Source organism: Ceratotherium simum, chromosome 13 (assembly GCF_057802395.1).
Source record: "Ceratotherium simum simum isolate JZ-2026a chromosome 13, ASM5780239v1, whole genome shotgun sequence".
In the NCBI taxonomy this organism is placed as follows: Eukaryota; Metazoa; Chordata; class Mammalia; order Perissodactyla; family Rhinocerotidae; genus Ceratotherium; species Ceratotherium simum.
In genome coordinates this window covers 49,067,153-49,189,048 of record NC_141912.1, presented here as the reverse complement: position 1 = coordinate 49,189,048, position 121,896 = coordinate 49,067,153, and the positions used below count along the sequence as shown (strand labels likewise).

The 121,896-nt window shown below is 37.3% G+C and overlaps 3 protein-coding genes across 11 annotated transcripts; 1 reads left to right on the top strand and 2 right to left on the bottom strand.

Moving 5' to 3' along the window:
- Positions 1–1,642: 1,642 nt before the first annotated feature.
- CENPQ (centromere protein Q) lies at positions 1,643–19,959 on the bottom strand. 3 transcript variants are annotated; one of them, XM_087438698.1, is made up of 9 exons: positions 19,795–19,959; positions 15,368–15,475; positions 14,525–14,579; positions 13,331–13,457; positions 12,586–12,654; positions 9,605–9,734; positions 4,093–4,212; positions 3,877–3,954; positions 1,643–2,553 (listed from the first exon to the last, which is right to left on the bottom strand). In XM_087438698.1, exons 1-9 carry the CDS (start codon positions 19,942–19,944, stop codon positions 2,422–2,424), a joined length of 969 nt encoding a protein of 322 aa, XP_087294824.1. In that variant the 5' UTR covers positions 19,945–19,959; the 3' UTR covers positions 1,643–2,421. The 3 variants fall into 3 exon arrangements, with proteins under 3 accessions (XP_087294824.1, XP_014638118.1, XP_087294823.1); XM_014782632.2 differs by lacking the exon at positions 19,795–19,959 and adding an exon at positions 19,451–19,553 and having other exon boundaries at positions 15,368–15,510; XM_087438697.1 differs by lacking the exon at positions 19,795–19,959 and adding an exon at positions 19,451–19,553 and having other exon boundaries at positions 4,102–4,212; positions 15,368–15,510.
- A 19-nt stretch (positions 19,960–19,978) lies between these two features.
- MMUT (methylmalonyl-CoA mutase) lies at positions 19,979–65,075 on the top strand. Of its 7 annotated transcripts, none has more exons than XM_087438693.1 (14): positions 20,067–20,140; positions 20,255–20,315; positions 23,552–23,976; positions 25,058–25,425; positions 28,611–28,768; positions 38,693–38,864; positions 40,137–40,385; positions 42,812–42,923; positions 43,971–44,086; positions 46,039–46,154; positions 47,761–47,892; positions 49,289–49,436; positions 53,666–53,833; positions 58,758–59,031. In XM_087438693.1, exons 3-14 carry the CDS (start codon positions 23,592–23,594, stop codon positions 58,884–58,886), a joined length of 2,253 nt encoding a protein of 750 aa, XP_087294819.1. In that variant the 5' UTR covers positions 20,067–20,140; positions 20,255–20,315; positions 23,552–23,591; the 3' UTR covers positions 58,887–59,031. The 7 variants fall into 7 exon arrangements, with proteins under 7 accessions (XP_087294817.1, XP_087294822.1, XP_004424097.1 ...); XM_087438692.1 differs by having other exon boundaries at positions 20,255–20,351; XM_087438691.1 differs by lacking the exons at positions 20,067–20,140; positions 20,255–20,315 and adding an exon at positions 19,979–20,054.
- On the bottom strand, positions 55,605–56,092 carry LOC147915717 (NADH dehydrogenase [ubiquinone] 1 beta subcomplex subunit 7). The gene has a single exon (XM_087438699.1). The coding sequence runs from the start codon at positions 56,065–56,067 to the stop codon at positions 55,654–55,656; it is 414 nt and encodes a 137-aa protein (XP_087294825.1). The 5' UTR covers positions 56,068–56,092; the 3' UTR covers positions 55,605–55,653.
- Positions 65,076–121,896: the final 56,821 nt, after the last annotated feature.

Genomic DNA, 121,896 nt, shown 5'->3' with positions numbered 1-121,896 from the left:
CAATTTGCCTTCCTTCCTTAAGACCCATTTTCCTATATGTTCAGCAACTTTCCCTTTTAACCTTTTTCAATCTGATAGGTGAAAACATTTCATTGTTTTAATTTGCATTTAAGTGATTACTATAAGGTTGAACATCTTTCAAATACTTAATGACCATGTAGGTATCTTCCTTTGAGAACTGCCTATTTTCCTATTGGTAATCTATTTGTTACTGATATTTTAGAGCTCTTTATGAATAAGGATATTATTTCTTTGTTTGATGTATGTTATAGATATTTTCCAGTCTGTGCTGTGTTTTGGGCTTGGTTTTTTTAAATCTTATTTTAAAAAGTTCAGTTTTATGTAATAATCTTTCAATTTTTTTCCTTTACAGTTTTTATCTTTGTTTATATGCATAATAGGGCTTTTTGCTACACTTTCATCATCAACATTCATTCATAAGTTCTTTGTAGTTTCTATTTTTATATTTAATTTTATTTGGAATTTAATTTAGCATCAAGTAGGAATATTAACCACCACTCCTCCATCCTCATCCCGTGTGGCTAATTTTCTCAAGACCATTTATTGAATAATATATTTTTCTGCATTTTATTTGAAATGCCATCTTTATCGTATGCTACACTTTTACACTATATATCCTCCATCCTAAATTAGGTATTTTTTAGAATTTAAAGTTCCTGGCATTGGCACTTAGGCACTGGAGGAGTTATAGCATATTTGGCGTGGCCTCTGCATGTGACAACTTAGGTTGGGATACTACACAGTAGGACAGCCATCTGAATTATTGGGAACACATGCAGTTGATTTTTAAATTTTATTGGGGTCTGTAATTAACTCTTAAATTCTTCACAAAGAACATACCAAAATTCAGCCTTTAAAAAAAGTAGTGTATATTTTGGCTCGCCTGCTACCTGCCAGAAGATACTGTAGATCTCTCAAAACTAGATCGCATACTTTTCAAAGGTACAAGAGGGTAGTATGACCAGTTCATGCATGGTGGAGAGCTATCACTCAGCAACAATGGTGAGTAAAAATTCCTGTTCACGTTCAATGTTAATATGTGTTCGGAGAGAAACGATAGGCTTTTAATGTAACTCCTCCCTCCCCACCAAAAGCTATTACAAATGTCACAATTAATGATAAAAATTAGTGAGTTGAGGCTCTATTAGTCATTCTAAGAACATGAAGCTTTAAGTTTCCAATAGAAGGGTTTTTAAGTTTTAAGACATTTTGTAATATCTTTTACTTTTAGTTGCTTTGCCTGGCACATAGCAGGCAGTCCAAAGTACACAATGTTTTCTTTAAATGTTGCACTACAGGTTTCCTTTCTTGAAGACTTTCTTTCCCTCTAAAATCCATTAATGTCCTCCTTGACCATTATTTCCTAGGAGGATATTGCTTCTGATCCTTTTACTGAGCTGCCGAGTGTTCCCCATGACATGTGGTCTCTCTCACTGCAATGATCATGAAGCCCAACTTGTTTAACTAAGGTTGTGTTCCTGGTGGCCTGTCTGGAGGGCATCAGCAGAATTTTGGCATCTTCTAAATTAACTGACAAAATATTCTAGGTTAGACAGAGAAATAATTAAATTGCAGTTATTTTATTTCACAAATAGATAAAAGCAACCCAGACAATATACTGTAGTTGGTTAGAAATGATTTTTAATATATTTAAGAGACAATTTATTCACATGTATATGCTTATTATCACAATAAGGAAAGGTTTAGAAAGAAGGGTTTTTTGTTTGGTTTTTGTTTTAAGGGAATAAATGTGCTTAGGTTCCTTTTTAATAATTTTATGAAATAAAAGTGTGCTTTGATGGCAGTGGAAAATAAATATTCAACAACTATTAACTAACCCAACTAAAGAAATAAAATATTCATGCTACCTCCAAGTTAAAGACATCTGGCAAATCTTAATTATGCCACAGAAGTCGAGGGAGTTATGTAACAGGGTAAAGGCATTTGGGGCTTTCTCAAGTTCCAGATGACCAGATAGAAAATGCAAGTCATCAGCTAAAGAATAATGATAGCAAACACTTATGTTTTTATGTCCTAGGCACTATAAACACTTTATATACATTAAGTCACAGTATCACATTTCCTCTGTGCTAACCAATAAATGAGCTCTATCCAGCCTTTATAAACCATTAGATTATGGCTGTTCTTACTTTGCGGTTTCAGGCAAATCACTGGAGATACAGCAATATAAATGTGAGTTCCCAGACTTGGTAACTGCCAAAATAAGAATTTTCAGGACCACATTAGATGCTAATGGTAGACCTACAGAGGCTAATTTTAAAGTGCATATTAGGAGACAATAAATCGTGAAGAAGCTTCAGCCTCTGCAATATCACCACAGGTTAACAGTTTTACAAATTCATAAACATTAAATTAATATGGAACAATCTAAAAAACTCTTTAAGAGGCATCCAATCTCTTATAGGCTTCTTCGATGAAAGTTAACATGTTCTTCATCTGGGATGAGTTATGGAGAACATCCAAGTCCTGCAGAAGAGCCTTCTGGTTTGGAATCAGCATCAAAATTTCTTTCTGTGAGTACAATAGTATAATTAGTTTAAAAAATTCTTTTTTCATTGAGATATAATTGACATATAACATTATATTAGTTTCAGGTATACAATCTGATGATTTGATATTTGTATACATTGTGAAATGATCACCACAATAAGTCTAGTTAACATCCATCACCACACATAGTTATGAAGTTATTTTTTCTTGTGATGAGAACTTTTAAGATTTCCTCTCAGCAACTTTCAAATATACAATACAGTATTAACTATAGTCACTATTTTTCATCCTCAAGATATTTATTTTATAACAAAGTTTGTACCTTTTGACCACCTTTACTCATATAATTAGAGTTTAACTTTTTATTATGCAAAATGTCAAATGTATGTTATTTAGAGAGAATGGTATAATGAACCTCATGTACCCATCACCCAACTTCAATAATCATCAACTCACTGCTATTCTTCTTTCAAATCTATCTTATTCTATTTTCCCTTTGCCCATTCCTACTCCTTTCACCCTAGGTAGATTATAGATAGGAAAATTTTAAATTACTTTTTGAGAAAACATGAAGACTTTCTACCACTATAAACATTTATACTATAATATCTACTGGGGTCCTTTGAAGAAAGATAAACTACCACTGTACAGTCTATTATAAATAAGATGTAGTACTATTTTATGAAGAGTTAAAGGCCATTGTTAGAAGTATAAACAAAAGCAACTGTCAGAATTTACTTCCAGAAACCTATCCTACAGTTACAACTACACAAATGTGTAAAGCTATATGTACAAGGGTGTACTCAGCATTATCTGTAATTGCAAAAATTATTTATTTCCATCAGTAATTCACAAATTTGTTATGGTATATCCATACAATGGAATGTTATATAGCTACTGACAAGAATAAAACAGATCTACAGGAATTGACAAAGAAAGATGTTCAAACTATACTGTCACATGAGAAAAATGATTTTGCTTAACACTTTACATCAAGGATTCCATTTGTTTAAAAGACAAAAAAAGAAATAGGATTTTTTTTTTTTTTGCTGAGGAAGATTAGCCTTGAGCTAATATCTGCTGCCAATCTTCCTTGTTTTTTCTCTTGAGAAAGATTAGCCCTGAGCTAACATCTGTGCCAATCTTCCTCTACTTATATGTGGGTCACTGCCACAGCATGGCTGACGACTGGTGTAGGTCCGTGCCCAGGATCCAAACCCAGGCTGCTGAAGTGGAGCATGCTGAACTTAACCACTATGCCATGGGGCCGGCCTCGGGATATCATGTTTTTATATAGGCAATACATAACTGGTGATACCGTCAATATGGTAAACCAGTACTTACCTGAAGTGTGGGTGCTTTGAGACTCTTCTGAGAAAGTTCTGGAAGAGACAGTACCCCACTATCATCTATTTGAAACATCTAAAGTAGAAAAAGAAAGCTACAGATTACTTAAAAAGGCTAATTTCTTTCCTCTTATTACACTCAAAAGTTGTCTTAGTAGAATCTAAGCATTAAAAATTATATCCCGAGTCTGGCAATACATTTTTAAACAATTACCTGTTTTACCTTCTCCTCCTCTTCTTCCAGCTCACTTGTCAGAATTTGAATTTCGTTCTTCAGACTCTGAATATTCTCAGTCATTGACTCTATGGTCTCTACTATTTTATCTATTTCTTCCTGAGGCAGAAAGAGAAAGTTAATGTTTTAAACCAAATATATTAAATGAAACCCAAACAAATATTAATGTACATACACAGATTTTTAAAACACCTCATATATTGAAACACTTCTAGAAAAAACTAGTAAATTTATTTTTGTTTTTCTTTCAAAAAAACAGATTTCCTAGAAACTGATTTACCAATATAATAATGCATTATAAGAAAACTTAATTTCCCTGGAACAAGGAGATATACACCATGTACAAGAATGTTTCCTCAAAAACTTACCAAAGCTCCTAGTATCAGAGACCCTGGAAGATGTGTGTGAGTCCAGCAAAGCTTAAGCACTGACGGACCTAAACATTCTCTGTGCTCTGCCTATTCATCTCTACCCTCACCACACACCCCAGGCAATTGCTGATCTTTTTATTGTCACTACAGTTTTGCCTTTTCCATAATGTCATATAGTTGCAATCATACAGGATGTAGCCTTTTCAGATTGCCTTTTTTCACTTAATAATATGCATTTAAGGTTCCTCCATGTCTTTTCAGGGCTTGATGGCTCGTTTCTTTCTAGTGCTAAATAATATTCCATTGTCTAGATGTGCCTCAGTTTATTTATCCATTCATCTACTGAAGTACATCTTTTTTTTCCAGGTTTTGGCCATTATGAATAAAGCTGCTACAAACATCCGTGTGCAGGATTCTGTGTGGACATAAGTTTTCAACTCTTTTGGGTAAATATCATGGAGCATGATTGCTGGATTGTGTGGCAAAAATACGCTTAGTTTTGTAAGAAACTGCCAAATTGTCTCCCAAAGTGGCTGCACCATTTTGCATTCCCACCAGCAGTGTGCGAGTTCCTGTTGCTCTACATCCTTGTCAGCATTTGGTGTTGTCCATGTTCCAGATTTTGGCCATTCTAATAGGTGGGTATTAAGTCTCTTTTCATTTAGTTTTCAGCTCCAATTTTTTGGTTCTTCCCATTTATTTGGCATGAAACTAGACAGTTTGCTCTGTAGAAATTCCCACAGCCAGAATTTTGCAGACTGCATTTGCTGGTCAAGTTTAACCTGCTCCTCAGCCCTGAATTTCCTGCAAATTGGTTGTTGGATTTAGAGTGCTGTCTAATATAAATAAAATGTAAACCACATGTATCAGTCTCCAGTGTCTGCCATAACAAATTACCACAAACTTCGTGGCTTAAAAGAACAGAAATTTATTCTGTTACAGTTGCAGAGGGCAGATGTCCAAAACTATGGTGTTGGCAGGGCAGTGCTCCCTCTGAAGGCTCTAGGGGAGAATCTCTTCTTTCCTCTTCCAGCTTCTGATGGCTGTCAGCATTCCTTATGGCTGCATCACTCCAATTTCTGCATTTGTCTTCACGTGGCCTTTTCTTCCATGTCTCTGTGTCTCTTATAAGGACACTTCTGCCTCTGGAAGGACACTTGTCATTGTATTTAGGGCCCACCAAAGATAATCCAGGATGATCTCACCTGGAGACCCTTAACTTAATTACATCTGGAAAGACTCTTTTTCCAAATAAGGTCATGCTCACAGGTTCCAGGGTTAGGACTTGAACATATCTTTTTTGGGGCCACCATTCAACCCACTACAGAGGGGAATGAATGACAGCACTGAATGAAGAAAAGAGTTAATAAGGACTAAAATCTATTTTGTCCATTGCTTTGGTTATTTTCTTTGGGTATTCCTACCATAGCTTTGTTGTATCTTCTTTGCCTAACTTATATTTGTCACTTTTCTCAATACCTTTAAACAGTCTTTCTTAAAATTTTCTCCTTATTTTACTTTCTATTTATTGTAAGAACTATCTGCTCTGTTTATTTGCTTTAGTGCTCCTCCTAATTTAGTCTGCACACCTGAAAAGTTTTTTTATTTCTAATATTTCCCCAAATTCTGTAACTTCATTTTTTAGTATTTCTAATACTGATATATGAATTTTTTTTCCATACCTTCCATTGTTTTTCTGAGTTTCTTTCAGCTCACTTGAGAAATTAGGTTAGCGTTCATCTGTTTTGTGAACACATATTTTTGGCAGGCTTTTGTTATCTGTAGGAATGTTATTTTTTGTCCTTATTCCTATGTTTTCTTATGCTAACTGTGATTGTGAAATTCTATGGCTTTGTTTTTATGATGATTTCTAGAGAGATTAAAAAACTATGCTTCAGGCCGGCCCCGTGGCTTGGTGGTTAAGTGCGAGCGCTCCGCTACTGGCGGCCCGGGTTCGGATCCCAGGCGCGCACCGACGCACCGCCTCTCCGGCCATGCTGAGGCCACGTCCCACATACAGCAACTAGAAGGATGTGCAACTATGACGTACAACTATCTACTGGGGGGCTTTGGGAGAAAAAAAGGAGGAGGATTGGCAATGGATGTTAGCTCAGAGCCGGTCTTCCTCAGCAAAAAGAGGAGGATTAGCATGGATGTTAGCTCAGGGCTGATCTTCCTCACAAAACAAAACAAAACAAAACACTATGCTTCATCAATTCATATACCATCTTCTCAGAATCTCCGAGACTTGTTCACCACTGCCTTTTCCCCAGCACCGTCATTGGGTGGGAGCTCAATGAATGTGTTGCTATTGAATGAACACAACATCTGTTCCTGATAGCTGATACAGGATTTGGAAAGTCACTACCAGCAATAACTCTAAGCTGCAGTGGGAAAAAGCAGTGATTCTAAGTAAGGCACATAGGAGAAAACTAATGGATACAGACAAAATCTACAGACCCCTAGTTCAAAGACTCTTATGCCACTGAAGAGCTCCTATGCCAAAAATACCAACAGTGCTTCCATTGAGTAATTGACTGTCAAGCAAACCATAGACTATTGTGATATTGTGATATAAGAAATGTATATTTGGTCTTTGTCCCCAGTTCCTGGCACAGAGCTTCCAAAACCCTTGTAACTTTCTGAGTGATAGGAGGTGACAGGAGAGGTGATAGGAGAATATTTTGTTAAAATATTTGCTTTTTCTGTTCCCAGCACAGAGTTCCAAAACTTTTGGAATTTTCTGAGTGACTGGCGTGAAAGGAGCATCTTTTGTTATTCATCATAAGCCTGTCAACCATACCTGCATTTATGCTAATGATGGCTCACTAATGAATGAGTCTTAGAGGATGGAGGCTGGTTGCCAGAGCAACCAACCGTGTGATTAGAGGGGTGGAACTTTCAGCCCCATTCCTTGATCTCTGAGAAGGGGAGATGGGCTGGAAGTTTAGTTAATGATTGATTATGCCTCTCTGATGAAGCTTCCATAAAAACAACGGGGTTCGGAGAGCTTTCAGGTTGATGGACACATTGAGGTGCTGGGAGGGTGGCACGTTTGAAGAGGCATGGAAGCTCTGGGTCCATTCCCAAATACCTTGCCCTATGCATCTCTTCTGTTTGGCTGTTCCTGAGTTGTATTCTTTATAATAAATCAGTAATAGTAAGTAAAGTGCTTTCCTAAGTTCTGTGAGCTGTTCTAGCAAATTATTGAACCCGAGAAGGGGTTATGGGTACCCCCAATTTACACTTGGTTAGTCACAAGTACAGGAGGCTCGGATTTGCAACTGGCATCTGAAGTGGGGGGCAGTCTTGTGGGACTAAGTCCTTAACCTATGAGGTCTGTGCTACTGCCAGGTCGTTAGTGTCAGAACTGAATTAAATTGTAGGACACCCAGCTGGGTCCACAGAGAACTGGAGAATTGCTTGCTGTGGAAAACCCACATATTTGGTGTCAGAAGTGTTGTGAGTATAGAAAAACAGTTTTTTCCACTTAACTGTATTTATGTTTTTGGCACATGAAGGTTTAATTTTAGCTGTGAAACAGAAATGCCTCCCAGTATTACAAAAATCACACAATCATTTACCATCTCTAATTACTTTCAAGTGATTTATGGAAATATTAAATCTTAAAATAACATTTACCATTATTATACTTTAAAACCTTTTAAAATAACCTTAACAAGAGTCAAACTCATAGAAGCAGGGAGTAGGAAAGTGGTTACCAGGGGTTAGGGGTGGGGGAAATAGGGAGGGGTTGGTAAAAGGGTACACAGTTTCAGCTATAAGATGAATAAGGTCTGAGGATCTCATATATAACATAGTGACTATAGTTGATAACAGTGTATCAGACAATTGAAATTTGCTAAGAGTAGAACTTAAATGGTCTTACCAAAAAAAAAAAAATAATGTGAGGTGATGGATGTGTTAATTAACTAGATGGGGGGGAATCCTTTCACAATGTATACATATATCAAATCACCACGATGTACACTTAAATATAATCTCACACTATGAAGAAAGTGAGGCAACCACTAAAAAATAATACCTTATTAATTTACAGCATATGTAGATTTGTTGCTCAGAAACTAATCCTTCCAATGTTATTCTCAGTCATATGGAAAAATTGGAATGAATTATTAGAAATCCTTGCATAAACTACTACCATCTTGTGTTTACTGAATTGCTAACAAAGACCTAAGCACTACATCTATAAACGACTTCATTCCCCAAGCAAAAAAAAAAAGAGGAGGATTGGCAACAGATGTTAACTCAGGGCCAATCTCCTTCACCAAAAAAAAAACCCCACAAAAAACAAAACAAAACAAAACAACTACTTCAAAATGCCTAAGGGATATATGGTTCTGTTTTAGTTTTTGTACTTAATAAGCCCCTTAAGATTGCTTTTCTTAATTGTTCAAGTATCCACTAATTAAAAGCCTGAAGTTAATCACGACAGCTAATGTTATCTCCCATTATCTTCTACAGGATAATGATTAAGAATAATGCTCTGAAGTCAGACTAAGGTTTGCATCACAACTTTAAGCAGTTTGCCTAAAGTTCAGCTAGAAGTGGCAATATGTCTCTTTTTCACATTTGTAAAATGAGGACAATATAGCACAGACCTCTCTAAGTTATTGTGAGGATTAAGGGATATAATTATAAAGTGTGTAGAACAGTGCCTAGAACACAAAAAGCCCTCACTGGTTAGCTATAACAATAATAACAATGCTGCTGATGATGACTGTCTTCTTCTTGCCAATAAAGTACCATATACAGGATGGAAAAACTAATATAATATGTTTTGAAATTCTATAGCATTTAGTGATGAGTTCCCTATAATGTGATAATCAAAAGTACTAAGTTCAGTTATAGTTAAAGTCTGATGAGAAAAATAATATTGCTACTTAATCACTAATATATTAGAAATACTTTTAACTTTAGAGGCCCAAAGTTTAGGCAATGTTTTTGCTTTGATTTAAAAAAAAAGAATTTAATGAAAAATCTGGTTCAAGATCTAGTATTTATTACCAGGAGAATATCATGATAATTTAAAAAACTTTTTGGTATCTTCCCCTTTCCCCTGACTCTCTAATTATGGACTCCCTGTTCAAATCCCATACCTGCAATAATGCCAGACCTTCTTCATTAGCTCTGTGCTGTGCCCTTTCCATTTTCAGCAGATTTGACACATTAGTTAAATCTTTCAGCTTTTTGGGAGGCACTTTCAAGGTTTCACACAGTTGTAGCAATCTTAGGGACAGAATAAAAATATAGTTATTTATTTATTTTTGAGTACCATTAGTATTATTTTTGTTTTTTTGTTTTGCTTTGAAATACTGTTGCCATCTTTTTTTCTGTCCTCATATTCCCAAGGGCTATGAGGTTCTTTATTAACAGTGGCTGACCTTAGCAGTAAGTCTGTCAAAAAAAGCCCTCACAAATCATCATTTACCCTTTCAACTTAGTAAGATTTACCTAAAATCATAGGGCACTTAGGCTGCTTTATCAAAGGAAAAGTTTCTATTGTACACATTTAACAATTACTTATTTATATACATTTTAAAGTCAAATTGCCTTGATTCTTCTAAATGTGTTTCCTAGACTATTACAGCACATAAGTCTATCAATTATTGCGAATTGTTGAGTAAGAGATAGAGCACTACTCTGTAAGTCTTGACTATGACCCTAGGCTCTAAATCTCAGTTGTTTTAGAGAATGTGTCCAATAAAAGAGAACTTCTACATTAGTTACTCTAACTTAATGATTTCAAAGAAAACTGTTTCCTATATAGTTTAAGGCAAATAAAATACAAAGATTAAAGTGCTCTGTTCTATAGTACTATCAACAAGCATAGTATTCAACATTAAAGTTAAAAAATCCTATTTCAAATTTGGGTTGATTAGATCACCAACAGAAATTGACCTATTTCTGCCCTCACTTCTAGGAGAGAGCAACATAGCTTCCCTAGATTTGTTTTTTGAATTCCATGAGGAAGAAATCAAAGAGGAAAATCTAAATTTCATTGCTTCTACCAAATAGCAGCATCTTTGGGTTATAAAAAGTTCTATTTAAGATTTGCAGGCAATTTGAATAATAGTGGAACGCAAGACTTATTTTCCTGGGATCTTATTCAAAATATTAATTTTTGTAAAGAAAAAAGTAGGCAGTATAAACCCCACAAATCATAATTTTCATTAAACTGCTGGGGGAAACTTCAGGTATCCAGAAAATCATCATTAGGCTATCACATTTAAGCACAAGAACCTGTGTAAGTCTTCCCACGAGAAATAAGTTTTTGATTTCTTAACTAAAATAAAGATTCCACTTATGAACAGTTTCTTCTAAAAGATTATTAAGTCAATTCTGTGGAAGGGTCATTCACTGTTTCAAATGTTCTAGACAGTGGTCAGATTTCCAAGATTCTTACAAAATCTATTATACTGCAAGAGTAACATGACTACATCTTACTATATCAACAACACCTGATCACCATTTATAATATTGTCTCTATAGGGCAGAATTTCCTAAAGTATGTTCCTCTAGAAATTGTAGTGGCTAACCGTTTTGTTTGACTAGCAACCCTGTCTGTCTGATTACGGGGGTAGGCATGTGACCCAGTCTATACAAATCCTAACAGCTCTTGCCACAAAATCAGTCCAGAGATAGATGCATCACCTAAGCTGGACCAATTTTCTAACTGAAGCTAAAAGCATAAGAGTTTTCTTTTTCCTTTCTTCACAACTCTGAAAAGATAAATAGGGAGCTGCCTATATCTACAGTTCTAATCTGATGAGGACAATAAAAGAATGAAGGCAACACGCAGACAGAGGCAGAGATGTGCCTAACATATGAAAAAGAACTCTTGTGGTAATATCAATTTAGGAGATACTAGGTTAAAGAAAATGAAATAAATTTATTTACTGCAGGACTTTTAATATGCTAATGTGCCTAAATATAATTCACTATATATCACTTTTATTCATAGAATATCTTTAAGAACAAATGTTCCAAATATAGTTTGAGAAATGCTGCTAGAGGAAAATTTATTCAGAGATCCAGTTAGAATCAATTTGCTAAGGCTGTACTCTGCTATATCAGTAGAAGGGAAAGTATCTTGAGTATTGTTCCTTTGGGAACTAAAGAAAGTTGAGTTGTGAAAGCAAAATTGAGGCAACAACAGGCAGTCTTTAAAATATGTGTCTCCATGGGTACTACGTGATGAAGAGACAGCCTATATGTTGAACAGAATTTAATCTTTTCTGATGACCCAGGGTGATCATTGAGAAGAGCAGCTATTAGGTACTATTCTCATTCACATGCTAAACACGACTATTGGTCCTATATCCACAAACTTCCACCCCCACCCACCCCATCCCATCCCACCCTTTCCATTTAGCCACTATCATTGAGAATTATACTTAAAGTAAGGAGAATTTGCGCCCAGATTTTCCAAGAATAAAGTACTAAGTCATAAACATTTCCGGGCAAGCCTGAAACTAAGATGCAGAACATTCTTCTATGAAAAGGAAAAAGTTGTGCAAATACTAGAAAAAAGCAGTCATTGAAAATCATTAGCAGTGGTGTGACTTAAGAACATTTGAAAAGAAACCTCCATTTGTGACCTGCTACAAGATGAAGAGCAGTAACATCCTGGAAAATTACATGTGTTGCTTGTGCAAATAATGTAATACAACATGAAATGAAGGAAAAACACAGTGATAGGATAAATGTCAGGTAAGAGTGGTGAACTGTTAACTTCTAGTTGTTCAAAAGGAAGCTGAAGGGAGTTAAAGTTGAAAAAATATTTTTCAAATTCCAATATGGAAAAGTAAACTGTGGAAGTAGGCATTTGTCATTTTCAGATTCTTCTTTATGAATTCTTTTAAACATAACTTACGTCAGAATTATATGCAGCAGCAGTTTAGGGAAGTACAAAAATTCCCTAATTGTTCATCTTCTTAAAACAACAATAACAACAACAAAGCAAAAACTTAAAACGAAAAACTTTTATATTACACAAATGTCTGTTCTTGTAACATAGGAACAGGTCAGACTTCTACAAATTATGTTTTAACCATTTTCTATTGCATAACTATATTACCTTTTCTTCAGGAAGTTAAGGTGATATTGAACTTGTTCATTTTCTCTAACATTGTTACTCAAAATTGCTCTGGAAAAGAAAAAGAGATTGAATAAATATTAGTTTGAAACACAGCTAATACAACGTTTACTTTTCCTCTTTGATTTCTTTCAAGTGCCCCTTCCTCACTAGCCAGGCAGATTTCTTTCAAGTGCCCCTTCCTCACTAGCCAGGCAGATTTCTTTCAAGTGTCCCTTCCTTACTAGCCAGGCAGAAATTATATATTTCCTTTTTTCCTTTTATATTAAATATTTTTAAAGCAGACATATAATCAAAGTTTTTTTTTTTATCACATATACTGTCATAATTAATTTGTATGCCTGACTCTTCTGATGGATTTCAGCTCCTTGCTGGCAGAATCTGTCTTATTTTCTTTCTATCTCCTCTTGCATGGCAGCTTCATATAAAGTGTCAATCTGAACTCAGCCTGTTCCTAAAATATCTCTAATGACAGAATAAGTTAAAAGTTTACAGATAGCAGATCAGGCCACATAGACTTCATTTTTATTTCATTGATGGAATTCCAAGTTTCTGAAATTAACAAAGACTTTTTTGCTCAAGGCTAATGCCATCAAAAGACATTATATTTTCTTCTGAAAGAGAAAAATACCTTATCACTATAAAACAGATAACATTTAAAACGATATTGTCTATAGGAAACATAAGTAGAAATCAAACAAGTGAAATGGAAATATTTCATACTCACATTATTATTGATTCCATCATAGTTTGCAAATGCTCTCTGCTACTTTTTGAAAGAGGTTGCCAGGTTTTTCTCTTGTCAGATGCTATCTTCACCTGTTTTAGATTAGTATGCTTTGTTTGTCCTGTCACTGGTGATAGAAGAGACTCTGGTCAATCTAGAAGTTTGTACATTTTTACTTAAAAAGTGATTCAAGTATAAATTTATCTAAAAAAGCTAATGGAATTATGAGAACCAAAATATTATAAAGCTGTATAAACTTTAATTTCCTTTTTATTGCACAGCCATAACATGCCAGGTGTTGACTATGAATATGCTATCTATCGTTATGTTAACTGAAATACCATTAACTGATAGTGCAGATTCAAACCCAAGAAAATTTTAAATGAAGAACCAAGCTACAATTCTTAGGATTCAACATAAACGTCTGGTTCTCAGAAATGACCTGAATCAAAGAGTGTCATTGAGAAGGCTAGAAAACTTTTTCTACCAAATGTTGGATGCCGACTGCAACAGGAGAGGTTAACCAAACCATAAATAGACATTGTGTCTACTAGGTTGTTGATATTGTTCTACCTACAAGGGATAGACAAAAGAGATATACTATTGGCTCACATGAAGATTTGTTTTGGACAGAAGGGAGATTAAACAAATTATTATTACAGGAATGCAAAGCATTACAAAAAAAAAAAAAGTATTGTGTACTATGGAAATATAAAACCAGAGGGCCTAACCTGGTCTTGAGTGAGGAGAGGTAGGAAGTTCTTCCACAAAGAAGTCACATTCAAGTAAAGATGACTACTCCAAACTAATTTACTCCAAACAAACTTAGACAGTGGCTCCAAGCTAATCTCTACAGTGGTGGCAGAACAGAAGCATATTTGCCTTCAAGAGAAATCAGCAGGTGTGTCCATATATCGCAGACCAGTAATAATTCAGACTGTGAGACACTTTGATTTTCTCTAGTTCCTATCAATTTAGAACCCTACACAGTATTTTGCTTGAGGTGGTAAGTAAAATTCCAGTTGACCAAAATAACTGATTAACCAGTACTACTTATTCTTGCAAAAATGAGAATGCAACTGTTTATTACTATCTTTTGCTTTTGCAGAACTCATAAATAAGATGCTGAAAAATTTTTCATGAAGATAGATAGCTTGAGAAAGATAGGTTAAACAAGGCATAGAAAAGAAATACCTTCGGAGGACAGACGCTTTGGAGGATTTTTATTTTTTTTCGCTGTGTCTCTAACCTAGAGGGAAAAATATGTGTACACGTAGAATTAAACATCAGATAAAAAGATACTGCTTTTGCAATAGATTTGTCATGTATGTTGAAGAGGAGTCATACACCTCCTGGCTAAGTAGAAAAAATGTATATCGCCACTTTTACAGAAAAAGGGTATGCATTTATCACAGGCAGAGGATATACTAAAGCAAATCCTGGACAGTGGTGATAATGTATAAAAGAATTTCATATGGTGTCGAAGAATGTTTTAAAGAAATCATTACTCATTTTGCTTGTGACACAGTGTTACATACTTTACCTGCAAAACAAATATAGGCGTTGCCTAATACAGGGTAAAACAAAAATTTGATTATTTCATTTATTCTTTTAGAAGAAAGGCACAAAATTATAGTAGGAAGAAGCTAATTCCTCCCAAACTATTTTTTATCTATGTTAATAAAAATTTCTTCTACCTACGGCCGGGTTCTCATCTTTTAACATATGAATGCCATAGAATTTGCACACTTTTTTCCAAGTCTTCCATTTAAACACCTTAGCAATGCCTCATGACGCCCTCCTCCCCAAAGAACTCTATGATCAATATCTTTAGAAATTGAAGTAAACAATTTTTATCTGAGAACTTTTACAAATCATGTTGCAACATAACTATATGAATTATATTATCAAGCTCCCACACAACTATATGAATTAGTATAATTTGTAGCAAAACTGACTGTTAGTCTTCACATACTCCTTTACAGATGATATTTCCAATCAAAGAGTTCTGAATGATAAACTTGATATTTTCATTACCTTTTTCTCTGAAAACTCCACTTCCTCCTCATCAATTTTTCTTTTTGGATTTCTTTTTAACTGTTGAGACTTCTTCTTGGAAGCATCTGCCTTGCTAGGCATCTTGATCTAAACAGAACAATTCTAATAGTGTTTCAAAAAATCTGTAAAGATGAAAAGGATGCAGAAAAATGCTTAAGACTGCATAACATTTTGTTAAAAATACTATCTATAAATGTTTCAAATTTACCTTTTAAAAAACCATAATGAAAGTTTTGGGATAGTATTGTGTTTTTAAAACATTTAAACATATTTTAAAATAACATTGATTCTCATTAGAGTAGGCTATCTCATTTATTTCATTGTAGAAATTTCTTCCATTTGTATGACTTTAATAATCATGTAAAAATACTTTCGTATCTCTTACTTTACACTCCCCCCTACAATAACATTATCTCTATGTGTAAATTCAAAAAATGGAAATTTAAAGTGTTGAATTGTCTTACTCTGGTCACAGATAACATCAATTCAAAGAGTAATACTCAGGTCTTCTTATTTTAAGCCTAATAGATTTATCATTGAACTTATGCCAAAGGTGGAAGGAGATAAATTTTAGGACTATACTATGAATCTATGTTGTGGAAATTCATGTGTTAAATTCACTCATAAGGACTTAAGCTATAACTGTCTGAAGCATACCGATTACTCTGTCCTCCTACAAATTATGAAACAGGGACAGGAGTAGGGAAGGGGCTGTTTAGTGACAAAATTTAGAATAACTCCTTTTCCCTATCTAATAGTCCTTTACCACCAAACTTATTTCTGCTAAAAGGAACAGAAAAATAAGATATTTATTCTTGCATTACACCACAAGTAGACAGCTTAGAAGTTAGGTATAGTATACATGGAAATATGCATGTATACATACATACATATGTCTGGTGTATACATTATATATATATTTTTTCCCTACAAATATACAGCTAGATATATAAATTAGTCACCATTCCTTTTCTAAAAAATTCAGAGTTAATTATATTAATAAATTTAAACATATGCACAGATTTAGAGACAGACAATAAAGAGGGTACTCTGGATAAATCTATTGTCTCAAATTTTAAAAGGAAAAGTTTCAAGCTTATTTTTTTTCCTTTTCTTTTCAGCAAGACTGACAAAAACAGTGGGAAAGAACTAGTTGAAAGATCACAAACTACATTGGGGACTAGACGTCAGATCAGTTACAAAAAGCAGTGGAAGCTAAAATAGACTTGACCCCGCTCTTGAACCGTGTGGTACCTTACTTTATATCCAATCTCCTGTGTTCCATTCCTGAAATGCCTAATTCTCTCAACTTGACATCTGTGTCCTTATACCTTCCCTACTTAAAAACCAATCCACATGAGAGTTTCACTTGTGGACCTCTCCTGGAAGGGCTGCCATGTACAGCAGTTCAGGTTGTTCACTGAAGAGTATCCAGGTGAGGGAGCAAGTGAGGGCTGAGATTTAGTCCTCACTCCACTTGGTTGATTAAAAATGGGGCAAATTGGGCCGCCCCGTGGCTTAGCGGTTAAGTGCACGCGCTCGGCTACTGGCAGCCCAGGTTTGGATCCCGGGCGCGCACCAACACACCGCTTCTCCAGCCATGCTGAGGCCGCGTCCCACATGCAGCAACTAGAAGGATGTGCAACTATGACATAAAACTATCTACGGGGGCTTTGGGGAAAAAAAAAGGAGGAGGATTGGCAATAGATGTTAGCTCAGAGCCAGTCTTTCTCAGCAAAAAGAGGAGGATTAGCATGGATGTTAGCTCAGGGCTGATCTTCCTCACCAAAAAAAAAAATGGGGCAAATTCCTTCTCACTCCTGTTATTGAGGGGTGGAGTCTAGTCCCCTTGTCTTAAATCTTGGCAGACTCTGCGTCTGTTTGAGCAGTACAATATGGTAGAAATGATTCTGTACCAGTTTACCACCCCAGACATTGAAGAGACTGGCAGCTGCAACTTCCTCTTTGAAATATTTGCTCTTGGAACCCAGTTACCATGCAATGATAACAGCCAACTGGAGAAGAACTGAAGCCCAGGCAAAAGCCCCAGCTGAACTCCCAACCAACAGCCAGCACCAACTTGCCAGCCTGCTGTAGGTACCTGAGCCACGATGCTGCAGCTGATACTGCATGCAAAAGACCAGAGCCAGCTCTACCAAATCCTTTCCCATCCCAAATTTTGGAACAAGTTATTTTTTTCTTTAATTAAAAAAAAAAATCCTTCCCCAATACCTACTTTTCAAGAGCCAACTCTTTATAGTCCTTAACAATCCAGCCCTGCCTAGCTTTCCATATTTCTCTCACACTATTCCTTAATTGAATCTCTCTCTCTAGCAAGATTTGATGATTTCCTGAACACACTTTGAGTAATGCACATACGGTACTCTTTACCTGAGCTGCCCACCCTGTCAGATCATGAGCCACTGCTCCTCAAAGCCTTCCTAACCACACCTAACCACTCCACTTCATTGCTCTCTCAAAGTCTGTGGGATCTTATGGTCTCTGACTCTCAGCTGGCACTTATTTATTGTTTGGTTCTGTTAATCATTTTTTCTTAATATTCTTGATTTAATAACACGTAATTCAGTGCTACTCCAAATTTGATTTGCAAACTATTTATTATAGTCTTTTTAAATATAGAAATTGGAAGTATTCACTTAGAAACTTTTACAGGAATGTGACAATTTTATGTACATTGAATCTGATCATAAAATAACTGCTTTGTTTTTTGTCTTTTTAAGTTTCATTTTTCTAGTAATTTATTTTTTTAAAAATTGACTTTAGAGCAGTTTTTGATTCACAGCACAATTGAGCAGAAAGTAGACTTTCTGTATACCCCCTGTACCTTGCCCTACCCCCAGCCTTCCTCACTATCAACATCTCACATCAAAGTGGCACATTTTTCACACCCATGAAACTACCATGACACATCATATCACCCAAAGTCTATAGTTTACATTAGGGTTCATTTTTGCTGTTGTACATTCTATGGATTTGACTAGTAATTAATTTTTAATTGTATTTTACAAAAGTGTCAGTTGTGACTGATTTATTTAAAGACAAAACAAAAATTGGTCCTTCACCACAGTTTGAGAAGCACTGTTTTCGCTGATACCTAGTTGAGGCAATAAACCATAGATTTCTCAGCCTCGGCACTATTAACATTTTGGATGGGATAATTCTTTGGTGTAGGGGCTGTCCTGTGCACTGCAGGATATTGAGCAGCATCCCTGGCGTCTAACCCACTAGACGCCAGCAGCACCTTCCCCAGTTGTGAAAACCAAAAGTGTTTCCAGACATTATCAAATGTCCTCTGGTGTGATATAGCCCCAGGTCGAACAATACTTGGGACATAGTAAGAACTCAATAAATAAAAGCCATAATTTTCTATCACTATTGGGCTGGTGGTAGCATATACAAAAAGGAATAGAAATTTCGCCCTGTTTTAGTTCCACAGGAAACCAAAGCCTAGTGGTAGTGGGTAAAGACATACATGAAAAAAATTACTATAACCAATTATATTGACAATGAGACATGTTATAAGAGACAAATGAGTGAATGATGATCTCAAATTGGTGTGTATGTGTGCAGTAGGAGTATTCGGAGAAAATACAGTATTCAGAGAAAAAAGTAATAAATTAAAAGTAATAATAAAAATAAAAAAATAAAAAGTAATAAAAAGTAATAATTGAATTACATTTTGAAACATTTAGTCAGAAGGAAGGGGAATGAAGTATTCGAGAGAAAACAGGAAAAGCCTGATGCAGGACAGCTTGAAAGAAACTGGTGGGCTTAGGGACAGGAAAAGTTCAGCAAGACTTTTAGCATGTGTGGGGGGAATGGAGAGAAATACCGACTGGAACGGTAGTTTGCGGCCAGACTGGATACTGCAGCCAAAATTTGATCTTTACCATGCAGGAAACCGGGAGGCATCCCAGGTTGTCTTGATTCTTCACCAGCTTGCTAAAACTCGTGGGAACCAAGGATCTCAATCTAGACCCCTATGGGCACAAGAGATGATCACGACGTCTGGCAACACACACACACACACACGACGTTTACCTCTGGACAAGTAAAGTCTCCGGGTAGCGACGCTGCCGACCGCAGTCAACTCAAGGCCCAAGACACTGAAGTCCACGGCTGCACTTCGCCCCACGCCTGGCTGCGGGAGAGATTAAGGAAGGAGGATGAGGATGAGTCGGGGAAAGAGGGGAGAACCCTGCGTGGCTTCACTCCCTCCTCGCGAACCAAATACTGCGATCCGCGGCTCCGGAGGGCAGGCCTGTGCACATTTCCCTCCCCTTACAAAATAACCCTACGCTCCTCAAATGCAAACCGCGGAGTTCGCCACAAAACTCATCCCCCAACCTGGACCCGCTGGCAGGAGAAGCGCTTTCACTGCTGACCAACGACTCCTCTTGAACCTTTCCGGGAGCCGCGCTCAGGGAAATTCGCGCCCAGACAATCCAAAGCCGAGGAGATCCGGAAGTGGGCGGGGTCGAAACCGGAAGCGCCTGTAGTGAGAGACGGGCATCTAGCCGCACCCCTGACGTCATCGGGAGCGCGCCACGAGAACGCGATGAGACTGGCTGGAGGGAGGGCGGTGTCGGCCGACGCCCCCTGACTCCCCTGGCTGGCTTCTGCGCCTGCGCACTGGGGGACGCAGGTATGTGTACCTCTGACTTGTAGGGCGCGGGGGCGTCAGAGTCCGGCAGCCGTTTTCCAAAGCCGAGGTCCGAGACGGGCCGGCCAGTGAGTAGGACTGTGCTCCTTGGGGGCACGTCAGCCGTTCGGACCCCTCTGTTCTTCTGGCTTCTCTCACCTCCACACCAGTTCTCTGAGCCTCTGTCCTTTCCCTCCTCCCAGCTTTCTCCTTCTTGACCTTCCTACCGTGATGGGATCCCGCGCTCCTTGACCTTCGCCTTAGGTTTGGATTCTCGACTGACCTCTCACTTTCAGTGAGGTCCGTGGGAGTTGGGAGGTGCTGCTGGAAAGAAGATGCTTTTACCGCTTCAGGGGCCGCGTCACCATCTTCCCTGGCCACCCAAGCACCCCGAAGTTCCTCTAAAGCAGAGGTCACTTCTTGTACGATTCTAGAAGCGTGCGTTGGCTCCACAGGGTTTTTTGTAAGAGGTGGCAGGACTGAAAGTGACTTTCAGTATACAGGTGGAGGTAAGGGTGAGAGGTGGAACAGGCAATCCAGGTCTAAAGGTAAATTACCAGGTCTAAAAGTAAATCCAGGTAAATTACTAACTTGTTCTCGGTTTTATCTAGAAAGAGAGCAGTCTTGCAGAAGCTCGAAACTCTCGTTACTGTATGTGTGTAAAGTTTTAAATCACTGGATGGTTTTCTCTCAATATGTGCTTATGTGTAATGATTTATTTATGCTAATATTAAATTTAATTGCATGCTGTATGTTGTCATCTCTCCAACCCAAAATGAGAAGCTAGCCTTCTCAAAGTGTTAATGTGGAACCACATGTAAACAGTCAAAACTTGAAAGTTATTTGATTCAGAACTGTAGGTGTTTTTCCCATGTTGTGTGGGCGGGGGTGGGGGTGGGGGGGTGGGGGGGTGGGGCGGTGGGATGGGCTTCATCTTTGCTCTTTAACACCTTCTAATCATCAGTAACATGATATTTGCTTTGCATGCTGCTGCTTTGGGTGTTTGAAGCCTCCCTTGATGGATCTCTGAGAAAATTCAGGAGTCCTGTTGCCATCAGCAGTAGTGGTGTTGTGATCTAAAAATGATGTCCATTTCCAGCCTTCACAGATTTGCCATGTGTTTTTCAGGAAGTCACTTATATAGAGCTCTTTCCTATCATTTGTCCAGGTTTAGGAATGTCTCAGGAGTATTTTGTGTGACATGAGTGTGATATTTACTGTCTACAATCTAGTCTCAGGCAGTTTTCAAATTACCTTTTATATCATTACTACTTTAATGGTTCATTACTTAATTATTTTTCTCACCCACATTTTAAGCTAGTAGATGTAGTGGATGGTTTGCAAGAAGATGGATGGCAAGGACCTCGTGGATTTAATAGAATAAAAATCATAATAGCTTAAAAAAAAGGGAATTGTTTTTGTTGTATTTCCATTTAGACTTTGTTCTGTTTACTTTTTACCTAGTTGAGCATGTTGCATTTACAATTTTTTATCCTGATTCATTCACTTAATACTTTTTGAGTTTGTCTTCTTTTTTAAGAAACTGCGTAACGTATTTTAAATTTTGACATATATAATATACTTACAGATAAGTGCACATATTATAATTGTACAGTTTGACAAATTTCCACAAACTGAATACATCTATCTGTATAATCAGTATTCAGATCAAGACCATCACACCAAAAGATCCTCTCTTGCTCCCTTTCTGTACTAGCCACTGTAAGTAACCAACCACTTTTCTGACTTCTAACATCAAAGATTAGTTTTGCCTATTTTTTAAACATATTTTAATAGCTACATAAAATTCTACTATTTGTATATGCTGTAATTCACTTACTCATTCCTATGTTGTTAGACATTGATGATGTTTCGAAGTTTTCTTTATTACAAGTAAAACTATAGGGAATGTGTTTCCCTATAGTTATAGCTTTCCCAGTAGTTATGGTCCTTAGTGGAATGGCATAATTATATCTGAGACTTCATACACATATTGCCAATTTGTTTTCTGATGTGGTTAAAGCAATTAATACTCCCACCAGTGGTTTAGGTCTTTTGGTTCATAACCGCCTAACAAATGTTGGGTATTCTTATTTTCTTTTAAGCTTCAGTAAATTGATAGGTAAGAAATGGTATGGAAAATAGAATTTTAAGTGCATTTTACTTGTTGCTTTATCGATTATAAAACAATATGGCATGATTAATATGTTAATAAAATTTGCATCTCAAAATCTTTTAAAATACTAGGCTCTGTGTGTTGAAGCTATATGGCTCTGACAAATATTTAGTAATTCAGGTGAACAGTTTACTGCTTTGCTGTGTGGAATTTTGATCAAGCTACTTTATTTCTTTGTTTCTCTGGACCTTAATTTCTTCATCTGTAAAATGATGAAATTGGACTTAGTCACCTAGTGTAAGACTCTGTGCTAGTTATCAGGAATATACAGCTCTAATGTCAGAGCAGTCTCTAGACTAGCAGAGAAGATATATATATATATATGTATATACATGTATTTTATATAAATATAAAATATATCTTAAATAAATGTATCTTATATAAGCATAAAGAACATTGTTCTAATATATTGTAGTGTGGAAGATGATAGATGTGTAAAAGGGAAGCTGTAGATTACTAAAGAGGCCATTTAGCCCAGCTTGTGTGTTCAGGGAGAGGCTGTGAGTATATTAGTTAAATGCAAGGACTTTAAAATGGGGCTGTGTAGGTTCACATGCTGGCTCCTCTGTGCCTCAGTTTCCTCACCTGTAAAATGGGGATCACATTAGACTCTATCTCTTGGTGATATTGTGAGGATTAAAATTGCTACTCTATGTAAAGTCCTTAGAGCAGTGCCTGGCATATAGAAAGCCATGCATGTTGGAGATGATGGCTTAGCTGAATTAGCCAAACAAGAACATTCCAGGGAGATAGAAGAGCAAGAACATATCACAGAACTTTGACATATGCAGGGAACTGTAGGTAATCCAGTATTTCTAGAACACAAAATGTGTAGAGGACAGAGGCAGAGATGAGTCTGAGAGGTAAGCAGGGATCAGGTCATGGAGGGCTTGAAGGCCTGTTTGCCTTGTTCACTACATTTTTCTCCTACACCCAACACAATGCCTGTCATAAAGTAAATGTTAAATAAAAACTTTTGAATGAGAAATTAGGAACTATCCTATGTCCTTTGCGTGATGCAGAGACTTTTAAAAATCTTAAGAGAAGTGTGACATCAGATTTGCATTGGTATTAGTGTATAGAATGGATTAGAGGGGGCTAAGACTGGTCAGCTAAGAGGCTAGTGAGGAAGAAGACTAGAACTAGAGCAATGATAGTGGTTGTGGACAAGAGGGGCCTAAGCTATAAACTATCAGGTACAGGAAGCAGAAAAGGAGGAGAGACAAAATCATACTAATATGCTCTCTTCCTTCTCTTTTCTCACCAATAGCTCCCATTTTGCCTCTGTCTTGTAACTATATATACACTCTACTTCTTTTTCTAGGTCATTTCTTGTTCCTGTTGGGTATTTTCCATGCTTCATCATGTTGAGGGCTAAGACTCGGCTTTTTTTGCCTTTACCTCATCACCTGAAGCAACTAAAAGAGTCATCAGGCTCCAGGCTTATATGGCAGCGACTTCTACACCAGCAACAACCCCTTCACCCGGAATGGGCTGCCCTGGCTAAAAAGCAGCTGAAAGGCAAAAACCCAGAAGACCTGATATGGCGCACCCCAGAAGGGGTCTCCATAAAGCCCTTATACTCCAGCAGGGATACCAAGGACTTTCCTGAAGAACTTCCAGGAGTGAAGCCATTCACACGTGGACCATATCCCACCATGTACACCTTTAGGCCCTGGACCATCCGCCAGTATGCTGGCTTTAGTACTGTGGAAGAGAGCAATAAGTTCTATAAGGACAATATTAAAGGTGAGATTTTCATGTGAGATATAATATTTACAATCAAACATATATTTCCTAGTCTTGGCTTTTTTTAAGGGAGGCTGGTTAATCTCTGTAAAGATAATAGTCACTTTATAGTTTTGTAGTTAAGATTATATTCTGAAAAAAATGAATGTTTTTCAACTTCTGTGGTCAAAAAGATAGATAAACCAGAATAAAGTACTAAACTCTTGAAAGCAAACAACACTTATATGCACATTGTATAAAAGGAATTAGGTGAAGTGAAGATGTATGAACAAAAGAGACATTGGCTTTGCCTTTGACAAGCTTTTAATTAACGTTGTTAGGATAGGAAATGGAGGGGAAAATGGTTTAAATGATGCCCAAAGGAAGTAGTAAACAAATAATAATGTGGTACAGATATATTCACTGCAATCTGGCATTGATTCTCTGAAAATTATATTTACTGTTTCTTCTTTCTGATATGTAATAAAATCATGTTGTTTGAATGCTAAACTTCAGGATCTTTGAGTTTGTACTGCCCATGGAGGACTGAACTTATATTTGGTGTAAAATATTTTACTTTTTTGCATGGTGTTTATAATTCTCTTTTCCAGAATATTTGAAGCCAAGACATCCTGTTATGACCATATTAAATAAAATAACAAAAATAAGTGAGTGAGCATACAAATACTAAATTATGTTAACTGTGTATAAACAGCCAGATCTTTTCATGAATCTTAAAAATATTTCTATCCAAACTGTTAAGATTAAAAAAAATTCTCAGATGTACATGAGATAAGTGAGATGTTTTGTTCCTTTCATTCTTGTTTATAGTGATGTCTGGAACTCAATTTGTGCATTTTAGCACATGGGAAATAGCTGATTCTCTTAGGAAATAAAGTATCTATTTAAATTTGTTTTCACATGTATAAGCATAAAAATATGTTTTTATATATAAGGTAATATATAAATATTTAATATAACACTTTTGTTATAAAAGTGTACTATGATGAGAAGAATCAACACTTTTAGTAGTGTTAAAGTTAATCAGTTTACTTTGATGCCAGGCTCTTTAATCCTATGTTATGTTTCTTTATATATTTAGCTGGTCAGCAGGGATTATCAGTTGCCTTTGATCTTGCAACACATCGTGGCTATGATTCAGACAACCCTCGAGTTCGTGGTGATGTTGGAATGGCTGGAGTTGCTATTGACACTGTGGAAGATACCAAAATTCTTTTTGATGGAATTCCTTTAGAAAATATGTCAGTTTCCATGACCATGAATGGAGCAGTAATTCCAATTCTTGCAACTTTTATAGTAACTGGAGAAGAGCAAGGTGTTCCTAAAGAGAAACTTACTGGTACAATCCAAAATGATATACTAAAGGAGTTTATGGTCAGAAATACTTATATTTTTCCTCCAGAACCATCCATGAAAATTATTGCTGACATCTTCCAATATACAGCAAAGGTATCCTTTGTGGTTATTATAGGTTTTACTGTAGTTCTTTGAATGTAGGAATTTTTATAAAATACTATAATCTAATTTGAATTTGGTAACTGAGTCTGAGTAATTATTGTAGTATAAAGTCAGGTTGTGGGTTTTTTTTTGTGTGTGTTAGTTTTTATTTTTTGGTCTTTCATGTACTAATTTTATAGTCATTATGCGTAGGCATCTAGGCACTAGACATTTATTGTATTTTCTTTACTGTTAAAATTTTTTTCTCTGATAATTGTTAGAATTAGGGAGGGCATGTAATTTATACATCTTTATTTCTCTCCAGAATTCAGGTTCAGTTGTGAATAGACTTGGTGTCAGACAGATGGGGATCAAAATATCAGCTTTGTTTCTGCTAAAAGCTGGATTACAGGATATCTCCTATATCTGCAACCATAATGAAGTCCCTAATATTTCACCCCTGAATTAAGTTCATCTTCCCCAATTAGAGTGGTGGGAAAAGAAAGTTCTTACAGTGTTCCTGTATTAGCAGCAGTCTCTTCACAGGGAAACATAAAGCTTCTTCATTTTCCTATGAGTAATTCATATATATTCCCCCCATCATTCACACGTTACTTCTTGCTGGCAGTGTTCTCCATCTTCTTACCTACCTTAACGTTAGAACATTATTTCATAGCAAAGGGCAAATCTCTCCTCCACCATCAAACCTTTTTAATCTCTTTCATCTCTTGTAATTGCTGTTATCTCAGAACTCTTACAAGCATTGCCTGCTCTCTTCATTTGGTGTTTAGCCTTTACGCTTCGCAATTTTATTTCTTTTCATAGAGTCCATCTGCCCACGTGAGTTGTATTGTATAGAACTGTACATTTTTATGACCTTTTTCAATTTAAAGAACGTATGCACAGGAGTATTGCATTTAGCAGCATATGGCCCGTGCACACACACACACACAAACACACACACACATACACACAAATAGCAGTAGCTTAACCTAAATAGAAGCCAATTCTTTTTCACCTGAAAGAAGTTGGCAGGTAGGCTGTCAAGGGCTTGGGTATGTGGAAGCTCTGCAGTCCTCAGGGTTCCAGTCTCCTGTCATCCTGCTTCTCCTCTGTTGTTAGTGTAGGGGCTTATGGTTATGGAAGGAGGTAGACCAGGTGTGTTTGTGTGGGGAGAAGGACCTAGCTTCTCTGATTGAAGGTGAACTTCCAGAAGGAACTAAGCTTCCATTTGTATCTCAAGACACACAGTCATGAGAGAAGATTGGAAATGTAGTCCTTGCATGTTGGCCCTCTGAATTTATGGTTCAGGTATTGTAGGAGAGTGGAGAATGGTTACTGGAGTAGATAGCAGCAGTTTGTGTTGTTTTGTACGTGGGCATTTCACCTTGTAAAAGATCCTAATGTCTACAAGTTCAAATTTGCTTTGTATAATCCCTCGTATGAGTGATAAAAGTGCCAGTTTCAGATATTTATTAAATGATATTATATTGAAGTACTTTGTAAACTGTAAATTTTATATTATTCCTTTTTAAAAATTTTTCATTGTGGCAAAATACACATAACATAAAATTTACCATCTTAAATAATTTTTAAGTGTACAGTTAAGTGGCATTAGGTACGTTCACATTGTTGTGCAACCATCACCACCATCCATCTCTAGAACTCTTTTCATCTTGCAAAACTGAAACTTTCTGGGTATTAAATAATAACTTTCCATTCTCCCCTCCCTCTGGCCCCCAACAGCCACCATTCTACTTTCTGTCTTTGTGAATTTGACTAGGTCCCTCTTATAAGTAGAATCATACAGTATTTGTCTTTTTGTGACTGGCTTATTTCAGTTAGCATAATGTCCTCAAGTTTCATTCATGTTGTAGCGTGTGTCAGAATTTCCTTCCTTTTTAAACTGAATAATGTTCCAATATTCTAGTATTTCTATTATTCTGAAAGAAACTCTGCTACTAATCTCCTCAGTAGAGAAGCACCTGTTTGTTTCCTTGCTTCTTATTTGTACACTCCAAATATACTGAACTGGTCTCTCAGTTTCATGTAATTCGATTCCCTTATTGCTTTTGTGATGAAAGATTTTTCAAGAGCTTTTGGTCAGTTACAAATAAAAATTTTGCAGATGTAAAATACCGATAATCCATACCGTTTGCTAACAACTAATTTTTTTTGAATGCTTACTGTGTACTGGCATAATACTAAGTGGTTTAGCTGATTCATTTCGTTTAATCCTATAACAACTCCATGAAGAAGGTACAATTAGTATCTCTTTTATACTCTAGGAAACCAAGGAGTAACAAGTTGAGAAATTTGCCTATAGTCTCATTGCTAGTTAAGTGACACAGCTAGAATTTGAACACTCTAACTCCACAGCCCATGTTCTTAACCAGTGTATTGAGTTTCTGTGATTTAGTTTTTATTGTTTTGTTTGGTTAATTCTTGGGAAGGATAATAATTTTTTGGCTCTGCAGGATATGTATGTTTTGTATCCTACCTAACATGAAATTTTACGGGAATAGTGGAAATGCCGTTTTCTTAGTGATTGTGGTGGAAAGAACCTGTCTGAGGTATGCTCAGCATTAGATGTTACAGTAAATCAAACTGAAATCTTTGATTTTTAAGCCATTCATTTTGTCCTGTTTGTTTCAGTATTATATAGTACTAAAGATTGAATCATTTTCCTTTTTTTGTCCTCATGTGTACTTATTCATGTTCAATGACAATACAAATAAAATAATTAATAACTAGTAAATAATAATTAAATTTATACATCTTCAGCAGATTAGCCCAAAGTTATGAAGTCTTAGGACCTCTTAGGAGGTCAAAGTCATTGCTTTGGCATTAAAGATGGTCTTCATTCAGTTCTCAGGCCAATGGTAACATTCCTAACCTCAGCCAGCTAATTTCAAAGTTTAAACTTTTGGCGCTAAAAGATGATTGGTGCAAATTCTTTTTCACTAGAAAACTAAGACAGGTATAGTCCTTAGGATGATTAATTGAATCAGCCATTTAAATTGGAAAAGAATTAAATGTAACAAAGTAAGCATTAAATATTTTCAGTTAATATTATAAACTACTTAGTATATCTGAGTTGAACATCATTTTAAAGTAATATTGTCTTTTAGAAAACAGGTTTAATAGAACCTTTTTATGTTTTTATTCACTGTTGTGTTTTTTATTATTTTATATAGTACATGCCAAAATTTAATTCAATTTCAATTAGTGGATACCACATGCAGGAAGCAGGGGCTGATGCCATCCTGGAACTGGCCTATACTGTCGCAGATGGATTGGAGTACTGTCGAACTGGACTCCAAGCTGGCCTGACAATTGATGAATTTGCACCACGGTGAGTAAATTAAATTCAAATATTTCAACATTAAGAAAATTTTATGAGTATAGAGCAAAATATATTGATAAAATAAATTTGTATATATAATTGTCATACTAGGTTCTCTTAAGTTTTATGTGAGTGATAATGAGGGAATAAACCAATACTGTTCATAATTAAAAATCAGAGTTAGAGCCAGCCCTGATGGCCTAGTGGTTAAAGTTCGGCGTGTTCTGATTCAGTGGCCCGGGTTTGGTTCCGGGCGTAGAACCATAGCACTCGTCTGTCAGTAGCCATGCTGTGGTGGCAGCTCACATAGAAGAACTAGAAGGACTTACAACTGGAATATACAACTATGTACTGGAGCTTTGGGGAGGGGAAAAAAAAATCAGAATTACATTTGAACGTACTTCTTGGTAGGTTAGAGGAATCTTGTCTTCTCCTATACAGAGAACACAATTGTTAAAATAGTATTAAAATGTAAACATAATGTTTTTAGATAGATTTGCTTTTATTCTTTTAATTTTTCCATTTTAAAATATAGAAGTCATTTATTACGTTTTATTTTTTATTTTTTTTTTGTGAAGATCAGCCCTGTGCTAACATCTGCCAATCCTCCTCTTTTTTTTTTTTGCTGAGGAAGACTGGCCCTGGGCTAACATCCGTGCCCATCGTCCTCCACTTTACATGGGACGCCGCCACAGCATGGCTTGCCAAGCGGCGCATTGGTGCACGCCCAGGATCTGAACCGGCGAACCCTGTGCCGCCGCAGCGGACGCGCACACTTAACTGCTTGCACCACCAGGCCGGTCCCATATTACGTTTTATTATTTTTTTTCTGTTGTACTTATGTAATATAAATGTTTTGGAATGCACAGTGCTATTAAAAACATGTTTGTTTCAAAATAGCCTTTCATAAAGTTGTATGAAAAATATGGAAAAACTTAAATGAAGTTTATGAAGTATTTAAATTTGGGCGTCAAAAATCAGTCAAATGAGCAATCACTTGCTAAGCTTTGCTCTGGGCCAAGCACTAGCTTGTATGCTGGGAATACAACATGTGAAAAGCATGGCTTCTGAGTTTATAGACGAGCGAGTGCTCCTTATACCAGGGATTGTTGCATACTTATTATGATAGCAGTTCTCAAAGCGTGGTCTAAGGACTCCGGGGAATCACTAAAAACCCTTTCTGGGGTCTTAGAGTTCAAAGCTGTTTTCATGATTATATTAAGATTTTATTTGCCTTTTTCACTTTCATTCTTTTAAGAGTGTACAGTGGTTTTTTCCAGAGACTACATATGTGATGTTGCAACAGATTGAATGCAGAAGTAGATATGAGACTCCAGTTATCTTCCCTTAAACCACACATTAAAGAGGTTTGCAAAAATGTAAAACAATGACTTTTATTATAATTTTTTTATTTTAGAAAAGTATCATCATTTTTCATAAAAATGTTACTTAGGGTTTTTTTTCTTTTTTTCCTTTTTTTTTAATTAAGGTAACATTGGTTTGTAACGTTATATAAATTTCAGGTGTACATAATTAATTTTGATTTCTGTGTAGACTACATCATGTTCACCACCCAGGGACTAATTACCATCCATCACCATACACATGTGCCCAGTCATCCCTTTCACCCTTCTCCCTCCCCTCTTCCCCTGTGGTAACCCCCAGTACAATCTCTGTATCTGTGTGTTCCGTCTCCAGTATTTGACTTTCTTTGCCTGACTTAGTTCACTTAGCATCATACCCTCAAAGTCCATGTTGTTGCAAATGGCAAATTTCATCTTCTTTTATACCTGAGTATATTGCATTGTGTATGTGTACCACATCTTCTTTATCCATTTGTCCCTTGATGGGCACTTAGGTTGTTTCCAGGTCTTGGCTCTTGTGAATCATGCTGCAATGAACATATATCTTTACACATTTGTGTTTTCATGTTCTTTGGATAAATACCCGGCAGTAGAATAGCTGGATCATATGGTGGTTCTATTCTTAATTTTTTTTTTTTTTTTTGTGAGGAAGATCAGCCCTGAGCTAACATCTGATGCCAATCTTCCTCTTTTATTTTTTGCTGAGGAAGACTGGCCCTGGGCTAACATCCGTGCCTATCTTCCTCTACTTTATATGGGATGCCGCCACAGCATGGCTGGACAAGCAGTGTGTTGGTGCGCGCCTGGGATCCGAACCTGCGAATCTCAGGCCACTGAAGTGGAGCACCTGCATTTAACTGCTGCATCACCAGGCCAGCCCCCCATTCTTAATTTTTTAAGGAATCTCCATACTGTTTTCCGTAGTGGCCGCACCAGTTTGCATTCCCACCAGCAGTGTATGAGAGTTCCCTTTTCTCCACATCCTCTCCAACACTTATTTCTTGTCTTGTTAATTACAGCCATTCTGATGAATGTGAGGTGATATCTCATTGTAGTTTTGATTGGCATTTCCCTAATAATTAGTGATGTTGAATATCTTTTCATGTGTCTGTTGGCCATCTGTATATCTTTGGAAAAACGTTCACATCTTTTGCTCATTTTTTAATTGGGTTGTTTGTTTTTTTGTTGTTGAGATGTATGAGTTCTTCATATATTTTGGATATTAACCCCTTATCAGATATATGGGTTGCAAATATCTTCTTCCAATTGTTAGGTTGTCTTTTTGTTTTGTTGATGGTTTCCGTTGCTGGGCAGAAGCTTTTTAGTTTGATGTAGTCCCGTTTGTTTATTTTTTCTGTTGTTTCCCTTGCCCGGTCAGACATGGTACTTGAAAATATGTGGCTAAGACTGATGTCAAAGAGCGTACTGCCTATGTTTTCTTCTAGAAATTTCATGGTTTCAGGTCTTACATTCAAGTCTTTAATCCATTTTGACTTAATTTTTGTGTATGGTGTAAGGTAATGGTCTACTTTCATTCTTTTGCATGTGGCTGTCCAGTTTTCCCAACACCGTTTATTGAAGAGACTTTCTTTTCTCCATTGTATGTTCTTGGCTCCCATGTCAAAAATTAGATATCCATAGTTATGTGGATTTATTTATGGGCTCTTCATTATGTTCCATTTATCTGTGTGTTTGTTTTTGTGCCAGTACTATGCTGTTTTGATTACTATAGCTTAGTAGTATGTTTTGAAATCAGGGAGTGTGATAGCTCCAGCTTTGTTCTTTTTTCTCAGCATTCCTCTGGCTATTTGGGGTGTTTTGTGGTTCCATATAAATTTTAGGATTCTTTGTTCTGTTTCTGTGAGAAATGTTGTTGAAACTTTGGTAGGGATTGCATTGAATCTATAGATTGCTTTAGGAAGTATGGACTTTTTAACTATGTTAATTCTTCCAGTCCATGAGCATGGAATATCTTTCCACTTCTTTGTGTCTTCTTCTATTTCTTTCAACAATGTTTTATAGTTTTCGGTGTACAGATTTTTCACCTCTTTGGTTAAATTTATTCCTAGGTATTTTATTCTTTTTGTTGCAATTGTAAATGGGATTGTATTCTTAATTTCTCTTTCTACTACTTTGTTGTTAGTGTATAGAAATGCAACTGATTTTTGTATGTTGATTTTGTATCCTGCAACTTTATTGTATTCCTTTATTATTTCTAAAGTTTTTTTGGTGGATTCTTTAGGGTTTTCTATATACAAAATCATGTGATCTGCAAATAGCGACAGTTTCACTTCTTCCTTTCTGATTTGGATCCCTTTTGTTTCCCTTTCTTGTCTGATTGCCCTGACTAGGAATTCTAATACTATGTTAAGTAAGAGTGGTGAAAGTGGGCATCCTTGTCTGGTTCCTGTTCTTAAAGGGATAGCTTTCAGTTTTTCCATTGAGTATGATATTAGCTGTGGGTTTGTCATACATGGCCTTTATTATGTTGAGATACTTTCTTTCTATACCCATTTTATTCAGAGTTTTTATCATAAATCGATGCTATATCTTGTCAAATGCTTTCTCTGTATCTATTGTGATGATCGTGTGATTTTTATTCTTCATTTTATTAATGTGGTGTATCACATTGATTGATTTGTGGATGTTGACCCATCCCTGAAATAAATCCCACTTGATCATGGTGTATGATCTTTTTAATGTATTGTTGTATTTGATTTGCTAGTATTTTGTTGAGGTTTTCATCAGTCATATTGGCCTGTAATTTTCTTTTTTTGTATAGTCCTTGTCTGGTTTTGGTATCATGGTAATGTTAGCCTCATAAAATGAGTTAGGAAGCTTCCCCTGTTCTTCAACTTTTTGGAAGAGTTTGAGAAGGATAGGTATTAAGTCGTCTTTGAATGGTTGGTAGAATTCACCAGAGAAGCCGTCTGGTCCTGGACTTTTATTTTTTGGGGAAGTTTTTGATTACTGTTTCAATCTCTTTCCTGGGAATTTATCTATTCAAATTCTCTATTTCTTCTTGATTTAGTTTTGGAAGGTTGTATCATTCTAAGACTGTATCCATTTCTTCTAGATTATCCAATTTGTTGACGTATAGCTTTTCATAGTATTCTTGTATAATCGTTTGTATTTCTGAGGTGTCCATTGTAATTTCTTTCATTTCTGATTTTATTTATTCAAGCCTTCTCTCTTTTTTCTTTGGTGAGTCTAGCTAAAGGTTTGTCAATTTTGTTTATCTTTTCAGAGAACCAGCTCTTAGTTGCATTGATGTTTTCTATTTTTTTTCAGTCTCTGTTTCATTTATTTTCCACTCTGATTTTTTTTTTTTTTTTTTTTTTTGAGGAAGATTGTCCCTGAGCTAACATCTGTGCCAATCTTCCTCTATTTTATATGTGGGAAGCCGACACAGCATGGCCTGACGAGTGGTGTGTAGGTCCATGCCAGGGATCCGAACCCATGAACCCCAGGCTGCTGGAGCAGAGCACGCAAACCTAACCACTATGCCACCGGGGCGGCCCCTTGCTCTTATTTTTTTCTGATTATCTTCCTTCTATTGATTTTGGCCTCTATTTGTTCTTCTTTTTCTAGTTCCTTTGAGTGCACTGTTAGATTGTTTGTTTTAGAGTTTTCTTGTTTGTTGAGGCCTGTATTGCTATAAACTTCCCTCTTAGAACCTCTTTTGCTGTATCCCATAAATTTTGTCATGTGGTATTTTTTGATTTCTCCTTTGATTTCTTCATTGACCCAATCATTGTTCCGTAGCATTTTGTTTAATCGCCACATATTTGTAGCTTTTCCAGTTTTCTTCCTGTAGTTGATTTCTAGTTTCATACCATTGTGGTCAGAAAAGATACTTGGTATTATTTTAGTCTTCTTAAATTTATTGAGAATTGTTTTATGGCTTAATATGTGATCCATCCTGGAGAATGTTCCTTGAGCATTCGAAAGGAATGTTCCATGTGCATTCAGAAAGAACCATATTCTGTGGCTTTGGATGGAATGTTTTGTATATATCTACTAAGTCCGTCTGGTCTAATGTGTCATTTAAGGCTGATGTTTCTGTATTAATCTTATGTTTGGGTAATCTATCCATTGATGTAAGTGGAGTGTTAAAGTCCCCTACTATTGTTGTGATATGGTTTCTCCTTTTATGTCTGTTAATAATTGCTTTATATATTTAGGTGCTCCTATGTTGGGTGCATAGGTATTTACAAGTGTTATATCCTCTTGTTGGATCATTCCCTTAATCATTAGGTAGTACCCTTCTTTGTCCCTTGTTACAGCTATTTTTTGAAAGTCCATTTTGTCTGATATGAGTATTGCTAACCCCAGCTTTCTTTTCATTGCCATTTGCATGGAGTATCTTTTTCCATCCCTTCACTTTCAGTTTGTGAGTGTCTTTCGGTCTAAAGTGTGTCTCTTGCATGCAGCATATATATGTGTCTTATTTTTTTGCCCAATCAGCCACCCTATGTCTTCATTGGAGCATTTAGTCCATTGACATTTAAAGTAGCTATTGATAAGTAGGTACTTATTGCCATTTTGTTAGTTTTTTTCTGGTTATCTTAGTAGTTCTTCTCTGTTCCTTTCTTCTTCTCTTGCTCTCTTTGTGGTTTGATGGCTTTCTTTAGTATTATGTTTGGGTTCCTTTCTCTTAATTTTTCATGTATTTATTATAGGTTTCTGGTTTGTGATTACCATGAGTTTCATATATAATAACCTATGTAAATAGCAATCTGTATTAAGTTGATGCTCTTTTAAGTTTGATCTCCTGCTAAAATGTTCTATTCTTTTACTCCCCTCCTCCCACATTATATGTTTTTGATATCATATTTAACCTCTTTTTTTTGTTTTTGTATCCATTAACCTCTTACCTTGGAAATAGATAATTTTAGTGCTTTTGTCTTTTGACCTTCATATTAGCTTCATAGGTGGTTGATCTGCTACCTTTACTGTATATTTGCCTTTACCAGTGATTTTATTATAATTATTATTTTTGATAGTTTTGTTATTCCTATTTGTGGTCTTTTCTACCTAAATAAGTCTCTTTAGTATTTCTTGTAAGGCTAGTTTTCTGGTGATAAACTCTTTAGTTTTTACTTGTCTAGAAAACTCTTTATCTCTTCCTCTGTTCTGAATGATAACCGTGCTAGGTAGAGTATTCTTGGCAGTAGGTTTTTTCCTTTCAGCTCTTTATATATATTGCGCCACTCTTTTTCTAGCCTGTAAGGTTTTTGCTGAGAAGTCAGCTGGTAGCTTTATGGGGTTTTCTTTGTGTGTAACTTGTTGCCTTTCTCTTGAAGCTTTTAGGATTCTCTCTTTGTCTTTAGTTCTTGACAGTTAAATTATAATGTGTCTTGGTGTGGGCGTCTTTGGGTTCATCTTGTTTGGTGCTCTCTGTGATTCCTGTACCTGGATGTCTGTTTCCTTCCTTAGTTTAGGAAAGTTTTTGGCTATTATTTCCTCAAATAGATTCTCTGCCCCTTTGTCTCTCTCTTCTCCTTGTGGGACACCTATAATATAGATGTTAGGGCACTTGATGTCGTCTGAGAGGTCTCTTAGCCTGTCTTCATTCTTTTTAATTCTTTTTTCTGTTCAGTTTGGGTGATTTCTTCTAGCCTTTCATCTAGCTTGCTCATCCGTTCTTCTGTATCACCTACTCTGCTATTGATTCCCTCTAGTGAATTTTTCATTTCCACTATTGTATTCTTCAGTTCTGATTGGTTCTTTTTTATATTTTCCAATTCTTTGTTGAAGTTCTCACTGTATTTATCTGTTCTTCTCCCAAGGTAAGTGAGCATCTTTTTGATTCTTTGTTTGAACTCTTTATCAGGTAGATTTTTTATCTCTGTTTTGTTTAGTTCTTTTTATGAGGATTTGTCTTGTTCCTTTATTTGGAACATATTCCTTTTCTCCTCATTTTGCCCATTTCTGTGTGCTTATATCTATGTTTTAGGTAGATCAGCTACATCTCATGAACTTGGAGTAGTGGCCTTATGTAAGACATGCCTTATGAGGCCCAGCAATGTGCTTCCCTCTCGTCACCAGTTCCAAATGTTCCAGAACTGTCCACTCTGTGGGCTATGTGTGTCCTTCTGTTGTGGCAGGGTTGCTCTTACTGCAGGTGCACGAGAAGACTAGGCTCTCCCCCTGGCCAGCTGGTTGTAAGGCTCAGCTGCGTGTAGCTACTGCAGTCCCTTCAATCACTTTATTGGGCAGGAGAGCCACAGCACTCTTGTCTGCAAGGTCGAATAGCACATTCCTGCTGCAGTTTTTATGTTAAGTGAGTAGACCCCCAGTGTGGCTGGTTGCTAGGCTCACGGGCTCACAATTGCTGTAGGCCTCTGCCCTGCAAGGCTGTTGTCAGCTCTCTCAGTAGTGCAACTGGGTGGGGATGGCACCAGGCATGGCAACACAGAGTTGTTTCAGGCATTGGAAGGTAGGGCAGATCCCCTTTATGGCTGTTCGAGAAGCACAAGTCTGCTGCAGCTGACAAGCCCCACTGCCTGCAGGCCCATACACCCCATCTGTGCATTTCTGCCCTGTGCGCACACCCTGCCCCACTGAAGCAGATCCACTCACCCTACTATAGAGGCCCCACACACTCCATCAACGCTGGCTCGCCTCTCACGCGTGGCCTGCCCCGCAAAGGCGGACCCACTTGCCCTGCTGCAGATATTGCACACACCCTGCCTATGCAGGCCCACAAGTTGCCCGAGGGCTTGCTGTTGGGTGGGGCCCGTCCTTACTGTGGGCTCTCTGCCCTGGCTGACCTGGATTAAATCAGTGCTCTAGTGGATGAGGCAAACCCCTGTGCTAACAGGCTGGGGGAAGAACACCAATGACATCTGCCAGTGTCTGTGTCACCATGCCTGTACTAGGTCACAATAATGGCTGCTGCCATTGTCTCAGTCCCTTGGGAGGTGGTCCCAGCTGCCTCCTGCCTCCCTGAGATGCACCCAGAGCCTATCAAGTGAGTTGCTTTTCACCAACGTACTGTGCACCTTTCTTTCAGGTGATTTTGTGTTGTTTTCTGAAACAGGTAGATTTGTGTGTGAGCCCTTTAAGAGCAGGCTTTTTTTTCTCTTATGTTCTATGGCTTTTCTGGGGGTATTCCCCATTGTTGTTAATAGGCAGCAAAGCCAGATATTATGACACTCATCTCGGCTGTGCTGAGTTCAAAAGCTGCTCATTATGGCAAAGCTTTCCTGCTCAGATCTCCTGCTCTTCCACGGAAAGCTTCATACCTTAAGATTGCTCCCAGCTGTAAGGAACTGTGGCTAGAATGTGGCATTTTTCCCCTCCAGAAAGGTATTTCTGCTTTTTCCACCTCAGTCAGCACTGTCCCTTGTTGTGGGAGTCCTTTTATCCAGTTTCTGGCTCTCCCTCGGGGGTAATTTTTCCAAGGGTAATTGAAAATTTGTTGTGTCTGTGGGAGAAGGTGAGTTCAGAGTCCTCGTATGCTGTCATCTTCCTAGCAATCTAAAATATTACTTATGTTAACATGTTGTAGATTTATTGTTATTTCTAAATGAATTAGTATATAAAATATTGATAGAGATTATATAAATGGAGAAATGTTCTTTGGGATCTCTAGTTATTTTTTTTTTTAGTGAGGAAGATCAGCCCTGAGCCAACATCCAATCCTCCTCTTTTTGCTGAGGAAGACTGACTCTGAGCTAACATCTATTGCCAGTCCTCCTCCTTTTTTTCCCCAAAGCCCCGGTAGATAGTTGCATGTCATAGTTGCACATCCTTCTAGATGCTGTATGTGGGACGTGGCCTCAGCATGGCTGTAGAAGCAGTGCGTTGGTGCACACCTGGAATCCGAACCCGGGCCGCCAGTAGCGGAGTGCACGCACTTAACTGCTAAGCCACAGGGCCGGCCCCTCTAGTAATTTTTAAGAGTGAAAAGAGATCCTGAGACCAAAATATTTGAGAACTGCTGTGTTAAGAACTTCTTCCAAGTATATATTAAGAATTTTTATTTAGTTTTAGTTTCTTTACTTAAGGCTCACCTTGTTTTATATAAGGAATCACAATGTTGGTGCTTTTAGATGCAGGGAAGTAATCTAAATGTGTACAGGATATAAGATAAAAGGGAGTAGTGGGTTGGGAGCAACTGGAAAAATATATGCCTGTAACAAATACACAGTCACTCTTTTAAACTTTCTGGCCATCCAAACAAAGCAACTTTGTGGTTTTATTCCCTGTGTAGGTGACCCCTGCCTTTGGATATTCTTGAAATACATATGTATACTTTTAGAAAGTCAGTCTTTCTTTAATTAAAGACACAAAAGTGGCTTCTTTCCTAAAGAAAACAATTGTAAAGTGAATAATTCTTAGCCTGAAGCAGATAATCACAGCTGTTTCTTCTGTATGCATAAAGCTGTACTTTTATACGTTAGGTTGAAAGTTACTGAAGTATATAAGCTTTGATTTTAATTCAGATTAAGTTGTTTCAATTTAAACTCGGGACATTGTTTTTTATTTTTAGTGTGTAGTACAATTAGCTTTATTTTTTATTAAGTATAATCAAATTCTGGACTTAATATTATTATTTTAGGTTGTCTTTCTTCTGGGGAATTGGGATGAACTTCTATATGGAAATAGCAAAAATGAGAGCTGGAAGAAGACTCTGGGCTCACTTAGTACAGAAAATGTTTCAGCCTAAAAACTCTAAATCTCTTCTTCTAAGAGCACATTGTCAGACATCAGGATGGTCACTTACTGAGCAGGTATGTATATAATTTAAAGTGTAGAATTTTAATAAAGTCACATATTTTCTTCTAAGCAACATGGCATGGTCAGGAAGTAGATTTAAGAACCTATTTGCTCATAATTGAAATTCATAATTATTCTGAAGCATAATGCACACTTATGTTTGTTTTTACATATATCATAAATAAATAATATTGGCTCCCTCTAGTGGTTAACAATATAAAATCATTTAAATCTTAGCTTATATATAGTACTTTTTTACATTTTTAAAAGTAAAAAAAAAATGTGATGATGAGGAAGAAGCACAAATCATAGTATAATTAATATTGTTTTAAATAATTTTAAGTGAAAATTAATGTAAAACTGCCTAATTAAAATCTGATTTTATACATATATATTTTTATTATAGTTATTTGTTTAAGTAAGTGTGCATGCAAACAGACCATTTAAAAACTGTTATCACTCGGGCAATTTATTTTAATTTAATTTCATTCCATTAACAAAATTGTGTGGTGGTGATCTTTTTTTTACATATGTTTTCTTTACATATTAAATTATTTTGATACATTTAAAAATAATTTATACCTTTAAAGTTACATTGCTTTTAGACATTTAAAAATGAATAAAAACTAATGTACTCATATTAAATATAACTTCATGTCCTGATAAATGGAGAAATATATATTTCAGGGTTGGAAGGAGCTTCAACAATCGTTTTTGTCTTAACTTCATCAGGAGCTAAGGAAATTGAAGTTCAGAAAAGTTCAATGATTTGCCCAAATCACAATTAGGAACACAGAACCCAGGTTTCCTGTCTCATAGTCCATGTTCATCTAGTTTATTAATCATTTATTAATAAATCATTTAAGGAGTGCCTGTTTTGTGCACATCATTGTGGTAGATACTTTGAGGTATACAAAATAATTAGGAGATAGTGAATTATGAATGAAGGATGTTATAATCTAAGTAGACAAGGTATACATCCATGATACACTTATAGAAGATTATTTAGGCAATACAAAAGTAAGCACAACCAATATTTAATATTTCAGAGGATTATAAGAGTCAATATTTCAGTGCTTAACCACAGACTAGACACTTAATACTCTTAATTCTAAATCTGGCTCATTTACAAATTTGTCTAAATCTATTTGATATTCTGAAGCCTAATGTAGACATTGGGAAAGAAAGTATGCAGCAGGCACTGCTTAATCATATTGTCTTTTACAGCTTCAATATATATCAACTGTTGCCTTGTTTTGTTTTTTGTTTTTCACTGAATGTTTTAGGATCCTTACAATAACGTTATTCGTACCACAGTAGAAGCGATGGCAGCAGTGTTTGGAGGGACTCAGTCTTTGCACACAAATTCTTTTGACGAAGCCTTGGGTTTGCCAACTGTGAAAAGCGCTCGAATTGCCAGGAACACGCAAATCATCATTCAGGAAGAATCTGGGATTCCCAAAGTGGCTGATCCTTGGGGAGGTTCATATATGATGGAATCTCTCACAAATGATGTCTATGATGCTGCCTTGAAGGTCAGCTTCTCCTCTTTGAAACTTTGCTGTCAAGATTTACAGGTTTATAAAAATGTTTAGATGTTTTGATTTATAAATCACATCATTTATACATTTATATCAAGATTTATAAAATGTTTGAGAGATAAAGAGAGTTTTAGATTTGACTTTAGAGATTCCAAACTGAAAGAATTTAAAAATACATTTGTATGTTTATTAAAGTATTTTATTCAAAGAGTAAAAAAGAGAACTAGTATTGGGAGGTTTACAACAAAAAAACAGCAGTCCTTTGTCCTCCACTTGCTTTGTTCCTGCTTCCTTGAGTCAGCTACATCTTTTTTGGTGTGTTTGTTTTTATCTCCATGTTTTAGAATTGCACGTTCATACTGTTTGTTCTGATTCCATCAATTCTAGACATTATGTATTGCTTTGCTAGTGTGGTAATTTAGTATTTTAGCTGATTCTTACCCATTTTTCCCTCATCCTGTACTACCAGTATGGTTGTATCTCGATATAAATCCTTCCTGAAGTCCTCTGATGTTCTCCTTTGATTTAGACTGGTGCTCTAGCCCACTGCTGTCCTTTGACTTCCCTTTGCCGTTATCCTGGGAATTCTTTTCACCTATGCTATGTTGAACCTGTATCCTGAATCTTGTCTCCGTCTCTCTTGATTTATCCCTTGTTATTAAAGCACGTCTCATAGGAACCTCCTGAACATCGTGCATGGCAGATGAATTATTTGGAACTTTGAATGTTTGAAAGTGTCTTTGCTCTACTCTCATATTTGATTGATAGTCTGACTAGGTTTGAAATTATTTTCATTTGGGAATTTGTAAGCAAATTGGTAAGCATTGATCTATTTTTTATTCTAGTTTCCAGTATTTCTGTTCAGAAATCTGATGCCATTCTCACTCAGTAAATTTCTTTCTGAAAGTTTCAAAATCTCTTATTGTTGTGTTGATGTACGTTGGTGTGTGTATATTGTACTGGACCTTTGATGACCCTTTTTCATCTGGCCTCATAGCTCTGGGAAATTGTCTTGTATTATTTCTTTGATAATTTTCTCCCTGCCGTTTTTCTGTGGTTGCTTTTTCAGAATTCCTAGTTATCAGGTAAGGACCACCTTAAATGATGCTCTGATGTTCTTATCTGTTCTATAATGTATCTTTGAGTTTTTGTTTTGTTTTCTTGGAGAGTTGTCAACTTTATCTTTCTACTTAAATACTAAAATTCATATGTCATATTTTTAATTTCTAAGAGCTCATTTTTGTTTTTTAGTTTTCTCTCTTGTATGTCATCCTGCTTTGTGTCATCAATGCAGAATCTCTTTGTATTTTTCCGAGGATATTAGAATTTTTTTTGAAGTTTTTCTGTTATATCCTGTATTGCCTCTGTTTCTTCTGTGTGCCTTTTGTCTTTAGTCTTATCATTCAGAATGGAGGTTTTTATTTCAGTAAGACATTTTACCCTTGCCTCTCTCTGTACTTGGTGTTTGATAGTCTGTTTCCTCTAGTTCATTTTCTGCAGACAGTAAACTTCGGTTCTCCTGACAGAATGGGAGAGGAGTAGTTGCAAGCTTGCAAGGAGTCCCCCTCTTTTTAGCTTCCTATCTCACCCTTGGCTTCTGTTGAATCCAATACAGATTCTTCTTTCTTGAATTCTTCAGGGGAAAGCAAATTTGACCTTGCTTCTTTCTGCTAAGTCATGTACCATTCCACCATCCATTTTCCACCATCTCATTTATATATGAGACTGTGATTAAAGGTTTAGATGTTTCCTGGTGTCAATAAAGGTGGAGTTATAACATTACTCTGCTGTATCAGAGTAATGAAAAGTAAAATTGCGTTTTAAAATATATTTTTTAAAGTCTTTATTTATGTAAACATGAAAACTTTGTGTAACAAAAAATAAAGATTAGAGAATTGATGTTATCTTTAGTTTTCTCTCAAGACTTGAGTGAGAGGTTTTATGTTTTCTAAAATATACTTATGGGTTTTTCTCTTGTCTTTTCAGGTAACTTTAAACACAGAATTCTTTCTTTTTTTTTTAATTAAGATATAATTGTTATGTAACATTGTATTAGTTTTAGGTGTGTAACATAATGATTTGATGAATGTGTACATTGTGAAATGATTACCAAAATAAGTTTAGTTAACATCCATCACCACACACAGTTAAAATTTTGTGTGTATGTGTGTGATGAGAACTTTTAAGATCTATTCTCTTAGCGACTTTCAAATATGCAATACAGTATTGTTAACTCTGCAGAATTTCTAATTAATGAGCTTGATGTTAACTTAATTCTTTTTTTATGAATCATTAAATTTACCACTAACGTAGTTTATAATTTTATTAATGTCAGTAATTATGTAACATAACAAATTTGTATAGTTTTTAAAAATATTTTTATATTCTCTTCTAGTTTTATCAATCTGTTTTTGTTTTAGCTCATTAATGAGATTGAAGAAATGGGTGGAATGGCCAAAGCTGTAGCAGAGGGAATACCTAAACTTCGAATTGAAGAATGTGCTGCCCGAAGACAAGCTAGAATAGATTCTGGTAAGATCAAGTGGAAAAGTTCATATGTGACATTCAGTATTTAGAAAGAAATACTAATTTCCATTTGAAGATAACATATATGGTTAATAAAACAAAAATAAAGGAAAAATGAAATTTGGGTAAAATGTTTCTCCTCTATACCTATCTATCTGTCTGTCTCTGTGTTTGCATTTTTGCATGCATGGATGCACGTGGCAGGCATATGTACAAAGCATGTGTGGAGGTGTACCCACTGTGTACATGTACTTTTGTGTGGGTGGGTATCTCTAACATTTTGAAGATGACGTTATTAATGGTCATTGTACTCTGCATGGGAGTATTCATTCATTGTCAACACTTTTTTAGTCTTTAGTATTTGAGACACTGTGCTATGTCTGGGCATATGACTGTGAACAAGACAGACGTGGTCTCTGCACCCATAGAGCTTGCATTTTAGTAAGAGAGAGAGAAAATGAAAAAATAAATAAAATAATTATAGATTGTGATAAGTTCTATGACGGAAGTTAGAAGGATATAACCTGGAGTAGGGATGGCAGAAGGTCTTTAGATAGAGTAATAATCTGGTAGTTTGAGTCAAAATATATTCTTTATCACGTTAAGGAAATGTCTTTGTAATTCTGGTTTATCACTTAGAGATTTTAATAGTCTGTTTTTGTTTAAAAGCAATTGGCTGTAAGAGAATTCAAGAAAATATTAGGCTACTCAGTGTTAATCCTCTGCGTTATCAATCTTAGATGGTAGCTGCTATTACTGTTTTAATTTTGTATTATTAAAAGAGGGTTTATCAGAAATTCTGGGAAAGCATATAGTTTGGGAGAATAATAAAAGCCTTCCCCTACAGAGATTCTGAAATATATCTCTTCTTTCCCCTCACACCCCCATTTCATGTTGGTATTTACTGTTCTATATTGAAGTTCATTAAGAGTTAAGAATACTGCTTAAAAATATTAAAACTTATAAGGGAAATACATGATCATCAGAGCATTACTATTAGGTAATTATTTGTGAATAGAATCTACGTATTATTTTCCTCTGGAAAATTAACAGGTTCTGAAGTAATTGTTGGAGTAAATAAGTACCAATTGGAAAAAGAAGAATCTGTGGATGTTTTGGCAATTGATAATACTTCAGTGCGTCACAAGCAGATTGAAAAACTTAAGAAGGTAATAATAGCTTGTCAGTTTTTGAGTGCTTTCTGTGTTCTGGGAACTAGCTAAGCCCTTACATTGTCCTGCTTAATTCTTATAACAACCTCATGAGGTGGGTATTAGTTCCCAACGTTTTATATAAGGAAACTAAAGATAAGAGAGATTGAGAAACTTGCCCCAGATAAGTAATTCTACAGCCAAGGCTCAAATCTAGGTGTGTTGACACCTAAAACTCATGTTTTAAAACATGGTATCTGCCTCTGTGAAACTTATTAAAAACCAGACCATAATAATAAACCCCTTATAATTTACAGATTAGAACTAAGGCTTAGATGGTTATATAACTCACTCAAACTTAAAAACAAAATAAAATTCAGAGTCAATATTTGAACTCGGGGCTTCTCACTGTAATTTATTTCCACTAGACAGTGGTTCCTGATTCTACTATGAAAGAATCATTTGCTTTCTCTTTTTTTTTTAATTCAAATATATTTGTTAGTGCTTTAGTAAGCTACAGTTTATAATGAACTATATTTATTTTGATTGAAACTAGAGTACTTTCCTTTTTATTTCCAATTTCTCACTGAGATGATCCAAAGTATGTGAAATACTAAAACAGATAAAACATATTAATTTTTTACTGTTGTAACCTATATATTTCTATTGTATGAAGTTACCTTGATCTTTGAATCTCTGGCTTTTGTAATTACTACTATTTCTAAGGCAGGAAACTTGAAATTTCTTCATGGTTTTTCTCTGTTCACTTTCACTGTGGTTGTTTAAGAGATGACTTTTTTCCCTCAGTTCTAATGTTCCTTAAGAATCTAATAGACTTTGCCCAGTTAGATTTAATGCATAACTATCATTTATTTTTTTTTCCTAATAGAGTTAATGGCAGATGTTTAATGATATTATTTCCTCTTTTACTCTCAATCAGGAGATAATGACTTCTTTCTCACATTTTGTCATTTTTTGAAAGGCTGTATTTAAGATACAGCATTTGATTTTTAGTGATCACAGAATCTCGGTGTTTATTATATTTGGAAAACACCTTTTCTCTTCTTTTACACTGTAAGTTCTTCTTAACTCTATATCCTCACAGCTCGGGGGATTCCATTTACCATAAATGATGATAAACCTTCTTTTGGGTAAGGGAGAGAAATTCAATAATGGTAATGGAGTTGGGTTTTTCCCTGCCCTTAATACAAATTTTCTGTCCCACCTCTGCTTATACATACTAATGATTTTAGTTGAGTGGTATCATATTTTAGACTCTTTTACAGTTAATGAAAACTTGTGAAAAAGTGGATTTTAAGTAACTTTATTTAGGCACATTGTTAGCAGAGGAGAGTAGAGCTAGGACCCGAGGGAAGAAGTTTTTGACCATGCTTTTCATTGTCTTTATCATGATATTTCTCATTGTCTCTGTCTTTCTCTCTCTCAGGATTATTTTTAAATACAAAAAATAATAATATACATGCATATTGTTACCAATATGTTGTTAATTAGCTAAGGGAAACTTAAAATATAACTAAAATATTCTCTGAGTTCTAATCTATTATTTTTTTCTTCCTTGTCACTATTAATTTTCAGTGTGTCTTCAAAATTCTCCATATTCAAGATCAACTTGTCAACATCTTGCTACATTAGAAAAGCCTAAGTAGCATGTACTACTTGGAAGGGTCAGCGCTATTATTTATTATTGCCTTGCTTGTTTCTGATTTATCAGGGTTAGACAGAATTTAATATTATTTTAGGAAGTCCTTAAGTGTTTAGTGAATGAGTGAATGAATAAATTGAATGTATATCAGACCTAGGATACATATTATTCTCTTTTTTTCTCTTTTATTTTTGATGTTAGGATTATGGAACAGTTTCCATATGATGTATATCCGGGTCTAGTCTCCTGATCTCTGTTTTATTCCCTGTTCACGTAAATTGTCCCTTTTCCTGACCTTTTCCATAAGGTCAAATCCAGCAGGGATCAAGCTCTGGCTACACGGTGTCTTGCTGCACTGACTGAATGTGCGGCCAGTGGAGATGGGAACATTCTGGCTCTGGCAGTGGATGCAGCTCGTGCAAGGTAGGGATATGTAAGTTTGGAGATTTCCAAATACTAAAAGTTGACTGGTTTAGCTTTTTCAGAGTATACTTAAATGAAAAGTTGATCTTGTAAACCATGTGAGCCCAAAACAAAATGTTGGAAACCAAAATAAAGTTAATTCTTGTTTTTCTTAAACATCTGTGCTTTTAAAACATTCATATATTTTGAATAGAGTGTATTAATACTTGTGTATTTCCCTGTGGCTCAGGACACTTGAAGCTATTGTAGTGAATCCGTTTCACTGATTTGCTGGTTGAAGTTTGGTGTACTTTCAAGTATGGGGAGACAGTATTATATTGGATACTGAGCAAACCTGCCCTTTGTCCAGAGGTAGACAATATCTCTGTTTTCCAAGGCTATTCACTATACAGACATCTTTGAAAAGAGCGTTCAAAATAAAGGCAATCAGTGTTTTGCCTTGAAGGACTTACAGAAAAGCAAGTGATCCATGGACACTTTTCCCAATATATGATAATATCACTAAATAAATTATTTTTGATTTTCTTATTTATTGCCTGATATAATGAGCTTTTTTTTAACGTGTTGTTTTAAGTGCTTAAGGGATAGAGTAAATAGTATGTGGATTGGTTTTTTTTCAGTTTTAATTTCTTAAAAAAAGGTTAGATAACTTCTCTGTTTAAAATCCTCCAACGGTCTCCTTTTCCTTTTAAATTAAAACCTAATCTTACCATGGCCTGCAAGACCGTGCTAGATGTGACTCTTGCCTATTTCTCTGACCTCATCTTATCCTACTTCCTTCACTGTGCTATGTCCCCAATATCCTTCTTTCTATTTTTAGAACACAAAATGTATTTTCCTACCTCTCAGAGCCTTTGCGTTTAGTGTTTCCTTTTTTAAACACTCTTCTGCCTCATGTTCCCTTGGGTTTCTCCTTCTCATTATTTAGGTTTTAGTCAAAAGTTATATCTTTTTATCTCTGATATCTATAGAGTAGCTTTCCTAGACACCCTGTTCCATTTTGCCTATTTTAGTGTCTTCATAGTACTTATCACCATATGAAATTATCTTATTAATTTGTTTGCTTGTGTATTGTCTGTATCCCCTGACTAGATGATAAAGCTCTATACGAGCAGGTACTTTTTTTTTTTCAGTCTTATCTGTCACTGTCTCTCTACTGCTTACCGGTACCTGGCCCGAGTTAGGCGCTCACTACATGTTGAATGAATTAATAAACAAATGGCTGGAATATGCTAAAAGATTTACTTTTTATCAAAAAATATCAGTGAGAATCTTGCTCTTTGCCCCTTTATATTGTTAAGTGGTGAATTATTCAATAACCTTTAGATGCTTGTCTATTTATAGTTTTTAGGTCATTCAGTCATTTTTTGGTTGACAGATGTTGAAAAGAGACTACTATGTATAAAGGCTTCCAGAATCATTTTTTCATAGGTATCCTGAGGAAAGATGCTTTCATGAATGCAATAAAAAACATTCTTATTTAGATTTTTGGCAGCCTATTTTTTACTTAGGTAATAAAATACGTCTAGTTATATTGAATATTAAGGTAAGTAAATATTTTTATCTCAAATACTGATGTTACTAGCACCTCCATTTAATATTTTAGATGTACAGTTGGAGAAATCACAGATGCCTTGAAAAAGGTATTTGGTGAACATAAAGCCAGTGATCGTATGGTAAGCGGAGCCTATCGCCAGGAATTTGGAGAAAGTAAAGAGATATCATCTGCTATCAAGAGGTAATATGTGAGATTTCTCAAACCAGAATGTCATCTTTTCTGTTAACCTGTGAATCTACTGGGGGCTTAATTTTCTCACATACCACTTGGAAAATATTCAAATTGACTTTCCTATTAGTCTGTAGTTTTACGAAAATAATATTTTAAACTTTTACCATAGTCCCCTTAAAGAGTTTCACACTTCAAACAAATGTTTGTTTAACTAACACTGGTGTTGCTTCATATCCTCCAGGTACGTAGATTTCGATCTCTTTACTAGGGTACGCTTTTGTATTTTCTTAAATTTATTTATGTTGTTTAATTGCTCAAATAATTATGAAATCTTAATTTACTATTGAAAGTAAATATTTAGTTGCCATCTATACATAAATTAAAGTCAGTCTTCACTTAACTGACAGTAAATAACACTATCTGACATGATTTAGAAATATAAATTAATATAAATTGATCATGCTTCTAAAGTGTAAAAGGTAGGTTCCTGATGATTGGTTTTCTTAACCTTTGTAATAAATTTCCTACTAAAAATTTTATGTCACTACTTTTATATGAGATAAATATTAAAACAGCCAAGGTGAAAGTCATCAAAATGGAACATTTTTTTCTTTTAACAAAAACAAATGGGGCCGGCCCTGTGGCTTAGCGGTTAAGGGCATGCGCTCCGCTGCTGGCGGCCTGGGTTCGGATCCTGGGCGCGCACCGACGCACCGCTTCTCCGGCCATGCTGAGGCTGCATCCCACATACAGCAACTAGAAGAATGTGCAGCTATGACATACAACTATCTACTGGGGATTTGGGGGGAAAAATAAATAAATGAAATCTTAAAAAAAAAAAAAGTTTATAAAAAGAAAAACAAAACAAATGTAGTGCTTTTTCGTGTGGGGTGTAAATTTATTGATTTGAGTAAACAAGTACTTTGATTATATGTCGTTATAAGACACCACATTGCAGTCAGCTTGGGGGAGTTCACATTTGTGAAGGGTAGATGAGAAATGGACAGTTCAAAACAGCTAGTGAGTCACATATATGTATAAATAACTCTGAAAGGCACTTTTTGGTTTATATTGAAATATTTCTGTATATTGTACTCTGGAGTCTGGCTTAAGAAGGTGAAAAGTTGTCATTTTCTCATCTTGCTTCACTGTGATGTTCTCAGTGTTATGGGCTTGTAGGCTGTGCCATCTTTCAGACTTTCCTCTGAGGGGGAGATAGTGAACATATTCAGGCTTTAATGGAGTTCTCGATGTCAAATAGAGATATTAACAAAATAGGAGTAAGCAGATTAGGTGTTTTTAAATAAACTTAAAAGATTTGCTGTGAATAAATTATAGTTTTTATATTTTACCTTTGGACAGTTAACATATAACTGTTACTATTGTATTTAAAAATGTTCCTTAGGGTTCAGAAATTCATGGAACGTGAAGGTCGCAGACCTCGTCTTCTTGTGGCAAAAATGGGACAAGATGGACATGATAGAGGAGCAAAAGTTATTGCTACAGGATTTGCTGATCTTGGTTTTGATGTGGACATAGGTCCTCTTTTTCAGGTACTGAAAATTGTTGGGGGAAATTTCAAAAGTATGTCATGAATTACTTACATTTAGGAAAAATAGTAAAAAGATGATAGACCGATTTGATGTTTTTAAAGTTGTGAAAGAAGAACATGAATTTGACAAATTTCCTAATTTATTTTTGAATACATATAATCCAATTATGACAGAAATAAGAATAAAATATAATTCATGTTAATGTACTTGTTACTCAGATTTTGTAAAAATCAACGTCAGTTCAGAACTAAAACTTTTATTAGGCTTCTGAAACTGTGAAGATTACTTTCAAAGATCTTATTATGCTATTTATTTGAGATTTGACTAACATTTTATGGGAAAGATAGCCTGAATTGGATTGGTGGAAAGTGTTTTGAAAGGGAAATCAAATGTCAGAGTAAGACCAATTCATAATTAGATTTTCTCTTTTTTTACTCTCTAGTAGTATTTTATTTAATCACAGAATATTGACCTGGCAAGAAAATAATTTGTTAGAAGTAAATGAAGCTGAAATTCTCTATAGAGTGATAAAACATTAATCATACACTACAAAAAATTCTTTGACTGAGGAGTACGTTGTAATAACTTTTATATTAAAAGCTTTATCCACTATATATTTATTGATCATTTACCAGATGCTAGGTTCTGAGTTGAATAAGATATGATTTGTGTCTTCAGGAAGGTTACATGCTCCTAACAGAGAGAGATTTACTTACCAGTAGTCATAGCAGAGTAATAATTACTGTAATTAAAGTTTGGGCAAGGAACTTGTCCCAGTATCCTAGGAACTTATGTTTGAGCTGTGCCTTTCAGAAGCCTGGTGAACAAGGCAGGGAAGGGCATGCTAAGAGGAAAGGTTGGCTTGAGCAGAGGTGCAGAGGTTCAGAGCTATGAGAAGGCGTGATGCCGTCAGGTAACAGAAGTTCAGTAAGATCAGAATACAGTGTTTGAGATGGTGTGTAGATTATGAGTAGCCTTATATGCCGTTCTAAGGAGTTTGAACTTCATCCCAGGGGTGTTTGGGCTGAGTGACACAATCAAATGTATGCTTTAGAAAGTTCACTTTCTAGTAAAATCGCTTTCTGAAGTGGATTAAGAGGAGCTGTGACTAGATGCAATGGAGTCCAGTTAAGATGTTCAGTAATCTGAGTGAGAAACAATGAAGGCCTTAACCAGGGCAGTATCAGAGTCATGGCAGAAACAAAAAGCCAGCTAGGATTTTGAAGAAAATTTCATAAAGGGGCTATATACAGATATGCAGGCATGCTTAGGAGAACCAACTTGTGCAACATTCAGATGAAGATGACCATGTAAGTTGTATATACATGTCTGGAGCAGAGAAGAGAGGCCTCAATTATAGACAAGATTTTGAGACTTATCAGTGTATAAATGGTACTTAAAACCATGAAAATGGATGTAATTTCTCATGAAGAGTATATACAACGAGATGAGAACTTGAACATTAAAAGGAAATAGAGGAGAAGGATGCAGCAAAGGAATGAAAGGAAATGGGATGAGCAGTGCGATAAAAACTATGGAGGAAGAAGAGTTTCAAGGAGAAGGAAGTAATATTACATACTGCAGATAGGTCCCCTGAGATGAAGACTAAAGAGTATTCATTGCATTTTCACCAGTAAAGAAGTAAACCTTCCTGAAGAGGCCCAGCCTTTGTAGAGTCTCCCATGAGTTTTCCCTTTTTGAATTTTTAAATATTTTAGAGAGTCTAGAGGAAATGGTTACTACAAAGAGTTAGCCCGAACTTCTGGAGATATATCCTTGAGCTGTGTTGGTAGGTAAATTCATAAATGTGTTTAGAGTCTTATGCACTTAACGTAGGTTTTGTTAAGAATCTCAAATATATTTTATTTTATTATTATTTTTAATAATTTTATTTATTTATTTTTCCCCCAAAGCCCCAGTAGTTAGTTGTATGTTATAGTTGCACATCCTTCTAGTTGCTGTATGTGGGACGCGGCCTCAGCATGGCCGGAGAAGCGGTGCGTCGGTGCACGCCCGGGATCCGAACCTGGGCCGCCAGGAGCGGAGCGCGCGCACTTAACCACTAAGCCACGGGGCTGGCCCTCAAATATATTTTAGATTAAATAAATATATATTTAGATTACTTTCATTCTTCCTTTAAGTTGAATACTTTCCCATTTTATTTTTCTACTTAGGTTCTACTACCCTTTTACTTTAGTTTTTTTGTTTGTTTTGAGTAGTGATCAAATATAATGCATTTCCAATATTCAGTAGTTAGCTTTTGGGAAATATTTTTTCATAATATAAGAGTAATTTAAAAAAAAATTGTTGTCAGCCATTGGCACATAAAGAATTTTTCAAAGAACTGAAAGTTTATTTCCTCATTACATCCCATCTATAAAAATATAATTTACCTTTTATCACCAACTTTGTTAATATAATAGTGTGTCATTAAAAAAAAAAACTTATCTGTGGCTGAAGGTAGAATTGTGTAGTTCTCTGATGACTGATTTAATCAAAATTAGGTTTGAAGTTTAAAATTTTTCAACATTTAATCATGTAAAATATAGTTTAATTTATATAAGTATAAAGCATGGAACTGAATTGTTGAAATAGAATTTTAATCTAATAAATTTTTGTAACATGGATAATATGAATGACAAGTCATGCTTAAATTAATTACATTTCTTACCTTTAAGAAATTAAAAGCAGGGCCAGCCCTGGTGGCCTAGTGGTTAAGTTTGGCATACTCCGCTTCAGTGGCCCAGGTTTGGTTCCCAGGCACGGACCCACACCACTCATTAGTGGCCATGCTGTGGCAGCGGCCCACATACAGAAGAGAGGAAGATTGGTTACACATGTTAGCTCAGGGTGAATCTTCCTCAGCAAAAAAAAAAAAAAAAAAAGAAAAAGAAAAAGAAAAAAGAAATCAATAGCAAGAATATGCACATTTTATTTAAAGGTTTTAATTTCATTTGTTTATACTTTTCACAGACTCAAGGTTTTACCTATATGCTGTGTGGCTTACCTAGAAATCCTCTTGAATGTGGCTCTATTATCAAGAGCATAGAATCTTGTTTCCACATGAAATTATGAACCTAAAATCTTGCCAAACTCAGAAAATTACAGATTTTGATAGTTTTTTTATGGTTATAATTGTGCAGTGATTTATGAGGTGGCCTTATCCTTCCCAAATTTCTCAATTTATATTTATAATGAGAAACTTGTAGGCATCTTTATTATATGAAATGATTTAAATATATGTAAATTATCAAGGCAACATCACAGACTCATTGCAGAGAGTGGATATGATCTTGGGTAACTCAATTCATGAAAATGTCCTTTATGAGGCTGTATCCCAAACTGGTTAAATCCAGTTAACAAATGAGAGAGACACCCTCCTTGGCACTGTCCCTTCTCTTATTTATGTACTCGCCTGGGTGCTGTAGCCCCTCAACTAATTTCTAGAGTTCTCACGTTATTTTGGTCTATATTTTGCTGTTAACTCAGTGGGAAAATGGGAAATTGTGGGAAAATGAGGTCTTGGAGCTTCCTAGTCTGCCATCTTGCTAACATCATTCTTTATCATTTTATTTCAAAACTGAAGATTTACTTTTTCACATTGCATTTTATGTTTTTTTTTTTTTTTTTAGTTATTTGTTTTTCCCCTAAAGCCCCAGATGATAGCTGTATGTCATAGTTGCACATTCTTCTAGCTGCCGCATGTGGGACGCGGCCTCAGCATGGCTGGAGAAGCAGTGCGTCTGTGCGCACCCGGGATCCGAACCCGGGCAGCCTGCATCGGAGCGCACGCACTTAACCGCTAAGCCACGGGGCCAGCCCAGCATTTTATGTTTAGTATTTTACTTCTTCATAGATACTTAAACATGTTGCCTTGTACTACATATCAATAAATCTTGATAGTGAAGACAACAGATGTATTTTTTAAAAAATTACAATGAAAAGATAGTATATTTTGCTATATTCTTTATCTTGAAGATTCTTTTGAGGAACTACGTTTTGGTGTAACTTAAATCTAATTGATATAGTGCTAGAAGCAAATATAGCACTGTTTATTGCATCAGTTGGATGAGTTGGTAGTTATGATTTGAGAATGATGAAATATGAAGTGATTTTCACTTCAAGATTTTTAATAAGGGAAATCTTGGAATGTCAATTAAGTAGATAAGACATTTAAAACACTTTTTGGAATAAATGATGATTTGTCTCTTTACTTTCTAATTGTTTAGACTCCCCGTGAAGTGGCCCAGCAGGCTGTGGATGCAGATGTGCATGCTGTGGGTGTGAGCACACTCGCTGCTGGTCATAAAACGCTGGTTCCTGAGCTCATCAAAGAACTCAGCTCCCTTGGACGGCCAGATATTCTTGTCATGTGTGGAGGGGTGATACCACCACAGGTATTTTTCATCTCCTATATTTTTCTAGTACTATGATGAGAATCCTGAGCAACAATAGCTTATATGTAGTTCTTTAATTTACTGTACACTTTTGCTAAAGATAAATTTGTTGTAGATTTTGAACCAAATTATTTCCTGGTGATTTTACTAAGTAAATTCTAGAAAGTCCAAAGGTGGGCAATGTTGTTTTCTATTCAAACTATATTGTAATTCATTATGTATAATTTAATTGAACAATTTACAAAGCTTCTATGAGGGAATTATCTCCTGGAAAACTAGTAACCTAGGTAGAGATCTACTTTCTTCATATTCAGTAAACAGTGATGGAGAAGGAAGAGGATAAAAGTAATAAAATCTCACAGCTGGAATAAAAAATGGTAAACACACAGTGCATATATCAACCCCTAGCCAGAGATATAGTGAGCACTCCTTGTCCTGGTAGTGAAGTGAGTCCTTTAGTTACCCAATCAAGAGCACTTGCTTCTGTTGTTTTAGAGTACCTACCTTGTCCATATCCTTCATGTTCTTGTCTCTAAATGTTGCCCTGACTCAGAGCTGTGTTAGTTACATGGTCCCATAAAACAGCTTTTTTATTAGAGCTAATCTGATTGAGGTATAGCTTTCTTAGAGCCAAAAATATCCTAATTCAGACATAAATGGAATTAGCTTGTCTTGAAAATTATTGTCTGAATGGGGAAGAGGTGGATTCTTGAACAAAAATATGGATCCTCTTAGGAAAGAAGAAATGGATGCTAGGTAACAATCAATGTTGTCAATTAATTTATTAACTGAATGAGGGGACACCATCCACGTATTACCTTACCTATCAGTTAAAGTAATTAGTTAAGATATAAATTGGGCCTATTTCCAATCCAATTTTCAATTATATCAAGTTTTCTTGTTTTACTGAGAATGGAAAAAATATTGAGTTAGAAGAACTGTATAAGAGATTGCTCTAAGTAAATGATTTATAGATGTTACAAAGGCCACTAACCACTACAGCAAGAATCTATCAGTGAAGTGTGATCTTGTGTCCAGGTCTACAATTTTTTTCCTCCATTTCAACTCAGAATATAAAATAGTGACTTTATATAGTAGTTATAAATGAGAAAATACATATGTATGAGGTTGTGAGATTGGTAGTAATGTGGGGCTAGCAAACAAACCATATATTATTTATTCTTTCTAACAACACAGTACTTAAGGTGTTATAGTCAACACAATTGCTTTTGTTAACATACTTGCCTATTATTTTCATAAATATAGTTTACTATTTGGGAATATAAAGGGCTTCTATTCTTTTATTGCTGTCTGTCTATGGAACACTTCTATATGTATTGCAGTTTTAGAGTCTACAATATCTAAGCTGTTGGGCATGATATTAAAATTTAAGAACCAAATAATTAGGCAGCACAAAATATTGGAATTGAAATATGAGTCAAGAAGAAAACTCAGGCCTATTATTTAAGTGAGCTGACATTTTCAAGAAATATATTTCACACAAGTTGTATTAACCCTCTGGATATTTGAATTACTTAGAATATCTGTAGGTGTTTGCCATACTTTTCCCCCCATGAGTTTAAAGACTAAGGATCATTTTTTGTAATGACACACTTGTGTGTTAATATGGGTATCCTTTATAATACAATTATAGCAGTCAACACCCATGTATTTTTCTCATTATTTGTTTGCAGTAAATATATAAAATGTTGCTATTATTCAGTTGAGTGGGTCACTTAGGCTTTTTTTTTTTTTTTTTTTTTTTTGAGGGGCTGGAGGCCTTTATTTCTGGCTGGTCCACAGGGTGCTGGGCGGGCCCACTACAGGGCCACCTCGGGGTCCACCTCGCCGGCGCCCTGGCCTCTGGGCGCCGCCGCCTCCCTCTGCTCCCGCCGCTTCTTCCGCTGGAGCAGCCGCCGCTCCCGCTCAAACTCCTTCATGCGCATCACGTAGTCGAGGTGCTCGCAGTGGTCCCAGTCGTGCTGCTCGCGCTTGCAGCCCAGGAAATTGGGGAAGCTGTCGCGCTTGCACTTGAGCAGCCGGATGAGGTAGTGGGCGCAGTAGTCCCGCTGCTGGAGCACCAGCTGCGCGTCGTTCATCTGCTGCTGGGTGGCCACCATCTCGCGCTCCTTGCGCCCCGGGAAGCCGTAGTCGGGCGCGAAGGTGGGCATCCGCAGGGGGTCGGGCTCCCCGGATGCATCGCCCAGGTAGCGCCGGGCCAGGTGCGCCCCCATGGCTGCCGTCGCCGCGGGTTCCTGCGGGAGCCTCACTTAGGCTTTAAATTAGAAAGCACTAATACATGATGATTAAACAGATTTAGCCACTGCCATTATGGAGCTTACAGTTTCTGTAGCCCGCTTAAATAAATATGGTCTGTGCTCACCAGTGTGTGTTACTACCATCGGGATCTTCTAACCCTCTTAACAGCAGTGGCTTCCAAGTATGTCAGGCAAGGTTAGCAGCCTCATGATGCCTACTTCCATCATGAAGCAGGCAATCTGGTATGCCTGGCCCAGCTCAGTGGAGGACATTTTACAACAATAACTTTTTATTTGGAAATAATTTCCAATTAATAGGTAAGGTATAAAATGAAAGTACAAAGAACACTTGTATACCCTTTACTCAGATTCACTTATTTCTAACATTTTATCCCCTCGCTAAAGTACATTTTACAAGGCTTATGTAAGGCTTAGGTAAGTCAAGAACCCTTTCTTCAGTTGCAGCATTTCACACTCCTCTATCAGTTGAGTCTTCCATTCCAAATCTGTAACTCAAATGTCAGAACAAATGGTACACAGCATTATTAGGAAAGATCCAGGAGATAACCTATCAATTTGACATCTCCAATTTGGAGATAATTGTTATTACACATTTCATCAAATTTCCTTATGAACTCTTAAGTGCTATAGCACCTGCCCCAGAACAGTGACATATTTTGAGTCCCTTTATGTGTCTAGTGCTGAGGATATAAAGATTGGACATGATCTCTGCCCTTAGAAGTTCACAGACTAGAAGGAGAAAAGTTCAATAAGATGTGTCAAGCGCCATTGCAGAATTATAGTATTACAAGAATATCACAAGGAAATAATAGAGACAGAAAAGAAGTAGTTGGGGGATAATTAGGATGACCATGTAATTTATCATACAAATGTGATCACTTTTAAGAGTGAAAATAGGTGCTATTAAAAAAGGTGCTACAAAAAACAAATCTGATGGAAAAATGGGCAAAGGATCTGAATAGACATTTTTCCACGGAAGACATGCAGACAGCCAACAGGCACATGAAAAGATACTCGACATCACTAATCATCATGGAAATGCAAATCAAAACCACAATGAGATATCATCTCACACCTGTTAGAATGGCTATTATCAAAAAGACAAGAAATAACAAGTGTTGGCAATGATGTGCAGAAAAGGGAATCCTTGTACACTATTGGTGGGAATGTAAATTGGTGTAGCCACTATGGAAAACAGTATGGAGGTTCCTCAAAAAATTAAAAATAGAAGTACCATATGATCCAGCATTTCCACTCTGGGTATTTATTCAAAGAAAACAAAAACACCAACTTGTAAAGATATTGCACTTCCATGTTCATTGCAGCATTATTTACAGTAGCCAAGACATGAAAACAACACAAGTGTCCATCGATGGATGAATGGATAAAGAAAATATGATATATATATATATATATATATATATATACAGTGAAATATTATTCAGCCATAAAAAGAAATGAAATCTTGCCATTTGCAACAACATTGATGGATCTTGAGGGCGTTATGCTGACTGAAATAAGTCAGACAGAGAAAGACAAATACCCTATGATCTCGCTTATATGTGGAAGAACAGATTGGTGGTTGCCAGAGGCAGGGAGTGGGGGTGTGTGGGTGAAGTGGGTGAAGAGAGTCAAAGGTACAAACTTCCAGTTATAAAATAAGTCAGTCATGGGCATGTAATGTACAGCATGGTGACTATAGTTAATAATACTGTATTCTATATTCAAAAGTTACTAAGAGAGCATATCTTAAAAGTTCTCAACACACAGAATTTTATAACTGTGTATGGTGATGGGTGTTAACTGGACTTATTGTGGTGATCATTTCACAGTATGTACAAATATTGAATCATTATGTTGTATACCTGAAACTAATATAATATTATATGTCAATTGTGCCTCAATAAAGAAAAAAGACTCATAAAAAGAAAAAAAAATGTGCTGCAACAATAAGCACAAACCAGAATGTCCTGGAATATACGATCGCCCTAGTGGATGAGGATCAGGGCTTTAAAGCATGTCCTAACCTTGATACTATAGCTACAAATATTTTAATGTTAAAACAGCCTAAAGCCTGGAGCATTATTTGTGCTCTGGGAATCTCTTCACTCAAACTTTGATTGTGTTTAAAATAAACTAACAAACAGCAGCAGCAACAGCAGAGAATTTTTTAAAAATGAGCTAATCTTCATTTATAGAAAATCTAATTCCATCGTGAAGCCAAATTCAAAGTACCACCATTCAGTAGCTGCAGACAAAACTCACAGCTATAATATGATACTAAATTTAAAACAATTAATGACAAGTAGTGAAAATTTAGGTGAGAGAAAATTATGGTTTAGGGTTCAGAAGTTCTCGGTCAGTGGGCCATATAGCTTCCTACCACAAACACCGCACTGGGATATTTAGAAAATGGGCAGAGTGTGTTTTGTTCTTTTAATGACTTGGAATGTAAAGGTGGTGGTAGTGGCCATTAGTAGCAGTCCCAATCTAGGAAGAATTTTTCAGCCCCGAATGCCAGTAGTGTTCCAGTTGAGAAAGTTTGGGGCATTGGGGACAAAGAAAAAATTTATTTTGTCCTTTTGTTTCATTTCCTTTATTAGAAATATTGTCTCTTTTGTTAATTAAACAAATTCTTTCAACAGGATTATGAGTTTCTGTTTGAAGTTGGTGTTTCCAATGTATTTGGTCCTGGGACTCGAATTCCAAAGGCTGCCGTTCAAGTGCTTGGTGATATTGAGAAGTGTTTGGAAAAGAAGCAGCAATCTGTATAACATCTTGTTTTGGTTTTAGCTTTTTTCCTAAAATAATCTTTCAGTGATGATCGAAGAGTAGAGTAAAGCCATGTCTTCCATTTCATTCAACACTTGATATGTGCTTATCTGAAAGCTTTACATTAAAATACCTGATTTATGAGAATGTTGTCATGCTGTAAATGTGTATATATAGTTTTACTTTAAAAATTAAAAAAAAAGAAAAAAATGGGGCCGGCTTCGTGGCTTAGTGGTTAAGTGCGCGCGCTCTGCTACTGGCGGCCCGGGTTCGGATCCTGGGCGTGCACCGACACACTGTCCAGCCATGCTGAGGCCGTGTCCCACATACAGCAACTAGAAGGATGTGCAACCATGACGTACAACTATCTACTGGGGCTTTGGGGGGTAAAAAAGGAAGAGGATTGGCAATAGATGTTAGCTCAGGGCCGGTCTTCCTCAGCAAAAAAGAGAAGGATTGGCATGGGTGTTAGCTCAGGGCTGGTCTTCCTCACAAAAAAAAAAATTAAAAGAAAAATATATCCTTGAAAACTGTCTATAACACATACTCAATACTTTATCAGAAACTCTAGATAAAGGTATTTTTAAAAAAAATCATGATATTTATTTGAAATATCTCTTATAAATCTATTTACTTTTAAGAATTAACTTTACCTTAAAATAAAATCTTACTAGTCCCATTCTTCAATTTAACATTATATTGACTTGAGCACCAGAAAGTAAAATCCATATATGAATAAAATAATTATACCTATCTTAGAAAAGTGGGAGAGTACTTATGTAGGAGAACATTGTAGTTGTGGTCCTCAGCCAAACTCTACCAGAATTACCTTGATAAGGATATTAAATCAGACCAAAACGTTGGAACGGGGGGAAACAGCAGAATATTTCTTCAGGTCTGACTTGACTGTCTTCCTGGGCGTGAACATGTGACCTTGTCATTGCTGGGCTTGGCTCAAGACCCAGGAGAGTAGATGTTTATGAATGTTTCCTAAAATGAAAGTGCTTATGTTGTTAATATAGCTTCCCTCAGAATGGTGATGTAAGCTCGGAGGTAGAAGGGTTATAGTATGTATATATCTGGAAAAGCCAGTGGTAGAATTCAGTCCAAGTCTGAAGGCCTGTAAATCCCAGTCCAAGGGCCAGAGAAGATGATATGAGAGGTCCCAGCTCAATTAGTGAGGCAGGAAAAAAGAGGTGAATTCCTGCTTCCTCTGCCTTTTGTTCTATTCAGGCCCTGGACAGATTGGATGATACCCACCCACATTGGGCAGGGTAAGTAATCTACTGAGTCCACTGATTCAAATGCTTATCTCAACCCTAACAGATACATGCAGAAATAATATTTAATTTGGGCACCCTGTGGCCAGTCAAGTTGACACATAAAATTACCTATCACAGAGCCCTTGTACATTGCTGGTGGGAATGTATCAGGATGTTGCTGCTGTAGAAAATGATATGATTCCTCAAAAAATTAAATAGAATTACCATGGTGCAGCAATTCCACTTCTGAGTATACAGACAATCCCTGGCTTAGGATGATTCGAGTTATGATTTTTCGACTTTATGATAGTGCAAAAGCAATATGCATTCAGAAACCGTACTCGAATTTTGAATTTTGATGTTTTCCCAGGTTAGTGATATTTGGTATGATACTCTTCCGTGATGCTGGGCAGCGGCAGCGAGCACAGCTCTCAGTTAGCCACGTGATCACAAAGGTCAACAGTCAATATACTTACAACCACTCTGTACCCAGACAGCCGTTGTGTTTTTCACTTTCTGTATAGTACACATGAGATATTCAACACTTGATTATAAAATAGGCTCTGTGTTAGATGATTTTGCCCAACTGTATGCTAAGGTAAGTGTTCTGAGCAGTTTAATGTAGGCTAGGCTAGGCTAAGCTATGATGTTTGATAGGTTAGGCATATTAAATGCATTTTTGACTTGTGATATTTAACTTACAGTGGGTTTATGGGGAACCCATCGTTAGTTGAGGAAGATCTGTATATTCACAAGAACTGAAAGCAGGGACTCAAACAGATATTTGTACACCGATGTTCATAGCAGCATTATTCACAATAACCAAAATGTGGAAGCAACCCAAGTGTACATTAACAGATGAATGGGTAAACAAAATGTGCTATATACTTACAATAGAATACTATTCAGCCTTAAAAAGGAAGGAAATTCTGACACATGCAACAACATAGATGAACCTTGAAGACATTATGCTAAGTGAAACAAACCAGTCACAAAGGACAAATCCTGTATGATTCCCTTTATATGAGGTAGCTAGAACAGTCACATTCATAGACACAGAAAGTAGAATGGTGGTTGCTGAGGTCTGGGGAGTGGAGAGAGTGGGGAATTAGTGTTTAATGGGCATAGAGTTTCAGTTGGGAAGATGAAAAAGTTCCAGAGAGGAAAGGTGATGGTTGCACAACAATGTGAATGTACCTAAAGCCACAGAGCTGACACTTAAAAATGGGTAATAGGGTAAATTTTATGTTACTTATATACCACAATAAAAAAGTATTTAGGGGGCCAGCCCGGTGGCATAGCAGTTAAGCATGCACGTCCTGCTGTGGAGGCCCAAGGTTTCCAGGTTCGGATTGGGTGCAGACCGATGCACCACTTGTCAAGCTGTGCTGTGGCGGTGTCCCATATAAAGTAGAGGAAGATGGGCTCGGATGTCAGCCCAGGGCCAATCTTCCTCAGCAAAAAGAGGGAGATTGGCAACAGATGTTAGTTCAGGAGGACTAATCTTCCTCACCCATACACACACAAAGTATTTAGGACAGCCCTGACATATGGCACATGTTTCATAAATGTGTTATTATTTCTATTATTGTTATTAAAACAAAATGAATAGTAAGGTATGAAACTGGGAAGGTAGGCAAGGGCCAAATCATGTGTAGAGGCTTGTACAATTAAGGGATTTGGACTTTATCCTGAAGATAAAGACAGAGTCATATAAGAGTTTTAACCACAGAAATAATCTGATCAGATTTGTGTTCTGGCACAGCAGCTGTGTGGAAGACGCCTTTTACTGGGGGCAGGACTGGAGATAAGAGTTGAGAGACTGTTACAGTAATGTAATAGATTCTAAGTCTCTAAGCTTATCCACTTAGGTCTGCTCAGAGATGTCAAAGATGGAGAGGATATGATCTTATTTTGGAAGATTGAATGGACAGAATCTGGTGTTTATCTAAAAAGAAAAGAGAGTCTTGATCCTTAGGTATTTGCTGTGTGGAGTCTATGTCCCTTCCCCTCTTTTGGTTGTTATTTTGTGGACCTTTTTTTGATGTGCAGTGATTTCATGACTGGATATACTGGTATAATGTTAAAATCAGGAGAAGGTAAAATTATGGGATTTGTTTTCCGATGATCTTTTTTGTCAATACTGGAGCTTTGGAAGCTTTTCTGGCTATGGAAGTACACTAGAATGATATCTTTAGGGTACTCTGAAGACATCAAAGTTTTTTCCTTGTGACTTAATGGAAATTTAAGTGTTATATAAATATTATAATAACAGTATAGGAAGTGGAGGGGAGGTTTGAAGAGGCATCCTTTCTGAGCAAAACCTTCCTGGAAGTAGGAGAGATAAAATAACAAAACAAAAGAAAATAGGGTGAATCCTCCTTTCTCTGCTATCCATTTCAGGGAATGGGGATTCATGTAATGGAGAGGAGAGGTGAGGGGGGTTGTTAAACAGCTCCAGAGCTGTCTATCCACAGACAAGATCATGCCATATGTCACCACCACCCTCCACTAGTATCTGTAAATTCCTACGCGCTTCATACTACTAAAATACCTTTTCTTAAAAAAAGAATCTAACAAAACCTTTTGTTAAGACAGATGTGCTAATATAGAATATGTTTATTTTACCAAGAATATTTTTATTTTTAAATGAGGAAAAGAAAACTTATTGAAATGATGAATATGTAAATATACTTGTTGCTATTTGGTAGACACTCAGTAAAAATGATGATGATGATGATAAAACAACTAATGTTATTTCTACCAATAGGTAAATCCTGACTCATTTCCAAAGAATTATGGACCATCTTTTAGGCCATTAGACAAAGCTTGACTTTATTAGTAGCCTAAAGTTGAGAGAGAAAGTTAAAATATATATATACATGTGTGTTATTAAGGTAGTCTTGTCTAATTTGTGCTTATCCTTATGAAAAGTGCTCTCAGCATTTAAAAATATTTTCAAAGAAAAATCATTTTGGTTTTCCTGATTAAACATAATGCTATTACTCTCTGGTTCTCAGATCCTCCTTTTGTTTTTTCTACTGTACCTGTAGATGTCTCCCTAAGTTCAGGTTTATTCTATTTCCCTGAAACAATATTTGAAATGATGCCCATCCTAGAGACCCATAGGTGCTATAAACACTCTCAGAAAAAGCACATCTCTTTAATAATCTGCTTAGATTCACCTGTCATCTTTTGTGATCGTGATCTGTGGTCAATAAAACTGAATGTTGATAATTGTTTATGAACTGTGATGCATTTGTGCTAAAATGATTAGTTCATTAGCAGTGAAGCTAGAATATGACCTTGGATATGAGATTATTATTGAATTCTATTCAGTAAATCATCCTTAATTCACATTGACTCATTTTAAGTTACTGCTTCTTCATGCCTCCCTCTGCGTTCAAACCTCTTATGGTTATACTGACCTTCTCTTACTATTTACCATGATATCAGGATATGATATTAAGAGTATTTACATACAACACAATACACAAATTCTCCTGAAGTCCTTTCAAAAAGAGAAATGCAGAATTTAGTAACTTCTTTCAGAATTATTCTAATACCCTTTTGATTCTGAGATCATGGACAACATATTAATCCAGATAAATGTCATGAATTCATGTAATATATACTTTTATTGGTTGACTATCATTTGTTAAATTCTAATATGCTGTACTTTTAGAAAATAAAAACAAAAGGTTTTATTGTCTTTTAGCAGAGCTCGACATGGCCATTAAGCATTACATATGTCTCTAGCAAAGAGACATTTGTGCTGTTCAGTTGTCTCTGTGAATGGAAAGCCTAACCTACAGCTTGCTTAGGGAGGTAGAAGTGTGGAGTAACAGTGATGATATTCTCAGATTCTCTGGACTGTCTTTACTTGACTGCAAACAGTCTGTCCTGTTGTCTCCTTTAGTTTTGTCTTTCTCATTAGATCATATGGTCATCAGAGCGATGTTAGTGAGAATTTTCTGTCAGAATAAATGGTTATCTAGACAATAAGTTTTGAAGGACACTAGGCAGACGGCTCTCCTTGCCTCTAACATGTTCTTTGGTTTAGGGCATCAAGACCTCTAAAAATATTCTTTAAAACAAATACATCTGATAAGAGCATAATGTTAAATTGAACGTCTAAATTTGATTCTAAAAGCATTGACTGAGACGGCCATTGCTAATTGTGCACAAATTGTGGATTGCCCAACTCCAGGCATTTACTTGGTAGTCTTGCACTGTCGTAGCCCTGTGTACTTTGTGCTGCGGTTTTCCACCTTGAAAAATGGATAATCGTAGAGCCCATGTCAATGTTCGTTTTAAGGATTAAATAAAATAATGCATGTAACCTGCTTTGAACAGTGCAACATACAGTAAAAGACCAATAAATGTTTTCTATAGTAATTATTATTATTATTATATTTTATGCTAGGCTCACTTATAGCCCTTGGAAATAAAAATAATATATGCAGATGACATGGTTCTCCTCAAGGAGCTGGTAGCCAATTCGCAGAAGATGAACTCAGAAGACTGTGACTACATGTTGTAAAGGAGGTCTCCACAAAGTGCTGTGAGGCACAAAAGGAGTTGCTAATTTTCTCCTCTGGGAGAAATGAAATCTTCAATGAGGAGATATCTGGAGCCTAAAACAGAGACTAAGTGGGCAGGGGTATGAGTATGTATAACAGAGGTATGTGGAAACAGTATATTCAGGGAAATGGGAGCAGTCAATGTGGTTGAATCATGAAATTCATGATAAGATTGAAATATGGGATATGGATTTTATCATTTATTAACATCTTACTGTGAATTCTTTCTTAAAAATTGATTTCCTCGAGGTAGCTTGCTGATTTCAGTAGAAGATATTTGTATATTATTGAAGCAGCCAAATAATTCCACATTCCTTTTTTTAATCTGAGCTATAAGACATTTTTCTCTCACATCCTTTCTATAACTAAGGCCTTTGTAATAGATAAAAGATTTTTCAAATGCCAATGAGATAGGGGGCAGGGAGACATTTTGCATTTCCCTTTTTGCCTAGGATTGGCCAAGGCCTCTGTGATTAGATATTTCTCAAATTGTGGCATATGGCCCACTTGCTTTGGAATTGTTTGTGATTGCTTACTAAAAATGTAGTTTAGCTCAGAATAGACCCCTTGATTTCAGTCCATTTTATAAACCCCACACTCAGTGACAAATATGTGTCATTGGTCACAAAGGAATCTGGCTTCACTGGCAAATCATTCCATTGTTTGGGGGAGAAAACTTTTCAGATATGTGCCTTATATACACTTGGATTGGCAGCATCATTCATATAAAATGGTTCAGAGAGATGATGTCTGCAATAGGCCAAAAAATTAAGACAACCTGTGTTTCCTGCCTTTTCAGGTGAAAGTGTTACCACACAAAATTGGGGTTCTCTTGCCCAATGTGCATGAGCAACCCAGTTAATTACAGCATCAGCCTTTGGGAAAAGAGATTGGCTTTATTCTGCAAGATTGATCTTCAGGGAGACAAGGAGTGTGTGCCCTCAGATCTGTCTCTCTCATTCAAGATTTGAGGTGACATTTAATTGGTTAGGGAGAACAGGCTGGTATGCAGAAATGCTGGGAGGACAGGTTTTGATTGGTAGGCTTTAAGCATTTATGGTAAGGTTCTAAACATTTATGATAAGGTTCTAAATTTTTATGGTAAGGTTTTAAACATTTATGGTAGGGTGGGGAAGGAATTTTAACACCAGATCTTCCTGAATGATGGACCCCTTGCCTCTGATACGAGTCCAACTTTTATGTTCTGGTCATGTCCCAGTCCTTTGGTTCCGTGGGGAGGAGAATATTTGGTTCCCCAGTCATTTCGGGTCAAGATTTCTTCTTCTGCACATGCTCTGGTTACATGACTTTGCAAATTTTCTGGAAGACAATTTCTTAATTACTCTGTTGATAAGATGGGGTCAGTTGAACTGGTCCTGGGGGTCCTGCAGTTACAAGAGAAGTTAATCATTTCCAATTTTGGCTTACCCAAACAAAAAGACTTTCTCCCAAAAAACTAGGCTTTTGACCAGAGGATTTATTTTGATCCTCAAGCAAGGAACCAGAAGCAGAAAGGTTTTTTTTTTTTTTTTTGTCTCAAGATTCAAAGAGTCCTTTCTGTCCTCCAAAATGTTAGACTTTATATTATAGAAGACATTTGAGATAATTCTAAACTTCCATTTGCTAAGAACCCATTTACTAAGTGTTCTTTAAACATCCAATTTTTAGCCAGCCTTTGGGTATGAATCACTCTTCAGTGGAGTAAAAATGGTTCTATGAGATACCTTTCTTCCATGATTTTTCTGAGGATGTGGCTAATTAGGATTACCGTGATTTACTTGATAGAAAATAGTATATTACTCATTCAAAATTTCTGACTCTCATCAAAGTCGCCATTCAGTTGGACAATAAATTTGCAGACCAAGAGAAGAAATAATCAACTAATATGATTTCAAAGATGCTGCCCCAAAATGTACTTTCCTGCATGCTTAGTTACGCTGGAAATTCCTTTAACAGTAGACCACATCTTTAATTCCAGTTAGAACTGAGAATAAACTGTAAATAACTCTGGGAGAGATGTTGACATTTCATATTAAGTCTTTTTATACACACACATTTTGATCTGGGAGAGATTACAAAGGAGCTAAAGGAGTAAAAAGGGTATTTGTGTGAATAATAGAAGGGCAGAAGGAACAGAGAAGGGAAGGTTGAGGTACATTCTTGCGATGGGTTTTCCTGAACAACAGGAAATTGGAAGCAAAGTTTCTTTTAGTCACTTGTGCACAGCTTATGTTCTCATCCACCCTATTACCCCATCCTTTATTCCCAATGAAAATATGGCTTTACTGAGGCCAAATTTGGTTCAAGGAGCAGGAGAGCCCAACATATGTATGATAGGACACTTCCTGAAGAGAATGTCAACAGGAACCGTGAGCTCTGTAGGGAGCGAACAGTGGAAAGAAAATAGTGTGCTGAGGAATGCTGCATGTACACCTCCTCTATATAGACATCCTCTGTCAAATTCTTTATTTTCATTATATAATTTAAGTATTGTTAACAGGTGTATATGTGTATATTTGTGTGTGCATGCATGTGTGTGTGTATGTGTGTGCAGGGCTAAAAGAACATGTTTTGTTTCATATCTTTGCTGAGGGTTCACTAAAGAGTAGTGAAGATATGTAGGTGATGTGGAAGTAAACTAATTGTGGATATTGATAGGTATAATACTTTCTATTTATCAGATTCTGATTCCATTTTGAAAATGTATTTCCTTTTCCTGCTTTCTGTCCCATTGATCAAGCTTCCTCTCTAGGCTTTTATGGTTGTGCATTTAGTATCTCAGCGAATCATATTGAGTTATGGAAAAAGCATGGGCTTGGGCATTAGATTGACCCAGGATCTAGTTCTATTTCAGCCTCTTACCAGATGTTGGATTCTGGGCAAGTTATCTACTTGTCCTGCTAAGCCTCAGTTTTCTTAATACTTTAATACCCTCCTTGAATTTTTTTATACGAATGTGTGTCTCAGACAGAGTAACACTGCAGAATGTTAGATTTACTTCCCTTAGGGTGAAAGAAAACAAATGTGTAGGTTATCCAATAAGACAATGGACAAAATTTTTCATTCAGTTAAGATTGGGAGAAGAAAAATCAAATTTTCTATTTTATCTTGATTACTAAAGATATGAGAGGACACTAGTACATAAGGTATGAAATTAATTTAGTCTGTTTCCAAGGTGTGGATTTGTGAAATATAGAAATCCACAGCAGCACATTCAAAGTAAGTTCTGAAAATGGATTTGATTTGAGTCACCTTGTCAGTTTAGAAACAATATCGTAAATATAAATGACAAGGTTCCAAGGAAAGGCAACAGTCATGCCACTTTGCTAGCTTTCACAAAACCTAATTTTCCATGCAATCTCTAGTGCATTAAAAAAACGAAATATAACATCAGTGTTAAAAGGTGTCTCCAGATGGGCTTTTTTTATTAGCTACCAAGGAGGCTGCTTTTATTCTCCATCATCCATATACATCACAGCAAAATTTTCACCTTTATATGAAATAAGCTATCATTGTTGCATGAGATATTAAATGACACTTGGAGGACTGGTCCCTGAAATACTTTTGGAAATGCCATGTGCATGGCATAGTTCACATAACTACAAATCTGGATTTGCTCTATTTGCTTGAAAGTCAGACAATGTTGGTTTGTAACCTCAGGAGCTTCCTGGGTGAAAACTGAAATTGGCCTCCATACATAGAGGGCAAGGAGAGACCTCAGAAAGAGGCAGACCCCTCCAGATTGGTAGGTGGCAGTTTTAATAAGCAAGGGAACTTACATACGAGGCTTGTCTTGGGCAACCACAGACAAGCAGATCTCCGCACACGCCCACCAGAATCTTACAAGTTTATATAGATGCCTTAACTGAGTTCAGTCATGTATTCAGTACAGATGGTCTCAACAACGTCTTACTCTCTCAAGTCTGCATCCTTGAAGTGGTTCCTAGTATGGGAAGAGTGGTTGAAATGTACTTTCCAAGGACAAGGGAGGGGACGAGGAGCCTCAGCTCACGGGTCACCTGGTAGTCATGTCCTCTCGATGACCTTCCCCAACAGACAAGGTCAGTGAGTACTTTTTTGTTTGTTTTTTAAATTATTTCTGCTTTTGACCCCTCTTATGGGAGTTCCACTGAATGGGATATATCTCAGAAGAATTTTAAATTGGAAAAAAGAAATTATTGTTTGAGACTTTATTCAACTGAGCACATCCCAACTGTTCAAGACCAGAAGTTCCTTTGTAATAGCAGGTCAAGTTAATTCTATTAGGAATACTGAGAGTAGGGGAAACTCCTAGCTTCACTTTACATTAGCCTACAGAAAATCTTTGCCTACTTTCCATGGGCTTCCTTGCCATTTTTTAGTGCCTCTCTAGGTTTCTAGTTGCATCACTTTCATAAGGATCTACATAGAACAAATTCATTCAGAATTCCTTAGTGGTACAGATTTAAGGGGAAAAAAAACTAGAAATATGAAGAGGAGTTAGGGCTTAATAAATATATTTTAGGCCAAATTTTGGATAGAACCTGGATCCTAACAGTATATTGGTTTACATGGTTATTAAGGCGGTGAGAGCCAGGTCATGATAAGCCCTTGATCTGAATAGGAGGACTTAAGAATCACCAGGAACAAACTATCTAATGAAATTGAGGTGAAGGACTCTTCTGACCAGCTCATTCTGGTCCTCCAAGGAGGCCTACATGAAACCGTGGAATGTCAATCTCTCAACTCTTCTCAGAAGTACTTGGGGCATTAAGAGTATGGCCAACATCCATCCTGACTGGTGAATATTCATGTCAAATGATCTGGGAACCAAAAATAGTTCTGTAAGAAGAGAATAAATTCTCATTAACAATGAACATCTCGCAGAGAGAGAAGAGAGTTAAATAAAAGACTGTGGTATCCTGTAAAGATGAAGTCCTGAATCAAAAAGAAAAGGTATGGAGGAGACCAAGAGGAAGAATTGGAGCAGAGGTAGGACAAGTGACCTTTGTCCTTGTGCTGGCCACTTTACATTTAATGATCACAATCACTCTAGGAAGAATGTGTTATGATCTTCAACTACAGATTAAAAATGAGACCATATGCTTAAATGGCTTTTCAGTTAAGTGGTGGAATAAAGCATTGAAATCAGTGACAACACCAAAGTCCACTCCATTTCCACAGACTGTTGCTTCGTTCTTCATGTTACTTTCATCCTCTTCCCTGCAGAACCATTCAGGACTCAGCCAGGCTATTCCAGCTGGAGCCAGAGATACTTGCCTCTTAGCTGTCTTTGCTATATCTATTCAATTGAGATCTGCCTCCCACTTGCCCCTAGTATGTTGACTGTCCTCATCTACTGTCCTCTCTTGTTACCTGCTCAAGATGACCCTTGTACCAAAAGCCTTTTATCCCAAACTAAAAATTAATCTCCATATAAAGATAAAAAAAGGAATTAAGGTTTTGTACACTGATTCAGTTGCCAAAATGGAATTGGGACTTCTCTTTCAGGAGTTAGGGGAAGGGGGTGTTGGTTAGCAACCCGGGAGTTCCGGGGGTGAGGCTCAAAACTGGCTCCCATATACGGTTCAGAAAACAAACTCTGAAGAAAGAGGCAGACCACTCCAGATTGGTAGGTGGCAGGTTAAATAAGCAAGGGAACTTACATATGAGGCTTATCTTGGGCAGCTGTAAGATGAACAGATCTCAGCACCTGCCCGCCAGAATCTTAAGAATTTATATAGAGGCCTTAACAGGGTTCAGTATTGTATACAGATCAGATGGTCTCAATAACACGTTACAGTCTCAAAGCTGTGTCCTTGATTGGTTCCTAGTATGAGAACAGTAGGGGAAATGTACATTCCAAGGACAGAGGAGGGAGTGAGGAGCCTCCGATTACCTGGGTCCAGTTTGCAGGTCAACTGTGGTCATATACTCTCAATGACCTCCTCCAACAGGGGGATGGTCCAGAAGATACAAGGAACTGACTAAAACACAGTGAAGAAGGCCCAGGATATTCTGAATATCCTGAATATTCTGAATAGAAAGGAAAGTCTAGTTCTCTATTCAGGGAGATGTGGATTGGGTACCACAACATCAGATGGAGCCAACGAGCTTAAATAGATAAGCACAGCTCCCTCGAATTCAACTTTACCAAGGTGTGCGACATTTTCCCATAGTTGATCCTCTCCCCTCCCTTCTTCTAACTGAGGAGAAAACTGACACTTAGAAGGGTGAAGTAACTTCCTGAAAGTTTTACAGCCAAGTTGTGGTGAAGCAGTGGTTAGCCCCTCAGCTGCCTGTATGAAGCTGGCAGTGTAAAGCAGGACAGACTGTCGACAGCCTCTGCGCTGCACTGGGGTGAGAACTCACCTCAGTGTCTTCTGTCCCTTCTAGGAAATTCTTCTTGCTTCCGTTCCATCCTCCCCCAGTCTTCCAGTTCAGGTTCTCCTATCTGAGATCAGACTCCTGGACCCACGTCACCTTCTGGTTCAGTCTTGCTATGTCACCACTTAACGTACAGATACAGAACCTTTCAAGTCACACAAGTGACAAATGATTAAACACTATATAAAATGCAAACAGTATGAAAGTGTGTAGAGAAAATGTGAAAATTCTTCATCCCACTCTCCAATTTCTGTATTTATGTATTCACTATAAAATGTTATGTGTGTATCATTTATATATGTTTTTATATAAATGGGACAATTCTACATATATGGTTCTATGAATTGCCTTTTATAAAAATTTAATATGTCTTATGTCAGCGTGTCTGGATCTACCCCATTCTTTTTAATTCTCCATGGCGTTTGAGAACTATAGTTATGGAACAATTTTTCTATTGATGAACATTTGTCGTTTCAATGTGTGCACCTATCTTAATATTTATTTAAAATTGATTCCCAGGATTGGAATTGTTGGTTCAATGCTTTTCAGCATTAATATTCATTCTTTAATTAAAGAATAGAAGAGGCCTCCTCTCATGGCTCTAGATTTGAAGGGAGAAGCTGTGATAGTGTACCAGCATGATCATTCATCCTGGCCATGAAAGAGGAAGTAAGGTGGCCTCATCCCAGGTGAGCAGTGACCAGGTCATTTCCTTGGAGCTTTCCCTCAGGTGGCTTTATCTGTGTTCACTTGTCCTAAGATAGAGTCTCTTCTGCCCAGACCTTTGAAGTGTAAAAGAAACCTCACTTAACGGAGGCCTGAAAAACCAGTGCAAGTAAAATATGCCCATTCCTTAATAATACCTTGAGTTGGAAACATAAAGGCATTGTTTTGGGAATGCCCTTTGGTGTGAAATTTGTCTTTTGGAGCTCTGCAACTTTTACTCCCTGCCTTATAGAAAGAATCAGTAAAACGACAAGACTGACAAAAAGAAGGGAGTCTAGTGTTCCTGATATTTGGTCAGGAATTTCCCAAAACACCAAGATGATTTACTTGCGGTATTTTGAGCTTGTGCTGGAGTTTTTATTTCGTAAGAGACGCCAAAGCTCTAAAGTCAGAGGCATCATTCAGAGGGTAAGCGCAAGGGGAGACACTCACTGTCTAAGTGGGTTGACTCAATCCTGCAGGGCAGAGTTGACTGTAGCCTAGTAGAGCCCAACTCCTTGGCATCAGCGCTCGGGGGCCTCAGAGTTAGGTATATTTAAATGCCCACTCCTGTCTGGCTTCCTCTCTTCAATGTTTTTTTCCATGGAATTGCTCCCCTCAGCCAAAGGGCTTGGCTGGATGTCTGGGTCACTTAATTTCAAGAATATTGTTAACTGGTGTTTATGATGACACACACAAGATGCCGTTCTCAATACTCTCTCACCCATCAATTTCTACCATCCGAACATTCTACCTGTTCTGTTAGACTCCCTTTTTTGTTCTTCCATACACCCCAGTCTCTATTGTTACCTTTCTTTGCTAATAAGTGTTGCCTCCACCTGCCGTACATTTTCTCCTGATCTCTATGCTTTCTTTAATGTTAAGCAAAGATACCACCTCCTTTCTAAAATCTGCCTATATTCTTCCGTCTTTCCCCATGTATTCATGGAGTCCTGAGCTTCATATTTCTATTAGAGCATTTACTAATTGGTGCTGTATTAGACTCTGCTCTTAGAGTGTAGAGAATAAGTCTAAATCACATTGATTTTCTCCCTGGTCTAAACTTTGCACAAAGAGTAGGTTGGTGCCCAATAAATACTGTGGAATTAAACTTCTCAGCTGATCTTTCATTCATGGTCCCCGTTTAGAATTTACCCCTTCATTTGGTGCTAATTTTTCTTGTTTGCTAACTTCCTCTTCTCTTATACCATTAGCTAATTTTTGGTAATGATCTGGCTATGTAGTGCCTGGTTTCCCTGACTCGGTCTCTGGCTTTAATATCTCCTCAGCAGTTCCAATTGATGTCTATGATTTCTGTCTGTATACTATGAGACTTACAAGGTTGAAGGAAGCTTAATTTGAACTATATTACTAGCCTTTTTCCATACTGAGATTCACTTTCATCATTAAAAATATGGAAAGAGTAATTTAATCTATTTTGCAAGGTAATGTGAAGGTTAAGTGAGGTAATTTATTTCCAAAGTGCTTTGTGAACTGTCAATCACTGTACAAAATCATGTTATTATTAACAGTCAATTGTAAGCTCTTTAAGAGTAAAATGTACCTTGTACTGTGTGGCAGATGTGTGGACTGCTCATCCACCAGCTATCTGCACCCTACAAGCTCCTTTGTGTTTCCTTGCTGGCAGAATCCTCATCCTGGGTAGAGGCTGAAAATGCCTACATATTCTCTTTCCTCCATCTCTGGCAGCTAGGACTTGGGCAAGGGACCTAATTCTGGCCAATAAGGCCTGAATGGAAATCCACTCTGTGGTTTCTGGGAAATATTTAACTCCCTGATTTTTAAAAAATGCATGAAAATAAAATCCCCTGTTTTCTGAGTTACAGAGGTTGCCAGGAGCTATGATGGCTATCTTATCACCTCAAGGAGAAAAGCCAAAAATGAGAGCCAGTAATCTAAGGGTGGCACAGTGGAAAGCTGTGAGGAACATGGGTCTCTCATTCTATTGTTGAGCAACTACACAGACCCTGGAAGTGCCTTGCCTCCAGAACTTAAAATAACTTCTTACCAATTAAACCAGTTTTAGCTACATATTCTGTTCCTTCAGCCCAATGAATTCTAACCGATACATACGTCTACTGTATCCCTCACAGTGTCAAGACAAGTTTAGGTTCTTAAATACTCCCTGTTTGATCGTAATTTTATTTATCATCATCACATGTTTTTGTGAAATGGGTACTCATGTTTTTAGACTCCTTGCAAAGGCAAAGATATTGCACCCCAGGAAAACAAAGACAGATTGTTCAGATTACATGACCATCTCATTAGCAGGACCCCACAGGCTCAAGGCCTGAAATAAACTAGACTTAAATTGAAAGCAGACACGCTGTAGGCAAGATACAAAGATTCAATGAAAATGGAAACTATGATCGAGGACAGTGCTTCCAACTGTGGCTCTGCAGACTGCAGAGCAGAGCTTCACAGCCTCTTGCTTAAGGAACCCCCATACTTGCTTCCCTGTGGTTACTGCTTGGTTCTTCTCTACTCCCTTCTCTTCTTTCTCATTCCTGGAGTCAGTGTATCAAATTTATGTAATTTAATGGGCTATATAATAATTTGAATTCAGAAAGACTACCACAAGTATGCTCAGAAACACTCAAAATTGTTTGTATGCCTTCTAAGGGAACTGCCTTGAAAACCGGTGTCACCTAAAATAATCATCTAAAATTGTCTATCAGGCTACAACCATAATATGAATGGCATCAAAAGCATTTTACCAGTTGGATAATCTTCATTGTTAAAGCTTTGCTTTCTAGTTCTATCCTAGCCAGCAATTAACTCTCAGCATGACGAGAAAATGTTGCTGGAATGACTGACAAATGCCCTTATCAAGTGATTGTACTGTTCTGGTGGCATTGCTGGGAAGAGAGCTGGCTGGTCATTAGCAGCTAGAACAGTTTTATTACCCGTGAAATTGTTTAGTAGTGTAGTGATTGTCCATAAGAACTGACCATAACGAAGGCTCTGTTTTCAACCACAGCTGGAGACTTCCGGAGCCTCCTTTCGGATATTAGGACAGATCCCCTTCCATTGAAAGTTCCCAAAGTGACAGATGGGATTTCAGTTGTTCAAGGGCACATGCTTCCTTCTCTCATAATTGATATTGCTGCCAAATTCAGTAGTTTTATTGTCTAGTGTGGAGGCTCATAATTATCAAAATGAGTCATACTGTTCAATTAGGCAGAGGGAGGACACAGGTGTGAGCAGAAAGGTGTGAAACCGTGGAACATAGATGAGACTGAGAAAATTCAAATCAATAATGGAAACTCCATCTGGGAAAAGTGGCTGAGCCTAAAAGTGTTTACAAGAGAGAAATCTCCAGTGCCCACGACTGGGTGGTGAGAGCACCCAACCATTGTGAACTTGGATTTGGATACTGGGCAAGACTGAAGCCCAGGGGATTTCAGATTATTTGCAGTGGGTTCTCAGCTGTGTTAGCCTCTCAGGCGCCTCTGGTCATTTCAGCTCATCTGTAAGAGTGAAGAGAACGACAGGTTGACAGCCGCCTCAATATTGAGTGTGCTGTGGTTGGAAGAATGCAATACCAGAAATGTCCAGGAGAGGTCAGCATTCAGGAAGATATGGGAGGACTCGCATATTTGGGAAAGCTGTGATCGCCACAAGCAATTCAAAAGTAATAGGCATCTTTGACACAGAAAGGAAAGGTATGGTTTTCTCTCAGGGACTTGAGCATGCAATAGGTTTTTGGTGAGTATAGCATGTCGCCATAGGCCCAGTCTTTTCCTTCATGGCCAAAGACCAGAGCTATTAATAGCCTTTATAGCCTATCTCCTGCTACCTTTATTTCTCCTCAAAATTTATACTCTTCCTTATCTTTCTGTTATTAACGCTTAGCACTTTACACAATATTTATGTATTTCTGTCTGATACACACATACGCACGTATCTAAGACGGACATACACGCAAACATACTTGTTTGCACATAACACAATTGGATTTGTTTCTGACAGTGTTTATCCTAAAATTTCCAACTCATATCACATTATTTTGTCATTTCATTAAATACTTTTGGAAAACTTAACTGTTAAGAACTGCTTCCTATTCCATTAACTGGATAGAAGTAATTCATGTAATTATTCTTCTGTTGTTGAGTTTTTATATTGTTTAGTGTGGGGTCTGCTTAACCTCAATGCCATCCTCCTCAGGGAGAGGCAAGCTAACATGCTCTCTGTGTTTTGAGGACAGAAAATCAAGGAAGCAGCTTAGTCTAGTAGAAATTGCTCAGGATCTATACTCAGCATGTCTAGATTTCCATCCTACCCTCTTTTAGACAATAGTGTAATCATTTTTACATTTTCTCACATATAAAAATAGGATTAACAAGATATGCATTATAAAGTTATTATTATTAAGTTGTAAGGTTGTTGTGGAAATGAGTTAAACATTGAGAAAGCAATGGCACTTAGAAAGTGCTAAAAAATATGTTTTAAGAGTTATCAAGACTTTTCCTTTCCTAACAAAATCATTAGAAGAGATTGAAAACTAAGCTGCAATACTTGTACCAGTCAGGGTTCTTGGTTACAAAAAAATAGAAACCAGCTCTGACTAAATGGAATTTATTGAAAGGACATTATATAGATCTCTGAATTTAAGGGAGTACTGAAGAAAGAGACACAGAAAGTGGACCAAAATTTAGAGCCATGTCAACCAAAATTCCATCCTGCAAATAGAAGCAATCCCTTGCTCCATTACCACTGGATACTAGGACATCAGTGCCTGTATCACCAGCATCTTCAGCCTTAGACATTCTGCTATTGCTTGACTCGCAACTTCACCACAGCTGCTCTGAGTAAACACTAATTCTTTCTTTAATTTCTTTCAACAATGTCTTTGTAGCCTTCAGAGTGTGTGTTTTGTACATCTTCTGTATTTATTCTTAAGTATTTTATTTTTATGATGCTATTTTAAGTGAACTGTTTTCTTAATTTCATTTTCAGACTGTTCCTTGCTAGCGTATAGAAACATAATTGGTTTTTGTACATTGACCTTGTACCTCATGAGTTTGCTGAATGCATTTGTTAGGTTAGATTTTTAATAGATTCCTTAGGATTTTCTCTATGCAAGATTGTGTTATCTGAAAATGGAGATGGTTTTACTTGTTCTTTTCCAGTCTGATGCCTTTTATTTCATTTTCTTGCCTAATTACCCTGGCTGGAATGCCCAATACATTGTTGAATAGAAGTGGCAAGAGTGGACATATTCTTCTCATTCCTGATCTTAGGGGAAAAGCTTTAAGGCTTTCACCAGTAAGTATGATATTAGCTTAGTTTTTCCATAGATGCCATTTATCAGCTTGAGAAAGTTTCCTTCTATTCCTAGTTTGTTGAGTGTTTTTATCCTGAAGGGGTATTGGATTTTGTGAAGTGTTTTTTCTGCATCTGTTGAGATGATCGTGTGTTTTTTGTCCTTTATTCTAGTGATGTGGTGGATTACAGTGATCGATTTTCAAATGTTAAACTACTTGGTCATGGTGTACAATTCTTTTTATATGTTGTGGATTCTGTTTGCTGGTATTTTATGGAGGTCCTAATTTTCTCTGAAATCTTTTGTATTACTCTGTCAGGGTTCAAAGGCTCAACTTCTCAGTCGGGACATCTGTTGGCTGATGCCATGCCTGACACTTATGCTGAAGCTGTCAGAGGGCTGGGGAAAAAATCTTTTTTTTTTTTAGGTAGTAAGAGATAGAGCCTCATCTCTACTTTGAGGTTTCCCTCAAATAGGAAAAATGTTTGCATGTTAGACATCTAAAAAATGACAAATGTTCATTATAGCATTCCATACAAACATCCACATTTTGAAAGTCGTTATTTTGAGTAATATATTGATACTCATATTTATAAGCCTGCAGTGTAATACCATGAAAGAGGCAAGTTTCTTGATTTCGTAAGGTGAACTGAACCATACTTTGTTCTGCATTTTCACTTTGATGTGCAGTCTCTTTCGTGCCTTCAGCCTGACAATGTAGGCATGGGGAGAGGTTTACTGCCTAAATTACAGATGCCAGTGGTGGTGTGTGTGGGGGTGATTTTTGGTGGAATGAATATATTTCAAGCACTAAAAAGCCCCTCTCTCTACTTTTCTTCTCAAAGCCGTTGCCTGCTGCTAAGTGAAGATGGTAACAACAAATCTCAGGAAAGTCAGAGGTCCCCTCACTCAGTTCCCATGCTTCTGTGTTAATTCTGCCTCTTTATGCCATCCTTCCACTGTCAACACACATACTTAAGTGTACTGGCAAAGCAAGAGTGGAGATCCTCACCAGCCACAGCATGGGATTTAGAACATGAGTCAGAGGGAGCTAAGTGCCACACCTGAGCTCTTCTAGCACAGTGAGAAATCACCAATCGAAGTGCTCAGTGCATGTTTGTGGATCATCTTAAGTTCCGTGATTTAACAGTGCTGCCTTCCCAGAGCCTTAGGGAGAGAGCAGGGCGTTTCACATTGTGCTGAGCAGAATTCACTTTTGAGCCTAGGTCACAAAACCACCAGACCTGCAGCTGAGGAGCTCTCCTCTGTCACCCTTCAGTTTACACTCTACCGAGGGCAAGGCATCGCTGATAATTGGGCACGTTAATCTTTTGGTAACAGAATAATGTTACTTAACATCTAGCCTGTCTCCTAGTATGCTATTAAGATCGAATGAGCTCATTCTCTGATTATAGAGGAATGCAAGATAAACATGCTCTGGCATTTTAAATAAAATCCTGCATTTTTTTCTTGGAAATTGATTTAAAATGATTGTATGAGTGTTTATTTGACTGAGGAAATGCTTCTGAATCTTGCTGGAGGGACATCAGATGAGGATTTCATCATCAAGAGGGAACAGGACAACAGGGTCATAACTGGGCCAGGAAACTGCTGGTGGCAGTTAAGAGGTGTTGATCCAGACACTTACCCTCTGGGGACAAATGGTGGGATTTATGGGCGTCATCACATTCTGAAGTGAAGAATAGGGAATTGCGAGACTGCGAAAACACTTTTAAGGTCATTTACAGTCTTTTGCAAACAGAGCCAAGTTCACATTTAGGCCAATAGGAAAAACGTATTCATGCAATAGGATTTGAAAAGAGTGAAAAATGGTCTCTGAACTCTGTGAAATCCCGTTAGTTTATCATTAATGATTCTGATACCATCATTTGGAGCCATTTTTGTGGGTTTCAGGCACAGCTCTTCAGTCATGCTCTTTTAAAGTTCAGATATTCCTAGGAAAGGAAGTGTGAAACTGTGGTCAGCCTTTCTCCACTTAACTTGAAACACTTACTTTTTTCCCCTCATTCATTTGACATCATTATTTGGCATCTACCACATAGGATTTTCTTGGTGCATGTGTGTGTGAGATAGAGATTACACAGAAAAATTACAGAACTTTTCCTTTTTAGAGCCTAAAGTCTAGTTGAGAAAATATTGCATGCACGTAAATAACTTTAATATAAGGCACAGTGACATGTACCTTGAGCAAAGTAAAGGTAGATTACAGAAAGGAGAGGAATTTCCTTATTCTTAAATTCTTTTATTAATTTAAAAACTTTATTCAATAAATATTTATTGAGTTGTACTATGTGCCAGACGCTGTGCTAGGCACATGTGAACAAAGCAGGCACAGTCTCTTTCTCCGTGGAGCTTGTAGTCCAGATGAGGGACAGAAATTAAATACATAAGCCATCATTGCATACATGGTTACACTGCATGGGTTAACTCCAGATAAAGAAAACAGACTGATATAAACGGGGGTGATAAAGTGGTCTTATTTAGTCCGGGATGTTGCGCAACCCCTCCCTGTCAAAGTGGCATGTGAGTGAAGGTCCAGTATGGAGGAGGAGCTAGCTGGACAAAGATCAGGAGAAAAGCAGAGCGAACAGTACTTGCCGAGGCTTAGAGTACAGGAGAAAACAAAACAGACAAAGAAAACCCCCTTGACACATTGGAAAGTGGAAAGTTGGCCAGTGGAGTATGGAAAGCAGGGAAGATTAGAGCCAGAGAAGTAGGCCAGCAAGCACGGGGAAGAATACAGAGAGGGAAGTGCTGATGGAGGGGGCAGTATGTAATGGAACATTGTAGAAAGTGATAAAAAAGGAAGAACTTTTCCTTTCATGGCAGCTGGGGTAAAAACAATGAATAACCACATGCCTAAAAATGGAAATTATGTTCGTATGAGACTATCGTGAGAGTTGAATTAATTAAAGTAGGTCAAGTACCTGCTAAGTGTCTCAGTGTATAGTAAGTAGCTGCTCAACAGATCTTAGGTCTCTTTGTTTCTCCCCTCCCATTTCCCTCACTCCTTTTCATACTCTCTTGCTTTCATTTTTCTTTCTGGAGAAGTGAGCAGGCATAGCTGGGTGGCTTAGTGGGCATCCAATGTTGTTGGACACCTAGAGACAGGGAGATATACAAAAATGGGAGCAGGCGGTCGCTGAAGGCAGGTTGATCATCTTACCGTGGCCTTGGGAGGCAGTATGTGCAGTGGTTGAGACCGTGGGGTTTGGAGTGGGGAGCTTCACTCTGGTTCCTGCTGTCTAGGGGATTGTGATCAACTAAGCCGCGTCTGCAAACGGAGGTGAGTATGTACATCAATATGGTTGCTGTGAGAACAAATATAACAGGATAACATATGTCAAGTACCTAGCACAGTACCCAGCATATGGTATAGTAGCTATTCAGAGCTTTGCTGGAAATTGATCCTTCCTAATTGATACCCTCCTTCTTCTTGTGTATGAACTGGGCATACCCTTCCTTCATGGGTCCTTCTCCATGGGCCACAGGAAACTCCCACCCTAGTCTTATGGCTTCTAAGGAACAACAGTCCCAGCAATTAAATTTGGGGGAAGAAAGAGAAAGGAAGGACGAAACAGACAGATAGAGAAAGAAGGTGACTACAGAGGAATTGCTTAACATCCCTGTTTCAAAATTGCAGATGTTTTATTTAAATGTATCTTTTATATAAAATTTTTATTTTAGAACAGTTTTAGATTTATACAAAAATTGAGATGATAGTACATTGAGTTCCCATATTTCCTCTATTATTAACACATCACTGTGGTACATTTGTTACAATTAATGAACGAATATTTATAAATAATTATTAACTAAAGATCCATATTTTATTCATATTTCTTTAGTTTTTACTGAATGCCTTTTATTCTTTTCTGGGATCCCACCCAGGATACCACATTACATTCTTGGTCATATCTCCTTAAGTTCCTCTTGAATGCGACAAACTTTTTCTCAGACTTTCCTTGTTTTTGATGAGCTGGACACTTTTTTTTTCATCACCAGGTTTAATACAGTTTTTCACAAGCAAAGTAACAGAAAATACTGACATTATCTTTTTCACTTTATTAGTACATGATAGAAAATTTAAAAATGTAGATTTCAATTAAATTAATTGCAATTTATTAGCTGATCGTCAACTTTCTCCTTAGCCATGCTAGTGTGGACTAAAGCTAATAATTGTAAGGCTACAAAAGCCCTGTAATTTGCATTATAGAACAAAGAATAATATGAGTTTATAATATAAGAATGTTTCCTTGCAGACAAAAATTGTCATTAAGTTTCTTTCTTTTAGGCTTGTAAATTTGTAACTAATGTTTGTATACAACATTCCATATATATATATATATATATATATATATATATATAGTGTGTGTGTGTGTGTATGTGTGTGTAAGATCCGCCCTGAGCTAACATCTGCCAATCCTCCTCTTTTTTTTTTTTTTTTTTTTGCTGAGGAAGACTGGCCCTGGGCTAACATCCATGCCCATCCTCCTCCACTTCACATGGGACGCCGCCACAGCGTAGCCCAACAAGTGGCGCGTCGGTGCATGCCCGGGATCCAAACCGACGAACGCCGGACTGCCGCAGCAGAGCATGCGCACGCAACTGCTTGCACCACCGGGCCGACCCCTCTATTTTTTTTTTTGATGAGTTTGACACTTTTGAAGACTACTATTCAGATAGTTTGAAGAATGTCCCTCAATTTGGGTTTGTCTGATGTTTTTCTCATGAGTAAACTGGGTTGTATGTCTTTGAGAGGAACATGACAGAAGTAAAGTATCATTTTCATCGCATCATATCAAGAGTACAAACTATCAATAGGGACTTATCACTGTTGCTGTTGAAGACAGCAAGTACGCATTCAGGGGACTGCAAGGGAACCAACATTCACTGAGCCTCGAGCCAGGTCTGTTTTATTTATCACCTCATTTAATGCTCACAATCACTTTAAGAGGTATGTTTTCATCATCACTGTTTTGCAGGTGAGGAAACTGATATTGGAAGAAGTTAAAAAGCTTTCCTATCCCAGCATGTAAAATGCAGACTTAGTATTCAGAAGACTCAGGTCTGTCTGATTCTAAAATCTACTTTCTTTCTACTCTACCATTTTGCCTTCCTTGTAATTGGGCAAGATCTCCAATGCTGGTGGGATCTGAGATTTATCTGAATAGACTTGCAGGTGTTGTGTGCTGTGCCGCTTGATAAATGGAGTAGGAAACATGTGGCTTCTTTGACAATGGATTCAGATGCATTTGGTACCTAGAGACACTTGCTGGTAATTTAGGGGTACGCCTCTTCCTAATTCAGTCTCAGGTGAGAGCTCCTTTGTGACTTGAAGCTGGTGAGTACAGATGAAACGTGAATAGGCTGAGGTGAGCAAATATCATGTGCAGCACCCATAAATAGATGAAATTCCTTAAATTTGGTCTCGAATTTTGATAAGCAATTGATGAAATATTCAGAGGAAAATAATCCTATCATTTGCTCATGCCAATTTCTTCCTTCAGGTGACAGATTTTTGGGAACCAGGAGTGACAGTGGAAGGACTGACTGAGTCACTATTTAAATGTTCTGGGCACAACGTTCTGTCTCCCTGGCAAGATTAGTTTGATCAATGAGGCAGTGATGTCCAGGGAACACATGTGTAAATGAGTTTATGAACCTTGTTTCTTTCCTTATTTCTTTCTAGGCCAGGTACAACTGCCTTAAGCAAATTTTAAAGTATTGGTTACAAAAGAAAATATGTCTCATCACTACTAGATACAAACTTTACATAAGTGTTTAATAGACATAGCCTAGAATAGTGTTGCTATCAGGGATATAGGAATTGAACTGACTTCAGACTGAATCATACAGGTATAGGTATCAAGAAGGACTATAAGTGGGACAAGGTTCACATCTAAATTTTTGAATTGCAAAAAAAGTTGCAAAAAAATTTAGAATTGCAAAAAAAAAAAATAAAAAAGTAGCTGGGCTGAAGGCGGGCCTCCATTAGCTGATGTGCTGAAGGGTTTGGCAGTACAATTACGCCTAAGGACAGTTGGAATTCCGTAGTAGACACTTCATTGTCTACCATTTATTTTTCTCATACTTCTTGGTAATAATATCCCAGATTTCTTTTGGAGAACAACCCCCGCTCCCAACCCTGGTCTCAAACTTGTAGTTTCAAGAGTGGCTTCTGGTTGGTTTAAACAAATCCGGATAGCCCTCTTCATAATCACACTGATTTGTTATGGATGAGTAGGTGATTTAAAAGGATCCACTTAGTGTAAATCTCAGGAATTTTGTTTGAAATGATGAGAAGGAGATTCTTTTGGTGTTGAGAATAGAAGCTTAGAACAGCTGCAGCCACAAGGGAGAGAGCCTGGAGTTTGGAGTTGTTGGGGACCATCAGGTGGAACCCTAGAACAGAGCCAAAGGGGAGGAAAGAGAATTAAGTGCTAGATTCTGGAGTGTCTTTTGAATTCAAGATCAAGCTGGTACCTGAAGTCAGATGTCAGACATAAGCAAATGAACCACCTTTTTTGTTTGTTTAGGGCTGTCACATACATTTATTTATTTGTTTGTTTGCTGTTTGCACTTGGAAGCTTCCTAAATGATACAGGCCCCAAATTCAGCCATAACACAAGGATGAATTGTGGGGAAAATGAGAAAAATAAGTCACCACAAAAGTCACCATAAGTGAGGGCTGGCGCGGTGGCATAGCGGTTAAGTGCGCGCGCTGCACTGCTGGCGGCCTGGGTTCGGATCCCGGGTGTGCATCGATGCACCGGTTGTCAGGCCATGCTCTGGCCGCATCCCCATATAAAGTGGAGGAAGATGGGCACGGATGTTAGCCCAGGACCAGTCTTCCTCAGCAAAAAGAGGAGGATTGGCATGGATGTTAGCTCGGGGTTGATCGTCCTCATACGCACACAATAAATAAATAAAAGTCACCATAAGTGAAAAGGATGCTTGGCATGTGTGCACATGCTGCTGTAGAGACTGGTGAGACTATGCTAGAACACTCTAACACCTGTATGTGCTTTGTGCATCACCTCCCCTTCCCCCTGGGGGACAAAAAGAGGTATGGTGAAACCGATTCAGTAAGGGCTTGATAGGCACCACTTTGAAGTCCCCTATGGCAGGAGATGCAGACATGGAGAGAGACTGAGACAGAGAGAAGAAACCAGAGAGGTGGGACAGGGGTCAATAGTCAAAGATTGTTGCTATGGAGATGGCCAGGTCCTGAGAAGATCAGCCAGCAAGGGGCTCCAGCTCTGATATATAAGGGAACAAACATGGAGGAATCTTGGTGGGAAGCTACCATAAGCTACAGTCCAAGCTGCTGGGGCATAAGTAGTCTCCAGGTTACACATATAAGCATCCCTGAGGTGATTGAAAGTATTTTTGAAGTGAAAACCCTAAAAAGGGAAAGAATATGTATTTGTCAGCAGAGTGAGCATGGGTATTGATCAGTTCCATTTGCCAGAGAGAGCCTGGCATAGTGCGGTTTGGGGCGTAATCCCTCAGGTTCACCAGACACACTCTGTGGTTGATCATTTTCCTACTTTAGTGCATTTAGTCTCCAGAGAAGAAAGGCAACACATCCTCAATATTGAAAATGTCAGTTTTAATCAATGCCAGGAATGCTCCTTGGAGATTTTTAATTTATAAGTCTACTGATGGGTTGGGTATTTATTTGAGCCCATTGTTGCCTGTGGTAGCACTAGTCACAAGTCAGGAACTTGAGTTTTAGGTTTGGCTCTGCCGTTAATTAGGTGGTCCTCTGGACTCCCTGAGTATCCTTTGCCACTAACTAGTTGTAGATACTTGGCTAAATTTTTAAACCTCCTTGGTTTATTTTTGCTGCAAAATGTGACTAATAACCGATATATCACAGAGCTATTATGATGATTGAATGCAGTAATATATGTAAATCCTTTAGGACAGTACCTAGAACACAGAAAAAGAGATTTCAAATGAGTCTACACATCTCCCCAAAGTTATGATTTTTGGACAGGAAAGCTAAAACAACAACAATAACAAACAAACACATAGATACAGAGAACAGATTGGTGATTACCAGATCGGGGAAGAGAGTGGGGGAAAGACTAAAGATGTAAAGGGGTACCTGTGTACAATGACGGATGGCAACTAGACTTTTGGTGGTGAAGATGTAGTCTACACAGAAGTCGAAATATAATCATGTACACCTGAAATTTACATAATGTTATAAACCAATGTGACCTTGATAAAAAATAAATTAAAAAAAAATATGTGTGAACATTGCCTATTACTAGGCTTTTCAGGAGTGAAAAATCCAAACTCCAATAATCTTCAGCCACTCCAATAACCCCCCAAGGATGAACCCAGTACCATGCAAAGTGAGGTTTAGTTGGATTGTCTTCCTGAGAAAGATGTAATAGTTAGTATTCACAGCATTGGGCTCCAGGCAGGGCAGTGAGAGTTTGGGACGTCTGTGGAAAGAGTGTTTGAATATAGAGATGGCCCATTTCATCATCTATGATTTAGATCCATCCATATTCTGTGTATCCATGGAGGTGTCTTTGGTGCTAGCCTTATCCTCTGAGTGAAAGTTGACTTTTGATATTACGTCAATTCTTTTACTTGTGTCGTCTCTTCATTAAGAGATTGAGGTTCAAACTGAGGCTCAAATTCTTATTTCCCTATTGATGATATAAATATGTGGCTTGTTTACCCCGTTTCTGAAGCTTGTTTGCCCCTTCAACTCGTCTCTCTTTCAAGATCTCATCTCACATCTCCGCTGGGGTATTACCTTTTAACACATCGCTTCTCTTTGCTATATCTTCACCCTTTCCCTCTCTTCTGGTTTGTTTCACTTGGCACTCTCCATGCCCTTGCTAAGAGACCCATTCTCTGTAACCCAATAGTTCTTCCTTCTTACACAAACTTCTCTAAATCTTATTCACTCTCTGTCATCAGTTCTTCCTCACCCCTCATTTACTCCATAACCCTTGGCACTCTGCTTCTGTCCTTACTGTTCAAATGAAATTGCTCTTCTCAAAGACATTACTGATTTCCTGATTAGAATTCTTTGGACATTTTTCAGTAATTGCCTTCTTGGAATGCTCTGTTTCACTTGCTACTGTTGATCTCTTTTAACTTTTCAAAATGATATTCTACTTCTTTGACAGTCTTAACACCACAGTCTGGTTTCTCTTGATACTTCTCTGCCTATTTACCCTTTTGCCTTCTTAGTGGGTTCTTTTTGCATTTAAAATAAAAATTCTATGTTCTAAAGTTTCTCACTCAACCTGCAGCTTAGTCTGTACATACATTCTCCATGTGACGACCAAAGGGACTCATTTAAAATTTGGGTTTGATAATACCACTTGATTGCTTTAAATCCTTCAATAATTCCCTAAGGAAAAACTCTTTCATGTGCAAATATTCTCATCTATGATTTATTCCTTGCCTAACTCTATAGCCCTGTGTCTCTTCATTCTCTGCTTTATAATTTTACAATCTGGTAATTTAGAGCTATTCATAGGTCGCCACTCTACTTTCTCACTGTTGTGCTTTTGTTCATATTACCCCTTCTGCCTGGCATGTCCTTCCCTACTCTGCTTCACTCAACCCCATTCTTTGCCTGGTTAACACCTACACATCTTGATCTCAGCTCAAGTAGATATTCAGGAAGCCCTTCTGTTACCCCGATGACCTGAGTTAGGGCTCACTTTCTAGTGCACCTGTAACACACACGTATGTCTCCATCAGTATACCTACCTCAAAATTTTATTTATGGGTATAAAATGTATCTATGTATGGGCCCATATTCTCTTTAGCTGATAAGTTCTTTGTGAGCAAAAACTACTTATTCATCTTTATTTACACTGAGCCCAGCAGAGTGCCTGGAATATCAGTTTAGTTAATCCTTTATTACTGTCTGCTAAGAAGACTTCTTAGGAGGAAATCGCCTCTCTTTGTCTCATTCTGGCAGAACGTTTTGTACTTGATAACTGTTAAATTCTGTCAGACATTTATTTTGTGCTGCTTATGAAGATTAAAGGCTTTGAGGATCTAGAGAAGAAATGAGAGATTAGGTGGAAAAATAAAATAGGTGAAAAGATATACTATTTTCTATAGATTCATATTATAAGAATCCAAGGTATTTGTTTTACTCTGGAATGCCAAAACTTACCAACAGTAAAGAAATAATGACTTTTGTATTTGTTAAATACTATAGGTAGTACTTCTAGTAATAGTGTCCATGTGACTCACGATGTTGGAAAAAAGATCAAGTTCCATTCTTTGAATGGAACAGTTTTCTTTAGCCATGTGCCTGAGAAACGTTCAAAGAATGAACAACCTGGATTCTCCCATTTTTCATTCCAACTTTATACCTTAGGACTTACCTCAAAGTCAGGACAAACTCAGGAGTGTGTTTTAGACAATAGGTAGCTCTAAATTGCAATGTGTGTTGGAGCTCTCTAATTCATATCCACATTCTTGTGTTACTCGGTAACTGGATTTTTCAAACTTATCCTAAATATAAGTCGCAGAGAAGAAATCAACTACTTCATCTACACTTAGGATAACCTGAGCCTGTCCTACTTTCTTATATATTCCAGCATTTATCTATGGGTATATCTTCTTTAATTAAAGATATCATAAAAGTCAAGCATAATGCCCCAGAAATATTACTAATGGCATAACTTTTCATTATTAAAAATCTCCACAAAACCTGTGGGACTGCATTTACATCTATGATTTTTGTTAATACACTGCAACAAAGGGCTTCTTTCTTGTAATTCATTAGTTCTTTTCACTGCTGCTGAATATCATTTGATTGCTGTTATTCATGTACCACCAGGATGCATTGCTGCCAAATGAAAGAGGATATCAGAGAAAAGAAACAAGATTCTGTCCCTAAAAATCACCTGGGGCTTTCTTTAAAAAATCAGGAGACTGGCCGTAATAAAATATTATAGGGAAACCAAGTTGGATAGGCCCTGATATCGCCTAAAAGCATCTCCCCCCAGGACAGAAATCTCTTCTATAACTTTCTCAGGTGCTAGTAATTCAGCTCTCACCTGGGTATATCAGCAAGCGAGAACATACTTGCTCATGATATGCTTATTTTCTGTACGTATTTTAAGTGATTGCTTATTGTATATTTTATTTTATGTTCTACTAGTTTGCTTTACATTGTAACTTTAAACTTTTCCCAAGTCTACATGGCTTGCCCCTCTCCCTTCCTCTCTTCCATTTAATGGACATCAAATTTTAACAACAATGCTAGTTTGGGGTCAGACAGACGTGCACCTGAATCTTAGCTCTAGCACTTCTTAACTGAAGGTCATTAGTTGTGTTACTTAATATCTCTAAGCTGTAATTTCTCCTTTGTGAAATTGGGGATGATAATGATTACAGAGTTGTTGTAATAATTGTTTGGTAAGTACATGCACATTAGTTATATCTCTTTCCTTTGTTTGAAATCGGGTCTCCAGAGATATGAGACCCTGTTCCTGACCTTACATTGCTCAGAGTTTACTGAAGAAGACAGATGACAAGCATTGACTAGTGTAACGTTAATGTGTTACTAGAGCTATACACACGGTGCAAGCCTTTCTGTACATGTGGGGGTTCATCACACTATCCATAATTATCTAAACATAACTTTAAAAATTTCAAAAGTTAGACCTATATCTATATATCATGAACCTCAGAAATTAAAGATAATCAAAATGAGGGAAAAGAAAATTGTACTCCACTCTAAGCACTGTTGACATCTTGTGGTATTTATTTTCAGATATTTTTCCTCTGTGTGCTATATTTATGTCAATGTATTATATCTATATCTATATATCATGCATTTGTAAATAAAGGGGCTCACATTAAATACTACATTTTATAACCTTGCTTCTGTCTTCAACAATGGACTATGACTTGCTTTCCAGAGCCACAGTTTATAAACACCCTTTTTTTGGCCCAAATACTGCATTTGGGATATTCTCTTCTCCTACGTCAGCATTTTTGTTTCCTTCTTCAAGGCATCTCAGGGGGAATTCAGTGTTCTCTCTACAGAGATAATTCTTGCCAGGATTTGATTGTAGTGCATTTTGGTAGCAGCGTACCATCAATTTTGGTTCCCAGAATCTAAATGTTAGTTTTTTTTTTTTGCTGAGTAAGATTTACCATGAGCTAACATCCATGCCAATCTTCCTCTATTTTTTAGTATGTGGGCTGCCAGCACAGCATGGCTGCTAACAGAGCGGTGTAGGTCCACACCAGGGAACTGAACCTGGGCCACTGAAGCGGACGGAGCACGCTGAACTTAACCACTAGGCCACCAGGGCTCGCCCCTAAATGTGACTTTTAACATCTGCTGTGTTGCTGGACCCTTGCCAGAAAAAATTAAATATAGAACAATCCCCTCCCCCCCTTTAGGACTGCATCACTTAAAACATGGTGAAAAGAACATGTAACCTCTTTAATCTACAATTTTAAAAAATTTCATTAACAGACTCCACTAGTTTACATTCTGAACTAATCCAGACAGAAATAGGGCTGAAGTTTTCTTTTTTATAGTCTATGCATAAAGGTTTTTACAGAGACAATTAATAACATAAACATGCCCAGAAAGAGATAGTTTAGATTCTTTAAAAGAAAATATTTCATATCTTTGGGCACATTATTTAGTTACAAACATCATTTATATACATATATTTCAGACACCTCATTTGCCCATCTCATGTGTCTACTTTCAATAAATTCATTCTGATTCCCATTCAGAGTGGGCTGGAGAAAAGGACCGGTAGCTCTGTGCAACTCTCCTTCTCTCTCCTTAGGGCTTTCCTCTCCTTGCTCTTCAGCTTAAGTTCTGTTAAATATGATAGGTAGGAAATACACTAGCAAGATCTGAGATGCTAGGTTTATTCATAAGACCCAGGCAGTTGTTCAATGGGTATAAAGTTTCAATTATGCAAGATAAATTCTAGAGATTTGCTATACAACATAGTGTCTATAGTTAACAATACTGTATTTGTTAAGTGGGTAGATCACCTAAGTGTTCTTACTACAGGAAGGAAGGAAGGGAGGGAGGAAGGGAAGGAGAGAGAGAGAGAGAAAGAAAGGGATTAACAGGAATATTTCAGACACTAAATTTAGATATCTTACTTTCTAATCTTTCATTTTCCTAGTTACAGAGCTACTCAAGTAATTGACAGGCTGTTGTTTCAAATTTTCCCTCTTTCCTTAAGTAAACTTATCATCACATCACTTTATTTTTATTGGCAAATGCAATCATTCTTTCTCCCTCTCTAGTGGCGGGAGATGGAAGAGGATCTTGCTTTCTCTATTTCCAGCCCTTCTCTTTTGGGATTCTCTTTGACTTACCATTATCTTATTGATGAAGGATCCTTCCAAGCCTGTCTGTGTTTGGATTAGGAACTTCTTTGAAAGCCAGGATCTGATCCTTTGATTCCTTTTTTGTTTCTCTCACTGTGTTTTACACAGAAGGGGTTCAATATATTTTGGTTGAAAATGCTATCTGACAGACCACAGTTTTAAATGTCAAAGAGAATATTCTATTGTATAATACATAACTCAAAAGGCCTTTGAAGACCAGAAATAGCTAACAAGCGAAGTCACTGAAGTCTCTTTGATTCCCACATAGAAGTCAGAGCCATGTTAGGTATTCCCAACTGTCAGAGAAACATCTGGGATGCTGTGCAATGTTTGTCTTCCTTATCACTAACTGCAGAACGAATTTGGACTATTTCTATCATATACGAAGAAAATAAATAGACATGCTGAAATACGCAAGGTCCACTCCCCCAAAATCCAGCTACTTTACTTAAAAGCAAAGGCTAGTACTATACACCAAGAGAAGAATGCAGATAAAAAACAAAAGGATAAGGATGTTGACTCATATATAAACTTCAGGATCTTTTCCCAATTTGGACCACATGTTCAGAAATTCCAATAAATGATGTGTGTTGAGATATACACTACAGCCAAAAAGCAAATCATGGACCTGCAGTGTCTCCACATCCCCACCACTTATCTGTTGCTCTTTGGCTTTAAGCTACTTCCTCCAAATCAGAAAACGAGTTTCAAAAGCCCCATATTTCATTCATCAGTCCAAATGAAATGTCTTGCCTGTGTGTTAGTTTGCTGGGGCTGCCATAGGAAAGTACCACAGATGGGGTAGCTTAAACAGTAGAAATTTATTTTCTTGTAACTCGGGAGGCTAGAAGTCTAAGATCAAGGTGTTGGCTGGATTGGTTTCTTCTGAGGCCTCTCTCCTTGGCTTGTAGATGCCTTTTCCCCGCGTCTTCACCTGGTCTTCCCTCTGTACGTATCTATGTCCTAATCTCTTTTTATAAATCATATTGGATTAGAGCCTACCTAATGACCTCATTTCAACTTAATTACCTCTTTAAAGACACTATCTCCAAATACAATCACATTCCGGGGTACCGGGGGTTAGGACTTCAACACACGAATTTTGAGGGGACACAATTCAGCCCATAACACCATGTTCGACAATACATGTACATAATAACAAAAGCTCTTCTAGACTTTGCTAATAGTGATTAATATTTTATATGATTTATTTCAAAAAGTAAATAAATAATCTTATTATCCATCAAAGTACCTCTGTAGAAGGCAAATAAGAGCAGGATTGCCAGAATTACTGTGAATTTAGATTATTTTATACATCTTTCCATTTTATTTAAATGATCTGAGTCAATAGTATTCCATTCTTGTCTGTCATTTAAAATTATAAAGGAATTTGAAATTACTTTTTAAAAATTAAGTTAAAGCTTGTCGGATTTCCACTTTTATCCTTGCAAAAACATTTCCCCCCGGACTATGTATCCATGCGTGTTTCAGAGGCAGTCAGGACACTGAGTTTTTCTGGAGCACAGGGACCCCTTTGGTCTATATATGCACACGTGATTCCATCTGTATATGCAGTTTTTTTCATGTTGTTAACTACTCTTTCTCTTTTCCCACAGGAACGTTATAATTCTAAGGTTGATTCTATGTTATCAATCTTCTATATCATTCTCTCCCTCATTATATTTTTCATAGCTGTCCTTTTCCTTTATTCTGTGAGAATTTCTCAATTACATATACCAAATCACAGATTTTATTTTCTGTGGTATCATTTCTGTTCTTTATGGTCTCCAATACAGATTTTAACTCTGCCTTTACTGTTTAGTTTTCTTCCTTTTCTCACATATGTTAAAAAAAATTATCCTACTTTTAAGGTCGTAAAGATATGTCCACTTTGGTTATGAGAATTCCACTTTATAAGGATTTTTATTTAATATGGCTAATGAGGCAGATCTTTAGATTTTTGTTTGTTCAGGTATAATTTAAATAAGATAGAATTCACCTTTTTTTAAGTGTACAGTCTTATGAATTTTGACAGATTTATGCAGTCATTTAGCCATGACCACCAGAAAGACATCAAACATTTCCACCACCCCCAAAAGTTCCCTTGTTTAATCCCATCCCTTCATCCTTATCTCTGGCAACGACTGAATTGATTTCTATTTCTATAGTTTTGCCTTTTCAAGAATGTCTGTTATAACTGGAATCACATGCTATGTAGATTTTGGATCTGATTTTTTTCACTTAGCATTGTGCCTTTAAGATTCATACATTTTGATACATATATTGGTAGTTTGTTCCTTTTTAGTTTAAGTAATATTCCATTATGTGAATGTATCACGATTTGTTTATCCAACCACCAACTGATGGGCATTTTGGTTGTTTACAGCTTTTAGCAATTATGAATAAGACTGCAACAAACATTCATGTGCAAGTTCATGTCTTTATTTCTCTTGGCTAAATACTAAGTGAAATTTCTGGGTTGTACCATAACTGCAAGTTTAATTTCCTAAGAAACTGCCAAACTATCTTAAAGTGGCTGAACCATTTTGCATTCCTGCAAGCAATGTATGAAACTTTCAGTTGCTCTGCATCCTTGTCAGTACTTGGTATTTTCAGTTAATTTTTAATTTTTAGACATTCTAAAAAGTATGTAACAGTATATCTAAGTGGTTTTAATTTACATACACCTAATGACTACTGATGCTGATATTAAATATCTTTTAAAATTCTTGTTTGCTATTCATCTCTCTTCTTTGGTGAAGCACCGGGTCAAATCTTTTCCCTGTATGTTTATTCAGTTGTCTTCTTATTACTGAGTTTTGAGAGTTTTTATTTTTTTTTTACCAGTCCTATATTGGATATATATTTTGCAAATATTTTCTCCTAGTCTGTGGCTTGTCTTTTCATTACGTAATAGTGTCTTTCTCAAGAGTAGAAGTTTTTAATTTTGATGAAGTCAAATTTACATTTTTTTTGTTTTATGGTTTTAGCTTTTTGTGTTCTATCTAATAAATCTTTGCTTAATGTACGGTCACAAATTTTTTGTGTGTGCTTTCTTCTAAAAGTTTGCTAGTTTGGGATTTTACGTTTAGGTCTATAATCTATTTGGGGTAATTTTTTATGTGATGTGAGATATGGATTGAGGTTTTGTTTTCGCTTTTGTTTTACATGTGTAGGTCCAATTGTTCCAGCAACATTTTTAAAAGATTTTTCTTTCTCCATTGAATCACCTTAGTGCTTTTGTCAATAATTAATTGATCACGTGGTGTGTAGGTCTATTTCTGGATACTTCATCTTATTTTATTGATGTATGGAAAAGATAATTTTGCTAATATCATTGATTTATGGAATATTTTTGCTAAAACCACATTCTATTGAATACTGTAGCATTATGGTAAATCTTGAAACGCAGAAGTATGAGTCCTTCAAGTTTGTTTTTTTCCCCCTGAAATTGTTTTGACTATTCTAGGTCCTATGCTTCTCATATAAATTTTACAATCGGCTTGAAGATTTCTGCTAAAAATCCTTCTGGGATTTTGATTTCCAATTTTTATGTGTTCTCTCTCTCTTTTTTTTTTTTTTTTTTTTTTGCCTTATTGAATTGACTAAGATCTCTAATACGTTATTGAATAAAAGTGGTCAGAGTATACAATCTTTTCTCACTTCTGATCCTAGGGGGAATTATTTCAATATTTCTACAGTGAGTATGACATTAGCTGTAGGTTATTTGTGGACTTTTTAAAAATCAGTTTGAGGAAGTCTATTTGTATTTCTAGATTTTTTAAAAATCATGAATGGATTTTGAATTTAATCAGAAGCCTATTTTCAAATCTATTGAGACAAAGGTAGTATTTTTATCCATTGTCTGTTAACATGTGATTTACATAGATTGATTTTCGAATGTTAAACCAGCTCTACCTTCTTGGGATTAGCCCTATTTTGTCATGGTTTAAATATTACTAGAGTTTACTACTAATATTTTGTTATGAGAGATATTGCTGTTCACATTATTTTTTCTAACATCCATTTGGGGTTTAGGTATCAGAATTATTCTGGTTTCACAAAATGGATTTGAAAGTATTTTTTTCTCCTCTGTTTTCTATAAGCACTTGTTTAGGATTGAAATTATTTTTTCCTAAATGTTTGATAGAATTCACCAGTGAAGTATCTGGGCTGAAATTATTTTTGTGGGAAGGTGTTTATTTACATATTCAATTTCTTTAGCAGATATAGGGCTGTTGGCATTTTTCTATTTCTTCCTGTATAAATTTGGTTACTTGAGTCTTTCAATGAATAAACATTACTGATAATTTGTTAAATTTGGCATAACTTTTAAAAATAGTAATTCTTTGTTACTTTTTAACTTCTGTAGGATTTGTGTAGTAGTGTTTCCTCTTCCATTCATGATATCAATAGGTTGTTCTTTCTCTCTTTTTTCTTATATATCAAGGGAGAGGGGCTATAACTTTTATTACCTTTTCAAAGAACCGAATTTAGTTTCATTGAATTTTTTTCTCTATTATTTGTCTGTTTTCTTTCATTCATTTCTTTTCTTTATTATTTTCTTCCTTCAACTTAGTTTGTGTTTGTCTTGCTCTTTTTTCCTACATTCATAAGATGAAATGTTGTATAACTGATTTTTAATCATATTTCTTTTTTAATGTAAGCATTTAAGCATTTAATACAAGCATCAATTTTCCTCTAAGCACTGCTTTAGCTGCATGCCACAACATTTGATATGTTGTTTTCATTATCATTTATTTTGAATTGTTTTTAAATTTCCATTGAAATTTTTTCTTTGAACCATTTATGGTGATTTAGAATTGTATTGCTTAATATCTTATTAATATCTAATTTAAATTTATTGTGGTTAGAGAGCATATTATGTAATGAATTTAATTCTTTGAAACTTACTGTTTTTTTTCATAAAGCCCAGTTTACAGTCATACTGGTGAATTTTTTTTTTAGGAAGATTGGCCCTGAGCTAACATCTGTTGACAATCTTCTTCTTTTTATTTTTCCCTCGCCAAAGACCCAGAACATAGTTGTATACCCTAGTTGTACGTCCTTCTAGTTGTTCTGTGTGGGCACAACCTCAGCATGGCTTGACGAGCGGTGTGTAGGTCCATGCCCAGGATCCAAATTGGCAAACCCTGCGCTGCTGAAGAGGAGCGCATGAACTTAACTGCTATGCCAGCGGGCAGGTCTCCCTGGTGAAAGTTTTATGAGTGCTTGAAAAGAATGTACGTTCTGCAGTTATTAGATGTGGGGTTCTATGACTGTCAATTAGGATAATTTGGTTGAATTGTTTTTTAATCTTCCATATTTTGTATCTACTTGTTCTATCAATTACTAGTATTAAAATTGCTAACTACAATTTTGTATTTTTTTGTTTCTTTCTTTAGTTTTATGGTTATTACTTTATGTTTTTAAACCTGTGTTATTAGGTGCATGCTGATTTAGGATTGTTATGTATTATTGATGAATTGACCTTTTACTATGAAATATTCCTCTTTTTATTTCTCTTGAAGTCTACATTGTCTATTATTATAGCTAGTATGGCTTTTTTATGTTTGGTATTTATATGATATATCTTTTTCTCCATTTTTTTACATTTTACCTTTCTCTTTAAACTTAAAGTACATATCTTTTAAACAGCATTTGGTTTGGTCTGGATTCATTATCCAGTCTTCCAGTATCTTCCTTTTAATTGGAGTGTTTAGGTCTTTTAAATTTAATGAAATTACTTATATAGTTGTTTTTATTTTTTTTTTGAGGAAGATCAGCCCTGTGCTAACATCTGCCAATCTTCCTCTTTTTTGGCTGAGGAAGACTGGCCCTGGGCTAACCTCCGTGCCCATCTTCCTCCACTTTATATGGGACGCCGCCACAGCATGGCTTGACAAGTGGTGCGTCGGTGCGCGCCCGGGATCCAGACTGGTGAACCCCGGGCCTCCGCAGCAGAGTGTGTGCACTTAACCACTTGTGCCACCAGGCTGGCCCCATTATATAGTTGTTTTTAATTTTACCATCTTGCTATTTGTTTTCTCTTTGTCACGTTTGTTCTTTCTTCTCCTATTCCTTTTTCCCTCTCATTCTGGATTATTGTGAAATTTTTATGATTTGTCTGTTTCTCCTATGTTGGCTTTTAAGCTATACTTTTTTATTTGTTTCTTTCCTATTTTATGGCTGCTCTAGGGATTGAAATATGTATATTAATTTATTACAATTTATGTTACATTCCCACCAGCAATGAATGAGAATTCCTGTTGCTTCACAGGAAAAACAATTATAACAACCTTCTGACAATCTTGTGGCTGACGCTGATTAATTTTTGTTTTAATGTGTTTCCAATGTTAGTCTAAAGGTATTCATTCCTTTCTATCAGAGAAATTTTTGCTTTTCTACACCTTCAAATTCATTTTTTCTGCATCATCAAGGTTAGATACTTTTATTTGGGTTTTCATCTACCACACACCTAGTAAACTGGCTAATCCAATATTTTGATAGATTATGACCTAATACAAAGGATAGTATTAATTTCCTTTCCATACTAAAGACTGTCAGGAAGTATAACAAGGAAATTCCGATATCTTTTAAAATTCCAATGTATATCTTAATTGATGAAAATAATTTCTAATAAACTGTGTCTGGATTGCAAACTCCTCTGATTGACTGTAAATTCCTTAAGAATCTATAACCCTAGTGGTCCAGCATAATCCTGGGCACATTAGAATAACGGCTCAACAAAATTATTGATAAATAAAAGAATATTACCAGCATTGCAGTCCTGTGCTATATCATTACATACATCACTAAGCATTAAGAGCCAAAGGAGAAAGTTGGGACTGAGACATTAAGGATAGATATTAAGAATTGATATCATGGTCCAAGCTAGGGACTATGTTCAAGTGGAAGCAAGATTTGGGGCAAGAATTAAGTATAACAATCACAAATGTGATTGAGGAAGATAGATAGGCTACAGCCAAAAGGCAAGGCAGTCAGAGTCACGTTTCTCTAGACTTTACCATTAGTTCCAGCCAAACATACACGTATCTATCATGATCACCTTTGGCACTGAATATCAATATCACAGTTTTGCTTCATTACACTAAGTTGTAGTGTCCTGTATTTTGATAACAGTTTCTCCTTGTTTCAAATGCATCAGTCTCAAGTTTCTAAGGGTTTACGGGTGAAGAGACTATATCCCATTCTTGTTAACCTGTGAAGAGTTGGTATAATGCTTAAACGTAAGAGTCCCTCATCATATGACTATTTTATGTAATTGAATTTTCAAATTAGAATCAGAGGTGAAAAGTTATGACACAAGTCAGATACGAAAGTATTTTGCGAATCATAAAGAGCTTTGCAAGTATGAGATACCGTTATCATCAATTCAGCAACTTGTCAAGGAAAAGATTACTATTGGCAAAGAACTTACCTACAAAGTAATAGAAAATGAATATTTGTCATTTAACATGTTCTTAACAAATTAAAAAGAACAACATAACTTAGAGCATTGGGCCCAAATTAATTTTGTGTAAACAAGTCCCTTGGGCCATATCCTCTTTCTAAGGAGAGCAATCCAACATTCCAGATGTATGGGTGAGTTCCGCTAGGGAAGTGGGTGTGAGTAAGTGGAGGATTCTGCCTCCAAAGAATCAAGTGACCTTACCTGAAGTTCATGCATTGACCTGGCCTGAGTGGCATGAGACATAGCTATACTAAAATGGCACCAGATTTTCTGAGATTAAACAGAAAAATTGGTAAGAATTTAACTCTTATCTAATGACACAACCCTCTTAAAACCTCAAATACACCCGAGGCCAGGAAAAAAGCAATAAAAAGTCAGTCTGAAAGTAGATAAATAAAATCTTGAAATAAACAGCAGTAAAAAGGATGAAATTGGGAAAATAAAATCAGAGGAGATATGCTGAGTAAAACACCTTTTGGATTGAGTAGAGCTATTAGTGGAAAAACCCAATAAAATGAGAATGTGAATGAGGCTCATAAGAACTGGAATGCATTGTTTTAAAAGCTGAGGAAAAAGAGGCCTTTTTTTTTCTTCTTAGGTAGCTAATTGTGAACTAAAGAGGAAACACTACATTGAATCTAAGACTGCCTGAATGATTTTCTCTGTCTGAAAGGACTGAAAGCTTAACAAATGAGTATTAATGAATAGATTCAATGAATGAATTCATGCCAAGTGTCTATACACAGAGATAATTCTAAATACCTGTAAGGGTTAGTATATCAAGGTCCGTGAAATTTCAAACTAGTTTAAATAGATAGGCTTTCTCTCCTTTTTTTCAAAATCCGATTTTTCTCTCACCCATTTTATGTGACGTTTTAAATTAGACTTATCCTAAGCCTTTGGATAATAGCAGCTAAATAATAAATTCATTCATGATTTATTCATTAAACAAATAGTTTTTGAGTATCTACCATATGCCTGACATTGTTCCTGGTGTTAGAGATATAATGGTGGACGAAACAGATATGGTCCCTGACCTCATGGATCTCACAGTCTGGTCAAGGAGATGGACATAAAACACATCATTTCCCAAATGAACTGATAATTATAAACCATGATAAGAACTGTGGAGGAATATGATTTCTCTGAAAGCGCATGACAGGGGTGGCTAGAGAAGTCTTTCATGAGAAGATGGTATTTGAGTGAGATCTGAAGGATTAGCAAATAATAACTAGATGGAAAGGCAAGCATGGGGTAGTAATTCAAGGAGAGTGTGTCAGACAGAGGGAACAAATAGGATGGGCTGAGAAGCATGTTAAGATATTGGTTGGTAATAAATAATATTGTATTCCTTCAAGGATTTTCTTTGTTTTAACAGAGGACCTCCCCCCATTGGCTTTATTATGATGATAATACAAATAGCCTATGAAATTTTTCTAATTATAAATGATTCAAGCAACTTAGAATTATATACATTAAAATTTGGAAAACCACTTTCTCACCTTCCCGAAGGTAAGCATTATTAAATTTTATACGTGAGCACATGTGCTTTTTACTTTTATTTTCTATAAAATTGGTTCATACTATACACATTTCAACTGCAACTTGCTTTTATTTTTATTTGACAGTATGCCTTGAGAGCTTGCCTTGCCAATACATATAGTACATATACTCATTTATTTTATGTATGCATAATATACATATATTTGTGATATATATAATGACTATAACATAATTCCTATAAATTCTCCTATAAATGCACAGCTAGATGGTTTCCAAGAATTTGCTACCTTGAGCAATGCAGCCAAACACATTCTTGTATATAAAAGTTTTTATACCTCTGTGAGCTTTTATTTAGAAAAAAATTCTTAGGATTTAGAATTATAGAATCAGATGTACAAATTTTAAAAATTTGATAGCTATTATAACGAAACTGCATTCCTCTCCAAAAAGACTTTCTCTTAGCTAAGATGTACAAATATAGCTATTTTTCTCCACACTTGCCAAAACTAGATATCATTACTCTTTAAAGTTTTAATAGAGAATTCTTGAAATCTGAGGTACCTTCTGTACAAAGTCAATTGCTTTTAAGTCCAGTAGGTAGTATCACTATTGGGAACAGGATGTAAGACAATAAGTAAGAAGTGGTAGGTATTGTGTCAAAGTAGAGAGGATCTGGCCAGCATGAAGGCATTCAAATTCAAATAAAAGCACTATGGCAGCCAAATAAAACACAGATTTGACCTGGAGTCCACTAGTTTGAACTCGCTAATGTAAAAGGTCTCCAGTGAGATGATATTTGGCCCCAGTGTTCTTGTCCTCCAAATCATTTCATTTGGTTGTCCACTCAACACTGCTTACACAAATGGTGGGCCTGGTCTCTGAATGAATAGACTGTTAGACCCACAAATATCAAAACTCCTTGTTAAGGACTGAGAATTTCGCTTGCTGAAACCTTAGGATGTGGTGAATTTTTTCATACTCCTGAGGACCAGCCATGCACCATAGTCAGTCAATATAATAGAAGAAAAATAGAACATAGTTAGAGGGATTTCTTATGATTTCGTTAAGTTTCAGGCACAATAAGGAAACAAACATTTCAATAACGCTTACTATGTGCTCTGTACAGATCCAACATGTTAATTAAGAACAGGAATTATCTCTTCTAGTAAAACTCTATGAAACTGATGAGTTTTTTAAAAAGTTTCTTTCTTTAGATTTATCAAAGCAAAGATCCCACAGATAAAACGACTCAAATATTTACTAAGAAGTTCATTATTTTGTTTGTATTAATTACTTCATGTCAAGTTAACAAATAAGCATATTTGGTAATTTCATTGATTATGGATATATAGGTCTCAGAATTTGGATAAGGCTGATCTAGAGGTTCAAAAGAAATATTCCTACTTATGTAAATGATTAGCTTTTTGTTTATAAATTGTAACATAGCTTATAAACATCAATTTTTCAGAGTTGGCAAAATAAACAAGGGAAGCCTTGAATAAGACTTAAAGGAGGTTGTTGCAAATGCAATAAAAATTGTTGATTCTGGCTCAGAAATAGGGATCATAACAGATCCATCTGACTATTTGGACAGTCGAGCTCCTTTGCCTTTAGCTGTCATCACCTATGATCAACGTTCCCAAGACTTCTGAGAAGCATGTGTATTATTAAGGTTAGGACAGACTTTCAGAGCTTCTGAGATCCAGATGGTTGTTGCATGTGTATGTAGAAAGAGTAACATAATTAACTGAAGAAGCATTTTATGAAAAAGCATGGGAGGAATGTAAGCTATGACTATTTAAGATGATTCATCAAGGTCTCTCTTATTTTCTTTGGCTCTGTAGCAAATGCACCTTAGGCATCTGGTGGGAGGCATTTTCGTTTTACATTAAGTAATCCTACTTTATTTATTGGATAATGGGTTTTATAACATTCTGCACAAAAATCAGAGGAAAATACCATTTCAGAAGCTCATGATTTCCTTACATATAAAGTTTTCTTTCACCAATATAACTTAAGACCCATGATAAATGCCCACACGAATAGCTGTCCTCATTCAAGGAGTTTATTATAATTTTTTAGTAGTTATGCTAAGGATGGTTATCAATTAGGGATAGCGTTTGGCATGATGTAACAGAAAACTGACTGCAGTGGTTTAGCCAAAAAAGAATTTATTTTTTGCATAATGTAAGAACTATTGAGATAAATGGCCCAGGTCTGAGGTAGCAGCCCTTTGAGACCACTCATGTCTTAGTCTTCTTATAGCTTTATGCCCCATCATCCTTGGTGTGTGGTTCTCATACTTATGATTTCATGATGGCAGCTTTAGTTCCAGACCACATTCCAGGCATAAAGAAAGAACAAGAAAGAGTAGGAGAATTGCTTATCTCAGTAATACAAAGCATTTCTAGAAACTCCTAGCAGAATATGGCTTATATCTCATTGACCAGAAATGTGTCACATAGCCATCATTGCTGGAAGGGAGGCTGAAAAATGTTGATTTTAGTTGGCAAATTGCCAATACGTACAAAGTCTGTAAGAAAGAAGGGGAGAGTAGATATTAGGTGGGCAAACAGTGGTTCTAACAAAATGGTTTTCCACTGCTATTTTACCTTTCTTCCCCAAACTACACCCACCATTGCTAGATTTTGTTGACTTATACCATTGTCTACTTAAACACTAAAAAGTTAGTGATGTATTTCTCCAGAGTAATTCTTTGCATATAAAATGGAATTAGAGTATGTATAATAGTCTCTCTGGGGACCCATTTTTATGAGAGGAGCCATTTTCAGTGAAAAGATTGCCAAATTATCTCCTTAATAATACTGCCAAATTATTTCACTACTAAGAAAATTATTGTATTAAGCATGATTCCTGATTAACTAACTTTGAAAAGTCACCTTCTGATCAATGCCATGTAAATGAAATTTTTCGTTGGACCGGAGAAATCATCTTTACCATATATGATTATAGGTCTATTTTAAAAAATAGATGAAATGTATTTTTTTCTTGCACCTGATAATGTTCAGGTTGTTAAGGGCAATTTTAATTCTCCTGTAGCTCAGTCACAAAAGTGATATCTCTGGCTTCATTAGCGATAGAATGACTTGCTTTTTTTTACGATTTAATTCCTTGCTGAATTTCATTGGCATGCTCTTCCTAAAGAGGAAAGCTACAAAGGACAAACTTCCCAGATTGCTAAATTTCATTAAAACAAGAGTCTTCTGGGAAGGAGACAACTTGAAAAGAAGTTCAATATTTGTTTACTGCTGTCATCAACTCCTCCTGTCACAGATGGAAATGTAAAAACAAGTCAAAAGGAAGCTCATGGCATTTTCAAATCCAAAGATGATGTTGTTGATTTCTTATTTACCAAAGGAAAAAATCTAGAGGCAAAATGTTATTGCAATGGACATAATCTAATTTTAAAATTGGTTTGTTATTATTAATTAAGTGGAAAAGTTTTGGATGTGTCTTGACAAACATTTTAGCAGTAGAAGACTTCAATGTTGATGGTTTTTTTAAAAAAGAAAGTCATTAGAATTGTTGTTTTGCTGTTGTTAAGTAAAGTGGTATTTAAAAGTACAGAGGACTAGCAGACATAAGAAAATGCAGCAGGAGATGAAGGCAGAAGGAAAAAGACGTCTTAGGTGAATTTTGATTTACTTTGTGTTTAATGAGCAATCTAAATTCACAAAGCTTTTTTTTTCAGAGTCATTTCTTGATATTGAATAGCAGTGTATTTAACTGAGGGGAAAGACTGATGTCTGGGGACAATGTATTTTACACTGTAATATTGTTTTAAAAGGGATAACTTAGAAAATTACATTTCCTAGGGAACCTAGAATTAACATAGAGAATTAAATAAAATTAGCTACTTAGTTACTTTCTCCCTCAACAGCTATTTAATTCATTAGTGGTCTGATAGATCTTTTAATTAAGGGCATCAAAGTAACTTGTCAATTAAGACTTTTTGCTGGAGGTATAGTCTCCATTATCAAAAGAAAATAAGTGATTGAAATAGCTCTTGAAATAATTAACACAGACAGACAGACAGACAGACACGCACACGTTGTAGCAGGTGCTGGACTAGTACCTGGCCTCCTACTGTGAGCACCTGTGACTCCGCAGCAGGGTTTTCTCTCATGCACTCAGTCTGCCCAGGCTGGGAGTTCCGGGCAGCGATGGCCCTAGAAGCAGCCTTCATCAATGATGATGGGAATTGGAGGATAAATACCCCGGCTTCCTTGGGTGGGATAATTCTGAGGTGAGTTTACACCTTCTCCCAGAGGTGCCTAAGAGAATTGAGGCCCAGCTGATTCATTAGTACACCCTTTATTAGCTCCCTTCATTTCCTGGTTTTACTTCCCCTCTCCCATAATGATGCTTCCTAAGACCACCTCACAAATAAACTACTTACCCTCAAATTCTTGTCAAGTGGTTTCACTAGCGTGGCGGTGGTTCGGTTGGTGGCTCTCTGGCTGCACTGGAGGCAGGTACCACAGCAACTATAGAGGCACATGCAAGAGAAAATACAGATTAAGATAGTGATTCCCAAAATAAGTAACAATTTTTTCCGCCAAGAGCCCCATGATCAGAACCATTGATTTATTAAGTCCCCTAGGCTGGGTGTCGGATCACTCAGGGCGTTCATTTGTATCCTCATGTGATTTAATAAAGATGACACATCAGCAGGCTTATCAAGTACGAACACACGAAACTCTGGATGGAATGGCACAGGGGCCTCCTTGTGAGACAGTAATAACGACCAAGGCCATTCTATTTCGGAGGACAGCTTTTCTCATTAGAGACATTTCAGTGTTCAGCAAAGACAGGCTTTGCTAGCTATCATTTAAGGCTTGTTGGGCTTCTGTGTGTGCTATAACATCCTCTAGGCCAAAGGAGGGGATAAAGATGGCAGTCAAAAGATCAAAAGATCATGCCAGTGAAAAACAGAACATGACCATCTGACCTGGAGGAGAGAGAGGTTGGCAATTTTTGTTACCACGCGGTGAATTCTCCCCTGTGCTCAGGGAAAACCCAAGATGCACCAGCCCGACTACCCAGGTGGAAGCCAGAACCAAAGATGTGTGCCACACCACCACTGGGCCCCATTTGGGGCTACTCAGTAAATACCTGGGCAGTGTGACCAGTCAGTGCCAAACCAGTCGCTATCCTTGAATGTGACAGAATAACTGCATAGATCCGGTGACATTCATCCCATATTTGTGGTGCAATTGGGTTTGTTCTGTTTAGGGTGATTTTTCTGTCCCTAACATAGTGGTGCCTGGGGGCTCATATGTCCATAACCTGAGGTGAGCCACATGAACCCATCCCAAGTCTGAGCATAGCCACCAAGGCTCTGATGGTAGTGTTTTTAGGACTCTTATGGTCAGCAGTTGATGAGCTACCTGTGTAGTTTGATTGACAAAAAAAGAATACCCATGCCCAGTGTTATTGATAGTGTGTGCTCTAGGTTTCTGGATCAGTATTGATAATATCAAATGAATTAAGAGCACTAGTTCTAGCTTGTCCTTCCCTGATGTGCTGCTTTAGGGCCTTCCAGTTCCCTCCCTGGAGTGGTGATACCCACCTGGCAATCCTGAGGAGCTAGAGAGGAATGGCTGCTTACAGACCCAATAGTTGGATTGCTTCCTTTGCTGGACATGTGAATGGGCCCCCTGTAGAAAGGTATTTCCGTCAGGTGCTCATATCGTGACTGGACACCACAGGAACAGCAGAAGTCTAAGGTCAAAAAGACAGATATGTAGTAGGAACTTGTATGGGAAGGTCTTCCCCTTCTATAAGAAGTATATTTGTGGCCTCATCCTTAGAGGTTAATGTGGCTGCAGCTGTACGAATTTGACCAGGTTGAGCATACCATGCATGTTAGCCGGGGGAGGCAGCACTGTCAGGCATGAGGAGATGGACTGGGGCCAGGATATGCCAGACCAGGACCCACCTTCTCCCCTCTTTCAGTGGTACATGTTCCATTCCAAGTATAGTGCATTTCCACAGGTCCAGCTTGCAGCAGGAAGATGGGATCCCAGTGGAGATTGAGTAGTTTCCCCCTTACCCAGGGGTTGGAAGTAACTCACCCATCTCAGTGGGATGTCCCATTGCAAATTCCAGTAGACAACACCTTTCCCAGGTGTGATGGGGCTTAGCGTTCTCAGCAGCATAGCACGTTCATTGACAGTGAGAGTTGGGGCAATGGCTATCTGCTGTGACTTCCATAACTTTACAGTGTTGGGCGCCTCGGCAGAGTCCCCCAGTCTGGCATATGGGGCAACGGGACCTACTGGTTGATCATTCAAATCTATTAAAGTCTGGGACGGTACTTTAGTCCACCAGGCCAAGGTGGTTTTACCTATTAGTAATTTAATCCGCTTCTTTAATATTCCATTTTTCCTTTCTGCCAATCCTGCTGCATGCAGGTTTAGGGGAGATGGAACCTCCATTCGATGGCATGTTCTTTTGCCCAGTCTTGCACATTATGACCTTTGAAATGTGACCCCCAATCACTGTCTTTTTGACAAGCATGTCTGTACATGGTGCTCAGCTTCTTTAATCCTCTAATGGTGGCAGCCTTGTTTGTGTGGTGACAGGGAAAAGCTTGGGTTAGGCTAGGTACAGTGTCCACAACAACCAATGCATATTTAGAACACTCACTCAGAGGGAGGGAGCCAATATAATCAATTTTTCAGCTCTCACCAGTTGGGAACTCCCGTGAATGGCCTCAGACTCCTTTGGCAGTTGCCTTGGGCATTGTTTAGAACACACAGGACATGCTGTTACTGCATTATCTAAGCACTGTATTTCAAAGGCAATCCAGCATCCTTGGCAATGCACCATCCCATCCGGGCATGACAGTGGCCACTCTTTCTATGCACCCAATCTGCTGTATCTACTCAAGTGTCGGTTACTAGGACTTGTACCCGAGCTAGGGTACTTGACTGCCAGGGGGTGTCAGTGCTTTATGAGCCAAGACATGGAAGACAGTGAGGACTGCCTCGGGCTCTTGCAGGGGAATCCAAAAGTCTTTCCACATATCCTGACCCTTCCAGAGTTTATTCATGATCATCCACCCCTTGGCTTTCCATTCAAGACATAGGGTTAATTGCTTTAGAACAGCCTGACTGTCAGTGCAAAGGGTTAATGGCCAGGGCTCATGAATGATCACCAGTCAACACTCTTGAGTTCAGCCCATTGGCTGCTATGGTTTGTTCCTGTTTCTATCCAGATGGTGTCAGTGTTGGAGAGGATAACCACTGCGGTCCATGTGGGCTGATTGCCCAGACTAAACCAAACTGTATACCAGGCATCAGTGGGAATTTCCCCCACTCCCTCTCTACAGGCCACAAGGGCCACCACAATAACAGGAACAGGGGCATTTGGAGGATCTACATACTCTAGAGAGCCTAGTAGCACCCACATTTCTAGAGACAATGGGCTGGCGGACAGGGTGCTTCTCTGCTGCAAATAGCCATGTCACTTAGTCGACGTGGGAGTTGAGCTATGGCAGAGATGCGTCTATGGAACATATTCTCAACCTACTCCTTGATAGGAAGGGAAGTTCTTACCATGATAGGCTGTTACTTCATCAAATGCTTTACATGGACAAGCGCTGTGTACATTGCTGGGAGCTATTTCTCTATGGGGGTATATCAGATTTCTACCCCCTTCCAGAAGTGGGACCAAAATCCTGGGGGTATGATCTCCTTCTGTCATCTCTGCCACTATGGCCAACCCATACTTCCAGAGTCACTCAAAGGGTAGCCCTGCTTGTGAGATGCCCAGAGCTTTAATCTGCTTCACTAGTATTTTTGCCTTCTCAAAGGCAGCTTGCTGCTCTGGTCCCCAGTCCCACATGTGCCCTTTCTTTACCAGGTGATATAAGGGACAGAAGCACCTGTCTGGTGGGGAATAAGAGTCCTCCAAAACCCCAAATTTCTGCAAAGGCTTACACCTCTTTCACATTCCTGGGGGTTGGATAGGCTTGCACCTTGTCAATCACAGCTTCTGGGACAACAAGTTTCTTACCTGAACATATGACACCCAAAAACTTTACAAAGGTGCCTGGGCCTTGAATTTTCTGTGGGTTCACCACCTATCCTCTCCTTCGCAGATGTTCCAGCAAAGTCTGCAGGGTGTCCTACAGCAGAGGCACATCTTCATGTGTTAACATTATGTCATCAATGCTATAAAATGGCCCATTTTACTGATGTGGGGAAAGAGAACAGGAATAGGTCTTGGGCTACCATTCCATGACATATTGTGGGGCTGTGCGGTAGTCTTGGGGAAGTACTTGAAAGGTCCATTGTTGCCCTTTCCACGTGAAGGCAAATTGATCTTGTGACTCAGAAGCCAGGGGTATACTCAAAAAAGCATTTACTAAGTCCAGCACAGCATGGTACACTCCTAGGACCTGGCCAAAGTATCTAAGTTGGCAATTTGGGCACAGCTGCACGGATGGGGAGGCGCTACCTTGTTCAATTCTTGGTAGTCCACAGTCATCTGCCATGAGCCATCTGGTTTTTTACTGGCCATACTGGACTGTTGAAAGCACTGTGGGCAGGGCATACAATACCCACTAGGTACAGCTCTTGGGTAGTTTCTCCTATTTCCTTATGCCTCGCAGGCAATTTATATTGTTTGACAGTTACCACTCTTCGTGGGAGTGGTAGAATTACTGGTTCTCATTTGGCATTTCCCCTCAGCACTGTTTTGATTACTGTAACCTGTTGGCAGAATTCACTGAAAGGGGTTTGCAGAGTTTGACCTTGTAGGATATCAGTGCCCAATACGTTCTCTGGTATTGAAGAGATAAAAACCTTGTATTCTCATGGGAGAGAATGCCCAATTTGCAGTGTCAAGGGATCTTTCTGACCTTAACCTTTTGCCCTCCATAACTATTGATGACACTGAGGGGGCTAGAAAACTTCTGAGGGTTACCATGTATTAGAGTACATTTGGTTCCAGTATCAACCAGAGAGGTCACTTTTCGTTTATTTCTGGAGGACCAGTGAATAGTGAGTTCAACATGAGGCCTACAATCGCCCCCAGTGGCCCTCACCTGGAGGCAGTCTTGGCCTGCATCCTATTCCCAGGGCATGGAAGGCACCCCCCTCAAAAGGGACTGTATCCCTGAGGCCTCTGCTGGAGCAGGCGGGGCAGCAGGGTTGGTAAGGGCAGGAGGGGCAGGTGTTAAGGCTTTCCATAGGCTGCCCAACACACCATCGGGTTGCTGGTCTGTCTTTTCAGGTGGGGTCCCAGCAGCAATGAGATCAAACTACATTTGCTTCCAAGTTACTTTTACCAGACCCTTTCCAGCCAATTAAGGTAGTTTGGCTTTTCAAGCTCCCTCTCTGTCTCAAGTCTTTCCCACAGCCTGTACCCATTCCCAGGATTTGTCAGTTTCCCCTAGATAGCAATGGCTTGCCCAACATCATAAATGTCTCATCCCGTGACTGGGCTCAGCATGGATACCAGGTGCTGGGGGTAGACTGGAGTATCTTGGCTTTCATTTCCACAGTGAATGTGGCCTGAACAGGATCTTCAAAGCCATGGGTGTATATGGCCTGTCTCATTCCCAATTCCCTAAGAACTTGTTGTACCTCCTCTATAGATTTTCAGGGTCCCATGTGCCCAGGGAGATCCCCCTCATTGGGCCAAGCTTCTCTGCAGGCTGGAATAATCCAGTTTATAAGGGAGTGACTACCTTGAACTCCCTGAGCACCATGCAGGCAGGTGCTGCTGGAGGGCAGGATGTGTGGTGATGTTGCTCATTTTTTCTGCTGCCTGCCGTGTCAGAGAAATGCCATAACCTCCTTCCTCCCCCCCATATCTCATAGCCACACTAACCATGCCTGGATACCTTCCCTGGCCTTTTGCTGAAACTTGGCAGTTGTATCAATAAGCTCAGGGGGAGTATATTCTCTCATCATGAGCGTTTCTTGAACTGGGGGCTGCTCTGATGGTGGGGGTTGCTGTGGCTGTGCGTTTGGTTTCCTTTGTATTAGGGGTCGGGCTGTGCCAGGCGTTTCGTCCGTTTCCCTGTCAATCACCACAACATCCTGTCCTGTGCTCCCCTCACTTTCCCAGGGATTCCACCTCTTGGCGTCCCAATCAGGCTTTGTCATAGGCACTCATACCTTACTCATAGGCACTCCATGGCAGCTTGTGCCCCCTAGCTTTGCAAAATGTCACGCTAACCTTTCCAACTATTTGCTCTCTCACCTTGTCTGCCAGCCTGAAGCTAGCAGAGTAGTGGACAACTGTGTGTCCTTCTCTAACCTCACCACTTCTTGCAACTCTCAAACTCGAGCTTCAACTTCTAGTTGGACATCAGTGACCAGCCGAACTGCCCACAGTAGAGACCAGCTCATTGCGGCAACCATTCTTTTCCTTCTTTGCCACAGTACACTATGCACAGTTCTTCAAACAAGTGCATTAAAGCAGCTAGTGTTTTAGGGCATCCCCATATTCACGCAGCAATCCATAAACATTTAACATATGGGCCACCCCTTCCTATATAGAGGTCAATGGCCAATTCAGGATTTCCTCCACAGATGCCTCTTTCCCAAGACCCATTTCTCTGGTCTCCTGGCTGGCTCACCAATTGTTCACAAATTCGCCCCTATATACAGAGGGCAAGGAGAAACCAAAGAAAAAAGGCAGGCCACCCTGGATTGGTAGGTGGCGGGTTTAATAAACAAGGGAATTCATGTACAAGGTTTATCTAGGGCAGCTACAAGATGAGTGGATCTCCGCCCACCAGAAATTTAAAAGTTATAGGGGCCTTAACTGAGTTCAGTCCCATATACCATCCAGATGGTCTCACCAACACATTGCTCTCTCAAGGCTGCCTCCTTGAAAATGGTTCCCCCTGTGGGAATGGTGGGTGAAACGTGCATTCCAATGACAGAGGAGAGGTGAGGAGTCTCCTATTGCCTGGGTCCAGCTTGTAGGTCAACCAGCGGTCACATCCTCTCAATGACCTCCTCCAACAATGCCCTATGGTAAACAAGGTCAATTGTAAATTCAAACCCTAGAGGAAAGGTTTACACTAGAAAAGATTTGTAAGACCTTTAAAATCTGAAGGATTTGTGTTGTAATATATGCTGAGAGTGCTAGACCAGAGAGAAAGGAACATGATTTTAAATAAGTTTAGATTTATTAATTTGAGGCTCTTAAAAGAGACTTTGCCTTAGCTTGAGCAACTAAAGAAGCTTGGTTTGTTAACTAAAACTAGCCTAAAGGGAAGCCTATATTGAGTGAAGTTTGAGATGCCAGAAATTACTACATCCGCTGTAGAGGAAGGAATCCAAATGTTTGGGAAGAGAAGGCTCAGAAGACTTTCTCTTTTACTAAAACACCAAGAGCTATATTAATGAGGAGGACACCACCTTCCCTGAAGAATTCTGTAGCAGCTGTCTTAGGTTTGGAAAGAGGAAAAAGGTAGGAGATGCTGCCAGTAAAATGAATTACCTGATTCAAACAAAGATCCCTAAATTACTACTGACTATGTGGACATGATTACCAAGACAGGGCACGACCCGAGGAATCAGAATGGTTTGAATTTTGCTGACCTCTGGAGATAGTTAACTGATCATGCAATATCTAGGACTGAAAAAGATGGACAGTCCACAATGTTCCTACCTTGAGCTGTTTAAACAAAAGTACTGTAAGCTGACTTGAATCATCAAAATTGAATTACGGTCTCTCCTCAAACTAAAACGAGAGCCAGTTCATAGACCTTCACCTTTCTAATGGAAGAGTGGCCAGGTACACTTGGGGAAGACCCATTACATATACATATTTCAAATCTTCCTCTTGTCTTCCCACAAGCCTGCAGCCATTTACTAAAGTAATAGTGTACTGGAGAAAGTGGTATACCCAGACCTTCACAGATTTTTTTAAACATATTTCCCCCCAAAGTAGCAGATTCAATGCAAGGGAGTACCACAGGTCAGAATGGGAAATTAAGGTGTTCAGGTAAGTGGAGTTGGGCCCAAATCCATGTCTCATAGTGGGCCTAGAAGGTCTGGGAAAACTTTCAGTGGTTACTTCCTCAGTTTCCAGTTAATAATAGGAATAAACATATCCAGCAACTGACAGAATCCCCACATTGACTCTCTAGTGAAGGCTCTTATGGTAAAAAAGGCCATGTGGGAGCTCCTGGAATTCCCCATTATTATCCAAATAATAAATCAAAGTCAATATCTGATCACTGGGGGAATTACAGAGATTAGTGGCACCATCAAAGTCTTAAAAGATGCAGGCAAGGATAAGGATACTTTTATACACCTATTTAAATCAACAATTTGGCCTCTACAGACAGGTAGCTCCCATAGGACAGTGCATTGTAATAACCTTAATCAAGGGAAACTGCAATTGCAGGTGCTAGTCCAGATGTGGTGTATTTAGTGAAGCAAATAGAGCAAATGGTGTCTATATGACTTGATCCGGTGAATAGATTTTTTAATTTGAGTTAATAAGCCGTTTGCTTTTGCCTTATTGGCATAGCAGTATGCCTTCATCTTGCCTGAGAGTTATAGCAAGATTTCAACTCTCTGCCATATTATCAATTATACTGATGGCATCATGTTGATAGTTCCCTGATGAGGAAGCTATAGCAAGATGCATTGATTAAACAAATGTGTAAAAGGAGGTGTGAGTAAACTCTATGTAGGCTATGTTGGGTATGGTTAATTTTATAATTTAGTCTAAGAGTTGGCAAACTTTTTCTCTAAAGGACCAGATAGTAAAATATTTTAGATTTTGCAGGCCAGGAGGCAAAATCAAGGCTATTAGGTAGGTACTTATATAATAATGGAGAAAACAAATTTCCATGACATTTTAGTTGATGAAATTAAAAATATAATAATAATAATTGGGTACAGCTTTTTGTAATACAGGTCTAGTAATGAGAAGAGTAGCATTTTATTTTATTTTGGGGGGATAATATTTTGCTTAATTGGTGTTCAAGTTAGTGGTCCCCACCATCAAGATTGATTGCAAATGTTTATCTGTTAATGCTGAACTGTAATAAAATTTTCTATATTTCATCTTTGAAAATGTCTTTTCACACAAATAATAGTTATTGCCAAATACTAATATAAATACAGGAGCGTATGATCTTAATTGAGCATATTCAATGCTTGCAAGGCATTTATATATTTCTATTAGATTCTTCTCTTGATATTTGCCTTTTAGCATATCATTTCATTGCAGATTAATCATCTCTAATGGAAAATTAGGTAGCAGCTCCTTATCTGCACAGTAAAGTGGATTTTGAAATCTGGATATTTCCTTTGCACTTGCGTCAGGGTTCCCCAAACACTGCTGGAATTGTACTTTAATCATCTAAGATATATCAACTGCAACATTGTATGGGGATGGAGATCAGGCTTTTTGTTTTAAGTTTTGACAGCATGTGAAGTGTATAAAGTAGCTTGACGTTACATGTGATTCCAAAAACATTAGTTGTCAGTGTAATGCCTTGATCATAGTATAAATTTTGCCTGTAAATGTTGTTTGCCTTGTAATTTTAGGTTGAATTCATGAAGAAAAGTTATCAAATCTACAGCAAAAGCTAACTTCCGAATGCATTCAGTGTTTAATAATAGTGGTTGAAGGTAGCTCTTCTCGTTTAGAAAAATTTTATTCTTGGCCTGAATTTTAAAAAATTGCATTAAAACTTTAGGCCATCAAATTGCTATATAATGGAGTAGCTTCTATTCATGACAAAAATTCATGGAACTGATGATGGTTAGGTTCACACAAGTGAGTGAAGTTCACTGTTGACACTACAGGTTCAGTAACATATGATAAATTCAAATATTTTCAGCAAAGCACTTGCTGATGAATAACACAATGAATAACCATAGGATTTAAATACCTTACATTTTTACAAGCTTTGTAAATTTGTCCAACTAAACATTTTTCTTCTCCAAACCCATTTTACTATCATCAGTTGTAGCACATCTTAGCAGATTCCATTTTGGATTGTCTCCAATGGTGTTTTTTTTTTTTTTTTTTTTGGTGAGGAAGATTCACCTTGAACTAACATTCGCTGCCAATCTTCCTATTTTTTGCTTGAGGAAGATTAGCCCTGAGCTAACATCTGTGCCAATCCTCCTCCACTTTGTATGTGGGATGCCTCCATGGCATGGCTGATGAGTGGAGTAGGTCCAGGCCCGGGATCCGAACCCACGAACCCAGGCTGCTGAGGCAGAGCACGTGGAACTTTAACCACCTGGCCATGGGGTCAGCCCCCCCAGTAGTGTTTTATTGACTTTGAAAATATTCTCATCTGCAGTTGCTCCACTCAGTTTATTCACAAAGATTAATTTTTCGATCACTTCAAACTTGGTATTGATGTCTTAAACAACTGAGTAGTATTGGTAACATCTCTCAATTCATCAAAGCTAAAGAAAAGCACTCAAAATCATTTTCTTTTTTAAAAAATTGACTATTTGATTTTTCTCCTAATGTCTTCAATTCTGAAAAACTGTTCTTACAGAAAGACTCATAGTCGTGAACAAGTTTATTTTCTCTTGCCACGTTTCTTCTGCTGCTGCAATCAATATTGCAGTAAGTGCTTAATCCGGTAATGTCAGCATTTACTGTAATTTTCTAGCACAGCTATAGTGTCATTGCACCATAAATACAATGCTTGATGACCTAATTCAATAACAAAACACTCCACACTTGACTGTGTCTTAAAAGTACAAAGTCTGCTTTTATTTTCTTGTTTTTACATGATGGGTATGCAGTGGTAATAAAAAATATAAAACCCCAAGGTGGTGATATGTATGGCCTTTTCAGAGCTGCCAAGTTATAACTGTGTTATTGTGATTTGTGCACTGAGCAGCAGTGAAAAGTAATGAGAGCATCACATATGGTCTCTGTTGCATGCACTCAGCTCTGCTGTTACAGCAGAAAGGCAGCCATAGACAATACATAAATAATGAGCAAGCTGTGTTTCAATAACACTTCATTATGGATATTGAGATTTTAATTTTATATAATTTTTATTTTGTCATTGTTTGTCAAGAATGCAAAATTGTACCGTAAATACATGGAAGTATGCAAGTTAAGTAATGAAAACCCAGAGCCCGATCATCAGTTAGTTTAAAAGACTCATAAAATGTCTGACTATATCTTAAAGGATATTGAGTCTAACTCAGTTAGTTTACTAGAAAATAAATTGAGGATCCAAAGTGTGAAATGACTCGTACAAGTCATGCAGACAGTTAGTGATAGTGGAGGCTAGAAACCTTGATTTCAAATTTCCTACGTAGTGCATTTCTCTAGGTACAACATGAACTTTATATATACAGTAATGAATATACATTTTAGTTTGCTTTACACTATTTTTTTACTTTTTTTGCTAAATATAAGCATAAAAGTGTTGAAAACACAGTATACATATTGTATAGCAAGAATAATAATAAGGCAAACACCAGTGTACCTACTACTAAGCTTAAAAAAGGTAAGTGATAGCTACATACCTGACTTTTTAGCTTAAATGTAATCTTTTCAACATTTCATAATTTTCTGTGATATTCACTCTATCTTTTCTTTTTAAAAATAGATTCCCTTTCTCAGGTTAAGAAAGTTCTTTTAGTTTCTTAGTTTCCTAAAAGACTCTCTGCTACTCCTCTTTTCAGTCTCCTGGCCTAGATCTGGGGCTTTGCTTATCTGCTCTGCCTCCTCCTCCTGTGGCTGTGCCTGTGTCTAGAGTCAAGTCATGGGGGGACAGAGAAAGGAAAAAAGCGAGGAGGCTTGCTTGCCCTATCCTCTTAGCACCATCACTCCTCCGACTGGAGAGGAAGTTCCCTTTCCTCACATTTTAGGCGTCCCTGGGGCCCTGGCTTTTGCCAATGGCGCTCTTGTTTCCACCGCTGTGGTGGGATCGCGTGGGGGCTGGGGCAGGAGAGAACAGAGAAGAATGGGGGAATCCCCCCACTTTCTCTGGGTGTTAGGAGACTCCTTTCCCATTCTTCAAGACAGAACTTGAGGGTATCTGGAACTTTCTCTGTTGCACCCGGGTGCCTGCACTTCTGTGTTTTGTGCTGCCTTGAGTCCAGGTTCGGTGATACCTTGGGACGAAAGGGAGAAACTAACCATCAGTTTGGTGGTATTTCAAATTCTGGTCTTCTTTTCCAATCTGCCTGCTATTATTTGCTCTTCAGAGTCCGTGCATTCCGTCCAGGTTTTATAGCTGCATTCAATGGGGGGACAGGGCCTAGTGTGCCCACTCCTTCTCACCCAGGATTGGAACCAGCAGGCTAACTTATTTTTCCAGCTCCACTCAGAGTGAAGGTCTAGACAGGTGAGTATATCTACCCTCTTCTTTTGTCGGTCAAATTGTAGCTAGTAGACCTTGTGAAGATGTTGTCCTTCCCTTCAGGGATCCTTCTTCAGGTGGAAGTGTTCACCTTGATCTTCTACCCTGCTTAGTCTGTAGGCTTTATTTCTTGCCCCCTGTACTCAAGGCAAGGAAAAATGTTTGCTTCAGCGTTCTGCATAGCTCTCCGGATGTAATTTTTCCTTGCTGTTTCTTACCTCTGAGAATATTGCTTATTTTAAAGTGAATTCAGCCATGCATTGAAAAATGGTAGGTGGTTTTTAATATTTTATACTCTATTACAACTGTTTTCCATGGGAAAGATTTTTTTAATACAGCCCACCACATTTGCTTGAAATAAAGTTTTGATCGATTTTTAAAAAAAAATAAAATTGATTGGTGGTTTTGATGTAGTGTGGATTCTGTTCCAAGGAACTGCTCTAGAATATTAATCTCTAGTTATAGTACCTTAATGAATTAAGGACTCATCAGCTCTATCTCTATATCTAATATTTCTTTTATTTATCTCTCTGGCATATTTTTCTGGGACATTTTGTAAACATTTAAGACAAAGAAAAGTCAAACTGACTGATTTCAGGTATTCATTTGCTACGTGGATGTACCCCCACTAGATTGTAATTCATGCTCAGTGCTTGGATGGTGCCCTTCTGAGAGTAAGAACTCATAATATATTTAATGTAATATAAATATCAATTATTATGATTTTTATAAATTTCCTGGGATTTTTAAAGTTCATCTCTAAATATATTTAAGAAGTGATCACTTGAATATAAATAGCTTTCTTATCCTGTACTCCATATATTCTCATGCTCTCTCCTTGCATTCATTTTCAGAAACTTCTCTCTGCTCCTACAAAACAAAACAAAACAAAACAAAACAATGAACTATTAGAATAAAGTATTTCTTCTCCTAGGCATATTTGCATTTTTACCATGATCAAAACCTCAAGTTATGAATCTATGATAATCAAACTTCAGGAATCAGAGAGGATTTTGAGAGAAAGTTCATTCTAAGAATGGGCCTATGATTGTGGCATGATTCAAAAGACAGAGCTCCCAGATTTTAAAATTTTGCTTTGATTTGTTGAAGGATTTTAGGTGGGAGAAGGTGGTTATTTTCTATTATGACTGAAGGTCAGCAGTACATTTCAGTTCCCTAATAAAACCCAGTGACGTTCAGTGTGATTTACAAGAAGAGTATTTTGGGAATGGTGAAATACACAAAGACAGCATTTCTCAGGACAACTCCATCATAACAGTATGACTCTCATGGCAAAACTTCTTTCAAAGGCTTATGGGCCCGATAATTCTTCAGTAAGAGAATTCCATTGGACAGGGGATTAGGTATATCTAGAAGGCCCAAAGGGGCAAGTGCTGAATAAGATGTAATTTTAGGGCTTTAAATTAGGTTTAACAAAGCCTCTAGGGTGACTGAGTCCAATATTCTCTGAACACTGCAAAATTAATGTTTGTGATTTAAAAAAAGTCTTGTAGAGATTAGGCTTTCTTTGGGACAGACTGTCATTACAACAGTAGATACATGGCTAGAGAGAGAAATTGAAGTTTACGGGTGAGTTCCAGTCCAATAGGTAGTTTACAGTTATTGCAGTAGCTTTTCTATCTTGCATTGTCTATGTGGAGGACTTGGAATCCCTTGGTACATTTGGCTTATTAAGTAGCATGGCTGATCCTGATGAATGCCAACTCTCTCTATACTCAGAGGGCGAACTTATCTAAGTTGTTGAAAGTGAAAGTCAACAGCCATTCTGCTGTCTGGATTAGAGATTTTTATTTGTTGTTGTTTATTGTGGTCACATTGGTTTATAACATTGTATAAATTTCAGGTGTACATCATTATACTTCTATTTCTGCATAGATTACATCATGTTCTCATGTTCACCACCCAAATACTAATTACAATCCATTACCACACACATGTGCCTAATTATCCCCTTTGCTGTCCTCCCTCCCCCCTTCCCCTCTGGTAACCACCAATCCAATCTCTGTTTGTATGTGTTTGTTTGTTGTTATTATTATGTACTACTTAACGAGTGAGATCATACGGTATTTGACCTTCTCCCTCTGACTTATTTCACTTTGCATAATACCCTCAGTGTCCATCCATGTTGTCACAAAGAAATGATACGGATATGGAGCAAAGTGGGTGTCCTTAGGTCTAAAGTAATGATGACCAGGCCTATGCTGGTCGTTTCACACAGTCATTGTTGACCTAATTTTGTTTGGTCTGGGGATGCAGCCAGCCTTGGGGTGGATGGATCTTTGCTACGCATTTTAGAATGATGTCTGTGAGTTGTCGTGAAACAGGGCTTCCATGACTGTGAGTATAGTGGCTCATTGGATTGTTTGGCTTCCCTTAAGCTGTAGTGATTAGCATGCACTGAGCCAGTGAAAGTTGGAAAATCCCCTCTAGGGTTCATCATTAGTCAAACTAGAGATTTGAACATTGTACAAAGCATATGAGCTTCATTTGACTCAATTATCCATTACATGCATTTTTTTCCTCCAAATCAATCAACCTTTCCAAACTTCTCTCTCACAGGCCCATAGTAAAACAAGTCATCTGTAGAAATGCTACTCACTTGCTATCTCTTCCAGTAGATATAGGGAGTTCAAACTGTTTTGTACCATTACTGTTTCTGCAAACCACATGGCATTGTATCTAGTGGCATTCTAACTTCTGGTGTTTCAAATGGTGCTCAACTAACATGCTACAGTAGTTGAGTGACAAGAGCTTCAGAAAATGGTGTCTGGTATCTGCTCAGTGCCGAAGTCTCAAGTTTAGGAATTAAAACACATTTATTACTGATATCTGTCCTTATCAAATGTTTCTTATTTCTTTCTCTCATTCCTACTCTTTAGCTAGAAAGAAGGGGTTATGGACCCAAATTTTATAGTAATTGACAGGGGCCATGCACCCAAAATTTGATATATAAAATGCTTCCTTTTTTGATATCTCATACCTACTCTCTAGCTGGAGGTTCACAAGCAGAGGTTATGTACCTCAAATTACTGTTTACTGCTTTTCTTTCTGTATTTATTCCAAAGAGGAAAGTCGAGGGGGAACATGCACAAAGTTGAGAGGGAAGGTGTGGTAGACAGACCTCCTGATTACCCTTGTCTTCTGGTATGCATGTCCTTTTATATTCTATGGGCAGGTCCTGTGACCTGCTGCTAATCAATAAAATATAGCAAAAGTCACCAAGGGGGACATCACCTCTTTGATTAGATCATATTATATTGCAAAAGTGAAGGGATTTTGCATATATGACTAAGGTCCCAAATCAGTGATTTTGAAATAATAAATAGGGAAATTATCAGGTGAATTCAGGTAAAAGCCCTTGAAAAAGAGGCTGGGCCTTCTTTGAGTATTAACTCTCTTGCTGGTCTTAAAGAAGCAAGCAGCTAAGATGTGAACTGCCTATGGAGAGGGCCACGTGGCAGGGAGCTGAAAGTGGCCTCTGGGAGCTGAGGGCCTCAGTGCTACAACTGTGAGGAACTGAATTGTGCCAACAACCTCATGGGCTTGGAAGAGGACCCCCAGCCCCAGATGAGAATGCGGCCCTGGCTGACACCTTGATTGTGAGACCCGCAGCAGAGGAGCCAGTTAAGCTGTTACCAGACTCCTGACCCCTAAATGTGTGTTTTAAACTGATAATTTTGTGGTAATTTGGTATGTCCCAACAATAAAAAACAAACAAAACAGAAAAAAAAATTAATTTGGAAGTAGTATATGAGGTTTAGGATTTTATGATTATAGATCTGTACCCAATGAGAGGTGAGCACAAACTTTCTACTCACATAAAACATGTGAAGAAGGACACCCTTTTTAACATTTGCACCAGTGACAGGGGATTTGTGGCCAGATAGGTCATATTATAAATTTGTCATTTACTAGCCAAATGATTTGGAGCAAGTTCTTGAATTTTTTTTAACTTGTCTCCTCATTAGAAAACAGGGATGATGATGATGATGTTGATGATAATGATAATAATGACTTTGTAATATTGTTTCAGGGTAAAGGTAATATATGTAAAGTGCCTAGCCCATAGCTGTTGCTCAAAAAAATTACGATCTTTCCACCATGCTGTTATTGACACTTGCAATGATCCTCTCTCTTTTGTGAATACATTTAAATCTCACATATACTTTTAGACTCAGCTCACATTGTTTTGTGATTACATTTTGCCACTCCATACACTAGACTGGATGCTCCTGGAAGATGGGAACATGTCTTATTCTTTATGTGTTCCTATCATATAGCACAATCCTTGGCATCACGTAGATGCTCCCGTTACACTCCAGCTCAGTTGGATCTCCTTCTTTGAAAACAAATGTGTTTGTTTTGTCTGTACCACTTATTTGGCAATTAACGACTACCTTTCCTATTTTTCAAACGTGAGTTCTACTCTTAGTATTTGAATTTTCACATGCAAGTCTCACTTGCAAACAGATTGTGAACTCCTTTAGGGTAGCAATCAAGCGTGTTATTTCTTTATATCTCATACTTTGCCTATAACAAGGAAAAGATGCATCATTTATTAAAAGAATAAAAGATTGAGGGACATGGGTGGGGATGTTAGAGTAGGACATGTACCTAAATTAAATGTCTATGGGTTAAAATAATTTGAACTTTTACTTAGAGTTTAAATACTTAAAAGTTATGCTATTCACTATTATTAGGTAGGTTTATTGTTGCCCATTTTTTTGTTTTTTCCTGGATACACTGAAGTATGGTTTCATTTCAGCGTCAAGACCCAAACAATTTTATAGTATTATAAAGTGTGAAATCTAGCCTGGGGATTTTAATGAAAAACTAGTCTTGGAGAACTCGTTGAATTTGCTTTTTAATTAGAATTCATCTTATTTGCATTTTATTGCAGATTAATGTTGAACTAATTTAGGATTAAATAAATGAGAACAATCTTGAAATCAAGAAACCGACTTAACCATAAGAAATAGCTATTTCTCAATGTGCAATGAGGAAAAAAACATTAATTTCATCTGAGAAGTCACTCTGTTAGCTAAGAAAAATAAAAGAGAAGGCTTACAGGAAGAAATTGTGAATTTATATTGAAGCTAAGATCAAGAACATATGTTCATTTACCTATTGATGAGGAAAGCTTGTAGCTTAGATTTATGAACTAAAGAGAAGTTACCAAAAATCTAGAAGTTGAAGGTAGGATTTGCCTTCATGATTCATCTCTGATTGTTGTCCATCTATTTTTATGTTTTCTAATTGCTGTAGCATTTAGTCTTTTTTACAAATATTACATTATTTATTCATAGACTTTGTTAGAAAGCTATTGAGATTTAATGAAGTTTTCTCTTTGCTAATTTTATGTGATGATTTCTTTTCACGAGCTATGTTGTTTGGCTAAATGTCTTTGTTCTCTTGACTTATCAACTATCCACCTTGTTTCCATGTCCCTTCTTTGCCACTGTCGTGATCTATATAAACTAAACATTTCTTTCTTTTCTTCCAGTTTATGCACTGTATTTCTACAAAAATTTGTTTTCATTAAATTTTATTCTATAGGCTAAATACAGCAAATCTGTTTTATTTCCACAATAAGTAGATTGAAGGTGCGAGAACATCCACTTTCACAGTTTCACAGCATGCGGATTGTCCAGCTGCTCAATTTGTTTTCAGCAGCAGTGCCATGGCTGAAGTTGCCTTTAAATACACACACTTATACGTGTACACACATATACACTAAATTAACAAAGAAAACGTAGCAGGTAAAAACACAACGTGGAACTGAATAGAGTTAAGTAATTACATGACGTGAAAAAGAATGTTTGTCTCTATACTATCTCAGTGAAGTTCTTTTTAACATACAGCTTTATGTTTTTCTTAGTTGTAATTCTTTACATATTGATGTCAACAAAAAAGTATCAAAACTAAGGTATGATAGCAGGAATGATTTTATCCAGAATAGTTAGGGGGTGAATATATGCTTGTCTCCTTGTTCTATAGTCATTTCATTCAAAATGATCATTCTATTAAGCTCATTTCAATACTATAGTGCTCTATTT

What these genes read in the sequence shown, in the direction of transcription:
- CENPQ (XM_087438698.1), bottom strand. Translation starts at nt 19,944, where the DNA reads ATGACGTCAGGGGTGCGGCTAGATGCCCGTCTCTCACTACAGGCGCTT. An exon ending in AAAGCGTCTGTCCTCCGAAG is followed by an intron (nt 13,458 to 14,524) that starts GTATTTCTTTTC and finishes TTCTATCACCAG; the next exon opens with TGACAGGACAAACAAAGCAT. An exon ending in TCAAAGCACCCACACTTCAG is followed by an intron (nt 2,554 to 3,876) that starts GTAAGTACTGGT and finishes TTGTACTCACAG; the next exon opens with AAAGAAATTTTGATGCTGAT.
- MMUT (XM_087438691.1), top strand. Translation starts at nt 23,592, where the DNA reads ATGTTGAGGGCTAAGACTCGGCTTTTTTTGCCTTTACCTCATCACCTG. An exon ending in ATATCATCTGCTATCAAGAG is followed by an intron (nt 47,893 to 49,288) that starts GTAATATGTGAG and finishes AATGTTCCTTAG; the next exon opens with GGTTCAGAAATTCATGGAAC. An exon ending in ACATAGGTCCTCTTTTTCAG is followed by an intron (nt 49,437 to 53,665) that starts GTACTGAAAATT and finishes CTAATTGTTTAG; the next exon opens with ACTCCCCGTGAAGTGGCCCA.
- LOC147915717 (XM_087438699.1), bottom strand. Translation starts at nt 56,067, where the DNA reads ATGGGGGCGCACCTGGCCCGGCGCTACCTGGGCGATGCATCCGGGGAG.